This window comes from Stylophora pistillata, chromosome 2 (assembly GCF_964205215.1).
Source record: "Stylophora pistillata chromosome 2, jaStyPist1.2, whole genome shotgun sequence".
NCBI lineage: Eukaryota > Metazoa > Cnidaria > Anthozoa > Scleractinia > Pocilloporidae > Stylophora > Stylophora pistillata.
This window is the reverse complement of record NC_142520.1, coordinates 13,014,414-13,155,065: the sequence shown is the minus strand read 5'-3', so window position 1 is coordinate 13,155,065 and position 140,652 is coordinate 13,014,414. Positions and strand designations below refer to the sequence as shown.

Genomic DNA, 140,652 nt, shown 5'->3' with positions numbered 1-140,652 from the left:
AAGGGGCAGATTCCAACTGGATCGTGTTCGCAATGGTCGAGACAGCTGTTGTGCAATGGTTTCAATCCAATGGCGCAATCCATGAGGTTCAGGTCAAAGTAGTGACAGCCTCAGCTAATAACACTGTTCCAAAGGCTCTGATCTGCAACGCAACGAGTGGGGACTCAGATGGAGTGTTCATGGTTATTTACACCGACGGAAGACAGCTTCAGGAGGCTGAGTATGCACCTTTCTTGAGGAGGTGAGTTTTGCTCTCTTCACATGTTTTCTTAAACACTAATTAACGCAAGGGAGAACCATCAGAAATCAACTGCCATGGAGAGGGGGATCAGAATACTACAGGAACCTAAGAGGCTAAACCAATATCCTTCTCCCCCTGGCGTTACATTATGAATATGCCCTACGATCATTGCACTGTCAACAACTTGAGTGTTTTATATTTCTTTTAGTCGCCCTCGTCGAGACATTAGGGAGTTTAAGCAACCACGACGAAAGGGACGACGACGACGACAAGTAATCGCGGAGGGTCTGGAACGAGGACGTCGTTTTTAGCAGGAAAATGAAACTTAACTAATGAAGTTGCTGAAGGACGACGACGTCTGAAATCTTGTTTATTCTCGCTTCGTCAGTTTTAGAAATGACATCGTTCATAGACTTCCAAAACCTTCTTCTTCTCACTCATGGATCAAATTTCCACATATATATCGAAAGTTCGAGAGTAGGTTATTCAATTTTTGAACATCAACAGTCCAAGGAATTATTAAGCTTTAGCTTTATTTACAATAATTTACGCATCGCAAAAGTTTAAAATATTAAATTTTACGCAAGTTATTTGAGATTTAAATTCAGTTCTAAGTGTTGCTGATATAAACAAACCTATTTTGCACAAGGTTTGTCTGATTTTCAACATGCCTTAGCCTGATATGTTCTACCTTTGATGCTCCTTCCTTTGGCGAGCAAACGACGTCAGTCTGTCAATTTAATCAATGCTAGCTAGCGATCGGCACAGATAGCAGTCGTCGCGCTTCACCCAAGAATACTATTTTTTTCCCGCGTGATTTAAGTCGGAATAATTTTTATGGCTGTAAATCTATATCAAACATTTTGAAAATAGATTCGGAAAACCTGACAGGTATTCAAGCTTATGTTAACACACCGATCTGAAGAATTCTTTGTTGTTTAAAGCGTCTCGATTGAAGAACAGCAACACGCAAAATTTTTAATTAGCAATAATCCGGCATTTCCATACACAGCTTTTGACCGAACGCAGAGGTGTATTACACTGCCATTTAAAATTTTTCATTCGATAAAAATGATAAACAGCACTCTTTCATAAAATATACTCTAATAAATTTAAACCTTACGTGGTCGCTTTCATCGCTTGACTTTACATCTGTTGTGCGGAGGAAGGACTATGAGTTGGTGGGTTTTCGAATTTTATTTGTTTAGAAAACTGAACAGGGTGGTTTAAATCAAACGAAGAAGCGAGTACAAACTCCAACCGGCCATAGACTGTCTAAAAACTGACAACAAACCTGCACCTTTTGATGAGAAAAACTGCTTTGAAGTTCGAAAGTTCACGACGACGTGAAACTAGTCCATCTCAAGTCGTCCACGAGAAGACGACGACGGAATTCTTGGTTCGCGGTTGCGCAGTGACGTTCTTGCTACTTCCGGTCGTCGTCCTCCGTTCGTCGTTGTGTTTGCTTAAGCTCCCTCTTGGGATGAACAAGACGTCTTCCCAGTCATCTGCCAATAACAATGATCTGTGCACCAGACGTGACTTGCACATAAACACCAAGCAGACTTTCGGGAGCTTCCTCATCGCTCCACTGTCATTTAATGCCTATAGCTGTATGGGAAAATGTGACTTGAATGCTGCTCCGGCCAGTTTCAGCAAGCATGCCATAGTTCGCTCCCTCGCCGCGGAGAGGATGGATGGGGTAGGCAAGGTAGCCCATCACTGCTGCGTTGCGACAAACTTCAGCACCGATATGCTGGGAATCATGTACTTTAAGAAAGATGGTCAAGTGATACTACGCCAATACCGAAACATGATCGCCACAGAATGTGGCTGCCGTTAACGTAGAACATACCCGTGCTTATCCCGTGGACAACTCGGGAGGATTTGGAACTGAAAAGTGGCCTTCGGAGAAGAACTAATTTATAGATGTAATAATCTCCCTGATGTTACTTTGAAAAGAGCAGCTATTTAGTGCTAGATAAAGCTCCTTTAGATTGAAAAGAAGGAAGAAAAAAATAATGTCAGTATGAATAAAAAAAGGAAATAGCAATAAAAATAAGCATGTTATGACGAGTCCAAAGGAAAAAAAACAACGCTTACGATAGACTTGAGACATAATTAAGAAGAGCGAAATAGAATTGATGACAACGGACCACAAATTGTCCGAATTTGTAGCTGAGGCCAGAATAGCTTTAGCTCTCTCGTTTTAAATCTTGTTATTAAATAAATAGCGTGTGTTTCACCATCAATGATTAAACTTGTTTTCTTTTATCAAGGGACATATTCGTATTTTCAAAAAAAGTCTCCAGAACGTAATGAGCCAATTGTTGGATGAATGCCTGTAAAAGTTAGCAGCAATAAGACTAAGTGCTATTTCGACGCTCTGACAATGAGCTCCATGCAAGATGAAACAATTACTATAGTTTGTACTCATTGAAAAGCTTCCTTCGAACACTGAAACACGGCACCCAACCAGAAATATGCGAGGTCAGGTCAAGACGTTTAAGAAAAAGTGTGGTACAACTCAACAATCACACCATCCTTCGTGTCCTTGTTATGCACCATCTATTTCTGAGAAAATGACTGAGTCGTTCGAACTGTAACCATACTCCCCGTTCACATAAAAAATAATTATTTTTTGCTTGAGGGGAGGGGGGTGTGGGGAAAGGAAGATTTGGAGGGATTACATGGTTTTGAATGCGAACGGAGCGGTGAAACAGTCGTTGTCAACAGATTATAAAGGAGGAATATGGAAGTTGACTGTCCATGAGGAACAAGCATTAGAATACTGCGGAGCCTTAGGAAGGAGGGGGGGGGGAAGGGAAATCATGTTAACTTTATTGTCTCACAACCTTAAATGATTCCCCCTTTCCTTCTCCCTTCCCCCTCCCCCCCTCCGAAAGAGCAATGACTGATGTAATAAGTGTTAAGTGCGGAAATAAAAGCTGCTCTCGAATGCACGCAACACTTACCTACACAAAACCCGCATCGGAAACGATGAAATTTTTGTAAACACCGAAGGATTTAATTAACCCTAATTCCCCCTTCCTGAGTTGCATGAATCATTCCTCCTACGATTTGCCACACAACTCTTATGATCTAAGTTTGAGAAAGTCGGTATTGTAGTAACTTATAACTTCCTAGCTAATATTTTCTTTGTTCTCGTCTCCTGTTTGCTTGATATTGCATGGATATTGTAAGGAGAAATTCTTTGTTCATCATGGCAGCTCAATGGCTAAATAAATAAGATGGGCACCTGTCGCGTGTGTTTGTAGCCCTGTTCTCCACAATAGTCAGGCTTTGAGTCGTTCAGTTTGTTTTAAAACACTCCCTGATAGAGTCCGTAAAATCAGCTTAAAACAGATCGGAACAACGAGTAAATTTAAGAAATCCAATTTTGGGTTATCGCGGTCTGTACCCTTATCGACAATAGTGTTCGTCATTACAGTGGTCAAAATGTTGTGCACTCACGAAGCGCAGCCGAGTGAGTCGGCAAAAAAATTTGACTACTGGGATGACAAATATCGTTGTCGATGAGGGTACAGACCACGCCAAACCACTGCTGATTTGTTTCTTTTTTACCACGATGTCAAATAAAACGATTCTATCAGTGCGTGACGCGCTGCGTGACCCCTTGACGCTAGCAGCGTTGTCTGTACTAGTTTATCGACAGCAGCCTGGGAATTAGCGAAAAGTAATGAGACCTTTATCCAGCAGGCAGTTTGGAAGAAAAAAAATTTCTAAGCTTCCATTAGTAATGTCCTGCTGAGTAAATGATTGTTACAGTTATTTTAACGTTAGACCTCAAGCCATTTTAAGAATTATGTATGCTGATAATTGTTAGCACATTCAGGAATTGTATAATTTATGTTTGTTTGATTTATGACGCACCATTAGCCTTTACATTCGATTTCGTTCCATTTGCAATCCTCTAATTAACATAATTTGAATTAGTATGTATAAAGAAAAATAATTCTATGACCAACACCTGATCTGCTTACGCAAAATTAAACTCTCCGTGGGAAACATTTGGTGCTATTTTTCAGGTAGCCTGGACCACATTTTGTTAAATTTCTAATAGCCGAGAATGTCTCAAAGTTTAAAAAACCAAAATGAATTTAAAATGTTGCAATATACACATTCTCAGCTTGTTCATCTCCATTCCCTTCTTACATATTGCTGCGATTAATTATTTATTACTCTTTCAGCTGTGTTAGCTTTTAGAGCCACTCATTTTCAATTCTCGTTAATGCGTAATTGTTGTAGTCTAGATAATTCGTCGTTGCGCGAAAATATATCAAATTTTAAAGGGATTCACCTCTACGAAAAGATCTTGGTCAAATTCCGTTCAGTGGAGCAAGGTTAGCGCTTTTAATTCTAAGATTTACTGCAGTGTCCGCATTGTTTTTAAATTTTCTTTATTTTCATTTCAAGTATAGCGCACCCTCTTTTTTCCTTTTGTTAGTCAAGTGTCGGAAAAATATTTTAACTTCGGAAAATGTTACGATTAAGCTATGGCTGCGCAGAAAAGTCTTCAGATTTTGCTGAGGCATTGCAAAAGTGTTTTTGATCATTGTTAGATTGAAAATATAACATGTAAACTAAGGTCCAATAATCGGTCTTAGTTACGTTTGTATGTGACACACAGATAAGGCGTGATGATAATATTTGAAACTTTATTTTTAAAGTAGACGACTAGCTATGTCGCCCTCTTCTTAAACAACCGTCTTGAACTGTCGGTAATGGTCGCTCAATTTGAAGCATAGATAATATATGAACGAATTGAGTTATCAAATTGGAATTTTGAGTTTTTAATTTGGAATCTTTGACTCGATAATTTGTGTATTTCTTTCGGTTGACCCAAACAACAATCATGTTCTCTGACACATTAATAGTACTCTACTAACCGTATAACATGACAGTTTACTGCGATGTTTTAATGAAAGAGGGAGAGGAAAGACAAAACAAAACAAAAGAAAATTAAAAAAAACAAAACAAAACAAAACAGAAAAAAGGAAATAATCTCAAGTGCGTCACTCTACGGTCGCGGGATTCACATCAATGTGAACCGCACGTCTTTATCCGTCGAGTCCCGAGAATGAATCGGATGACTCAAACCAAGGCCTGTATAATTTTCACTTTCATCCACAAACTGAATCCAAAAATTGTTTTAACACAATCGCAAACATAAAAACCAATGTTCGTAAAAAGAACGTCACTAGAACACAAATTCGTCTAAAAATAGCCACAACTAGAGCGTGCTTGTAGCCAGTTACAAGTAAGATATTTACATCCGTCAGAGCAACAATGCAGCATCTTCATTTTGATGACACTAAGTGCCTTATAAAAGTTAAAGTCATGCTCAAGTTACAGATGATTCTCTCTGATAAAAATGCATTTGAAAAGAGTAAAAAATTCAGGTTTCAAAAGGATTTGAGCCAAGTCTAACCTGCGGATGATAATTAACAACTAACCGCCGACGTGGAATTCGAAGTGGCTAATGGCGGATATTTGCTGAGCCACGAAAGGGGTGAGGTAAATAACCGCTAACCTCCGGCACTGAGATGAATAGTCGTTTCAATACACCAAAACAGTGAGATAATATAGCCCAAAACGATTATTTTTATCCATTTATCCTACAACGGTTCCAGTATTCTTGGGTGCAAATCCCGCGCGCTTTGCTCGGTGGTGAATAGTCGTTTCAGTATATACTAAAACAGTGAGATATATACACCACCAAAAATTAATTTGAGTGATTTCTTCGCTTGTCACGGATGCAAACCGGGACTCCATTTTTTCCCGTGTTGCTGGGAGGTAAATAGCAAAGAATATTCGGAGTTTGACTAGCCAATCAGAGCGTGCCTTCAACGCTAACCACTAATTTAGTATATACTAACAAAGGATATCAGCAGTTTGAGTAGCCAATCAGAGCCCACTTTCGACGCTATCCGCAGTTTTAGTATATACTGACAACTGATTGGTCTCCTTCGCAGCCGTGGGGGAGGGAGCGTTGCGTGACGAGCCGAAACAACAGTTGCGAAGGAGACTAACAACTGATGTATCTCAGTGGATTCCTCAGAGGGAACAAAGAAACCACAAAAGTTGTCATAATTTTAAGCTCCGTTTAAGTCCTTACTTGAAGTTAATTCTTGCTTCTTTAGCCGTGTTGTCAACAGGATGTGAAATGAGATACTGACAGACTGCTTTAAAGATATGCATTCCCTTACCATACCTTTTATTATCAACATTGTTATCATTATCATAATTGTTATCATTATCAGCATTGTTTGTTTTCCCTGGGAATATATGAAAATCATATATGAAAATCATATATGTGAACTGCGGGTTTAGAAATGAATATCTAAGCCATCTTCGCAGCAATCAACAATACTTGAAGAGTAGTCAAAATAGGGCACAAAAATATCAGGCCAAGACGGGATTTTGAACCCACTATCTCTGCGATACCGTTGCAGTGCTCTACCGAATGAGCTAACAAGCAAACTGGGAGTTGGTAATCATGATGTTTCGTAATAAACCCGTGAAGTGATGAATAAATGACTGTGAAAATATAAAAATCATATGCGTGAGAAGTGTTCATTACTGCGAAGATCGCTTTGATATTTCTTTGGTAACCCGCTGTTCACATATATATCATTTTGTTTGCTCCTATCCATATACACAGTCAGTTTCGACTAGAATTTAGCAGGTGATATGTCGGGGAAACATCTTCCTTTAAATTACTTATATCTGTTTTGTAATGGAAAAAAACTGTACCACTTGATTTTAGAGTGGTCTACAAACTTTGCAATAAATTTCCGAATAAGATCGAATTTCCAATAAATTTCCGAATAAGATCCTATTTCTTGAAGTCAAAACGTGGCAACATTTCCTCCTCGACCTTTCTTTCGTGGTGAGAAAATGTGAAGATTCAACATTGCAAGTAGACAATTTGAAAGATCCTAGAATATTTTTCGTTGTTTTCGGCGTTCACAGCATCGTCTTGGAATTCGTCCCCCGTGGTGCCATTTCTCAGGACAAGAAGATATTTCAGTTTTCTATGGGTTTATCAGCACAACAAACGATAGCCGTTTCAGCCAATCAAAGCACACATTCTTATTAATACTAATAAGTACCAGGGACTTAGATGCACTTTGGCTACGGTGGCAATAGAAAAGCGGCGAAACAAGAGACTATTGATGAGCAGAAAATAATAGCCCCGCATGCGACTTTCTTCGATCACGTTTCGATGTTAAGCATAACGTTGCCTGCATAAGATATACTATGCAAGAGCCGTTGGAGCTTGTAAACAAGGCATGGATAATGTAGGTTCCTCTTTCCAGTCGATAATTCTTTAGACGTCGCCGTCTTGACTACTTATATTTTGTAACTTATTGTCTAAGAGAAACCGACGTGTAATTATTGGCTAAAATGAAAGGAGCTTGCTCACGCAGAGCAGTCGAGATTTCAGTTTATTTCTGTTTACGTGAGAAGAAGTGGTTTCTTCGGCACCCCGATAATCCGATCTTATGCCGCTACCTAAGGTACTTAGCTTCAGTTTCACGTAATTCTAACGGTACCATTTTCAAAGTAAGGGTTTATTATATTCCTTCTCTACTTTCTATTCTTCTCTAAATATGGCCGGAAAACTTTGCACAGCTTTAATAGGTAAACCGTTAACGGTACGATTTTATTATTTCCTTCTCTTCTTTTTATTCTTCTCTGAATATGGAACACTTTGCACAGCTCCAAGTAGCAAACCACTAACATTATCATCTTTAAAGGAGAAAGACTTGCCCAGTTGGTCCAAGGATGACTCTTCTCGTCGTAACTTTGTTCGTTGTCCACCTGCTGCCTGCAACAACCGCTAATCAATGTGAACAAGAATATTCCATTTTCGGCATGATGTTAACAAGACACATTTATAAGACGATGAAGATTTCTAGCCCATTGGAGTGTCATCAAGCTTGTAAGGATGACAAGAGCTGTCAGAGCCTCAACTATGTTTTCGGTGAAGGTGGCTGTGAGTTAAATGACCGCACAAATAATGCTAGACCTGAGGATTTTGTGCCAGATTCATCCCGGTATTATCTTACACGATACAAGAATAGGGGTGAGGTTTGTTTGTTTGTTTTTTATACATACTATAAAAATGTAGCCAATGAAATACGAAGATATATAGATCCGTCGGCATATTTTATGGTATTATACGATGCCATTATGCCAGCAAGGCGCTAGATTAGGAGACCGGACCCATGTGAGCATCTTTGTACCGCAAAGCAGCTCAATAGAAAGGCCTGTTACATAATTTTCCAAACAATACATCATGTGTACTTTTTTCTCTCCCAGTTCTTTTTCTTCAGGCACTTTCTTTGGGAGGGCCTCAATGGGTTAATCGCTTTTACGGTTAACGGTTAAGATTTTTGCCTTTTTACGGCTAATGGTCAATTTCTTATCGTTGTGCTTAAAAGGAAAAAAATACGGTTGACTTTATGTACGACATACACGGCTAAAATTTGTTAGTTTTTTCGCCGCTTTGCGGCTTCTAGACCCTCCTACCAGTTTCCTTCATAATTCTTATCCCTTCTATGTTTTTGCAGTCCCTCTCGGATCCATACCTGAGCTTCCTGCGGAGACATGTAAAGAAATCAAATTGAGTGAAGGTCACGCAATCAGTGGCAAATATTGGTTTAATTCTATTGTATCTGGAAAATGCGTTCTTGCTCAGTGTGATATGGAGACAGAAGGCAAGTTGAGCAGGACACAACACCTAAAAAAAAAATTACAATTTTATCATGTCACTTGTCGTGTCTATTGTCTTACCCGCGCATAGATTTACTTTTGAAGAGCGCCACGTTGGTACATTTTCTATAAGAGAGATTAAGCAGTGACCACGTGACCTTGTTTTTCCCGCCAGGTTTTCACGTTTGCTGTGTACGTAAGGTTTTCCTCCTTATTCTCTCACAGAGTGGAAGTTAATTTCCGGAAAAAGGCTACAAAAACTATTCATTGTAAGTCCAGGGCGCCTTCAAATCCACCATAACGTGAAGTTACGCGAGGCTATAGCAGCAAGGTTCACGCTATTTTACGCGGAACGTGAAGGGGCATGCTAAATCGGTGCTAAATCTCTCTGTTCAGAAATTCGGCTGCGTGTGACTTTTAGAAATATATCGGGACCTCTGAAATATTAATGCTACGTATTAATTATTAATTTTTATGGGACAGTTTAGCTGAGCGCGAACTGAAGTTTGGGAAGAAGATAAGGTTTTTCAACGTACGTGTTTACGGCGAAGTTCGATAAGGCTCTCAGAGAACTTCTAAGTTCAATCAGTTGTGTTATTGTAATATACTTAGAGGTCTGAGAGGTAAATACTGAGGATATCTTTACATCGCTATATGCTATTATACAATGTTGTCGAGTTACACTGCTATCAACAGAAACCTCTCCTTTAAGGCATCTCTGTTGCATGAGCTATTGAAAAAAAAAATGCTGCCATTACTTTTGCATCTGTCTCGAAGTCTCAGAGGCGCTCCTTGTATATAAATATAAAAATGCTTCATAGTGAGAGAGTACTCTCTTAACTTCCCAATACAACATGGAAAGTCTGCATGCCTGTAATGTATTTGCAAATTGCCTCATCAGATGTTGACGAGTGCAGCGCTGACGTGCATATTTGTGGCTCTAATGCAAACTGCACAAACACCAACGGTTCATATCACTGTTCCTGTTATTCTGGCTTCACTAAAAGTGGAAAAAAATGTGTTGGTAAGGACAATATGTACAGATTACTTTCGAACTTAATTTCATTTTTGTGTGTGGCACACAGACGAGGCTTACCTGCTACAGAGCACCGCTGATTTTAGAGGCAGTGCCCCTCGTGCAAGTTGACTTAATATCCTTCTCTCGATCTTCATCTACCTTTCTGCTTTCTTTAACGTACCACCACTCTCTCTGTCGAGTTCCTCTCTAGGCCATAGTGTTCCATCCGAGGATGACTATTGACAGGGCTGATATGTTCCTCAAATGTGCCCATTTCCATCTCTTTTGCTATAATTTTCGAATCAGTTCTTCACGTATATGAGTTTCATTATCTGGTTTCTCTTTTGCATATCATTTTAAAGGGGCAACATGCAATCTTGAAATATGAGGTTGATAATCAAGTACTGTAACAAACCCATGCTATATCTCCTATAAGGGTAGTTTTGAACTCTATTCAAGAGGGTAATAACTTTTACCTCCCAGCAATTTTGGCTTATGCGTGATCCCCAGGGGCATATATATTTAAAGAAAGCTGGACACTAATTTGACTTATCTGTCATGGCAAAGAACAGTTTTGTTATCCATATAGATTGCTGGTATCATAGAAATGGCAAAAAATGATTGAATGTTTTTAAAATTTAAGCGAACATTCAAAGAGGAAGATTCGACCGATTAAATCTTCCATGTTCCTAGAGATTTTTCTCTTCAAGCAAATAAATATCTTACATCAATTCCCAAGGAAATTCGTTTTTATCCTTTACAGAGAAAAGTTTATCTGCCGATCAGACATTTTAAAACCAGTTTGACCTTTGTCCCTTTGTTTTGCACAAAGGAGATGATAAAAAGTCTTAACTTAGAGAAAAATGCTATGAAATGTACAGTATAAACACTCAAGTAACTTTTTTATATTTCACAGATATTGATGAATGCGCAGTTGGCGTTCACAGTTGTCTCGGGGGAACAGCTACGTGCACAAACACTATTGGATCTTACAACTGTTCTTGTAACCATGGTTATGTAGGGGACGGAAGGACAAGTTGCTACATACAGTCGGCTGGTCAGTTGCCTTTTTTTTCTTACAAGTAATGAGAAGAGATACCACTTAAATGGAAATACCGCGTCCTGGTTAGCTCAATTGGTAGAGCGCCGGACTGTTGTGCGGGAGACCGAGGGTTCAAGCCCCGGCCTGACCAATACTCAGGGTCTTAAAATAACTGAGGAGAGTCTCTACCTTTCTATGATATCAAGAAATGGATAGATATTCTTGTCTTCTCGGATAAAGACGAATAGACTGTAGGCCCCGTCTCCTGCAGGGTTAGGGGTAGGAGACGTTAATTTCCCACGCACGAGATAACTGTGTGGTGGATGTCCTCCCCTGGACTGGGATGGGTGGGTTTACTGGGCCTGTAGTAATTGGCACAAGCGGTTGCGGTGTCCTTGCCTATCGGCGAATCTAACAAATTAATAAATTAAGTTAAATAGCTAAAGAGTATTTAAAGAAAAGTCAATAAGAATACAAGACTGATAAAAAAGGAAAGGAAAGGGAAAAAATGAGCCCAAACGATAATTAGGTAGCGTTAGTGTAACTGTTTTGTCTGTTTTCTTTCTCAGAATGCCAAAATCCAGCAAGCCTTACCGATGCTAACAGGAAAGAAACGTACACTGGAGTTATTTTATGCGACAGTTCACTCGGTCCAAATTGGTTTCGTTTCCAGGGAGCAGCTGGAAATAAAATGGCTACCACATGTGTTCCAACCAGCCGCTGTGGAACTCATGCCACTGGCTGGTTAAACGGGGCCCATCCTACGGTGAGCGAGGGTATAGTCACAAGGCAGGTCTGTTTTCATTGGTCAGGAGGATGTTGTAATTGGTCCATCAACATCCAAGTAAGGAATTGCAGTGGATATTTTGTGTATTACATCAGCGGCACGCCTCCAGTGCATCCGTGTCACTTGCGATATTGTGGTACTGATTAGAGAAAGAAATACTGAGACCGTTTAGCTTGTAGAGCGAGTAAAATAGATTTGCCACAAATCCTCTTCTGATTTCATCCTGAAGCAATTTGCTTATCACTCTGAAGCGAAGGAAGTCCTGATTAGTAATAATCTTTTTTGAAGTCCCAGCCATTTTTTTTTTTTTATGGAGAGGTTAGAGTGTACAATTTGTTTGAGATCAATAAGCCAAAACAGTGGAGAAACTATTTATCAGCAGCTAATTTTTGAAATAAAATAATGAGAGGTACAAATCAAAATTACGACTAAGAGAGTCTCAATGAGATTAAAAGCTAAAAATTTAGCTGTTAGGCGTCAAAGTTCACAAATTCTAACTCCTAGTCGTACAAGATGGGTTAAATGTAAAACTACTTCTGGCAACCGCAAAGGAAAGAATTTAACCGTAAACCTTAAAATGGTGATCACTCCATAGAGACCAATGACTAAGGTGTAAATTTGAAAACGTTTTCCTACGTGTAAAAGTAAATAGACGTCCGAAATCATTCTTCTTTTCTTTTTAACTCGGTTGTTGAAAAGTATACTTTCGTCGATGATCGTTTAAAAGGAAGGCATCAATGCCAATCCATGTTTCATTTTTTAATCACAAATCAGTTTTACTATATAAATAGCCACAGCAGTTGTACCAGCCTCATCGTATGATTTGCATACTTAATGTACTGTTTCTTTTTAAGCGAAGAAAAGTCGAATAAAAAAGAGTCAGTAAAACTGTGAAAACTATATTCTTTTGTAAACCGAACATGGTCGCCCATTGAAGAACCTGAACCTTGTTTGGCAGTTAATATCTGTGTTGGGTTGAAAGGCCTAGGCAATGTTGTTATTGCTGAAGAATGGAACCCAATGTTCCCTCCACCGCCTATATTTTAAACATATCATTCAGTAATTTAATCTCCTGTGATTAAGGTATTATGTTCTCCCAGATAAAATGTGATCTGAATCTAAAATTTTTACAAGCTCAGGGCTAAGAAAAGAGTTCACTAAATCTAGATTAGAACTTACAATGAAATAAATTTTATTTGATCTGCGAATGAAAATGAAGCAAATTGATCCTCACCGGTGAAAGACAATTTTAGCGATGCATAAAAAAAGCCTACCAGGATCATTTCATCCACAGGAAAAATGAAATTTATTTCACGCCTTTCAGTGTAAATGGTTATAAAGATTTTACGGAAAGAAGAACTTAACACATTAAAATTTTCATCACTCTCAGCGTGAGGCTTGTTGCACCCATCTTAATCGAGAAAAAGAAATTGAACTTTTCGCTTTAACCATTTTTACTTGATATAAGTTGTTATCATGCGTGATTCTGTATATGAAAGAATAAATCACAGACATTCTAGCCCCTATACGGAAATAGAACTGAATGGAGTCCAATTCGACCCGTAATCATATGAGTGATTAACAAAATCGGATGAACGCGAAACGGTAGTCTAGTCTGCTAATCGTTCCTTTGATGACAGGACAGAATTGGACGACGCGAAGTCCTGTTACCAATTAATCTAAACTACGACGAACTCTGAGAAGGAAACTAGACATCGGTTATACGTTTTTATGAAATAACAACAGTCAACTCCGCAAAATGGGCGACAGCAGCGCGCGCACATGACGCGTATTGTCCACTTACACAGGCATGAAGTGCCAACTGTCCTATGACACTAACTGATTACAAGGAAGACGCGTACATTGTCTTATTAGTGCTCAAATCGGGCTGGTGATGACCTATTACGCTCGAGAATTTCGTTATAGTTTTGATTACTGTTAGAAAATTACTCGGACGATACTGGTTAAATTTTACCCCCATAGGCAATAAGTTATTTTATGCAGCTAGCTACGCCTCATAATGTTTACCAGTAAGGGTCAGTTTTACATACGGGATTCTTAGTCGGGCCTCTTTTTCTCAGCTTTAATGCTGAACCGTTTTTCCCACTCCCTTTCCTCTCAAGGGAGCTCATTCATTTTGGGTATGGTTTAGGTTTTCCCTCACCTTTGCTGGAAATAAATAACAATTATAGATAATGCAATTCAGTTAAGCTGTTAGCAAATGGAAGGCTCCGATTGTAGAAAAAATATGGCAAAATCTTGGTCTCATTTTGCAACTTATTCCAAGCAAAGAGAGTTAGGCCTTAGTGATGCGCTCTATGAGTTTAAGTAAAGGAGGGAGAAGCATAAGATTATTTCATTCTTCACAAAGTTCATTCACACTCGATCCCTTTACGCTGTAGTAAATTTTACTAAAATGTACACTGGATGTGAAGAAAACGCTTCTTTCAGTCTGAATGTAATATTCTGAAATTATAATCTTGTCTCTCTCTTTCCCCTTAGTGCATCCTTTCATGTCCATGCACAGAGTATCGTGATTTGATAATTTAATCAATCACGTTTACATTCGAGGCAGCTTTAGTTGTAAACTGTCCCAGTCCTATTGAGATATCACGATTTTTTCAAATAACTTCCCATTTAATACAAACAACTTCCCATTGCAAGCTGGACAATTGCAATTCATTGTTGGCTGAATTGCCACAATACTTATTAGATAAGGTTCAGCGGGTATAAAATGCTGCGGCGCGTTTCGGCTCCTGCACTCGAAAATATGACCGAATTACGCCAGTTCTTAAAGAGCTTCACTGGCTACCTGTAAAGCAACGTATAATCTGAGAATTATTACTACTTACTTAAAAAACCCCCTGAAAGCTTTAGCACCTCAATACATATATGATTTTTTAGTACACTATAAACCACCTAGAACTTTGCGTTCGTCCGATAAGAAACTATTACAAGTTCCTCGTTTCAAGCTTAAGATTTATGAAGGCAGATCCTTTGTTATATAGCTCCATATCTGTGGAATCAGCTTTCAGATGCCATACGGCAAGCACCGTCGTTTGTGACATTTAAATCCAACCTAAAGACGCCTTTATTTGATCAAGTATTTAATTATTCATTAGCTTTTTGCTTAATACTTTTAGTAAGTTGTTTTAATCATCTTTGTGTTATTTTTTATCCATATAGCTGTACAGCGCTCTGAACTCTAGCATGGGCGCTATAAAAGTCTTGCATTATTATTATCATTATAATTATTATTATTATTATTATTATCATTATTACAATCTTTTAATGAGGATATTGGTATTATTTTATCAAAAGCTCTTATTGGTAAAAAAAAACAGCAACTATCGCAAGATTTATAAGACACCAATTTTCTTTATGTGAAGCAACTAAAAGTCCTCCTATTTAGATTTTTACAAGCAAAAAGTTATTTTCAGCTTGAGGAGGGAATATACAAGGGTGGAAAATGACAGCTCATTTCACATTTTCCATTAATGTGACGAGTATTACAATAAAGTAATGGCTACTTGACAGGACCAGATGTTCTATAGCAACATTCTTTCTGCGGATCGTTTGTAGCATTGAAAGATCCACCCCCACCTCCACAGAAATCACCCTCATTATCTCCACTACTCCCACCAGAGTAGCTCTTCCACACGGATCGGTACAGTCCCCCCTCCGAAACCGCCATCGATGTTTTTATACAAGAATCGTCCACCAGCTCCTCCCTGAAGATATCCCTTGTCACCTTCTCCGCCATTTTCCATGATTCCACCAAAGTGCTGTGAACTTCTGCCACTGAAGTAGAAACCACCTACTTCAACTCCTAAAACAATAATGAAAAAAATAATAGGAGGGATATATCCAATGACTTTCTCTTTTTTTCAACATAGATTGACTGAAAAGGTGTACAGGATTTAGCTCAATTTTCATGGTTTAAGGTGTGCTTGAAAGCTTTTACCTAATTACAGCAATCTAAAACGAAGTATTTGAGAAATAAGCTAACACGATAACGATTAGGAATAAAACTGGGACTGAAATACAACCGTATGTTGTCATAATAAGTCTACTCAGCTGAATTACTCCAGGGGATCTGTGACGTCATTGCGGGGGCCTGGGGAAAGAAATTTTAATGCCGTATCCCATCAACCAACGCGCGCACCAATTCAATCTGTTTTCATGGCGGCCGTCGGCGTGATGCGAGGTCGATGTAGCTAACTACTTTCGCACTTAAAACAAGTGAGAAGACTTGTCATGGGTAGTTTGAACAATGCAGCTACTGCCATGAAAAGAAACTCCGTGTCTGCGTGGTTAAATACTTTGACAGCTATTCGCGATGAACATTGCAGACAATCCAAACGTAAGCTCGATGTACTCATGCATTGCATGAAGTTTGTTTTTTTATTTCTTGCTTGTGTACTGGATCGGGCATTCGCTTTATCAACAGTTAATGTTATTCGCATTAAAGCTGCCTTGTTTCTGGGAATGGTGTGTTTGTGTTGATTTCATATTTTATATGTGCTGATTTTAAAGAAGTTTTGATCGAGCCTTCGTTGCTCTCTCGAAGTCAGTTCCATTATCGCGGGCTTTTTGACGCGGCGATATTCAGCATTTAAAGTACTTTTAAATATGTATTGTTTTTTTGCCGGCTAATTGTTTTTATTGTGATTTTTATTGTTTGTTTGGATGTCTTATCGAGCAAAGGAAATTATGCTTCACGCCGAGTCAGTAATTCGACGTCATTGCCCATTTCAAAACTGTGGTAATTTTTAGAAAAACAAAAAGAACATCTTCGTCTTTAACCGGAGCACAAACTGGATGGCTTGTCAACCTCTCGGAAGTGGGTTTCATTAAGACAATGCGAAGAAAAATTTCTAGACGACGAGAGTAATCCTTACTCCAGGAAGCAAAGGGTCAGTAAACTGTCAGAACGATGAAGAACTTGTGGATTTAGTTTTACCAAAGATTGCGAAAATTGTGTCACCTGTGGACTTTTTACTGCAAGGAACTGATGGAAGTCATGATTTTCACAGCAAATTATGCAAGTGCAGAGACGAGTTTTTCCTGCGCTACCCAGAACTTTCCTTGCAACAATATAGGTAGGGGTCTGTAGGGTGTTCATGGATATTTCTACAGAATGTATAGCTCCGTAAAATATTGATATCTCACCCATGGAAGGGATTTTTTATAAGCACCCCCACCCACTGATGGAAGTCATGATTTTCACAGTAAATTATGCAAGTTCAGAGACGAATTTTTCCTGCGCTACCCAAAACTTTCCTTGCAACAATAGAGATAGGGGTCTGTAGGGTGTTTATGGATATTTCTACAAAATGTGTAGTTCCGTAAAATATTGATTTCTCACCCATGGAAGGGATTTTTTATAAGCACCCCTACCCTCTAGAGATTCTGAAAAATCTCCAAATATTTTTTTAATAGTTTTTGGTCTTTGAGAACGGGACCCCTAGGAATTTTCATTTGCCTTCTGTGGAGGGGGGGGGGGGGGTAGGATGATGGCTAATTACTGGAATTACACAAGAATAACAAAAACAAAATTTGTAAAGCAACATGTTCAAAAATTATCAAAGTCCTTTTAAAATTAGGAAATAACATGTATGACTATCACAAGTTTGCACCCTTTCACTAAAATTCCTGTAAAATTATAATCTACATTTTACATAAATTGGGTATAGTATATAACCCAACTGATACTGTATACCACGATGGTATCTGGAATTTTTACAGTTTAAAAAAGTAGTTGTGTGCCACACAACTCTGCAAGTCTGTTCATTTCATTTCTGTTCATCTTCATGACTGAAGATTCCTTGACTCAAGATGTCATGTCATTACCAAAGTTGAAGAGGAAGGGTCGAAGGCAGAGTTGAATCATTGAAGCAGAAGTCAACCAGAAATCGAATGGCAAATGGAGGGAGGAATGTATCCTGGCAAGTGAAAAACCACCATACCGGATTACAGTGGGACTGATGCGTCAAAATGAGCCTAATTTGAGCCAGCTGAAAGAGCTGCTACAAAAAATTCTATCCTTGAGGCGAGCAGCTGATGGAGGCCCTCAGGCAACTTACCAACCAAGCTCGAACGTCCATGGAAATCCCAAGGAAAGGTATCCAATCCGGTCTTGAAAGATCCGACTCTCGTCAGAGCCGGGTAGTTCGCTTGTGTACGTCTCTTAAGCACATTTTTATCGCACAATAAAACTGAGTACGTCGTCAAAATGTACTCCCTGATGGAAATGAAATTTTTAAAACAGTCCTCTACGGGAAAGAATCGAGCGCTGAGTCGAGAATACTGTCTCAGCATTGGATTCACAGAAGGCATCCAAGTAAGTAAAATTTTCACCTTTCAGAACAATAGCTGTCTTTCAGAACATTTCTTTGTCGCAAAAATTTCCGCATGGCGGTCGACCGGCCGCCATGCTTTGAAAACAGATTGAATTGGTGCGCGCGTTGGTTTATGGGATACTGCATTAAAGTTTCTTCCCCAGGCCCGCGCAATGACGTCACAGATCACCTGGCTAATATTAGCAATCTGTGTGCCTTGTCCGTCGCTTCCCCCTGACCATGACTTGTTGTGCTCGTACTAGCATCACATCCTTCATGTCAGGAAGTGACCGTTTCCATCCCTCCTCCGGCTCCTGCTATTATAAAAGGCACGTGATCAGTTTCTCTCACTACGAAGGTGCCTCCGCCTCCTCCTGCTGAATTACAGACGTTGTTGATTCCACCTTCATGGCCAACAAGAATGTGGATGATCTCACTTTCAGTTAAGGAGAAAGTGCCGATCCTTCTTACACCTCTCCCTCGGTATTCACCATTGTTACTGGGTAATACCTACCCTCTTGCTGCTTCTATTGCTTCTATTCTGTATTCATCAGTGTACGGCACAATCCAACGTTGGATTCCGCTGGACAGTGTGACTTGTCCGTCGTGATCCTGACCTGACTATCGAAGTGACAACTCAGCAGTGAGACGTCAATTTCTGATATGATGTGGCGAGGACACGTTTTTAAGACGATCGCTGGAGCGGCATACGGTGATGTGTGTTTACAAACTTTCTGCAGCAGCTTCCTGTTTTTTTAATCCATTTTTCGTTGTTTTAATCCCTGTTTTATTAAATTTGTTTGCGCATTAACCCAAAAAAGGAGACTAATCAGTGAACAGTTCTATGCCAAAAGGGCGTAAGAGGAACTTTATAAACAGGAAGATTGAGAAAACTCCCGGTTAATAACTAACCATGATGAGAAGAATTGAAATAATAATAATAAACAGAAAGATCGAGTAAAACTTTTGGTTAATAATTAATCACGATTAGACATAGTTGAATACTCGCCGTAAAATTTCGTTTTTCTTTAAACTCTGAAGAAGAAGTGTCGTCGCTTTCTGATGCTTTCTTTCCTATTTCTTTTTTTTCTATATGGAGGCTGGTTTTATGCCCTTACATTTGCAAACCATGGTGAGTTTACTTTAACACTCTATAGTGTGGGTTAGATGAAGGATTATGTTAGCTTTTCATGGCAGTTTTAATGTAACATGTGTTAAACTTTCTTGATTGTTTCTTTGGTTTTTTCTTGCGGGAGATGCGGTTGCACTTCGGTCGTTGCTATCGATTTCAGATGGAAAGCTCTGCCTTTCGCTATCCAAAAGTTAAAATAGGCGGTGACATATCGATCTGATTTCAGTTGGTTCTTGTGTTATGATTTTTCATTTATGCATCTACAGAAAAGTTGAAGACTTGCAGCTTTCAAATCAATTCTTAAGGAAAATTCGTTTCACGCAATATGGGAAGATGCCACAACTTAGTTAGGAAAGTTAACTGAACACTTTGAATATCCTATTTCAGCTCATCAATGATGCTCAGAACTAAACTCTAACGTGAACATTTAACGTGAGCTTAAGTAAGAAGAAATTGAATTTTTCTCCGGCAATTATTGCTCACCGAAATTTTAAATAAAGCGAACCACGATTGTGAGAGAAGTTAACTCCTTTTGAAACTTTCTACTCAAGTTCTAATAACAACGTTCTAACTGCCAACACGCGGCAGTTCAAATTTTGAGAAGAATTTTTCTGATCAAATCCATCATGAAACAATCAATAAAAAGACGCTAAAAATCAATTTTGGTGGTTATTATCGACAATCCCAAAGTTTGTCCGTGGTCAGATCGGGCTCGCTGGTAAATACCGATTAATAATTGATCAGAATGAGTAAGAGACACTCTGATATGTCTAACATATGAAAACAAAAAATAATAACAGAACTTAAAGTTCCTTAAAATCTCATTTGAAGCAACAGTTTTTTAAGGTTAGTCTAAGCATGGGTGTATATGTCATTTATTTTAACTACCTGAGTTTCACGAGTTTCGACTCAAACTCGGTGTTCAGGATCTGGGATCAAAATAAAAAAGTTTTCCCTGAATCATACTTTGAAAAAAATAAGGAAGGGAATTTTTTGAAAATGAGCCAAGGGTTTAATCCATATACAATTCCAACTAAAGATAAAGCAAAGATGCGTCTATTGTAAGAATTCGTTTTGCTAAATTTTCTGACCAAAAAAGGTTACAGAGAATGAAAGTGTCCTATAAATAGCTTTCCTTGCTGAATTTTATTAGAAAAGGCAACTTGCACGAACAAAGCAGAATTGACAATTTTAATGTCGAAGCAAAGGAAAAAAAAATAAGTCGTCGATAGAAGGGTTCTCATCAAGAGCAATAGAATTCAAGTAAACTGAATGCCACCCAAAACCGTCGGGAAGCATTAGATATCAACATTCATCTTGACAACAGGAATTCTACAAGTAGAAATAGTCAAGTAGAAAATTAATATCCTCTACTTGACTATTGTATTTCACGGAGGGAGACAAAAGCAAATGAAGTATTGCTATTCATTCTACAAAGAATACGAAGTAGAAAGTAGAAAATTAGAAAGTAGAAAATTAATATCCTCTACTTGACTATTGTATTTCACGGAGGGAGACAAAAGCAAATGAAGTATTGCTATTCATTCTACAAAGAATACGAAGTGAAAAACACATCGATTATTTATGCTTTTGATTAGTTTTAAGATGAGACGTATACATGTTTCATTCCTAAACAATGCGTGGAAGATGGATTTCAATGTTTCTGCTGTCTTTAACAGTATTTAATTTACAAAGACATCACGGGAGCCATCAAGAAAATTGAGGGTCAACGAAAAACAGTTTTGTTGTCCTTTTTAATGTTTGCAACTTTTGAAGCACAGTTACCTCATGCATTAGCAATCTAAATAATAACTTTATTGATAAAAGCAGCGAAAAAAGCAAAGCAGTTTTTTAAAAAAGAAAACTGGTTTAGGGAAACAAGGAATGCAAATCGAATATTTTATCACTATTTCTCTCGTAGACTTTGAGTAAAATAGAGGTTTAGAGAAATGGATCACTACTGCGAGTACCTAAAATGCTGTTTCGATCAACTAGCCTGAATGGGAGAGATTTTAAAGTGTTTCATAACAATATAAAAACTACTAGAAGTCAGTAACAAAAAAAAAAATTCAACAATCTAAAATCTATAATCTTCGTGAGACAAACGATTAGACGTTCATTTAGGTTTTCTTTTTTTATCTTTGCAACGTTGTCTAATAAGATGAGATGTCACAGCCTACCTCGGACGTTCGCAAACCCCAGAAGTTGCCAGCTTTTGAATAATCTCGTCCCATTCCTATTAATCCATTTCTGTTCGAGAAATGTATATAAGCTAAAAAACTAAATCGAAAAAACGCAGATATGCCGACCTACACCGAACCAAAGGCTGACAATTCAGTACAAGAGCGAATTTTTTGGCAGATAGCATAGGATCTGAATGGGAACTCTCGGCTGCTGCGGTTGATATCCACTGGATTTTTAAAATCCACGATTCCTTAACTTTACTCTGTTGTAGTCACATGTTTTCAGAATTTTTTTTCGCCAACTTACACGAGCCGATCCGTAAACCAATCAAACTCTCTCTACTCCTGTCTAATAAACAGATAGCTGTCGGAGACTCAAGTTTCTGGAAGTCAGAGATGGATATGCATTGCTGGGCCATGCCGTTAAAAACATTTCATTACCAGTCGGAATGCATATGCATGGTCACTGTAAAAATTGGTGCACTATGGAAGACAGGTGTAAATCGATCAATATGGGGCCCTCAGGAGAAAAAAAGAAAGTTTTATGTCAGTTGAGTGACTCGGATGACTTACAACACCCAAATGATCTGAAACCGATGGCAGGCTTTATATACAGGAGCACGGAAGTAGGAATTAAGTATTATGTGTGTTTTTGCGTGTTCGGAAACTCATATGAGGCAATATCATTTCAAAACTTTTCAAAATGAAGTAATATGGTTATAGCAACTAAGTTAAATTTGTAAATTGGCCACCGAAACGAATAAAAAAGCTTACGTTTCGGGCGTTAGCCCTTCGTCGGAGCAAATAGAGGAATTGTGCGTCCCTGTCATTCCTTTCAATGACAAGGACGCATCAAAACCAGTCGCTAGAGGCTTTAATTTACCCAATCGTTCCAAACAACATATGGCAATCTGCGGTCTTTCCTTACATTTAGGCAACACGGAGAGCCGCAAAACTCTTGAACAAAAGTTTATCTTTCAAATCGGCAGTCTTAATCCCTCAGGTATGAACGAATGCTTCTCATTCCACTAATTGATTCGTGTTTTTCTCGTCGCCGTGTTACCACCAATGGCGTAGCTTCGCTTTCTGCATGTAAATCCACATAAAACCTACCGACGCAGGACCACAGTTTTTTTTTAGAAACTTTCAGCCTTTTTTCAAAATTAGGTCTGAGAACACCTGAATCGGCCGACAAAAAAGGTGAATAAATAAATTAAAACATAAAGTATCCCTATTACTTGCGCTCTGACTGGCTGAGACAGTCTGCTTTATCAGGGTATCGAGAAGGGAGAATGTCTCGTTTTTCCTGCTTTACTTCTTTCGTCCTCTAGCCGCTTCCTGCGACTTTACAACATAACAGAGAATAGTCATGGATTCTTTATTTGATAAGCGAAAAAAGAAAAAACTCCAACTATGCCCCGTATGGATCAAAAATATAAATGGCTTGCATGAATAGCATCTCCGTTATTTTATGAAAAATAAGGCTCAACATCTTTCCCCATCAGAACAAGTGCTGCTTCAACATCTGCTACAACAATGCAACTTGCCTGGTTGGATTTACAAACAAGGGATACAAGTGTGTGTCCACCTGGCTACACAGGAGAACACTGTGAAAAAGGCAAGAGTCATTTTGCTACGATTATGCGTCTCTTTTGCATCCATTTTACTCTGATCTCTCTTACCTGAAAAAAGCTTTTATCATTTCTTTTTTTTCTAATTTCACTGTCAACGGAAAGAATTTTTTTCTACAGATGTAGACGAGTATACCATCAAAACCCACAAATGTGACGTCAATGGTGAGTGCAACAATACTGAAGGTTCTTTCAACTGCAGCTGCAAGGTTGGGTTTGATGGCGATGGCAAAAGCTGCAAAGCTAACTATGAAATTTGTTCATCTAAATTGTTCCATGCATCGAAATCAATAGATCCAAGCGTATCAACATCATCAACTATTTTCACAACAAAGCTGTGTATAGTAATTTAGAGGGATCAGTCGGCTGTTAGTGTGACGTTTATCGCGTTTGTCATCCGTCGAAGTGTGCATTTTATTACGCGTCCCGTGTCTCGAGTGCTACTTCGAGTACAGCATCAAATGATTTACGCGTCGTGGACGGCAAATTGTGTTCTCTTAGTTTTGGTTGCAATACTCCCTTTGTGTTTGGAGGTTAGTTAGGTTTACAATGTTTTGTTTTCTTTTTAGCACCATTATATTTTCACCCTGCAATCATTCTTAGTATTACGTTACGTCTCGAGCCCTATTTCTATCTAAGTAAACTTCTGTCTTTTGTTGATTTGTCCAAAAGAAGCCTTCCTTGCGCTGGCTGATTAATTTTTGTTGCTCTTAAAATGATTCAATTGCGCTCAACTTTTTATTAAATGTTTTTCTCTCTTGATAAGATGTAGACGAATGTGCGACCAATACCCACAAGTGTGGTGTGAATGTTCGGTGCATAAATACTGAAGGTTCCTTTCACTGCAGCTGCGAAGATGGATTTGATGGTGATGATGAAAATTGCACTGGTGACTAGAACAGGACGTTTACTCGTTACTTCTGAACATTTTTCATTGCTAGCTTATTTATTTTAAAACTGACTTCAATATTTGTGCAGATATAGATGAATGTCTCACCAATACCCACAAATGTGATGCCAATGCTGAGAGCAACAATACCGAAGGTTCTTTTAACTGCAGCTGCAAGGCTGGGTTTAGTGGCGATGGCAGGATTTGCACAGGTAACATTTGTCCATCTAAGGTTTCTAAGCATCGGAATTAACAGATTCAGAACCCTCGACCTGGTTTTTTCATATTTGCCAAAACATGACGAATGACGAATGCTTTGCCTCTGCTCTCAAAACATTCAGCGTGCATCCATATCGCGATACACGCACGCTAACCATGAACCAATGGTCAATTAAATTTTATTTAAAATTCACTGCAAAATATATTCATCTATGCATTGTCAATATAGCTTTCTGTTCAAGGTTGATGATACGTGATAGTCGAGACAATATTTGGTGAGAAAACATCAAGGCACATGAAAAATGTTTATGTGTGTGAGTCTAGATATAGACAAGAGTATCACCAGAACCCAGCTACTCTTGCGAAGGTAAACCGGAGTTCAATTACAGTAAGTGGGAAAAACGTTTCACCTTTTCATTGGTAAAGTTTGGAGCTGAGGTAAAGCCATGAGGCAATATGCAATTTGGACAATGTTCGACTATTTCCTGGACTTCTCTCAAATTTTTTTTCGTTCATTGTAAGTGAAATTTCGGAACAAGCGAGCTTGCAAGTAGCAACAGATGAACCAAACAAAGGTTTCTAAACATGCCAGGCGCCGTAATTGATTTTATTGACGAGAATGACCAAAGAGAAAACGAAATGGACTGTCAGAGCCCTGGAAGGTTTTTACGCTCAGTTAGATTGTAAGGTAACGTTCCCTAGTAAAACTGAAACACGGATTCTTTATTGTAAAATAGATAAAGTAGCCTTGACTGCGCTCTGCTCTGTTGTACAGCACTTAGGAAACGTTTAGAGCAGTCAAGAAGTAGGGAAGAACACTCGTCTGCCAAATTTCCACCCCTTACTCTTCTTTTATGCTCTAGCCGCTTCTTGCTTGCTTTACAAAAGAACAGAGCAAGGTCAAGGCTTCTGCAATTGCTTATTATACAAAAGAAGGATGAATGACATGATGTTTGTGAGATGCTAAACCGAGTTAAACACATTGTACACGGTACAAGATAAGGAAAAGTTAAGACATGATAAAGTCTTCAGTGCGAGGGCCTCGTCAATTTAAATCGTTACCCTGATATTTCTTGTATAGCCAAAAACACAATACTAATCAAATGCAAAAAAAGAAAAAAAAAAAACAACAACGGCAACGGACCAAACAAACAAACAAACACACGTAAAATTTACGATTGATTATTGAAAAGAAGCAAGAGCTATTGGAAAAAAATATCAATTGAAACCTCCCGTATTAGGAATCTCTACTCAGGAGGCACCTGTATCTAAAAGAAGCAAGAGTTACTGGAAAAAGAAACTGACGCCAAAAGCTTTGCATCTATCTGGAAGTCTCAGAGGTGCTCCCTAAATAAAAATGCAGGTGGTTTCAGTCATAGTGAGTGGAAAAGTGTGTTGAAGATAATCTTAGACTAAATGTTGTGAACTGGAGATGTTTAATCTGAACGCGATCTTCTCATTGGGTACAGCTACACATTACATAAAATAGAAAGCTAGACTCGAAAGTGAAACAAATATTGAATTACAAGAAAAAGAATAACACACAAAGCGACGACTTACATATTTTTCTCCATCAGCAAGCTAAACCGAACATCAACATCAAAAAACAAAAAAAAAAGCAAACCTTACTACGCACAAACAACGCACAACGATTTGAGAACATGGTCGCTAAGGTCATGTGATCTGCACAAGGGGGTATCGGAGGGGTAGAGTGTCTCTAAAAAAGTGGAAAAGAGGAAAATAATGTGTTTGTAAGGACTATATGTGCAGATTACTTTTGAACTTATTTAATTTTTGTGTGTGGTACACAGAAGGCTTCCCTGTTAGAGAGTGCCACTAGTTTTAATAAGCTGTTTCCTCTACAAGTTGACTTATCTCCTGTCTTTGTTCTTCATCTGCCTCTATGCTTTCTTAGACCACGACTCTTTCTATCGACTTCCGATCCAGGCCATCAGTAGCCCATCCGAGGATGGCTCTTGATAGAGCTTTTGATGTTCTATTGGTACATTATATACCCATTCCCATCTCTTTTACTATACCTTCCGAATCAGCTCTACCTGTGAATTTCATCATATAGTTCCTTGGCCTTTTTCATGTATAGCTTTTGTACAGGTATCATGCAATCTTAAAATATTAGGTTTTGTAATATAATAATTGCTACTACTCCATGCCATATATTTCCATATCAAGGGAGTCTCGAATTCAAGTTAACTCTATTAATTCTGATCGATATAGTTTGATCAACCGGGTTAGAATGTTTGAGTCGAGCTAAGCACCTATCACACTTATCTGTCATGGCAAAAGTCGGTTTTTGCATCCATTTGGATTACGTACTGGTACCGTAAAAATGGCACAGACGACAAACGTGTTTTACAATTAAGATGAGCCGATACAAGGAAGTTTATGACTGATAAAACTTTCTTACGTTCCTAAAGCTTTTAACTCCCAGCAAAAATATCTTAAATCAATTTTAAAGCAATTTATTTTGTTTCCTTTGTGGAAAAAATTGTTTTACTGTGTTTAGACTTTTCAAAACTAGTTTGATATCAGTCTATTTACTTTGCTTGGTGAGCCCTGGTGAAAAAAATGTTAAACCCACACGCAGAAATGACTTACAGGAAGTGTACAGTATGGAAAGGTGCCTTTTTATATTTCACAGATATTGCTGAATGTGCAGTTGGCGTTCACGGTTGCCTCAATGGAACAGCCACGTGCATAAACACTATTGGTTCTTACAACTGTTCTTATAACCATGGTTACGTTGGGGACGGAAGTACAAGTTACAGTGTGCAGTCACCCGGTCAGTTTGATTTTTTTTCTTACAAGAACTATGAAAGGATCCGACTTACAATAAAAATGCTATTTCAGAATTTTTCATCTGACCTGAGTTGCTGCTACGAGACTGTTGCTCTTCATTTTTTAGATGAGGGCGGGTTAATGATTTGTGAGAATGAGTCGTGAGTATTTATTCGTTGAGATATCTATAATTTATTTTTTAAAGAAATATGAATAATTTCTTATAGGAAATAAGATTCAAAGGTCTTTTCCACGCACGTGATCGGGGGAGAAAATATTACAGTAGTAGGATAATGAACTAATAAAATTTATGATAGAAGAAAATTTTCAACCATTCCGGATTGAATGTTGAACGATCAAAATACGTAAGGAGCATTCGAAAAGTCGGTGGTTAAATACAAACGGAACTGACAAAAATAACGGAAAAGAAAAAAATTAACACAAACAATAATGAGGCGTTGTTTATATCACTGTTTTGACTCTTGTCTTTCTCAGAATGTCAAAATCCTTCAAGTCTTACAGGTGCCGAAAGGAAAGAAACTTACTCCGGAAGTCTTTCAGTATGCGACAGTTCACTCGGTCCAAATTGGTTTCGTTTTCAGGGAGCAGCCGGAAATAAAATGGCTGCCACATGTGTCCCAACTCACCGGTGTGGAACCGAGGCCACTGGCTGGTTGAACGGGGCTCATCCTACCGTGAGCGAGGGTATAGTCACAAGGCAGGTCTGTTTTCATTGCTCACCAAGATGCTGTGAATGGTCTATCAACATCCAACTAAGGAATTGCAATGAATATTTTGTGTATAACATCAGCGGCACACCTCCTGAGCATCCGTGTCACTTGCGATATTGTGGCGCTGACTAAAGTTATCATGAAAACAATACGAAGTCCGTTTTGCTCGTAGGGCGGTTAAAATAGAATTACCACAAATATACTACTGATTTCACCCGCATGGATTTTGTTTCTTGTTTTGAAATGAAAGGGGTATTGGTAGTCATAGTTCTTAAACTCACACACAATTTTTTTCCGAACAAATCAGGATGTAAAACTTCTTTGACGTTATTTAACCCAGTTAAGGGTGAAAATGTTAATCAGTAACAAATTTTGAAGAAAATAATCACTTTTTAAATGGAAATAGCGAACACGGCGTAGGGGTTACAAACGCTTACCTACGTTTAAATTGTACACATGTCCAATATCAGTCTTTACTCCTTTTTACTTGGTCTTTCTTCGTGGTTAGTCGTGACAGCAGTAGTTGAGAGGCATCAATGACTCCGTCGTTAGTCTTATACCGCAAATTAGTGATACGTTGTAAATTCCCATTGCAGTTGTGATAGCCTTTATTTGTAACTTGATATACTTTAGTGAAACAATGAGTAATAAAAAAAAGTTACCAAATATTTGAAAAATATATTTTTGTCTGAATAATTCAACGTGGCTGCCATTTGTAGAACCTATCATTGGGTTGGCAGTCACTTACCGATCGAATAAGGCTTGCGCAAAGACAAAAATATTAAAGATTGAATTTCTCAACGCGGCCATTGTGTTCCTCTATTTTACGTCCGTATTTGTGCCCCGTTCTGCAGAGTATGACCGTGGCATATTTTGCGCGTTCCGTTGTCCTTTTAGGGTAAAATAGTGGGTAACTCAATGTTCTAAGAAATAACAAGCATTCTGCTCTCCCAGATACAATCACATCTAACCTTTTTAAATCTATGTAAGCCCAGAGCTAATCAATAGTTGGTTAGATAGTTAGTCCTCTTCGTGCTTCTATCCACATAATGACTCGGCGAGAGACTATTGTTGGTTACCAGTCAGCCAAGAGGTAATTAATTTTTTACTCGGCCTACGAGGTAATTTTCTGTCTACGGTTTGGCTCCAAGATTCTTTTAGTAAAATGTGAATAAAATGTTTTCTGGATGTTTAGAAAACGCTGCCTTTTCTTCTTTTATTTGACGCGGGTTTTCAATTCCTGACCTCTGTATTTGTAGATGACGTGATTCTTTTCCACCTTCTCTGGAACTTTCGAGTCAGCGGGTGTCGAAATTACGCGGTTCCATGTTTTGTCTTCTCGTGTAAATGTTTTCCTCCTTCGTTTGATGATGCAACACCTGTAAATAAAGATTTTACTTTTGGCAGTAGGAAAGGAGGATTAATTGGAATTATTGTGAACGGAAATAAGACGAAAACGAAAGTCAAAATGTCTATTCAAAACAAAAATGTAATGTATCGCGGAAATGCGAAGGCCATAATATAACAGGTGAAATATAATATAACAGGTTAAAAAAAAAAAAAAAAAGAAAACAGAGAGAGAAAAAAAAAATATACACAGCAAATATTCTGTCAGGCCCCCCAGAGGATTAAAGTAAGAAGCCTTGTTAAAGTCTCAATCAGCAGTTAATGTTTAGATAGCAGGTTTGCCAAACGTTTCTTTTACTCCCGAACTGAGGTTCCTGTTTGGCCAGGTTCTGAGAACATGGTACTTTTGCTTCATCTGTTTTTAATCTCTTTGGTTCTTCCCCTTGGGCAAGTTTTATGCTGCTATGATGGTAACATTTCTTTCTTGTTTTTAGAAATTCAGTTTCAACATTGTGTCTGTTCGTGTGGTAAACTTGTCCTCAACAGTTTATTGAAAAAAAAAAAACTTCGGTATGCAAAAGTGTAAAGACTGAACATAAATCTCTCAAGACTTAATTGATACAGTGACTTCAAATCTATAACAAAATTTTTTGATTCTATAGGGAAACATATTCTTCCACTTCGTTTAAAAAAAAATATCTGCCTTTGAAAGTACCCCACTGAGCACTACTCATTTTATCCCCAGTTTGTCCAACAGAGTTCTCGTAAGGTCTTTCACATTCCACTTATGTTTGTATTTCTCTAGTATATTCAAAAGAGACCCCATGGGACTGGAAGTATTGAAACGGTGATGAAAAGGCTTTGATACCTCTGAGCGAAAAGTAAACCTTTATATTCGAGAAATTTGGTAGCATTTTTCTTACTAACTCGCGTGTATCTTGCAAAACTATGACCGCTATCTTGATTATAAAGAGATAGTTGATACTGTTATTGAAAACAACCTTTCTTATCAGGTGAGGGAAATTCTTGTTTAAAAACAATGTGTGCACCAATGGAAAAATCATACTAGTTTTTCCATTTGAAATAATAAATTAATGTTAGCAGGAGTTATGAAATTTTTAACTCCCCTAAGGTGTGGGCTTTACTAATTGTTTATAATTCACTTCTGTTCGAAAGATACCTGATGAGTTTTCAATTTTGATTCTTGAATAGCTTGTCGATTGCCCGCTAGGTAAACACAGGACTTCCTAATAAAGTTTACAGTTTTATTGAGTAACGGTTGATAAGCTTTTGGAGGTCAAATAATCGAGCGAACTTACCAATTAGGAAAAACCACTGATGGCATAGGATGCAAATTCTGTCTCAAAATAAAGGTGGGTATTTCAATGTTAACATAGAGAATCCGGGGAAAAGTCGGAATTATCGATATACGTATTTTTATCTCCAGTTCAAACAGCTTGCTTAACGACATATGGAGATTCTCAAGGGGTAGAACCAATTCATTTTGATGTTTTATTAATTTCATTCTTAGATCAATGTCGTATCTTAGCATTTCCATCGACTCTGTTCTTCGTGGGAGAACGTCTTGTTAACCACACCATAGCAGACATCAGTGTGATTGACAGAGACACGTGTGAATATCGTTGTTACCTGGACCATAACTGTGTCAGTGTTAACTTTTATTTGGGGAAAAATAGAGCAGAAGCACACAACTGTGAACTGAATAACTCCACGGGTAAAGAACATGAGGACGATCTGGTGCAAACAACGAACTACGTGTACCATGGAACGAAGGTACGAGCGATTACTTATCACTTTCATTTACTTGGCTTTCAGCATTGAATGAGAGCTGAACGGATGCTCTTTATAGCCATATTTAGAAAGGACTTTGTATGGACCATGTATTACTTATAGATAGCGCCATCGAGTACCCTTCGTAGATTAGCAAGAACCAATAGACATTTGTTCTGTACCCTGGAGGACGCTTAGGGCTTTTAGAAAAGTGATCCATTTGTCTCGATTCTAAATAGAAAAAACTCTTATACATCTTTTTATTCAATGACGAAGAACCTCTATAAGTTATTTCATTTGCAATTGTTTCGTCGGCTTAAAATTTTATAGTTGCAAGTAGCTTTTTTTATTCACCGATTTTATGAAAGTATTTTTTGGATTTTATAATAGTTTACTAGTTTGCGCAAGAGTAAGTAAAGAGCATAAGATCATACATCATGGGAAATTCCTTTCAAGAGAAGCTAAAACGATTAAAATACTTTTTCCTTCAAACTTGTCCTTGAACGTAGTAACAGATCGAAGACATAGTGTCCTCCTGGCAAGGATGTTGACTGTAGATTAAGAGGTTTCGTTGAGCTGCTTACCGGCTCCTTATGTATTTATTTACTTGATCCTATCCTAGTTTATTTTGGTTGCTTGAAGCAGTGGTTGTTCTAAGTTATGCACATTTCTCTTAAGCAGATTATTCATGTTCAACCTTTTTTCTTGAAGAATTTTTTGTGCTCAATCCCCAGGCAAGAACTACGGAACCTGTCAGTCGGGTTTTACGAGGCGACGATATCGATGTTTATGTCCTTCTGGATTCACTGGCCACGAATGCGAGACAGGTAACTGTTTAAAGGATAGAGTATATGCGAATTATCCATTTGGTTCAACGCTGTGATTTATAACAAACTTTTAGAGGTGTTAAGATTTGATGGGGGAGGGGGCCTATGACAAATATGCACTTAGAAGTGTACAATATAATCAGGTAGCTTTTTATATTTCACAGATATTGATGAATGTGCAGTTGGTGTTCATACTTGCCTTAGTGGAACAGCTACGTGTATAAACACTATTGGTTCATACAACTGTCCTTGTAACCATGGTTACGAAGGAGATGGAAGGACAAGTTGCTTTGTACAGTCAGTCGGTCAGTTAATTTTTCTTTTACTTACCAGTGATGTAAAAGAATGTAACTCACGATACCTGAGGTTTGCATTTTTGCTTAACCAATACTATTTTACATTTTTCGTCTTGGCGAAGGCAGCATGGTCGAGTGGTCAGCATGTCGGTCTTGCAATCCGCCGCTCCCGTGTTCAAGTCCCGCCCTGGTCACTACTTGAATTTATTTCACAGTAGCCCAGAGTTTCGAATCCTCGGCCATGCTTGTAATATAGCCAACTGGTTTGCCTTTGGCCAGTTGGGATTCTTAATAAATGTTATTTTCAATTTGAATTATTTGTTTCAGTTGTGTGGTGGAAAACCTGAAAACTAGCTTCTAGCTAAGTGTTTCTCCACTTTAAACTGTTTATTATTATTATTAACAACATTTCTCTTTTTCATTGTGTAGGATGGGAGGGCGGGAAGTGATTTGTGAGCAGTTCAGTTGTTTTGACATATTTTGTTCTCAACCAAAGTATAGATAATCCGAGTGAAGACTTAAAGCTACTTCCTCTGGATCGCAGGACAGGGGCGTAGCCAGGATTTTCCAAAGGGGTGGTCACAGAGGCTACTCACCATTTACACCGCTACTCTCCTGCGTGTTTCAGCGGGCTCAGTCGTATTATCGCGGCATGAAGGCCCATATTAACTAAATACAAGAGCCGTTGACGAGAATACTTCACAAAATAACAAAAAATTAAAAAAGTGGGCTTTTCAACAATGGCTTTTTCGGCCAAGATATTGTCATGGCGTTTTCACCACCTAAATATTGTAGGTTGTTTGCTCTAAAGAAGGCCTACCAAGGGGGTATCACGGACAGCCCTGGACCCCCCTGGCTACGCCCTTGGAGGAGAAAAGATTTCAGTAACATCAATAACATTTTACTGAACTGTTAATATGTATGGAGACACGTATCTCACAAAACGTTTTGGTGTGTATGATCACAGAATTTTTTAAGAGTTGTGCCGTTGCACGCCATACTTTGACGAACTCGTAGGGAGAGTCAATATAAAAACACTGAGTAAAAATGCTCAGCGATACTGCACAACGAAACGTCTAATGATATATATCTATATATATTAAAAACTAAATCATTGGATAATGCAATTCTAGACTTTTGGCTTAGCCGTTATGGTATATCAGCCAATATACCATAATCTACAAATGTGGCAAGCGTACGTGTCAGCTTAAAATTAAAAAGGAGCTAAAACTTTAATAAAATTTAATATATTTTTTTAACGTTTTTAATAAAACAATTATTCCACTCGCGCTTGTTGGATATGAGATGATTATAACCAGCTCAGCGCTACGCGCCTCGTTGGCTATCTATCATCTCATATCCAAAGCGCGCTCGTGGAATAATTATTAATTATACCATACATTGTAACAGTTCAGTTTTGCTGATTTTGTTTTGACCCGCGGGACGGACTCAGGGTGGACTGATCCCAGTCTATCAGCAAAGTAGCGTAGCTACAACCCTCTACTTGTGCATTTATCTGTTTTCTTCCTCAGAATGTCAGAATACTACAAGTCTTACAGATGCCAAAAGGAAAGTGACCTACTCAAGAGGTTCTTTGTGCGACAATTCACTCGGTCCAAATTGGTTTCGTTTCCAGGGAGCTGCCGGAAATAAAATGGCTGCTACATGCGTCCCAGCTCAACGCTGTGGAACTCATGCCACTGGCTGGTTGAACGGGACTCATCCTACCGTGAGCGAGGGTATAGTCACAAGGCAGGTCTGTTTTAATTGGTCAGGAGGATGTTGTGATTGGTCCATCAACATCCAAGTAAGGAATTGCAACGGATATTTTGTGTATTACATCAGTGGTACGCCTCCATCGCATCCGTGTCACTTACGATATTGTGGTGCTGACTAAAGCTATCATGAAAACAATACTAAGGCCGGTTAGCTTTTAGACCGAGTAAAATAGAGTAGCCGCATATATACAACTGATTTCACCCGCAAGGATTTTATTTCTTGTTTTGAAATGAAAGTGATGTTGGTAGTCGTAGTTCTTGAACTCGCACACGAATAATTTCCCGAAGAAATTAACATGTAAATATTCTTTCACGTCATTCAACCAGGTAACGGGTGGAGATATTAGTACTCAGCAAAAATTTTTTGAAGAAAATGATCAAATCTTAAATAGAAATAACGAATGCCGTGTAGGGTTACAAACGCGTTACTACGTTTAAAGTATACTTATGTCCGATATCAACCTCCATTCTTCTGAACTTGGTCGTCAGAGAATTCTTTTTGTATTTTTTCGTGAGTAGTCGTGGTAGAAGTTGCACTGTCAAGTTTATAGGCTAGGAAAATATCTGTCGAGGACTGGAATCCAGCTTCTCTTCACTTCTTATATCCCAGATATATATTATATTCCAGATATATCTTTCCGCTTGTATTAAATGTAAACCATCGAATAAGGAATTGGCAATTCCCCCATCATTTCATTTTCTAGTATTTTAACTTTTAGCGTACGAAAGAGTTCCTGCGGACTTATCTGAGCATACCGTAGCGATCGTATAAGGCTTACTTGTGTCCTTTTCTGAAGTGTTTTACCGTGGCATACTTTTCGCGTTCCGTTGTCATAAAATGGTAAAATAGTGGGTAACGCAATATCTTAAGAAATAACAAGCTTTTTGCTCTCCCAGATACAACCACATATAACCGTTTTAAGTCTATGTGAGCCCAGAGCTAATCAGTAGTTAGTTAGCTAGTTGGTTCTCTTCGTACGTCTATGCACATAAGGACTCGGCGATAGAACTTGAATGAACTTGATTTTGGTTGCTTGCCGATCGGTCAATCGATAGAAAACAAATCACATGTGGTCTATTTCTTGATTTGTCAAAGGTCTTTGACAAAGTAAATCACAGGATTCTACCGTCTAAGCTCTCTTTATATGGCGTTCGAGGAGTCTCGCATAAATGGTTTGAGAGTTATTTTCAAAATCGTAACCAATATGTCAAAATTGATTCCACTAGATCTGCCAATGAAAATATAACATGTGGTATACCTCAAGGCTCAACTCTAGGTCCACTCTTATTTCTACTCTCTGTTAATGGTTTACCAAATTGCACTGATAAACTCTCAGTGCGGATCTTTGCTGATGATACTAACTTGTTTTTTACTAGTGACAACCCACATCATCTAGAATCTGTTATGAATCATGAACTTAATGAAATTTATAAACACTGTGCACTAAATAAGTTGTCTATTAATTTTGCCAAAAACTAATTACATGTTAATTTCATTTTCTAGATACCAACCCACGATAAATATTGAAAACATTGAATCAAAGAGTCATATAAAATAGCTAGGAGTCTATATCGATAAGCACCTAAATTGGAAACCGCAAATACAACATATAAATAATAAAATAGCAAGAAACATTGGAATTCTTACTATATTGAGATATTATGTCGAATTTAATATGTTAAAGCAATTATACTATGATTTAATATATCCCTATTTAAGCTATGGTACAACTACCTGGGGCTGTGCCACCTATACTAACTTAGAATCCTCTGTATTAAGCAGAGCAAATGTCTTCGTAGCATCTTCTTTGCAAATACTAGAGAGAATGCCAATCCCTATTATAAACTATTAGGAATTCTAAAGTTGGAAGCTATTTATAATTCAGAATATGCTGTCTTACGTATAAGATTAATATTAAAAGTGATAGCATTCCAGATATCCTCCTTGTCCTGACCCCAGCATGTGAAAAACATAATTATAATACAAGATTTGCTGCTAATAATAACTTTTTTAGACTAAGAGTAACCACCAACATGGGAAAATCATCCTTTATATTCTCTGCTTCAAAGATATGGGAAACTGTACCCACTTATTTTAAATATATGCCAGTACAATAATTTCAAAAGAGAATGGAAACATCAACTTTTACTCAACCAAACCTGATCATTTTACTTTGCTGCTGATTTACTCTTAAGGAAATATGTAAACTTCAAAAACTTCAACTTTTGTTCAAGAAAACCTAATCAGTTTATTTACTTTACTGCTGATACATTTTTATTAAAGGCTGCTATCTATTTATCTATTTGTATGACCATTACGGTGTCCAGCTGCAAAGTATTTGCTACTTTGGACACCGTGCACCTCTCAAAGTTATCTTTATAGCCAAATATTACTATTACTTTTCCCTCTTTCTCTTACTTTTCAATGTATATTAACTTCTTTTAATAGTGTGAAATAAATAAAGTTCAAGGTTCAAAGTTCAAAGTTCAAGTTCAAGGTCAAGAGGTACTTAATCCCTCATTTTCCTCTCTATGGTCCGGCTCCAAGATTCCTTTAAGCTATTTTATTCTTCCTAAGGCTCATTAACACTTGACCACTTTAAGTAGTGGCAAACTTTTATTTTTTTATGTCTTTGTGAATGCAATATTCTCAAATTACAATTACAATTTTGTCTCTCTCTCTCTCTCTCTCTCTCTCTCTCTCTCTCTCTCTCTCTCTCTCTCTTCCAATAGTGCAGCCTGTCATGCCCACACGCAGGGCACGGGATTTGATTATTTAGCCAATCACGTCTATTTTCGAGGTAACTTTTAATTTTAAGGCGCCCTGCTAGGATATTCTCTGAAATAACTCCCCATCACAAATATTTTTCCTTTACAATGTAGTGATGGCTGAATGAGGAAAAAAGGGATTATTTTATTAAAAGCTCGTACTGCTAAAAAAGACAGCAACTGCCGTAATATTTACAAGGTACAAATATTCTTCATGTGAAGGAAACTAAAAGTCCTCCTATTTAGATTTTTACATACAAAAACGTATTGTGAGTTTGAAGAGGGAATATACAAGGGCGAAAAAAATTGAAATGACAGCTCATTTCGCATTTTCCATTAATTCGACCAGTATTACAATAAACTAATAGCTTGACCATGATCAGAAGTTTCATAGCAACATTCATTCTGCTGATCGTTTTCAGCGTTGAAAGATCCACTCCCACCCCCACAGGAATCGTGTTCATGATCTCCACTGCTCCCCCTAGAGTAGCCACCTCCGCGTCCAGCTCCTCCGCGCTTTCCATATGGACCAGCACTCCCTCCAAAGCCGCCATCGATGCTGTTCCTCCCTGAAGAAATACTTTGTCACCTTTTCCACCCGTTTCCATACTTCCATCAACCTGCTGCGAACTTCTGCCACTGGAGAAGAGACCTTCTCCTCCACCTCCTAAAACAACAATAAAAGTAATAGGAAAGATATATCCAATTGTTCTCTTTTCTTTTTTTGAGATAGATTGACTGCCACTCTTTAAGGTGCACCTGAGAGCTTTTACCTAATCACAACAATTTAAAAGGAAGAATCTAAGAAAGAGAACTATTAGGAATAAAACTGGGATTGAAGTACAGCTGTGTGTTGTCACAATAAGTCTGCTCACCTGGATTACCACTATCACAATCTGCACCCTGTCGTCGTTAGATATATATGATGCACGATCCTCGCAGTAGATAATAGATAATATATAATATAATATATGAACTTCATATATTTCATTGTATCTGACTTATCACTCTCACGGGTTTATTACGAATCAACTTAACAGCCTGCTTCCAGTTGGCTTGTTAGCTCAATTGGTAGAGCGCTGCACTAGTATCGCAGAGGTCAGTGGTTCAATTCCCGTACAGGCCTCATTTTTTTTAGGTCTGATTTTCGCTATTGCTTAAATAGCGCTATCTACTGCGAGGATCGTGCATCATATGTAAAAAAATTATATATATTTACTTAGCAACAACTTTCCAAAGGAAATAGCTTCTAGAATGTCCCTCGTTTCGGTGACAATCGAAAGGCTACAATTTAACCAAGCGCGCATTGCACTTCGCTTTCATCACTCTAGCTCGGAATCCTAACCGCTACAACTTTTTCCATCTCCAGAAAATCCGGCTTTGCAAGAACAACTATGCAAGCCTAGAGTATTCTTGCAGTCGGCGTTGGCGTCACAGACAAAAACACAGAAACATTACATTCGTCAGCGTCTATGAATAAATGAATCACCACATGAAAACGACGTGGTATAACTCGTTTAATATGATACAAAAAAAAGTTGTTAAGAAAGAAGGTAAAAGTAGGTTAGGCTTTTTTGTTCTCGTATATCCAAAAAAAAAAAAAAAAAAAAACTAAAATAAAATGAAAACGATAATAAAAAGAGTAAATGGCTCAGGACTGTGGGATTTCGAAACTGGTAACTGAGTCACAATTCCTTGCTTAAGAAGAAGAGTAGTTCTCTTGCATTCTAATCCTTACCGTATAGTAAAAAGCTATTGTTGCTATCGCTCTTTTCAGGTTTCAATGAGCTTCAAAGCAATCTTCACTATCAATTGCCCTCGATCTTCATATCACAGGGAGCCAGCACAGGTACCCCAGGAATGACGAGATTCAGCCGCTGACTGCTTGTTCTCCTTCACTCGCCTTGAATTTTCTACACAAATCAGCTGGCAGCTTTTGAATTGAACCAAGTTGAACTGGAAAGTAAGAAAAGAGCGCAGCATTATTCCTATCCAAAACAGTTCAATGTGTAAATAATTTGGTATTATCAACTGAATAGTTAATGTAAACTTACCACCATAAAGAGTACTTAAAGCCAATTTACGATTACTACTCAGTTGACATGCGCAACACCGAATTATCTTGTAATACCTCCCCTTCCCCAATTACTCCCTTTAACCTGTATGTAAATAGTTTCGCTTTTAGAGGGACTCACCTCTGTTGATATCTCGTCTAAAGCAATATCTCTCAGCGTTGGGTGCAAAATCTTAAAGTCTGGCTTCTTTGGTGCGGTTACTCAGCTCACACTTGTCTTGAATAAAGACGTAGTTGAAGCTTTAGCATATCACGTCACGATAACATTCCCGTAAACGTACAGCGCCATGCGCCGCTCCAGTGATCGTCTTAAAAATGTGTCACTCGCAACGTCTTACCCAAAATTGATTTCTCTTATACTTTATCGCCACAATGCTGAGCTATCACTTCGATGAAAATATGACCTAGAGCGCTTAACGGAAGCCGAAGAAAAACCATCTTGCTCCATTCACCAGTTTGAGAACACCTGCCGGCTGTGAAAATCGAAGTTAAAACGATTGTTTGTAAAATTTTTCCGAAAGATAAGACTTACGGCAACGAGGCACTCTCTCTTCTTAAAGGATTTTTCCTATTTAGACACAATGTGAGAGATTAAAATATTTTTCTCCCATTATATTCTACTCTAACTTGAGTTGATAAATGCTATCAATTTTTTTTTTCAAATCGCTTACTTCCCTAAATTTGTTAACACGTCGGGTTACTCGTCGTTGAGAAATGATCCCATTCTGCCCATTTAGAAATTCCTTCGGCCTCGAACTATGCCTTTCTCCATGATGATTTTTTAATCTGTTTGGAAGGGAACATTTTGTTGTTCTTACCTCAAATCTCACAGATAAAAACGAAACAAATTTTTGAGTTGCTTCTAGAGACTTGTAGCTTGTAACTTTGTGGAGGAGTTTATTCGCCATCTTCGCTTCACCCAGTTCGGCTGAGCGTTGAATCAATTAAAGGGTAAAGTTTCACATTGTAACAAACTTTTTTTTAAACCAATCTTTGCTAATTGCCAACAATTACAAGGAACGTTATCCTCATACAAGATTTGATTTTGTTACTAGCTCCTGCAGAACTGACCCTACGGCTAACATGTTATTATTCCTTTGTCGATACAAAATTCTCGCATGCGCATAGAGTTCTTTGGTCTGTTACTTTCCTCTAGTTTCGGTTGCCATAATATTCCCACTTGGACGTATATGATTTATTTAAACCACTCTATCAGACCTCACCATGCAAAATATTTTGCAGTGTGCGTGAAAAACAGACTGAATGAATCATTTCGGGAGATAGAGAACTCAGGTGATGCAAAGGCAGCTATTTTTACATACTTTAAAAACTTAAATAATTCTATAATCACACTTTCTCTCTTTTATCATCCATTTTCATCTTGAATATAAAAAAAGTTTCCCTGACATTTGATTATGTTATTATTCATTCCCCGCGGTGCCTAGCTATTGCAATTATCAACCGTAATTTTACCGGCACTTAGTAATTTAAATCAGTTCTCGGTGTGTTTACATCTCGAAAAGAATATTCCGTTCTCTTTTGGAAATTTTTGTCCAAAAATTGCAGGGAAGCGCAATAAATGTAAAGGACCAAAAAGCAGTCGGTACGTGATGGTTTCGAAATGAAATATTCATTGCTTCAGTAAGCTTCTTTTGGCCTAGCCTGCAAGCAGGCCTGAAATGATATATCTCAAATTTCATTTGTTTCAATCAAATGAGGGAGATTTTAGACCCTCCACTGTTCTTTGAGATCATGTCACAGTGTCCGCCTAAATTGTCAAGTCACTTACTTCATCAGAAAGAGTAACTTGAATAATCATAAAGTTTGGTGCATTTTTTATTTTCTCTGTTTTGTCGTCCCCCCAGAGTATCTGATGTATTGCCCAGCGCCAAAACATAGATTTTGCACTTAATTTAGTGGAATTTCAATAAGTGAGGTTTAAGGAAAGAGGGACAAGTGTTGACCAGTTAATATTACTTGCGTAGAGGTGGGGATTTGTGAAGACTGACGAGGGTAACATATCATCATAATAGTAAAACAAAAATGGTGAATTTGATAGCTGGTCATTTCACTCCCAATGGAAATCAAAATCCAGCCGTAAAAACTCGTGCTCGACAAAGCACTCGCATGCGAAACTGATATGGCCCCCCTTACTTCACTTTGTCAATTTTGATAGCCTTAACTAGAACTAAACAAGAAAACCAACACTGCAAGTTGGCACTACTAAATCATACTCATTTTTACAAAACAGAAAGGAAAACAAATGAAGCATCATAAAGGGTAATATTATGAAATAATATCCAAAATACTGAACACTCATTTTATTTGCGAAACACGCTTCATCACCTCAGTTAAACAAGTTGTGTGTGTGGCTAATTGGCTGATAATAACTCGTTCTTGGAAAAAGTCACAAATTATAGTATAAGGCGGCCTTTACAATGCACAGCTCATATATTTGAACCAATATAATATCAAGCTGAAGGCGACTCTAAAACTCAAGCGCAAACTGCAATTCTCTGACGGTATAATACGAATCTATAGGTTACATGAAAATTTATAGACAGAGATAAAACAGAAGTTAGAAAAAGAAACGTTTTGGAAACTATACACCTTATTTTTAAAACTTAGAACCTTAACAATTAACAAATGGTAAACAACACAGCATACACTATAGAGTTATGGATGCACGCGGGAGGCTGCTATGCACGAAAGAAGCGTAAGAGTCGCTCGAGGCGATAGCCGAGAGCGACTTTAGCTTTTTGAGTGCTTAGCAAACCTCCCAAGTGCATCCATAACTCAATAGTGTACGCTGTGGTGTTTACCATTTGTTTTATAACATAACATTGATACATTGTAGCTAAAGAGTTCCCTTTTATTTAACAAATCTTACGTGACCAGAAAAAACAATCGCGCGCGGAAAAATAGTCTTTGCATTTGCTCACGGCAGCAGCGTACACTCATGGGCTGATGGGGGACGCCAAATTGACCAATCAGAGCGCGCGCTTTACTTTGGTTGTGTTATAAATCTGATTGAGGGACCAATCATTCTTTATCGCCGGGAAGGAGACTAAAGAATTATTTTCTGTTTTGTTTTTTGTAGGGGGAGAGGGGGGGGGGGGTGGGGGAGTGCACGATTTTCAGTGGGAACGGAGGGCGGATCTGTCGTCGATAACAGGAAATAAAGCACGACTATGAAAAAGTTGACAGTTTTTTTTTTTTTTTTACCCCAGCCAACCGATGTCCCTTTCGCAACCCCTCTCCACTCTCCTTTTCTCTCCCTTGAGAACCTGACTGTTCGCAAGCCTACGGTTTTCTTATATTGCATCGGCAAAGTGAAGAAAACATATATTTAGAGTTAAGATTTCATGCGAGCAAGGTTAGGAATCTGTTGTTTTGCTTATTGTCAAAATGTTATACTTCAAATTCTGTTGTATCTATCAAGAGCAAATAACTACATAGATCTTTTTAAGATTGGTATGAGAAATAACCATGCACAATGTGAGGTTCATCAAAATTATACTTGCCGATGCGAAAGGGGGGAGGGGAGTCCCTCGAAAACTATATATCCCTATGGAAGGTATAAGGTAGCTACTTTTCTGACATAAATATAATCCACCGACAAAGATTAGCAGAGATCGATGATAACTACTCAAACAGAACAAATCATTAAATGTGGGTCGATCTCAGACTAATGCCGTACCAACTGAATCAGTGTTCATGTAAAATTCATATGACAAGCTTCATTAATTGGCCTGCGCTTCAAAACGGAAAAATGCGGTATAAATTTGAAAGATGGCAAAAAAAAAAAAGACAAAATTAAGTGTAAAATACTTCAAGATGAAACACATCTTCAAGAGGAGTAAATTCCAAGAAGGCGATCTGCTTTAAGCTTTCTTCTAGAAGTACTAAATGTTTAAGTTTCACAGAGAATAAAAAAGGAAAAAAAAAAAAACAAGACAAAAAAAAAACCAAAAGAAAACAAAACAAAGCAAAGCACAAAAACATTTTCAAGCACTTAACAATGTTAAGTCCCTAACTTTCCTGTCGTGCAGTCAGCCATCAAATTCATTCATTTTGACCTCCATGACTTTTAATTTTCTTTACTTTTTCTGACAATAATGAATTGATATGGGGACACGAGACTTGGAATTTTTGTTTCGACAAGAAAAGATGACATATCGATATAAAGCACTAACCGGTGTAGCCACCATAAGTAGTCTGTGCACCGTGTCCATTGCTCCCCCTGGCCATGATCAGTATCTACGATTCCTTGATAAACCGGGATTCCCTGATGAACCAGCATTAGCATCACATCCTGAATGTCTTGAGTTTGCTTTCTGTATGCCTCCTCCTCCACCCCCAGCTATGATCAAAGGTTTGTTTGCTCCACTCACAACAAATGTGCCTCCACCACCGCCAGAAGACAGAGCGCGGGTGTTTATTTCTCCTTCTGGACCAACAAGTATCTGAATGACTTCACTCTTTTTTAAACTGAATGTTCCAATCATTCTTGCTCCTCTTCCTCGATACTGAGTACTGTTAGGCCCTGTATCGTATCCTCCTGCTGCTCCTATTGCTTCTATTCTGTAGTCACCAGTGTACGGCACAGTCCAGTCTTGAACACCGCTGGACAGTGTAACTTGTCCATCATGATCTTGACCTGCGTACTGACTGCCCAGCCTTGTTGGACCAAATCTACCACTGGCGTTAAGGTTTGTAAAAACGGCCTTGAACGCTGAAAGGAAATAGTTATGCTATCTTTATTGATATAAACATAATAGTATATTTTTCTTTTTTATTGGAAGTAACTGTGCATTTACAAAAAGAGATATGGTAAAGTTAAAAAAAGTAGTCAATTGATCCTTAAAACTAGTGATCCATTCATAAATAATTGTAGTGATCCATCTGTAGAAACAAATTATTGCCCTTAATAGTAAAATTGAAAAAAAAAAATAATAAATGATAAAAGCCTTTGCAGGTAAGAGAGACCAGAGTGAAGTAGATACAAAAAAAGATAAATAATTGTAGTAGCATAAATGATTATTAAACTGCACGTGCAAAATAACTCTTGCCTTTTTCACATTGTTTTCCCGTGTAACCAGGTGGACACACACTTGTATCATGCCCTTGTCCGTAAATCCAACCAGGCAAGTTGCATTGTTGTAGCACATGTTGAAACAACACTTGTTCTGATGGGGAAAGATATCGATCTTACACTTATAAACTGACGGAGATGTTACTCATGCAAGCCATTTATACTTTTGATCCATACGGGGCATACTTGAAGTTTTTAATTTTTTTGTGTAACAAAATAACCAAGTCTCGACTGTACTCTTTTCTGTTGTAGAGTACACAAGTAAGGGGGAAACTCAACAGCTCTCCGGCTTTATTTCTGGAGGTTTGAGATAAAGTTGCCTTATCTGAGTTGCCGAAGTATCATAGAAGAGCAAGTAAAATATTTTAAACGGCACACACGGCTTATGAACAGCACCAAATTAAAAAAAAAAAAACAAAGAAAACAAGAAACAAGACAAACAAAACAAAAACAAAAAAGTAGAAAAAAAAGGTAGGAAAAAAAAAAGAGAAAAAAACTAAGTTCTTACCTCCGTGCCCCTATATATATAGCCTGCCTTCGGTTTTAGATCATTTGGGTGTTGTAAGTGGTCCGAGTCACTCAATTGACACAAAATTTGATCTTTTTTTCCTGAGGGTCTGATGTTGATCGATTTACAGTTGTCTTCCATAGTGCACCAATTTCTGCAGTGACTGTGAATATGCATTCCGACTGGTAGTGAAATGTTTTTAAAGAGATTCAATGCATATCTATTTCTTAGCTCCAGAAACTTGAGTCTCCGACAGCTATCTGTATATTAGACAGGAGCAGAGAAAGTTTAATTGGTTTACGGATCGGCTCGTGTATAAGTTGGCAAATAACCAAATCAGCTGTCTCGAGTTCACCCATTACACCATTTTTATTCCACTGTGAGCTGCAATGGGAGGCTACTAGAAAGTGTCACCACAGCTGCGATACTGGGGATCTTCATGGACGAACGTCTAAAATGGGAATCTTTGATTAGCGTAAATTGAGGTTTATCGCCCCCTGCCCGGTTTTCTCGTGGACACGCTCTTCAAGCCAATACAAAGATCCGCCATACGTATTTACGAATCATAATAAACACCACCTTAAAGTTTTATTCTTCTATTTTAATTCCTCAAAGTTTCTCTCTTGGCCGGCTATAAGCGGTGCTTCCATGTTGATTATCATCACAACAAATACAATGCGATCTGTTGAACGGTTGTCACGTAAGAGGCTATGTATCTAGTACAGATGTACATCCCTGGCCAAGCTGAAAGATTGCTCTTAACCCCCAGCGTGACAGCCGCTCAAGGGATCGCATTATTATTATGAGTATCATTATAATTATTATTATTATAATTATTATTATTATATTTATTTTAGTCTGCATTCTCTTGAAACTGGACGCACCGCTTATGGCAGGCGAAGAAAGAAACTTGGACGATCGAGTTAAACTAAAAGAAAAAAGCTAAAAGATGATGTAGATTTTGATTCGTAAATATATTATAGCAGACCTTATTAACGGTCTTTAAGTAGACCGTGACAATTTTTCAGGGGTTTGCACTATATTTTTGCCATAATAGCCCAAACTCTTTTCAAGCTAGACGCGCCGCCTGTAGCGGGCCAAGACAGAGAATTAGAGAATTCAAAAGAGAAGGATACAGCTTTAAGATGATGTAGATCATGATCAGTAAGTGCATGTAGCATACTTTTTTATAGGCCATTAAATTTTACCTTTATTATACCTGTGCGAAAAAGACGCGAAGTACTGCATTTCATTGAGAATCTTTTTTGTTAAGAACATTAGATGTAAACTTCGTCAAATTGTGCAATATCTGATTTTTGGGCTTCGTTCGCGTAATGCCCCTATGAAAAGTAGAGGTAAGCCTGCAGATATTTTTCACATATTTAAAAAGTAGACTATTTTAACCAACTAGGTGGGTAGTTTCAGTTCCAGAACCGGTGTACTTCTAGAGAAATTCAGAGAAGCGTTTTCCCTGTTTTACCCTACAAAAAAAAATTACCGAAATTGTACCGAGATAACAAATCTATTGGTGTGTTCAAATTCACTTCCAGGGAGAATTGAATGCATCAAACTGAAGACAAATAATGTCACTATTTATGGTAGAGGTACCAGTTTGTAATGTTGTATTTTGTTGGAGATAGAGAAATAAAGACTTTACACCTTTTATGCGATGTTTTTGTACGAAAATGAGGCCTCAGGCCTTGAACAAGAAGCAGTTGTTATCATGGCAACAAGAGTGCTGCAACCTTTAAACAGGGCATTTTTGTAAATTTCCCTTTAGTGCCTAACTGCACGCAAAATGTAAAGGGGGGTTAAAGATTATTATTTCCCAAGATTAAAATCCTTACAGAGACTTGTTCTTAAGAGCTACACTTTCTTCTATATTACATATCTTTTATCGAACTGTTTTTATCACTATTCTCTTTATTGTACTTTGATGTTTTTCTTTTTTATGTTTTGCGACTTTCCTTTTAGCTTCCTGCTCTTTTTCTTAAATTATCGTTTACACAATTTTTTAATTCAAAATTGGCTCGATTTTTTTTGCAATAATACTATAGTTAGGATATCAGTAGTCGAAGAGCCAAGCACTATTAATAAACTATTACTATTATTATTATTACTATTCAGCGTCTGTCAGGGTAAGCGCTCCACTTGTAAGAAAAATAGAGGCGCAATCCCATGAGACCCCAAAGAGGCCGAGGTACAACGACTGGTATACGTCACCCGGAAAGAAAAGGATGATTGACTAAAAGAAAAGCTCGAGGAGGTGAAGGCCTTATTACCAGACAAGACACAGAGAGCCGTAGACCTGGCCTGTGGAAAGGGCGCATCCAACTGGCTTACAGTTATTCCTCTCAAAGACATGGATTTTGATCGCAACAAGCGGGAATTTCGGGACGCTGTGAGGCTTCGATATGATTGGCCAATACTCGATAATCCATCAGTATGCGTTTGTGGGAGCTTGTTTACAGTGGATCACGCGAGGATCTGCCAGCGTGGAGGCCTAGTCATTCAGCGTCACAATGAAATACGCGGTCTACAGGCCGAGCTGCTCGACATGGTTTGTTACGATGTGCAGGTGGAACCGGCTTTACAACCTATTACAGGCGAAGAATTTCCCAGAGGGACTAATCAAGCCCCTGACGCACGCTTCGACGTCCACTGTAGAGGTTTCTGGGAGTGACAGAGGGTTGATTTTTTCGATATAAGCGTGTGTCATCCCAACGCAGACTCATACAGAGATCTTAGCCTCAAGCAGATTTAGAGGATTCATGAAAATGAAAAGAAGCGAAAATACAACTCCCGTGTAACAGAAGTAGACCAAGGCACTCTCACCCCACTGATATTTACATCGACGGGTGGGATGGCTGACGAATGCCTGAGGTACTACTCAAGATTAGCCGAGCTATTATCTACAAAAAAGCAAGAGAGCTACGCCACAACAATTTCATGGGTCAGAGCGAAAGTGTCCTTTGCAATTTTGCGGAGCGCGCTCCTATGTCTAAGGGGATCTAAAACCCCGAGAAGGAGGAACTTAGACATTAAAGACAGGGATCTGGAAGTAGAGAAGGGTGGAGCAAGACTTCCTTAAACTCATCAGTTATAGACTATTTTATTATTTTTATAGTAAAATTTTTTTATTCTTTTGCGTTGAACTTTGGAAGACTTTGCATTTCCTTTGTGGAGTTCTTTAGCGTCGCAGATATTCCAAACCATGCTCCCGTACATGAGGACGGGTTTAATCAAGGCGTTATAGTATGAGTCTTTCTTTTATTGGAAGGTATCTCTTTATCTTTTTCAATAAACTAATACGCTGAGAAAGTTTGGCCTTTAGGCTAGAAATGTGGTCACTAAATGTAAGATCTTGATCGAGTGTGACACCAAGCAATTTATAAGAAGTTACTTGTTCTATTTCGGCCCCATCAAGAGTCACTGACAGGTGATTGCCATCAGCTAATGATGAATGTAGCCTCTTTCCGGTGGTAAGTAATGCTTTGGTTTTAACGGCGTTTAGGACCATCCCATTTTCGCTAGACCATTTACTTAATTTATCCATGTATTCTTGAAGACGTCGTTCCAATTCTAAAGGTGCGTTATCGATATTAGCGCTGGCTTTAAATGTAGTGTCATTCGCGTAAGCATGAATAGTTGAGTCCGATCCAACAGCTTCAGGAAGATCGTTGACGAAAATTAAAAACAGTAGAGGTCCTAATATGCTACCTTGAGGAACTCCATTGGTTAGCATAAGTTGTGACGAAGTCGAGTTATTTACAGCAACACACTGTTTGCGACTGAGTAGATAGCTCTGCAATAGCTTTACAACATTATCTGGAAATCCATATGATCTTAACTTTACCAGGAGGATGTCATGATTGATCAAGTCGAATGCCTTGCTATAGTCCACAAAAACTAAGCCGCTGACGTTGTTCTTATCAAGGTCAAGAACGACTTGGTCCAGAAGAAACAACAAAGCAGTATCCGTGGAGTGGTTTTTACGGAACCCTGATTGGAAGCGGTATAAAAGTAAATTTTCTGTTAAGTAGGTGTTCACAGCATTGAAGATGTGTCTTTCAAAGACTTTAGAAATAATAGGCAAAATACTAATAGGAAGATAGTTTTGAATATCTTGTTTGTTTCCTTGATTCTTTAATAGAGGTTTAACCTTTGCTATTTTCCATTGTGAGGGAAATGTACAAGTTTCAATACAGTGATTTATAATTTTAGCTATGGAGTATGATATTTCAGGAGCTGCAATCCTTAGAACTCTGGCACCAAGCCCATCGATTCCCGTGGCTTTGTGTGTAGGTATACTTAGAAGATAATCGTTAACCTCACTAGGAGTTATTTGCGGAATAAAATTCTCAATTTGACTGTTAGATTTGTCCGGTGGACCAGGAAGAGCATCATAATGAAGTACAGGTGTCGCCTTTATGAGACGTTTATATATATCAACGAAGAAGCGGTTAAAGCGTTCAGCGATTGAATGGTCATCCTTTATCAAGTTCTTGTTTTCGTCAGCAATAGGGACGGAGTCGTCGTTATTCTTTGTATCTTTGGATAGGTCTTTAATTAAAGACGAAAGTTTCTTTGGACATTTTTGATTTTTACTGAACTGAGTTTTAAAGTACTGTTCCTTCGCATTTCTTAGTTTCCTGGTCACTTTGTTTTTAACCAGTTTAAAAGCAGACCAATCTTGCTCATTTTGTGTTCTCTTGGCCCTCTTTAGAAGATTATCGCGTTTATTTATTTTTCGTTGTCTAGATCATTAGTGAACCATTTCGGCTGATTGATTTTCTTCACACTCTTGGACTTTAAAGGTGCGCGATTATCAAGAATGTCATTAAAGATTTTGTACCAAGATTCAACAATGTCATCGGTATCTCGAAAAACAAAGGAGATATTCCTAGGGGCTTCTCTTAGGTCTCGCAGAAAGCACTCTTTGTTGATTTTGTCGATATTTCTGTATTTGATTTTGGAATGTTGTTTACGTTGTGCATCCATGGTTTTGTAGCACCTCAAGATGGTGACCGGAAGGTGATCGGAAAGTCCAGATTTACCTATGGATACTTCTCTAATTCTAGCAAGATGACTAGAATAAATATGGTCTAAGCACGTATCAGAGGCAGGTCTTGCTACCCCATTTACCATCTGCGTTAATCCAAGGCTGTTCAGTGCCTTTGCGAGACAATGTTTTGAATAACAGTTGAAATCAATATAATCCAAATTGAAGTCTCCCAGAATAATCAATTCATTGTTTTCGAGATGGGCATTTTCAATATTTTTACCCAAGCTCTCATTATAATCTTTGTTGGCTGAAGGTGGACGGTAAACACCAGATATCAAAATCGGTCTCTTTGATTTATGAGGACAAATTTGAAGCCAGAGAGTTTCAAGATCATCCAGTTCCAAATCTCTTTGACGTAAAGCCATAACATTCTCATTTACATACGCAATTATGACGCCACCTTTCTTCCCGATTCGATCTTTTCTGTGCAATGTGTAGCCGGGTATCATGTAATAGCTGTCTGGAATTTTACTAGATCCGAACGTCTCAGTGAGAATTAAGACGTCGAGTTTAGCAGCACTGTTGTTGTTCGAGGTGAGCATTAGCGATAGTTGTTCCAATTTGGTGTCAGTCAGTCGTTGGATGTTCCAGTGGCAGACTGATAAACCTCTGAAGCCTACAGGAGGTTGAAGATTATTAGGTCCTGGATTGACGGCAATATCGCCAGATAGAAGTATACACAGACAAAATTGGCCAAGCTTGACGAACCGCATCAACGCGTGGAGCTTCAAATTCAATTCGCAAGGTGTGCATTTCGAAGGCTTTGACTTACAGTTGAACGTAGGTGGAGCAGATATTTCCTTCCCAATGAAGAGTCTGACTGTAGAGCGATCGGATTCAGGTGTAATTGAAGTAAATTGGCTTAGTAAAACGCTGAAAATAGTCAATAGAAGCACGACTGCAAAAACATGTCTGCACGCCATGACTAATTCATGCTTCTATTATTATTACTGAAAACATATGGATAGAAGAGAATATAACAGAAAGAAATGAAAGAATCGTGGATTATAAAAATTCCACGGATATCAACGGAATCAGCTGATAATTCCGATTCGCATTCTGGATCGTCACCCTTTGGCGTTTTTTCGACATAGTTTTTCAGTTGATGGCATTCAAATCAAAGTGTAAATCCTCAACGCCCCAATTGAGTTTAGAACTCTTCAGCAAGTTTTCTTTCCCTGAAGTATGAGTTCAGAGAAAGAAACGAAGGAACAAGAAGTTATTTGTTTTGAGTGGAAAAATCCAAAAAGCACATGTATTGCTAGATTTATACATTTTTGAACAAAGGTACATAAATGTAATTAAGACCAGCCTATTGAAAAACAACCTCCGGTTCTTAAGAATCACTCGCGACCCCGTGGAGTTGTTCTTGTTGGTGTTTTTTTTTTTGCCCTCATTAAATCGCTTAAAAGATCCTACCACACAGACATACTGCTAAGACAAACAATACTACTGCTGACACTTTTTTATCCATTTTTTTTAAGTTTTGTCCATGAACTATTTTTTTTTTTTGAAATTGAAAATGTCAATGCTGGTTTATTCGATCAAGCTGCCTCTCCTAACGAAGGTTTTGGACGAAGTTATTTGTAGAGCACTTCAATTCTCTATGTAGCCTTTTTTAGTCAAAAATAGAGCAAAACGAATTATCACAATAGGCGCGTCTTTGCTTCATTTTTGGTCAGAATATTAAATTAGATTTACTTTTTATTTTTATAATCCCATTTTGGTTCTCATTTTCTCTTTAATAATCTCATTTTCAAAAAATTCCCTGGTTTGTTCCTTAAAATATGATAAAATGAAAATTCTTTTATTTCGATACCTGATAATGAAAACCGGGTTTAATGAAAACTTGTGAAACTCAAGTAGTTAAAATATACGACATATGCAGTCATTACGTAGACTAACGCCATGATTTATGCCAAGGAAATTCGTAAGCAATAAAAGACATTTTCTTTCAAATAAGATTTTACGCTACTTTAAGTTCTCTTACTATACTTTATTCCTACGTTTGACAGATCAGAGTGTCTCTTATTCCTTTTCATCAATTATTAATCGGTGTTCCTCTGCAAGCATGATCTGTAAAACGAGGAATTTAACTTTTGGATCGTTGATGATGAGCAGCAAAAGTAATTTTTTAGCATCTATTTATTGATTGTTTCAATTCTTTATTTTGCCCCTTAAAACCAATAAAACTATCTCACATTTTTACACAACTTGATTCTAAAGCTAAGCCTAAATACTATATGAGATCAATCTATAAATTAAATGAACAATGCTCAAAATCCAGCTAGAATAGTTCTTTAAATGAGATTGATTGTTTAATGATGGAATTGATCTGGACCAATTCTTAAAATTTGAACTGGCGCAAAATAAAAGAATTATGTCGGCAGCCCTGCCCGTTTTTATTAGAACTTGTTTAGAAAGTTTAAAAACGCATTTTACTTCTCTTAAAATCATGGATCGATCTATATCATAGATAAATCTCACTGAGCTATACTTGCCGGAAAAAAATATATTTCGTCCCATTTAAGCTATCGAAATATGTTCGCGTTAGATTTTTGTTCCGAGCCCCATTGATGAACTGAAATAGGATATTTAAAATGCTGAACAACCTTTCCTAATTGGCTTGTGGCATCTTCACATACTGCATGGTTGACTAATAAGTAGGCTATTAAGTTGTTTTTTCAAAACTGATCATTGACTTTGAAATGTTTGGTTCTTAGGAATAGATTTGAAAACTAAAAGTCTATAGCAGCAGGGCTCACGCTATTTTACGTGGAACGTGAAAGGGCATGCTAAATCGGTGCTAAATCTTTCTGTTCAGAAATTCGGCTGCGCGTGACTCTTAGAAATATATCGGGACTTCTGAAATATTAATGCTACGTATCAATTATTCACTTTTATGGGACAGTTTAGCTGAGCGCGAACTGAAGTTCGGGAAGAAGATAAGGTTTTTCAACGTACGTGTTTACGGCGAAGTTCGATAAGGCTCTCAGAGAACTTCTAAGTTCAATCAGTTGTGTTATTGTAATATACTTGGAGGTCTGAGAGGTAAATACTGAGGTTGTCTTTACATTACTATATGCTATTATACAATGTTGTCGAGTTACACTGCTATCAACAGAAACCTCTCCATTAAGGCATCTCTGTAGCATGAGCTATTGAAAAAAATAATGCTGCCATTACTTTTGCATCTGTCTCGAAGTCTCAGAGGCGCTCCTTGTACATAACTATAAAAATGGTTTATAGTGAGAGAGTACTCTCTTAACTGCGAAATACAACATGGAAAGTCTGCATGCCTGTAATTTTTTTTGCAAATTGCCTCATCAGATGTTGACGAGTGCAACGCTGACGTGCATATTATTGGCTCTAATGCAAACTGCACAAACACCAAAGGTTCATATCACTGTTCCTGTTATTCTGACTTCACTAAATGTGGCAAAAAATGTGTTGGTAAGGACAATATGTACAGATTACTTTTGAACTTAATTTCATTTTTATGGTACACAGACGAGGCTTACCTGCTACAGAGCACCGCTGATTTTATAGGCAGTGCCCCTTGTGCAAGTTGACTTAATGTCCTTCTTTCGATCCTCATCTACCTTTCTGCTTTCTTTAACGTACCACCACTCTCTGTCGAGTTCCCCTCCAGGCCATAGTGTTCCATCCGAGGATGACTATTGACAGGTCTGATATGTTCCTCAAATGTGCCCATTTCCATCTCTTTTGCTATAATTTTCGAATCAGTTCTTCACGTATATGAGTTTCATTATCTAGTTTTCCTTTTGCATATCATTTTATAGGGGCATCATGCAGTCTTGAAATATGAATTTGATAATCAAATACTGTAACAAACCCATGCTAAATCTCCTATAAGGGTAGTTTTGAACTCTATTCAAGAGGGTAATAATCTTTACCTCCCAGCAATTTTGGCTTATGCGTGATCCCCAGGGGCATATATATTTAAAGAAAGCTGGACACTAATTTCACTTATCTGTCATGGCAAAGAACAGTTTTGTTATCCATATAGATTGCTGGTACCATAAAAATGGCAAAAAATGATTGAATGTTTTTAAAATTTAGGCGAACATACATAGAGGAAGATTCGACCGATTAAATCTTCCATGTTCCTACAGATTTTTCTCTTCAAGCAAATAAATATCTTACATCAATTCCCAAGGAAATTCGTTTTTATCCTTTACAGAGAAAAGTTTATCTGCCGATCAGACAATTTAAAACCAGTTTGATCTTTGTCCCTTTGTTTTGCACAAAGGAGATGATAAAAAGTCTTAACTTAGAAAAAAAATGATCATGAAATGTACAGTATAAACACTAAAGTAACTTTTTTATATTTCACAGATATTGATGAATGTGCAGTTGGCGTTCACAGTTGTCTCGGTGGAACAGCTACGTGCACAAATACTATTGGATCTTACAACTGTTCTTGTAACCATGGTTACGTAGGGGACGGAAGGACAAGTTGCTACGTACAGTCGGCTGGTCAGTTAGTTTTTTTTTTTCTTACAAGTAATGAGAAAAGATACGACTTAAATGGAAATACCGCGTCCTGGTTGGCTCAATTGGTAGAGCGCCGGACTGTTGTGCGGGAGGCCGAGGGTTCAAGTCCCGGCCGGACCAACACTCAGGGTCTTAAAATAAGTGAGGAAAATTTTCTACCTTTCTATGATATCAAGAAATGGATAGGTATTCTAGTCTTCTCGGATAAGGACGAATAAACCGTAGGCTCCGTCTCCTGCAGGGTTAGGGGTAGGAGACGTTAATTTCCCACGCACGAGATTACTGTGTGGTGGATGTCCTCCCCTGGGGTGGGATGGGTGGGTTTACTGGGCCCGCAGTAATTGGCACAAACGGTTGCGGTGTCCCTGCCTATCGGCGAGTCTAGCAAATTAATAAATTAAATACCTAAAGAGTATTTAAAAAACAGTCAATAAGAATACAAGACTGATAAAAAAGGAAAGGAAAGCAAAAAAAATGAGCCCAAACGATAATGAGGTAGCGTTAGTGTAACTGTTTTGTCTGTTTTCTTTCTCAGAATTAAATGAGAGAATCGTGATATCTCAATAGGACTGGGATACTTTACAACCAAAGCTGCCTCCAATGTAAACGTGATTGACTAAATTATCAAATCACGATACTCTGCGCATGGACATCAAAGGATGCACTAAGGGGAAAGAACATAAAGGGGTCGATTGTGAATAGACCTTGTGAAGAATAAAATAACCTTACGCTTCTTGCTCCTTTATTTAAACTCATAGAGCACATCGCTAAGGCGTAACTCTGTTTGATGGGAATAAGTTGCGAAAATGAGAACAAGATTTTCCCTTATTTTTTCTACAATCGCGGCCGTTCATTTGCTAACAACTCAACTGAATTGCATTATCTAGAGTTGTTATTTATTTCCAGCAAAGGTGAGGGAAAACCTACACCATACCCAAAATGAATGAGCTGCCTTGAGAGGAAAGAGAGTGGGAAAAACGTTTTAGCACTAAAGCTGAGAAAAAGAGGCCTGAAACTTGGTCTGTATGGACTTGAGTACTCATCACTAAGAATCCCGTATGTAAACTGACCCTTATTTGATCTGCGGATGAAAATGAAGCAAACTGATCCTCACTGGTGAAAGACAATTTTAGCGATGCACAAAAAAAGCCTACCAGGATCATTTCATCCACAGGAAAAATGAAATTTATTTCACGTCTTTCAGTGTAAATTGTTATAAAGTTTTGTACGGAAAGAAGAACTTAACACATTAAAATTTTCGTCGCTCTCAGCGTGAGGCTAGTTGCACCCATCTTAATCGAGAGACAAAAACTAAACTTTTCGCTTTAACCATTTTTACTTGATATAAGTTGTTATCATGCGTGATTCTGTATATGAAAGAATAAATCAAAGACATTCTCTGTAGCCCCTATATGGTAACAGAACTGAGTGGAGTCCAATTCGGCCCGTAATCATCGGACGAATGCGAAGCGGGAGTCTAGTCTGCTGATCGTTCTTTTAGTGACAGGACAGAATTGGACGACACGAAGTCCTGTTGCCAATTAATCTAAACTATGACAAAATTTGAGAGAGAAACTAGACATCGGTTATACGTTTTCATGAAATAACAACAGTTAACTCCGCAAAATGGGCGACAGTAGCGCGCGCGCATGACGCGTATTGTCCACTTACACAGGCATGAAGTGTCACAGTCCTATGACACTAACCGATGACAAGGAGGACGCGTATATTGTCTTATTAGTGCTCAAATCGGGCTGGTGATGACCTATTACGCTCGAGAATTTCGTTATAGTTTTGATTACTGTTAGAACATTACTCGGACGATACTGGTTAAATTTTACCCCCATAGGGAATAAATTATTTCATGCAGCTAGCTACGCCTCATTATGTTTACTATTAAGGGTCAGTTTACATACGGGATTCTTAGTGATGAGTACTCAAGTCCATACAGACCAAGTTTCAGGCCTCTTTTTCTCAGCTTTAGTGCTAAAACGTTTTTCCCACTCTCTTTCCTCTCAAGGCAGCTCATTCATTTTGGGTATGGTGTAGGTTTTCCCTCACCTTTGCTGGAAATAAATAACAACTCTAGATAATGCAATTCAGTTGAGTTGTTAGCAAATGAACGGCCGCGATTGTAGAAAAAATAAGGGAAAATCTTGTTCTCATTTTCGCAACTTATTCCCATCAAACAGAGTTACGCCTTAGCGATGTGCTCTATGAGTTTAAATAAAGGAGCAAGAAGCGTAAGGTTATTTTATTCTTCACAAGGTCTATTCACAATCGACCCCTTTATGTTCTTTCCCCTTAGTGCATCCTTTGATGTCCATGCGCAGAGTATCGTGATTTGATAATTTAGTCAATCACGTTTACATTGGAGGCAGCTTTGGTTGTAAAGTATCCCAGTCCTATTGAGATATCACGATTCTCTCATTTAATGGTTACTTGACATGACCAGATGTTCTATAGCAACGTTCTGCGGATCGTTTCTAGCATTGAATTTACCCCCACCTCCACAGAAATCACCCTCATCATCTCCACAACTCCCACCAGAGTAGCTCCTCCACACGGATCGGTACAGTACCCCCTCCGAAACCGCCACTGATGTTGTTATACAAGGATCGTAAACCAGCTCCTCCCTGAAGAAATCCTTTGCCACCTTCTCCGCCATTTTCCATGATTGCACCAAAGTGCTGTGAACTTCTGCTGCCGGAGTAGAAACCACCTACTTCACCTCCTAAAACAATAATGAAAAAATAATAGGAAGGATATATGCAATGACTCTCTCTTCTTTTCAACATAGATTGACTGAAAAGGTGTACAGGATTTAGCTGAATTTCCACGGTTTAAGGTGTGCTTGAAAGCTTTTACCTAATTAAAGCAATCTAAAACGAAGTATTTGAGAAGTAAGCGAACACGATAGCGATGAGGAATAAAACTGGGACTGAAATACAACTGTATGTTGTCATGATAAGTCTGCTCAGCTGAATTACTAATATTAGCAATCTGTGTGCCTTGTCCGTCGTTTCCCCGCTGACCATGAATTGTTGTGCTCGTACTCGCATCACATCCTTCAGGTCTGAAAGTGACCGTTTCTATCCCTCCTCCGGCTCCTGCTATTATAAAAGGCGCATTGTCAGTTTCTCTCACTACGAAGGTGCCTCCGCCTCCTCCTGCTGAATTACAGACGTTGTTGATTCCACCTTCATGGCCAACAAGAATGTGGATGATCTCACTTTTAGTTAAGGAGAAATTACCGATCCTTCTTACACCTCTCCCTCGGTATTCACCATTGTTACTGGATAATCCGTACTCTCCTGCTGCTCCTATTGCTTCTAGTCTCTTGTTATAAGTGTACGGCACAATCCAACGTTGGATTCCGCTGGACAGTGTGACTTGTCCGTCGTGATCCTGACCTGACTATCGAAGTGACAACTCAGCAGTGAGACGTCAATTTCTGATATGATGCTGCGAGGACACGCTTTTAAGACGATCACTAGAGCGGCATATGTTGATGTGTGTTTAAGAGAATGTCATTGTGACATGACATGCCAAAGCTTCAACTACGTCCTTACTCAAGACAAGAGTGAGCTGAGTAACCGCACCAAAGAAGCCATACCTAAAGATTTTGTGCCAAACTCTGAGAGATATTGCTTCAGACGAGATATCAACAGAGGTGAGTCCTTTGAAAGCAAAACTATTTACATGCAGGTTAAAGGGGATAGCTGGAGGAGGAGCTATTACAAGATAATTCGGTTTTGTCAACTGAGTTATTAACGTAAATTGGCTTTAGATACTCTTTATGGTGGTAAACTTGCCTTATTAACCACCCAGTTAATAATATCAAATTATTTACATGGTGACCTGTCTTGGATGGGAATAATGCTGCGCTCTTTTCTTACCTTCCAGTTCAACTCGGTTTAATTCAAAAGCTGCCAGCTGATTTGTATAAAGAGATCAACGCGAGTGAATGAGGACAAGTGGTCAGCAGCAAATACTGGCTGAGTGTTGTCATACCTGAGGTATGACAACACTCAGGAAGATAGCTGATAATGAAGTTTGTTTTTGAAGCTCATTTAAACCTGAAAAGAGCAGTGGCAACGATAGCTTTTATCGTATGATAAGAGTTAAAATGCAAGAGAACTACTCTTTATCGGGAGGAAGGAGTTGTGTCTCAGTTACTAGATCCGAAATCTCCCAGTTCCCACTCCATTCACGCTTTTTATTATTTTTTCATTTTTTTTATAACTCGAGAACAAAAACTACTTTTTACTTTTTTAACGAGTTGTTATTTAGGCCGTGAATGATCAACTCTTCACTTGCCATTTTGAAAACATTTCATTTAACAAAACTACAGTTCCCAAGGTAAAAGGACACAGGAAAGTGCTCGTTACATTTATCTAATTAAGTTTACTTCCGGCAGATTAGGGCGAAAAAAAGAGGGATTCATAAACTCTGTAAAAATCGCTGCTTGGAGAACAGGAAAGAAGACAGCAATTTGTGGTTTATAGAGGTCTCACTTTATTCTTGTTCAACGAGTACTCGTTTAATTCTGGGTTAGTAATATAATTATTTAACAGAAGAAAACTTAGCGTCAAGTTTTGAGAGTCATCTTGTTCAGTTTAATGGGGCGTCCTAGGTCCAGTAACTGATATCGATCCGTTTAAACTGATGTATTCGAGTATTAAGCCTCATGGCTTGATCACAAATAGCGCCAACTGACAGTGATGCTCATTGGTTCAACCAGTTTAACTATAAGCATCCAGCAACCTCGGGCGAAGTAGGGGAAAGGGGGGGTGGGGCTAGGGTTAGTGTGAGGGAGAGGTGAGAGGGGCAAGGAGGCCAAGTGTGTTATTCATTTGTCCAATGCAGGCTAGATTATATGTTTTACTAGCAATCAAGCAAAATAGTGATTAATACTTCTAGAAGCGGCTATAGAACAGAGCAATCAGGACATCAATCTCGATGCCTCATTACCGCAGCTCGTGAAAATAAAGGATAAAGTTGTAGGCGGAACTTCTTTACACCAAAAATAAAAAAACTGCTGTGGAAATACTTTGCGTGATGTAACAAGGCGGAAGTATATCTGAGATCACATATGAATTGATGTACATAATCTTCAGCCAGAAAGGAAGTTTTCAAATGGAGATGGTAGAAGTCCTTTCCTCTCTTGCTTGTGAAACATTTTAGAGCGCTTCAGCTAGCTCGTACATAAACTAATACTTTCGACTTTTGAAAGCTTCAAAAAGAAAATATTTGGAACATGAGTTATCTCGAACTTTTAAGTTTTGACTGTTTAGTCATTTAACACACCAGATGTTAATGAAATGATAGTCTTGACTCCCGAATGCCAAATGTGGGCATGAAAAACAAAACATGTCACTCATTGAATACGTTTTTATCAAGTCAGTTTAAAAAAATATTGAATCGTTTTGACCAGAGTTAGTACAAGGGAAAGACTCAGCTTATGCTTATACAAGATGAACCCATGTCGAGAGTTGATAGTTGAACCTTGTTGGGAGAAGTTATATAACGATAATAATTATGATAAAAATATTTATGATGATGATGATAGTAACTTGAAATAGTGTAAAAACGAGAAACTTTCTGCAGCAGCTCCCTGTTTTTATCCATTTTTCGTTGTTTTAATCCCTGTTTTAGTAAATTTGTTTGCGCATTAATTTTTTAATTTTTTAATTATAGACTAGTGAGCAGCACTTCTGCGAACGGTAGTTGTAAAACTTCTTGTATTTTCCTACGCGATTCGTCTAACTGTTGTAGACTTCCTCGGGGATCCGGAGTTTTACAAGTATGACTAAACGCCTGTATTTATAAGCCAAAGTTATAGGGGCCGATTACCGTAAAGGCTTGGCCGGACTTACGAACAGGAACAGGCGAAGTTGTGAAAAATCTGTGAAAAATTAAACACGTGTAAGGCAAGGTGAGAAAAATATTTTGGGGGCCACGGTTTTAGCTTGAACCGTGGCCCCCAAAATATCCGTAAACCAATGAAACTCTCTCTACTTCTGTCTAATATACAGATAACTGTCGAAGACTCAAGTTTCTGAAACTAAGAGATGGATATGCATTGGTTGGCCATGCCTTAAAAAACATTTCATTGTCAGTCGGAATGCATATGTATAGTCACTGCAAAAACTGGTGTACCATGGAAGACAGGTGTGAATCAATCAACATGGGGCCCTCAGGAGAAAAAAATCAAGTTTTATGTCAATCGAGTGACTCGGACGACTTACAACACCCAAATGATCTGAAACCGATGGCAGGCTTTATATATAGGAATAATTTGGATATATCAACAAAGTTGAAATGGTAAATTGGCCACCGTAATGATTACAAAAGCTGACGTTTCGAGCGTTAGCCCTTCGTCGGAGCGAATAGAGGAATTGTGGGTTGTGTGTGCTTTTAAAGGCAGAAAATGGAGCTACGTTATTGGTGGGTGCATGGCAACGAGAAAAACATGAATAAATTAGTGGAATGAAAAGCGTTCATTGATCCCTGTGGGATTGAGACTGCCGGTTTGAAAGATGAGCTTTTGTTCAAGATTTTTACGGCTTTCGGTGCCACCTAAGTGCAAGGAAAGACCGCAGATTGCCATATGTTGCTTAGAATGATTAGGTAAATTAAAATGTCTAGCGACTGGTTTAGATGTGTCCTTGTCATTCCTTTCCACGTCTCGAAGGTGTTCTCGGAATCGGTCACCTAGTCTTCTGCCCGTTTCGCCGATGTATATCTTTTTGCAATAAGTGCAAGTTATGCAATAGATTACATTAGCAGAGGTGCACGTGAAGTGATCGGTGATCTTAATGGATCGTTTAGGTCCCGATATTTTATCAGTGTTGTGAATGAAAGGACACGTTTTGCATCGCGCACGAGCGCATTTAAAAGTGTCTGGTTGCTCATTAGTCTGAAAAGAACTTCTGACCAAAAAATTGCCTAAGTTTTTGTCGCGTTTGAATGAAATGAGCGGAGGCTGCGAAAAGATAGTGCTTGTCTCTGGATGTCGCATAAGGAAGATTCGTCGCATAAGGAAGATTCCGACCGCATTCCATTCACTCTCACGTTTCACCCTCACAACCACTCAGTTAAATCCATCATTCTTAAAAACTTCAAATTACTTCAAAACGATCCAGAGACAAGCACTATCTTTTCACAGCCTCCGCTCATTTCATTCAAACGCGACAAAAACTTAGGCAATTTTTTGGTCAGAAGTTCTTTTCAGACTAATGAGCAACCATGCACTTTTAAATGCGCTCGTGCGCGATGCAAAACGTGTCCTTTCATTCACAACACTGATAAAATATCGGGACCTAAACGATCCATTAAGATCACCGATCACTTCACGTGCACCTCTGCTAATGTAATCTATTGCATAACTTGCACTTATTGCAAAAAGATATACATCGGCGAAACGGGCAGAAGACTAGGTGACCGATTCCGAGAACACCTTCGAGACGTGGAAAGGAATGACAAGGACACATCTAAACCAGTCGCTAGACAGTTTAATTTACCTAATCATTCTAAGCAACATATGGCAATCTGCGGTCTTTCCTTGCACTTAGGTGGCACGGAAAGCCGTAAAAATCTTGAACAAAAGCTCATCTTTCAAACCGGCAGTCTCAATCCCACAGGGATCAATGAACGCTTTTCATTCCACTAATTTATTCATGTTTTTCTCGTTGCCATGCACCCACCAATAACGTAGCTCCATTTTCTGCCTTTAAAAGCACACACAACCCACAATTCCTCTATTCGCTCCGACGAAGGGCTAACGCTCGAAACGTCAGCTTTTGTAATCATTACGGTGGCCAATTTACCATTTCAACTTTGTTGATATATCCAAATTATTTCGTTACTCCCACCGACGCAGCCCCAAACAGTTTCTTTCGAAACTATCAGCCTTTATTCATTTATATATAGGAGCACGGAAGTAAGAATTAAGTTTTATGTGTGTGTGTGTTTGCATGTGTGTGTTTCGATGTTCACAACTAAATTAGGAGAATTTTCTTGAAAGCGTTGGTTTTTTAATCAGTTATGTTAAAAAAACAAGGTAATTACTTTAGAGATTTTGCTTAATTGATGTTCTTTTATGAGAATCCACCCATCTGTTTCAGCACTTATAGGTGAGATTTTCGGTTAATCGTTTGTTGATGGTATGAGGTGTGTAGAGGAATATTAATGGAAGTATTTTTTTATTATCAATAGCAATAAAATCCCAGTTCTTGGTAATAACATTGAGCCAAATTGGAATGATTTCATATGAATCCAAACATCTCATCAAACGCTAAAATATCGTGAGATTAGGTATGAATTGTTTCTAAAATGCTTATTTCATAGGTTTGGTCCAAGACCCATTTCGTTCTTGTCAACCTTCTGTGCACTGACTTTCTTTACCGCTCCACATGGAAGGAAGAATTCGAAATTTTGGAGGGTAACTAAAGTCGTTTTGAGATCGCAAGAAAACCGGGGTTCGTGTATATATTCAATCGTTTCTAAATCCTTATTTCCTCATGTCTAATCCCACTCAATGAACTCTACATTCACATGCTATTATCTTTTACCAACTTATACATTTAGGATAATTTGCCAGATTTTGTCTCGGTCTCGAAAGCTAAGTAGCAAGTCACTCGCTTCAAAGCGAGTCGAATACGTTCCAAAGAATACGCCCAAATTGCATCGAGCGAGTAAGACAAACAAAACAAAAAATGATTAAACTAGAAAGCACTAAGGAAAGATGAAAACAAAAATAACCAACTCAGTAAATCCCACAAATCACTCACCTGATTCATATACAATGCGTCTTCTATCAATTTTGCAGTTGATGCCGCTTGCAAACTTATGTGTTTCGACGTGAAGAGGATTGATCCTAAAGAACATGTTGAAAAGGCCGAAATCAGGATAAAGTTTTCTCACATCGCCGGAAAGACCCTTAGTGACGATGAAATAGCCACTTTCGGTCTCTACGACAAGAAATCAGGCAAGCTCATCACCAAATCTGCACTTCAAGGGGCAGATTCCAACTGGATCGTGTTCGCAATGGTCGAGACAGCCGTTGTGCAATGGTTTCAATCCACTGGCGCAATCCATGAGGTTCACGTCAAAGTCGTGACAGCCTCAGCTAATAACACTGTTCCAAAGGCTCTGATCTGCAACGCAACGAGTGGGGACTCAGCTGGAGTGTTCATGGTTATTTACACCGACGGAAGACAGCTTCAGGAAGCTGACTATGCACCTTTCTTGAGGAGGTGAGTTTTGCTCTCTTCACATGCTTTCTCAAACACTAATAAACGCAAGGGAGAACCATCAGAAATCAACTGCCATGGAGAGGGGGGTCAGAATACTGCAGGACCCTAAGAGCAATATCCTTCTCCCCCTGGCGTTACATTATGAATATGCCCTACGATCATTGCTCTGTCAACAACTTGAGTGTTTTGTATTTCTTTTAGTCGCCTTCGTCGAGATATTAGGAAGCTTAAGCAACCACGACGAAAGGGACGACGACGACGTCAAGTAATTGCGGAGGGTCTGGAGCGAGGACGTCGTTTTTAGCGGGAAAATGAAACTTAATTAGTGAAGTTGCTCAAGGACGACGACGTCTGAAATCTTGTTTATTCTCGCCTCGTCAGTTTTAGAAATGACATCGTTCATAGACGTCCAAGACCTTCTTCTTCTCACTCATGGATCAAATTTCCACACATATATCGAAAGTTCGAGAGTAGGTTATTCAATTCTTGAACATCAACAGTCCAAGGAATTATTAAGCTTTAGCTTTATTTACAATAATTTACGCATCGCAAAAGTTTAAAATATTAAATTTTACGCAAGTTATTTGAGATTTAAATTCAGTTCTAAGTGTTGCTGATATAAACAAACCTATTTTGCACAAGGTTTGTCTGATTTTCAACATGCTTTAGTCTGATATGTTCTACCTTTGATGCTCCTTCCTTTGGCGAGCAAACGACGTAAGTCTGTCAGTTTAATCAATGCTAGCTAGCGATCGGCACAGATAGCAGTCGTCGCGCTTTACCCAAGAATACTATTTTTTCCCGTGTGATTTTGTCGGAATAATTTTTATGGCTGTAAATCTATATGAAACATTTTGAAAATAGATTCGGAAAACCTGACAGGTATTCAAGCTCATGTTAACACACCGATCTGAAGAATTATTTGTTGTTTAAAGCGTCTCGATTGGAGAACAGCAACACGCAAAATTTTTAAGTAGCAATAATCCGGCAGTTCCATACACAGCTTTTGACCGAACGCAGAGGTGTATTACACTGCCATTTAAAACTTTTCATTCAATAAAAATGATAAACAGCACTCTTTCATAAAATATACTCAAATAAATTTAAACCTTACGTGGTCGCTTTCATCGCTTGACTTTACATCTGTTGTGCAGAGGAAGGAATATGAGTTGGTGGGTTTTCGAATTTTATTTGTTTAGAAAACTGAACAGGGTGGTTTAAATCAAACGAAGAAGCGAATACAAACTCCAACCCGCCGGCCATAGACTGTCTAAAAACTGACAATAAACCTGCACCTTTTGATGAGAAAAACTGCTTTGAAGTTCGAAAGTTCACGACGACGTGAAACTGGTCCATCTCAAGTCGTCCACGAGAAGACGACGACGGAACTCATGGTTCGCGCTTGCGCAGTGACGTTCTTGCTACTTCAGGTCGTCGTCCTCCGTTCGTCGTCGTGTTTCCTTAAGCTCCCTCTTGGGATGAACAAGACGTCTTCCCAGTCATCTGCCAACAACAATGATCTGTGCACCAGACGTTACTTGCTCATAAACACCAAGCAGACTTTCGGGAGCTTCCTCATCGCTCCACTGTCATTTAATGCCTATAACTGTATGGGGAAATGTGACTTGAATGCTGCTCCGGCCAGTTTCAGCAAGCATGCCATGGTTCGCTCCCTCGCCGCGGAGAGGATGGATGGGGTAGGCAAGGTAGCCCATCACTGCTGCGTTGCGACAAACTTCAGCACCGATATGCTGGGAATCATGTACTTTAAGAAAGATGGTCACGTGATACTACGCCAATACCGAAACATGATCGCCACAGGATGTGGCTGCCGTTAACGTAGAACATACCCGTGCTTATCCCGTGGACAACTCGGGAGGATTTGGAACTGGAAAGTGGCCTTCGGAGAAGAACTAATTTATAGATGTAATAGTCTCCCTGATGTTACTTTGAAAAGAGCAGCTATTTAGTGCTAGATAAAGCTCCTTTAGATTGAAAACAAGGAAGAAAAAAATAATGTCAGTATGAATAAAAAAAGGAAATAGCAATAAAAATAAGCAAGTTATGACGAGTGCAAAGGAAAAAAAACAACGCTTACGATAGACTTGAGACATAATTAAGAAGAGCGAAATAGAATTGATGACAACGGACCACAAATTGTCAGAATTTGTAACTGAGGCCAGAATAGCTTTAGCTCTCTCGTTTTAAATCTTGTTATTTAATAAATAGCGTGTGTTTCACCTTCAATTATTAAACTTGTTTTCTTTTATCAAGGGACATATTCGTATTTTCAAAAAAGTCTCAAGAACGTAATGGGCCAATTGTTGGATGAATGCCTGTAAAAGTTAGCAGCAATAAGACTAAGTGCTATTTCGACGCTCTGACAATGAGCTCCATGCAAGATGAAACAATTACTATCGTTTGTACTCATTGAAAAGCTTCCCTCGAACACTGAAACACGGCACCCAACCAGAAATATGCGAGGTCAGGTCGAGACGTTTAAGAAAAAGTGTGGTACAACTCAACAATCACACCATCCTTCGTGTCCTTGTTATGCACCATCTATTTCTGAGAAAATGACTGAGTCGTTCGAACTGTAACCATACTCCGCGTTCACATAAAAAAAAATAATTTTTTGCTTGAGGGGAGGGGGGTGTGGGGAAAGGAAGATTTGGAGGGATTACATGGTTTTGAATGCGAACGGAGCGGTGAAACAGTCGTTGTCAACAGATTATAAAGGAGGAATATGGAAGTTGACTGTCCATGAGGAACGAGGATTAGAATGCTACGGAGCCTTAGGAAGGAGGGGGGGGGAAGGGAAATCATGTTAATTAACTTTATTGTCTCACAACCTTAAATGATTCCCCCTTTCCTTCTCCCTTCCCCCTCCCCCCCCCCCCTCCGAAAGAGCAATGACTGATGTAATAAGTGTAAGTGTTGAAATAAAAGCTGCTCTCGAATGCACGCAACACTTACCTACACAAAACCCGCATCGGAAACGATGATTTTTTGTAAACACCGAAGGATTTAATTAACCCTAATTCTCCCTTCCTGAATTGCATCAATCATTCCTCCTAGGATTTGCCACACAACTCTTATGGTCTAAGTTTGAAAAATTCGGTATTGTAGTAACTTATAACCTCCTAGCTGATATTTGCTTTGTTCTCGTCACCTGTTTGCTTGATATTGCATGGATATTGTAAGGAGAAATTCTTTGTTCATCATGGCAACTAAATGGCTAAATAAATAAGATGGGCACCTGTCACGTGTGTTTGTAGCCCTGTTCTCCACAATAGTCAGGCTTTGAGTCATTCAGTTTGTTTTAAAACACTCCCTGATAGAGTCCGTAAAATCAGCTTAAAACAGATCGGAACAACGAGTAAATTTAAGAAATCCAATGTTGGGTTATCGCGGTCTGTACTCTTATCGACAATAGTGTTCGTCATTACAGTGGTCAAAATGTTGTGCACTCACGAAGCGCAGCCGAGTGAGTCGGCCAAAAAATTTGACTACTGGGATGACAAATACCGTTGTCGATGAGGGTACAGACCACGCCAAACCACTGCTGATTTGTTTCTTTTTTACCACGATGTCAAATAAAACGATTCTATCAGTGCGTGACGCGCTGCGTGACCCCTTGACGCTAGCAGCGTTGTCTGTACTAGTTTATCGACAGCAGCCTGGGAATTAGCGAAAAGTATTGAGACCTTTATCCAGCAGGCAGTTTGAAAGAAAAAAAAAATTCTAAGCTTCCATTAGTAATGTACTGCTGAGTAAATGATTGTTCCAGTTATTTTAACGTTAGACCTCAAGCCATTTTAAGAATTATGTTTGCTGATAATTGTTAGCACATTCAGAAATTGTATAATATATGTTTGTTTGATTTATGACGCACCATTAGCCTTTACATTCGATTTCGTTCCATTTGCAATCCTCTAATTAACATAATTTGAATTAGTATCTATAAAGAAAGATAATTCTATGACCAACACCTGATCTGCCTACGCAAAATTAAACTCTCCGTGGGAAACATTTGGTGCTATTTTTCAGGTAGCCTGGACCACATTTTGTTAAATTTCTAATCGCCGAGAATGTCTCAAAGTTTAGAAAACCAAAATGAATTTAAAATGTTGCAATATACACATTCTCAGCTTGTTCATCTCCATTCCCTTCTTACATATTGCTGTCATTAATTATTTATTACTCTTTCAGCTGTGTTAGCTTTTAGAGCCACTCATTTTCAATTCTCGTTAATGCGTAATTGTTGTAGTCTAGATAATTCGTCGTTGTGCGAAAATATATCAAATTTTAAAGGGATTCACCTCTACGAAAAGATCTTGGTCAAATTCCGTTCAGTGGAGCAAGGTTAGCGCTTTTAGTTCTAAGATTTACTGCAGTGTCCGCATTGTTTTTAAATTTTCTTTATTTTCATTTCAAGTATAGCGCACCCTCTTTTTTCCTTTTGTTAGTCAAAGTGTCGGAAAATATTTTAACTTCGGAAAATGTTACGATTAAGCTATGGCTGCGCAGAAAAGTCTTCAGATTTTGCTGAGGCATTGCAAAAGTGTTTTTGATCATTGTTAGATTGAAAATATAACATGTAAACTAAGGTCCAATAATCGGTCTTAGTTACGTTTGTCTGAGCCACACAGATAAGGCGTGATGATAATAATTTGAAACTTTATTTTTAAGGTAGACGACTAGCTATGTCGCCCTCTTCCTAAACAACCGTCTTGAACTGTCGGTAATGGTCGCTCAATTTGAAGCATAGATAATATATGAACGAATTGAGTTATCAAATTGGAATTTTGAGTTTTTAATTTGGAATCTTTGACTCGATAATTTGTGTATTTCTTTCGGTTGACCCAAACAACAATCATGTTCTCTGACACATTAATAGTACTCTACTAACCGTATTACATGACAGTTTACTGCGATGTTTTAATTAAAGAGGGAGAGAAAAGACAAAAGAAAACAAAACAAAATTAAAAAACAAAACAAAACAAAAAAAAAGGAAATTATCTCAAGTGCGTCACTCTACGGTCGCGGGATTCACATCAATGTGAACCGCGCGTCTTTATCCGTGGAGCCCCGAGAATGAATCGGATGACTCAAACCAAGGCCTGTATAATTTTCACTTTCATCCACAAACTGAATCCAAAAATTGTGTTAACACAATCGCAAACATAAAAACCAATGTTCGTAAAAAGAACGTCACTAGAACACAAATTCGTCTAACAATAGCCACAATTAGAGCGTGCTTGTAGCCAATTACAAGTAAGATATTTACATCCTTCAGAGCAACAATGCAGCATCTTCATTTTGATGACACCTAAGTGCCTTATAAAAGCTGAAGTCACCCTCAAGTTACAGATGATCCTCTGTGATAAAAATGCATTTGAAAAGAGTAAAAACTTCAGGTTTCAAAAGGATTTGAACCAAGTCTAACCTGCGGATGTTAATTAACAACTAACCGCCGACGTGGAATTCGAGGCGGCTAATGGCGGATCTTTGCTGAGCCACGAAAGGGGTGAGGTAAATAACCGCTAACCTCCGGCACTGAGGTGAATAGTCGTTTCAATACACCAAAACAGTGAGATAATATAGCACAAAACGATAATTTTTACCCATTTATCCTAGAACGGTTCCAATATTTTTGGGTGCAAATCCCGCGCGCTTTGCTCGGTGGTGAAAAGCTGTCTCAGTATATACTAAAACAGTGAGATATATACACCACCAAAAATTAATATGAGTGATTTCTTCGCTTGTCACGGATGCAAACCGGGACTCCATTTTTTCCCGAGTTGCTGGGAGGTAAATAGCAAAGGATATTCAGAGTTTCACTAGCCAATCAGAGCGTGCCTTCAACGCTATCCACTGTTTTAGTATATACTAACAAAGGATATCAGCAGTTTGAGTAGCCGATCAGAGCCCACTTTCGACGCTATCCGCAGTTTTAGTATATACTGACAACTGATTAGTCTCCTTCGCAGCCTTAGGGGAGGGAGCGTTGCGTGACGAGCCGAAACAACGGTTGCGAAGGAGACTAACAAGTGATGTACCTCAGTTGATTCCTCAGAGGGAACAAAGAAACCACAAAAGTTGTCATAATTTTAAGCTGCGATTAAGTCCTTACTTGAAGTTAATTCTTGCTTCTTTAGTTGTGTTGTCAACAGGATGTGAAATGAGATACTGACAGACTGCTTTAATTATATGCGTTTCCTTACCATACCTTTTATTTTCAACATTGTTATCATTATCATAATTGTTATCATTATCAACATTATTTGTTTTGCCTGGGAATATATGAAAATCATATATGAAAATCATACATGAAAATCATATATTTGAACTGCGGGTTTAGAAATGAATATATAAGCCATCTTCGCAGCAATAAACAATACTTGAAGAGTAGTCAAAATAGGGCACAAAAATATCAGGCCTATACGGGATTTTAAACCCACTACCTCTGCGATACCGGTGCAGTGCTCTACCGAATGAGCTAACAAGCAAACTGGGAGTTGGTAATCATGATGTTTCGTAATAAACCCGTGAAGTGATGAATAAATGACTGTGAAAATATAAAATTCATATGCGTAAGAAGTGTTCATTACTGCGAAGATTGCCTTGATATTTCTTTGGCAACCCGCCGTTCACATATATATTATTTTGATCGCTCCTATCCATATACACAGTCAGTTTCGACTAGAATTTAGCAGGTGATATGTCGGGGAAGCATCTTCCTTTAAATTACTTATATCTGTTTTGTAACGGAAAAAAAACTGTACCGCTTGATTTGAGAGTGGTCTACAAACTTTGCAATAAATTTCCGAATAAGATCCAATTTCCAATAAATTTCCGAATAAGATCCTATTTCTTGAAGTCAAAACGTGGCAACATTTCCTCCTCGACTTTCTTTCGTGGTGAGAAAATGTGAAGATTCAACATTTCAAGTAGACAATTTGAAAGATCCTAGAATATTTTTCGTTGTTTTCGGCGTTCACAGCATCGTCTTGGAATTCGTCCCCTGTGGTGCCATTTCTCAGGACAAGAAGATATTTCAGTTTTCTATGGGTTTATCAGCACAACAAACGATAGCCGTTTCAGCCAATCAAAGGTCACATTCTTATTAATACTAATAAGTAACAGGGACTTAGAGACACTTTGGCTACAGTGGCAATAGAAAAGCGGCGAAACAAGAGACTATTGATGAGCAGAAAATAATAGCCCCGCATGCGACTTTCTTCGATCGCGTTTCGATGTTAATCATAACGTTGCCTGCATAAGATATACTATGCAAGAGCCGTTGGAGCTTGTAAACAAGGCATGGATAATGTAGGTTCCTCTTTGTAGTCGATAATTTTGTAGACGTCGCCGTCTTGACTACTTATATTTTTTAACTTGACGCAGTGTAGTCGAGATCTCAGTTTATTTCTGTTCACGTGATAAGAAGTGGTTTCTTCGGCACCCCGATAATCCGATGCTATGCCGCTACCTAAGGTACTTAGCTTCAGTTTCACGTAATTCTAACGGTACCATTTTCAAAGTAAGGGTTTATTATATTCCTTCTCTACTTTCTATTCTTCTCTAAATATGGCCGGAAAACTTTGCACAGCTTTAATAGGTAAACCGTTAGGGGTACGATTTTATTATTTCCTTCTCTTCTTTTTATTCTTCTCTGAATATGGAACACTTTGCACAGCTCCAACTGGCAAACCTCTAACGTTACCATCTTTAGAGTAGAAAGACTTGCCCAATTGGTCCAAGGATCACTCTTCTCGTCGTAACTTTGTTCGTTGTCCACCTGCTGCCTGCAACAGCCGCTAATCAATGTGAACAAGAGTATTCCATTTTCGGCATGATGTTAACAAGACACATTTATAAGACGATGAAGATTTCTAGCCCATTGGAGTGTCATCAAGCTTGTAAGGATGATGAGAGCTGTCAGAGCCTTAACTATGTTTTCGGTGAAGGTGGCTGTGAGTTAAATGACCGCACAAATAAAGCTAGACCTAAGGATTTTGTGCCAGATTCATCCCGGTATTATCTTACACGATACAAGAATAGGGGTGAGGTTTGTTTGTTTGTTTTTTATACATACTATAAGAATGTAGCCAATCAAAATACGAAGATATATAGATCCGTCGGCATATTTTATGGTATTACACGATGCCATTATGCCAGCAAGGCGCTAGATTAGGAGACCGGACCCATGTGAGCATCTTTGTACCGCAAAACAGCTCATTAGAAAGGCCTGTTACATAATTTTCCAAACAATACATCATGTGTACTTTTTTCTCTCCCAGTTCTTTTTCTTCAGGCAATTTCTTTGGGAGGGCCTCAATGGGTTAATCGCTTTTACGGTTAACGGTTAAGATTTTTGCCTTTTTACGACTAATGGTCAATTTCTTATTGTTGTGCTTAAAAAGGAAAAAAAAACTACGGTTGACTTTATGTACGACATACGCGGCTAAAATTTGTTAGTTTATTCGCTGCTTTGCGGCTTCTAGACCCTCCTGCCAGTTTCCTTCATAATTCTTATCCCTTTTATATTTTTGCAGTCCCTCTCGGATCCATACCTGAGCTTCCTGCGGAGACATGTAAAGAAATCAAATTGAGTGAGGGTCACGCAATCAGTGGCAAATATTGGTTTAATTCTATTGTATCTGGAAAATCCGTTCTTGCTCAATGTGATATGGAGACAGAAGGCAAGTTAAATAGGACACAACACCTAAAAAAAGTACAATTTTATCATGTCACTTGTCGTGTCTATTGTCTTACCCGCGCATAGATTTACTTTTGAAGAGCGCCACGTTGGTACATTTTCTATAAAAGAGATTAAGCAGTGACCAAGTGACCTTGTTTTTCCCGCCAGGTTTTCACGTTTGCTGTGTACGTAAGGTTTTCCTCCTTATTCTCTCACAGAGTGGAAGTTAATTTCCGGAAAAAGGCTACAAAAACTATTCATTGTAAGTCCAGGGCGCCTTCAAATCCACCATAACGTGAAGTTACGCGAGGCTATAGCAGCAAGGTTCACGCTATTTTACGCGGAACGTGAAGGGGCATGCTAAATCGGTGCTAAATCTCTCTGTTCAGAAATTCGGCTGCGCGTGACTTTTAGAAATATATCGGGACCTCTGAAATATTAATGCTACGTATTAATTATTAACTTTTATGGGACAGTTTAGCTGAGCGCGAACTGAAGTTTGGGAAGAAGATAAGGTTTTTCAACGTACGTGTTTCCGGCGAAGTTCGATAAGGCTCTCAGAGAACTTCTAAGTTCAATCAGTTGTGTTATTGTAATATACTTAGAGGTCTGAGAGGTAAATACTGAGGATGTCTTTACATCGCTATATGCTATTATACAATGTTGTCGAGTTACACTGCTATCAACAGAAACCTCTCCTTTAAGGCATCTCTGTTGCATGAGCTATTGAAAAAAAAAAAATGCTGCCATTACTTTTGCATCTGTCTCGAAGTCTCAGAGGCGCTCCTTGTATATAAATATAAAAATGCTTCATAGTGAGAGAGTACTCTCTTAACTGCCCAGTACAACATGGAAAGTCTGCATGCCTGTAATGTATTTGCAAATTGCCTCATCAGATGTTGACGAGTGCAGCGCTGACGTGCATATTTGTGGCTCTAATGCAAACTGCACAAACACCAACGGTTCATATCACTGTACCTGTTATTCTGGCTTCACTAAAAGTGGAAAAAAATGTGTTGGTAAGGACAATATGTACAGATTACTTTCGAACTTAATTTCATTTTTGTGTGTGGCACACAGACGAGGCTTACCTGCTACAGAGCACCGCTGATTTTAGAGGCAGTGCCCCTCGTGCAAGTTGACTTAATATCCTTCTCTCGATCTTCATCTACCTTTCTGCTTTCTTTAACGTACCACCACTCTCTCTGTCGAGTTCCCCTCCAGGCCATAGTGTTCCATCCGAGGATGACTATTGACAGGGCTGATATGTTCCTCAAATGTGCCCATTTCCATCTCTTTTGCTATAATTTTCGAATCAGTTCTTCACGTATATGAGTTTCATTATCTGGTTTCTCTTTTGCATATCATTTTATAGGGGCATCATGCAATCTTGAAATATGAGGTTGATAATCAAGTACTGTAACAAAGCCATGCTATATCTCCTATAAGGGTAGTTTTGAACTCTATTCAAGAGGGTAATAATTTTTACCTCCCAGCAATTTTGGCTTATGCGTGATCCCCAGGGGCATATATATTTAAAGAAAGCTGGACACTAATTTGACTTATCTGTCATGGCAAAGAACAGTTTTGTTATCCATATAGATTGCTGGTATCATAGAAATGGCAAAAAATGATTGAATGTTTTTAAAATTTAAGCGAACATACAAAGAGGAAGATTCGACCGATTAAATCTTCCATGTTCCTACAGATTTTTCTCTTCAAGCAAATAAATATCTTACATCAATTCCCAAGGAAATTCGTTTTTATCCTTTACAGAGAAAAGTTTATCTGCCGATCAGACATTTTAAAACCAGTTTGATCTTTGTCCCTTTGTTTTGCACAAAGGAGATGATAAAAAGTCTTAACTTAGAGAAAAATGCTATGAAATGTACAGTATAAACACTCAAGTAACTTTTTTATATTTCACAGATATTGATGAATGCGCAGTTGGCGTTCACAGTTGTCTCGGGGGAACAGCTACGTGCACAAACACTATTGGATCTTACAACTGTTCTTGTAACCATGGTTATGTAGGGGACGGAAGGACAAGTTGCTACATACAGTCGGCTGGTCAGTTGCTTTTTTTTTCTTACAAGTAATGAGAAGAGATACCACTTAAATGGAAATACCGCGTCCTGGTTAGCTCAATTGGTAGAGCGCCGGACTGTTGTGCGGGAGACCGAGGGTTCAAGCCCCGGCCTGACCAATACTCAGGGTCTTAAAATAACTGAGGAGAGTTTCTACCTTTCTATGATATCAAGAAATGGATAGATATTCTTGTCTTCTCGGATAAAGACGAATAGACTGTAGGCCCCGTCTCCTGCAGGGTTAGGGGTAGGAGACGTTAATTTCCCACGCACGAGATAACTGTGTGGTGGATGTCCTCCCCTGGGGTGGGATGGGTGGGTTTACTGGGCCTGTAGTAATTGGCACAAGCGGTTGTGGTGTCCTTGCCTATCGGCGAATCTAACAAATTAATAAATTAAGTTAAATAGCTAAAGAGTATTTAAAGAAAAGTCAATAAGAATACAAGACTGATAAAAAAGGAAAGGAAAGGGAAAAAATGAGCCCAAACGATACTTAGGTAGCGTTAGTGTAACTGCTTTGTCTGTTTTCTTTCTCAGAATGCCAAAATCCAGCAAGCCTTACCGATGCTAACAGGAAAGAAACGTACACTGGAGTTATTTTATGCGACAGTTCACTCGGTCCAAATTGGTTTCGTTTCCAGGGAGCAGCTGGAAATAAAATGGCTACCACATGTGTTCCAACCAGCCGCTGTGGAACTCATGCCACTGGCTGGTTAAACGGGGCCCATCCTACGGTGAGCGAGGGTATAGTCACAAGGCAGGTCTGTTTTCATTGGTCAGGAGGATGTTGTAATTGGTCCATCAACATCCAAGTAAGGAATTGCAGTGGATATTTTGTGTATTACATCAGCGGCACGCCTCCAGTGCATCCGTGTCACTTGCGATATTGTGGCGCTGATTAGAGAAAGAAATACTGAGACCGTTTAGCTTGTAGAGCGAGTAAAATAGATTTGCCACAAATCCTCTTCCGATTTCATCCTCAAGCAATTTGCTTATTACTCTGAAGCGAAGGAAGTCCTGATTAGTAATAATCTTTTTTGAAGTCCCTGCCATTTTTTTTTTTTTTATGGAGAGGTTAGAGTGTACAATTTGTTTGAGATCAATAAGCCAAAACAGTGGAGAAACTATTTATCAGCAGCTAATTTTTGAAATAAAATAATGAGAGGTACAAATCAAAATTACGACTAAGAGAGTCTCAATGAGATTAAAAGCTAAAAATTTAGCTGTTAGGCGTCAAAGTTCACAAATTCTAACTCCTAGTCGTACAAGATGGGTTAACTGTAAAAATACTTCTGGCAACCGCAAAGGAAAGAATTTAACCGTAAACCTTAAAATGGTGATCACTCCATAGAGACCAATGACTAAGGTGTAAATTTGAAAACGTTTTCCTACGTGTAAAAGTAAATAGACGTCCGAAATCATTCTTCTTTTCTTTTTAACTCGGTTGTTGAAAAGTATACTTTCGTCGATGACCGTTTAAAAGGAAGGCATCAATGCCAATCCATGTTTCATTTTTTAATCACAAATCAGTTTTACTATATAAATAGCCACAGCAGTTGTAGCAGCCTCATCGTATGATTTGCATACTTAATGTACTGTTTCTTTTTAAGCGAAGAAAAGTCGAATAAAAAAGAGTCAGTAAAACTGTGAAAACTATATTCTTTTGTAAACCGAACATGGTCGCCCATTGAAGAACCTGAACCTGGTTTGGCAGTTAATATCTGTGTTGGGTTGAAAGGCCTAGGCAATGTTGTTATTGCTGAAGAATGGAACCCAATGTTCCCTCCACCGCCTATATTTTAAACATATCATTCAGTAATTTAATCTCCTGTGATTAAGGTATTATGTTCTCCCAGATAAAATGTGATCTGAATCTAAAATTTTTACAAGCTCAGGGCTAAGAAAAGAGTTCACTAAATCTAGATTAGAACTTACAATGAAATAAATTTTATTTGATCTGCGAATGAAAATGAAGCAAATTGATCCTCACCGGTGAAAGACAATTTTAGCGATGCGTAAGAAAAGCCTACCAGGATCATTTCATCCACAGGAAAAATGAAATTTTTTTCACGCCTTTCAGTGTAAATGGTTATAAAGATTTTACGGAAAGAAGAACTTAACACATTAAAATTTTCATCGCTCTCAGCGTGAGGCTAGTTGCACCCATCTTAATCGAGAAAAAGAAATTGAACTTTTCGCTTTAACCATTTTTACTTGATATAAGTTGTTATCATGCGGGATTCTGTATATGAAAGAATAAATCACAGACATTCTAGCCCCTATACGGAAATCGAACTGAATGGAGTCCAATTCGACCCGTAATCATATGAGTGATTAACAAAATCGGATGAACGCGAAACGGTAGTCTAGTCTGCTAATCGTTCCTTTGATGACAGGACAGAATTGGACGACGCGAAGTCCTGTTACCAATTAATCTAAACTACGACGAACTCTGCGAAGGAAACTAGACATCGGTTATACGTTTTTATGAAATAACAACAGTCAACTCCGCAAAATGGGCGACAGCAGCGCGCGCACATGACACGTATTGTCCACTTACACAGGCATGAAGTGCCAACTGTCCTATGACACTAACTGATTACAAGGAGGACGCGTACATTGTCTTATTAGTGCTCAAATCGGGCTGGTGATGACCTATTACGCTCGAGAATTTCGTTATAGTTTTGATTACTGTTAGAAAATTACTCGGACGATACTGGTTAAATTTTACCCCCATAGGCAATAAGTTATTTTATGCAGCTAGCTACGCCTCATAATGTTTACCAGTAAGGGTCAGTTTTACATACGGGCCTCTTTTTCTCAGCTTTAATGCTGAACCGTTTTACCCACTCCCTTTTCTCTCAAGGGAGCTCATTCATTTTGGGTATGGTTTAGGTTTTCCCTCACCTTTGCTGGAAATAAATAACAATTATAGATAATGCAATTCAGTTGAGCTGTTAGCAAATGAAAGGCTCCGATTGTAGAAAAAATATGGCAAAATCTTGGTCTCATTTTGCAACTTATTCCAAGCAAACAGAGATAGGCCTTAGCGATGCGCTCTATGAGTTTAAGTAAAGGAGCGAGAAGCATAAGGTTATTTCATTCTTCACAAAGTTCATTCACACTCGATCCCTTTACGCTGTAGTAAATTTTACTAAAATGTACACTGAATGCGAAGAAAACGCTTCTTTCAGTCTGAATGTAATATTCTGAAATTATAATCTCGTCTCTCTCTTTCCCCTTAGTGCATCTTTTCATGTCCATGCACAGAGTATCGTGATTTGATAATTTAATCAATCACGTTTACATTCGAGGCAGCTTTAGTTGTAAACTGTCCCAGTCCTATTGAGATATCACGATTTTTCAAATAACTTCCCATTTAATACAAACCACTTGCCATTGCAAGCTGGACAATTGCAATTCATTGTTGGCTGAATTGCCACAATACTTATTAGATAAGGTTCAGCGGGTACAAAATGCTGCGGCGCGTTTCGTCCCCTGCACTCGAAATTATGACCGAATTACGCCAGTTCTTAAAGAGCTTCACTGGCTACCTGTAAAGCAACGTATAATCTGAGAATTATTACTACTTACTTAAAAAACCCCCTGAAAGCTTTAGCACCTCAATACATATATGATTTTTTAGTACACTATAAACCACCTAGAACTTTGCGTTCGTCCGATAAGAAACTATTACAAGTTCCTCGTTTCAAGCTTAAGATTTATGAAGGCAGATCCTTTGTTATATAGCTCCATATCTATGGAATCAGCTTTCAGATGCCATACGGCAAGCACCGTCGTTTGTGACATTTAAATCCAACCTAAAGACGCCTTTATTTGATCAAGTATTTAATTATTCATTAGCTTTTTGCTTAATACTTTTAGTAAGTTGTTTTAATCATCTTTGTGTTATTTTTTATCCATATAGCTGTACAGCGCTCTGAACTCTAGCATGGGCGCTATAAAAGTCTTGCATTATTATTATCATTATAATTATTATTATTATTATTATCAGTATTACAATCTTTTAATGAGGATATTGGTATTATTTTATCAAAAGCTCTTATTGGTAAAAAAAACAGCAACTATCGCAAGATTTACAAGACACCAATTTTCTTTATGTGAAGCAACTAAAAGTCCTCCTATTTAGATTTTTACAAGCAAAAAGTTATTTTCAGCTTGAGGAGGGAATATACAAGGGTGGAAAATGACAGCTCATTTCACATTTTCCATTAATGTGACGAGTATTACAATAAAGTAATGGCTACTTGACATGACCAGATGTTCTATAGCAACATTCTTTCTGCGGATCGTTTGTAGCATTGAAAGATCCACCCTCACCTCCACAGAAATCACCCTCATTATCTCCACTACTCCCACCAGAGTAGCTCTTCCACACGGATCGGTACAGTCCCCCCTCCGAAACCGCCATCGATGTTTCTATACAAGAATCGTCCACCAGCTCCTCCCTGAAGATATCCCTTGTCACCTTCTCCGCCATTTTCCATGATTCCACAAAGTGCTGTGAACTTCTGCCACTGAAGTAGAAACCACCTACTTCAACTCCTAAAACAATAATGAAAAAAATAATAGGAGGGATATATCCAATGACTTTCTCTTTTTTTCAACATAGATTGACTGAAAAGGTGTACAGGATTTAGCTCAATTTCCATGGTTTAAGGTGTGCTTGAAAGCTTTTACCTAATTACAGCAATCTAAAACGAAGTATTTGAGAAATAAGCTAACACGATAACGATTAGGAATAAAACTGGGACTGAAATACAACCGTATGTTGTCATAATAAGTCTACTCAGCTGAATTACTCCAGGAGATCTGTGACGTCATTGCGGGGGCCTGGGGAAAGAAATTTTAATGCCGTATCCCATCAACCAACGCGCGCACCAATTCAATCTGTTTTCATGGCGGCCGTCGGCGTGATGCGAGGTCGATGTAGCTAACTACTTTCGCACTTAAAACAAGTGAGAAGACTTGTCATGGGTAGTTTGAACAATGCAGCTACTGCCATGAAAAGAAACTCCGTGTCTGCGTGGTTAAATACTTTGACAGCTATTCGCGATGAACATTGCAGACAATCCAAACGTAAGCTCGATGTACTCATGCATTGCATGAAGTTTGTTTTATTATTTCTTGCTTGTGTACTGGATCGGGCATTCGCTTTATCAACATTTAATGTTATTCGCATTAAAGCTGCCTTGTTTCTGGGAATGGTGTGTTTGTGTTGATTTCATATTTTATATGTGCTGATTTTAAAGAAGTTTTGATCGAGCCTTCGTTGCTCTCTCGAAGTCAGTTCCATTATCGCGGGCTTTTTGACGCGGCGATATTCAGCATTTAAAGTACTTTTAAATATGTATTGTTTCTTTTGCCGGCTAATTGTTTTTATTGTGATTTTTATTGTTTGTTTGGATGTCTTATCGAGCAAAGGAAATTATGCTTCACGCCGAGTCAGTAATTCGACGTCATTGCCCATTTCAAAACTGTGGTAAATTTTAGAAAAACAAAAAGAACATCTTCGTCTTTATCCGGAGCACAAACTGGATGGCTTGTCAACCTCTCGGAAGTGGGTTTCATTAAGACAATGCGAAGAAAAACTTCTAGACGACGAGAGTAATCCTTACTCCAGGAAGCAAAGGGTCAGTAAACTGTCAGAACGATGAAGAACTTGTGGATTTAGTTTTACCAAAGATTGCGAAAATTGTGTCACCTGTGGACTTTTTACTGCAAGGAACTGATGGAAGTCATGATTTTCACAGCAAATTATGCAAGTGCAGAGACGAGTTTTTCCTGCGCTACCCAGAACTTTCCTTGCAACAATATAGGTAGGGGTCTGTAGGGTGTTCATGGATATTTCTACAGAATGTATAGCTCCGTAAAATATTGATATCTCACCCATGGAAGGGATTTTTTATAAGCACCCCCACCCAGTGATGGAAGTCATGATTTTCACAGTAAATTGTGCAAGTTCAGAGACGAATTTTTCCTGCGCTACCCAAAACTTTCATTGCAACAATAGAGATAGGGGTCTGTAGGGTGTTTATGGATATTTCTACAAAATGTGTAGCTCCGTAAAATATTGATTTCTCACCCATGGAAGGGATTTTTTATAAGCACCCCTACCCTCTAGAGATTCTGAAAAATCTCCAAATATTTTTTTAATAGTTTTTGGTCTTTGAGAACGGGACCCCTAGGAATTTTCATTTGCCTTCTGTGGAGGGGGGGGGGGAGGATAATGGCTAATTACTGGAATTACACAAGAATAACAAAAACAAAATTTGTAAAGCAACATGTTCAAAAATTATCAAAGTCCTTTTAAAATTAGGAAATAACATGTATGACTATCACAAGTTTGCACCCTTTCACTAAAATTCCTGTAAAATTATAATCTACATTTTACATAAATTGGGTATAGTATATAACCTAACTGATACTGTATACCACGATGGTATCTGGAATTTTTACAGTTTAAAAAAGTAGTTGTGTGCCACACAACTCTGCAAGTCTGTTCATTTCATTTCTGTTCATCTTCATGACTGAAGATTCCTTGACTCAAGATGTCATGTCATTACCAAAGTTGAAGAGGAAGGGTCGAAGGCAGAGTTGAATCATTGAAGCAGAAGTCAACCAGAAATCGAATGACAAATAGAGGGAGGAATGTATCCTGGCAAGTGAAAAACCACCATACCGGATTACAGTGGGACTGATGCGTCAAAATGAGCCTAATTTGAGCCAGTTGAAAGAGCTGCTACAAAAAATTCTATCCTTGAGGCGAGCAGCTGATGGAGGCCCTCAGGCAACTTACCAACCAAGCTCGAACGTCCATGGAAATCCCAAGGAAAGGTATCCAATCCGGTCTTGAAAGATCCGACTCTCGTCAGAGCCGGGTAGTTCGCTTGTGTACGTCTCTTAAGCACATTTTTATCGCACAATAAAACTGAGTACGTCGTCAAAATGTACTCCCTGATGGAAATGAAATTTTTAAAACAGTCCTCTACGGGAAAGAATCGAGCGCTGAGTCGAGAATACTGTCTCAGCATTGGATTCACAGAAGGCATCCAAGTAAGTAAAATTTTCACCTTTCAGAACAATAGCTGTCTTTCAGAACATTTCTTTGTCGCAAAAATTTCCGCATGGCGGTCGACCGGCCGCCATGCTTTGAAAACAGATTGAATTGGTGCGCGCGTTGGTTTATGGGATACCGCATTAAAGTTTCTTCCCCAGGCCCGCGCAATGACGTCACAGATCACCTGGCTAATATTAGCAATCTGTGTGCCTTGTCCGTCGCTTCCCCCTGACCATGACTTGTTGTGCTCGTACTAGCATCACATCCTTCATGTCAGGAAGTGACCGTTTCCATCCCTCCTCCGGCTCCTGCTATTATAAAAGGAACGTGATCAGTTTCTCTCACTACGAAGGTGCCTCCGTCTCCTCCTGCTGAGTTACAGACGTTGTTGATTCCACCTTCATGGCCAACAAGAATGTGGATGATCTCACTTTCAGTTAAGGAGAAAGTGCCGATCCTTCTTACACCACTCCCTCGGTATTCACCATTGTTACTGGGTAATACCTACCCTCTTGCTGCTTCTATTGCTTCTATTCTGTATTCATCAGTGTACGGCACAATCCAACGTTGGATTCCGCTGGACAGTGTGACTTGTCCGTCGTGATCCTGACCTGACTATCGAAGTGACAACTCAGCAGTGAGACGTCAATTTCTGATATGATGTGGCGAGGACACGTTTTTAAGACGATCGCTGGAGCGGCACACGGTGATGTGTGTTTACAAACTTTCTGCAGCAGCTTCCTGTTTTTTTAATCCATTTTTCGTTGTTTTAATCCCTGTTTTATTAAATTTGTTTGCGCATTAACCCAAAAAAGGAGACTAATCAGTGAACAGTTCTATGCCAAAAGGGCGTAAGAGGAACTTTATAAACGGGAAGATTGAGAAAACTCCCGGTTATTAACTAACCATGATGAGAAGAATTGAAATAGTAATAATAATAATAAACAGAAAGATCGAGTAAAACTTTTGGTTAATAATTAATCACGATTAGACATAGTTCAATACTCGCCGTAAAATTTCGTTTTTCTTTAGACTCTGAAGATGAAGTGTCGTCGCTTTCTGTTGCTTTCTTTCCTATTTCTTTTTTTTCTATATGGAGGCTGGTTTTATGCCCTTACATTTGCAAACCATGGTGAGTTTACTTTAACACTCTATAGTGTGGGTTGGATGAAGGATTATATTAATTTTTCATGGCAGTTTTAATGTAACATGTGTTAAACTTTCTTGATTGTTTCTTTGGTTTTTTCTGGCGGGAGATGCGGTTGCACTTCGGTCGTTGCTATCGATTTCAAATGGAAAGCTCTGCCTTTCGCTATCCAAAAGTTAAAATAGGCGGTGACATATAGATCTGATTTCAGTTGGTTCTTGTGTTATGATTTTTCATTTATGCATCTACAGAAAAGTTGAAGACTTGCAGCTTTCAAATCAATTCTTAAGGAAAATTCGTTTCACGCAATATGGGAAGATGCCACAACTTAGTTAGGAAAGTTAACTGAACACTTTGAATATCCTATTTCAGCTTATCAATGAGGCTCAGAACTAAACTCTAACGTGAACATTTAACGTGAGCTTAAGTAAGACGAAATTGAATTTTTCTCCGGGAATTATTGCTCACTGAAATTTTGAATAAAGCGAACCACGGTTGTGAGAGAGGTTAACTCCTTTTGAAACTTTCTACTCAATTTCTAATAACAACGGCCAGGGACGCCAACACGCGGCAGTTCAAATTTTGAGAAGAATTTTTCTGATCAAATCCATCATGAAACAAATTAAATCAATAAAGAGACGCTAAAAATCATTTTTGGTGGTTATTATCGACAATCCCAAAGTTTGTCCGTGGTCCGATCGGGCTCGCTGGTAAATACCGATTAATAATTGATCAGAATGAGTGAGAGACACTCTGATATGTCTAACATAGGAAAACAAAAAATAATAACAGAACTTAAAGTTCCGTAAAATCTCATTTGAAGCAACAGTTTTTTAATGTTAGTCTAAGCAATGGGTGTATATGTGATTTATTTTAACTACCTGAGTTTCACGAGTTTTGACTCAAACTCGGTGTTCAGGATCTGGGATCAAAATAAAAAAGTCTTCCCTGAATCATACTTTGAAAAATAAAGAAGGGAATTTTTTGAAAATGAGCCAAGGGTTTAACCCATATACAATTCCAACTAAAGATAAAGCAAATATGCGTCTATTGTAAGAATTCGTTTTGCTATATTTTCTGACCAAAAAAGATTACAGAGAATGAAAGTGTCCTATAAATAGCTTTCCTTGCTGAGTTTTATTAGAAAAGGCAACTTGCTCGAACAAAGCAGCATTGACAATTTTAATGTCGAAGCAAAGGAAAAAAAAATAAGTCATCGATAGAAGGGTTCTCATCAAGAGCAATAGAATTCAAGTAAACTGAATGCCACCCAAAACCGTCGGGAAGCATTAGATATCAACATTCATCTTGACAACAGGAATTCTACAAGTAGAAATAGTCAAGTAGAAAATTAATATCCTCCACTTGACTATTGTATTTCACGGAGGGAGACAAAAGCAAATGAAGTATTGCTATTCATTCTACAAAGAATACGAAGTGAAAAACACATCGATTATTTATGCTTTTGATTAGTTTTAAGATGAGACGTATACATGTTTCATTCCTAAACAATGCGTGGAAGATGGATTTCAATGTTTCTGCTGTCTTTAACAGTATTTAATTTACAAAGACATCACGGGAGCCATCAAGAACATTGAGGGTCAACGAAAAACAGTTTTGTTCTCCTTTTTAATGTTTGCAACTTTTGAAGCACAGTTACCTCATGCATTAGCAATCTAAATAATAACTTTATTGATAAAAGCAGCGAAAAAAGCAAAGCAGTTTTTTGAAAAAGAAAACTGGTTTAGGGAAACAAGGAATGCAAATCGAATATTTTATCACTATTTCTCTCGTAGACTTTGAGTAAAATAGAGGTTTAGAGAAATGGATCACTACTGCGAGTACCTAAAATGCTGTTTCGATCAACTAGCCTGAATGGGAGAGATTTTAAAGTGATTCATAACAATATAAAAACTACTAGAAGTCAGTAACAAAAAAAAAAATTCAACAATCTATAATCTATAATCTTCGTGAGACAAACGATTAGACGTTCATTTAGGTTTTCTTTTTTTATCTTTGCAACGTTGTCTAATAAGATGAGATGTCACAGCCTACCTCGGACGTTCGCAAACCCCAGAAGTTGCCAGCTTTTGAATAATCTCGTCCCATTCCTATTAATCCATGGCGAACAATTCGATACAGTCAGCGGTTGTCATTGCTGACGCGCAAGTTGTCAGCGATCATCACCACGGGCTCCCACGGCGTGGTTTTTATTAGCGGTTGACACGATGGGCACAGATGGGCTCATAAGTTTCGCCAGCACTAAAATGGCGGAGCCAAGTAGGAAAAGGCCCGTAAGTGGTTACTTCAAGCAGTTGTCACAGGTCACAAGTGATTTTTTAGAGCCAACACGAAGGAGAAGAAAACACAACAGTCGGGGAGCATATTTTAAAGTCGAACGAGTTATTTCGAGGCGGTCACTGGATCACGAAGTATGAAAAACTCCTCTTATATGTCTAGAGTTCGAGAAGCTTTTATTATAAGCTTACTTCAGAAGAGAAATTGTGATCTGATATTCAAAGAACATTTTAGTTTTGTAGTATAAGGAATCATTTTTTTTTCGCAGATCGAGTATCTTATAAAGTGGGATGGGTACAGCTATTACAGCTGCAGCTGGGAAAACGAAGATAACCTTACGATCGATCTTGTGCGGTAAATTCAGTTCGAATGATCAGACAGCATTGCGATTATTTACTAATATGATTTTTTTTCATAAAATAAAATCCAGGAGATTTTCTATTTCTACATCTGTTCATTGAATTCCTTCGGGTTTTTATTTTTTTTACAAAGAAGTTTGTACATCTGAGGGTATAATGCACTATATCGATAGAAGGACAATGGTTATGAAATTAATTTATGTTCGTCAACTGTAAGGGGGTTCAATGTACGTCCACCTTTTGTGGTATTTTTGATGAGATACTAAATAATTTGCATCAAGCCAAAACAAAAAAGCTTACACTGCCATGTTTTTATTCAGGACATTTGAAAGACCAGTGATCCCACAAGCTCGCCTGCAGGAAAATATAGATTTTCTACTCCTGGCAATTACATCTAAATTAAAAAGTAAATCGAGAGGACCATCAACCCTGTTTTTTCACCATGACTGTTACCGGTTCCTATTTCAGGGGAAAGGTCGAGCGAACAAAGATGGCAAATCTACTATGCTAGAGAAGCAGGACTTTGACCAATGCAATTTTGACAATTTATGGGATCAGTGCTTGGACAAAAATGGAGATGGTGTTAGGATTAAATTTCCTATAAAACTGCAACTGAATTTGTCATGGTCACCAAAAATTACTGCTGTTAAGAATGGTACTCTTGTAAACCCTCCAAGGATGCCCCTTGAGAAACTCACCATTGAATTTATACGCCAGCCATTTTCTATACTTATTGCTTGAGAGTATATTTGACAGGCAGTGGAGGTTTCACTCAAGATTTTTGCCTATTGAGTACATAGTAATATTGTAAATGATAACTAGGTCATTTCAGCTTGAAATATAGTTGCCCCTCTTATCTTGTCACTATAGACTTTTCTTAAATATTCAAAATGCTGGTTTGAAATTTAGAAACAGAATGGGACTTAAACAATATCTTCATATCCAGGCCAAATGTTATATGCTATGCAACTTTTATAATCTGCATTTAATGGCAATGTCATTTCTTATTAAATAGAGGCTGACTGGTTTTCTTTGTCAGTAATGCCCTTCAATAATTGTACAAGCTGGTGTTTTGTTTTCTTAGAAATGTTTTTGATTCCTCGTTTCTTTAGTTCGTCCTTAAGCTGAGGCTCTCTCATTTTTGTAAAGTCAACTGGGCTCAAATGCCCAGTAGATTGAGTTTGAGATGCAAGAGCACTTTGGCCAACATGCAGATCAGATTGAGATGGAGTAGTAACTTCTGGGGGTGAATTTTTTTTTCTTTTTTGGAATATGTCCTCTTCCCAGTACTCTGTCTTGTGTTTCTGATAGCATCTGGGCTCCCGTTCCCTTTTTCGTAGATGCCATTGACGTGACTCTTGACGGAGAACATCACCAACCGAGTCCCACTTGTTTGATTTCCTCAAAACAATGGACCTTGCAACATCATTGTTTTTTTCTACTCCTTGCCCTGTGAATAGTTTGACTGCTTTGTACATTTGAAAAAACCATGGGATGTGGGAAACCATTATATGCATGTATGGGGTAACTCTTTTTCGTTCATAACCTTCCCTCAATCCTGCAAGAGAGATAAAATCATTCACCCATTGTTTTGCTTTCAACCAAAACTCTGTGGGGCTGGTATTTGGTTGCCAGTTACTGAGACTTTTGTACAGGGCTGCGAAGGTCACCCATATTTTTATGATCTTTTCAGCGGTTTCAGGCCTCAAGAAATCAGTCATTTTCTCTGGAAGGTGATACAGCAGTGCTTTCTTATCGTTTCCCATGAGACTTGTCCAGTCGTGAACAGAACTTTCTTTGCCATCGGCATTCTTTTTTGTCCAAACATTGAAAGATACTCGACAAGACCTTATGCTGTTAATCAACTTATCTAGGTGTGCCTGTTTGTTGCTGGTGTTTAGAATACTCTCCTCGATATCCCAATCAATAACTTCTGTTATTGAATTGGAAGTTAACACATCAGTTATTCTTAAAAGGAGGTGAAGTTCATCAACAATAATATGGTCCAACTCAATGTGCAGAAAGGGTTCCTTACAGCAGCCATAATTATCCTTTGATTTTTTTGACATTTCTCTCATTTCCTGTAAAGACCTTGCTAGTGGCTTTGAATTGAAATAAGTGAAATGTTCATCTGTTTTCCATCTGTCATCTTTGTGGATCTTACACCATGCACATGCGTAGTTAGCTGTTGCTCCATTTAAACCTAACATGATAAGAATGAATTTGTAGTCACCACCAAGGAAAAATTCTGTTTTGATTTCAGTATGGCCAATAGTAACTTTAGCTTCTGTAATCATACTGTTAATTTCACTAAAAATGCTTCCAAAGGACTCTTTGAGAGAGGTATAGTCTTCTTTCCCATTAAGGATAGCAAGAGTTCTGTTTCCTTTGGCTGTCATAACTGGATCACCTGTCTGTAAAATTGAAAAGGACAACAATACAAAGCTGGAATTCCGGGTCATACGAGCCCCATCACCATTTATTTTGATTTGGATTTTTTCAGTTGCTGGGTTTTCTCTCAGGTACTCTTCTACATGCTCCTTGATAAGCTCCTTAACAGCACTAACTTTTGCCCCAGGTGCTTTTCCTGGTAGGCTGTCTATGTGGCATAGCTTATTTAAATTAGCTCTGCATTGCTGAATCAGATATGACTTTGGAAGCCCATCTGTGACCATAGTAAGTTCATGGAAAAAAGAATCACCCACACAAAACTTGTCCAAGAGGAAGAGTATTTCTTCTACTTGCTTTTTTTCTTCCTCAGAGAGGGAATTGTACTTCAGGGTGGTTTCTTGCTCATTTGGTCCTGCCAAATCACAAGGCAAAATTTTCTTACTGGATAAGGTGTGTTTTACACCTGAGTTACTCTCCTTTACCAAAATGCTTTCAATGTCTAATTCAAAATATTTGCTGAACCAAAGAGCAGTTTCAGCCCTAGTGAGAAAGTTTTTTAATGTTCTTGCTTTGTTTTGACTGGAAGAAACTGGCTTCCCTTTGTATTCAGCGTTAATAGATAATTTTTCCAGATAAACCAAATAGTCTTCCAATTGCTTATTTGTGCTTTGTAGGTGACTAATAACTCTATCCTTCTCCTCAATAGTCTGAGTCATTTCTTTGAATAACTCCTCTTTTTCCTGTTCAATGTTATTGTGTTTAGTTCTCCAGCCATTGATTTCGCTCTCCAATGTAATTATTTTCCTGTGGAGATCCTGAGAGGATTTTACCTGGCCCTCAAAAATGTGGAACTTCTTGACCCTGTCATTTAAGGTCTCTCTTGCTCTACCTTTTGTTGTCCTGTAGAGATTTGCCACTGAACCAGCTCTTTTGGCCAATGATTGGTTCATCTCATGTCTCTTGGTGGTGTCCTCAGTGAAGAACAATGCATGGTCCCTAACTGCCTCTTCTAACAGAGCAACATAATCTGACACAAGCTGTAGGCCGGGCGAACCTTGTGAGGTTTTCTCAGAGGTGTCCTCGGTGATTATTTTGTGCCATTCCCTTAGCAATGGATAGGGTATTTCCAGGGCGAATATTGGTTTCGTCTCCAACGCTTTAGCCGCATATCTAAGTTCCGGTTCAATGAACTTAACTTCTCTTGCATATTCATGATCACAACCTTTTTTTTCGTCCGACATTTCAAAGAAACCCGCGAAATTCTATTGTTTTGCAACTCAGAAAACAGGAGGAGAGGTTACGTAGCTAGAAGAGACTTTTCAAAATGGTGGACGAAATGAGGCTGAATTCAGCATGGTTGCACGAAGGGTGTCTGAGCGAGCGCGTGAAAGTGACAGCTGTGGATGAACTCACCTAGTTTGAGAGGAAGATTTTAACCCTTTTTTAGGGGCGTTAGGAACCGTCAATTCCAGTTTTTAGGGGACGTTTTCAGCATAGAACTCGACTTTTGCCTTCGAACAAGACATTCCGATCTGGGGACATCTTACACGAGCAACAGAGAACTTATCTCAAACGTTTTACGGTGCCACGTTCGGACAAATTTAACGGAAATTAGAAGAGAAGTATGGCAGATTTTCTCAGGAACAGTAGAAAATCTCAAAAGCGTTGGGAACCGTCCATTCATCAACTCTTTGCGAACAATATTGCTCAAAGGCAAGGGGACATGTTCTTCTTTTAAATTAGATTTGGGGACCTGAAAAAAGTTTTAGTTATAAATTATGAAAGCAAGGGTTTGACTACGGCAAGACCAGTTTTCACTGTTTCCTTTGTAATTTCATACGCGCTGAAACATAATGCAAGTCCACAGAGTAACACGATTCGCATGCGCGACGGCCATGATGTATCAAATTGTTCGCCATGCCATTTCTGTTCGAGAAATGTATATAAGCTAAAAAACTAAATCGAAAAAACGCAGATATGCCGACCTACACCGAACCAAAGGCTGACAATTCAGTACAAGAGCGAATTTTTTGGCAGATAGCATAGGATCTGAATGGGCACTCTCGGCTGCTGCGGTTGATATCCACTGGATTTTTAAAATCCACGATTCCTTAACTGTACTCTGTTGTAGTCACATGTTTTCAGAATTTTTTTTCGCAAACTTACACGAGCCGATCCGTAAACCAATCAAACTCTCTCTACTCCTGTCTAATATACAGATAGCTGTCGGAGACTCAAGTTTCTGGAAGTCAGAGATGGATATGCATTGCTGGGCCATGCCGTTAAAAACATTTCATTACCAGTCGGAATGCATATGCATAGTCACTGTAAAAATTGGTGCACTATGGAAGACAGGTGTAAATCGATCAATTTGGGGCCCTCAGGAGAAAAAAAGAGAGTTTTAAGTCAGTTGAGTGACTCGGATGACTTACAACACCCAAATGATCTGAAACCGATGGCAGGCTTTATATACAGGAGCACGGAAGTAGGAATTAAGTATTATGTGTGTTTTTGCGTGTTCGGAAACTCAGATGAGGCAATATCATTTCAAAACTTTTCAAAATGAAGTAGTATGGTTGTATCAACTAAGTTAAATTTGTAAATTGGCCACCGAAACGAATAAAAAAGCTTACGTTTCGAGCGTTAGCCCTTCGTCGGAGCAAATAGAGGAATTGTGCGTCCCTGTCATTCCTTTCAATGACAAGGACGCATCAAAACCAGTCGCTAGAAGCTTTAATTTACCCAATCGTTCCAAACAACATATGGCAATCTGCGGTCTTTCCTTACATTTAGGCAACACGGAGAGCCGCAAAACTCTTGAACAAAAGTTTATCTTTCAAATCGGCAGTCTTAATCCCTCAGGTATGAACGAATGCTTCTCATTCCACTAATTTATTCGTGTTTTTTCTCGTCGCCGTGTTACCACCAATGGCGTAGCTTCGCTTTCTGCATGTAAATCCACATAAAACCTACCGACGCAGGACCACAGTTTTTTTTTAGAAACTTTCAGCCTTTTTTCAAAATTAGGTCTGAGAACACCTGAATCGGCCGACAAAAAAGGTGAATAAATAAATTAAAACATAAAGTATCCCTATTACTTGCGCTCTGACTGGCTGAGACAGTCTGCTTTATCAGGGTATCGAGAAGGGAGAATGTCTCGTTTTTCCTGCTTTACTTCTTTCCTTCTTCTAGCCGCTTCCTGCGACTTTACAACATAACAGAGAATAGTCATGGATTCTTTATTTGATAAGCGAAAAAAGAAAAAACTCCAACTATGCCCCGTATGGATCAAAAATATAAATGGCTTGCATGAATAGCATCTTCGTTATTTTATGAAAAATAAGGCTCAACATCTTTCCCCATCAGAACAAGTGCTGCTTCAACATCTGCTACAACAATGCAACTTGCCTGGTTGGATTTACAAACAAGGGATACAAGTGTGTGTGTCCACCTGGCTACACAGGAGAACACTGTGAAAAAGGCAAGAGTCATTTTGCTACGATTATGCGTCTCTTTTGCATCCATTTTACTCTGATCTCTCTTACCTGAAAAAAGCTTTTATCATTTATTTTTTTTCTAATTTCACTGTCAACGGAAAGAATTTGTTTCTACAGATGTAGACGAGTGTACCACCAAAACCCACAAGTGTGACGTCAGTGGTGAGTGCAACAATACTGAAGGTTCTTTCAACTGCAGCTGCAAGGTTGGGTTTGATGGCGATGGCAAAAGCTGCAAAGCTAACTATGAAATTTGTTCATCTAAATTGTTCCATGCATCGAAATCAATAGATCCAAGCGTATCAACATCATCAACGATTTTCACAACAAAGCTGTGTATAGTAATTTAGAGGGATCAGTCGGCTGTTAGTGTGACGTTTATCGCGTTTGTCATCCGTCGAAGTGTGCATTTTATTACGCGTCCCGTGTCTCGAGTGCTACTTCGAGTACTGCATCAAATGATTTACGCGTCGTGGACGGCAAATTGTGTTCTCATAGTTTTGGTTGCAATACTCCCTTTGTGTTTGGAGGTTAGTTAGGTTTACAATGTTTTGTTTTCTTTTTAGCACCATTATATTTTCACCCTGCAATCATTCTTAGTATTACGTTACGTCTCGCGCCCTATTTCTATCTAAGTAAACTTCTGTCTTTTGTTGATTTGTCCAAAAGAAGCCTTCCTTACGCTGGCTGATTAATTTTTGTTGCTCTTAAAATGATTCAATTGCGCTCAACTTTTTATTAAATGTTTTTCTCTCTTGTTAAGATGTAGACGAATGTGCGACCAATACCCACAAGTGTGGTGTGAATGTTCGGTGCATAAATACTGAAGGTTCCTTTCACTGCAGCTGCGAAGATGGATTTGATGGTGATGATGAAAATTGCACTGGTGACTAGAACAGGACGTTTACTCGTTACTTCTGAACATTTTTCATTGCTAGCTTATTTATTTTAAAACTGACTTCAATATTTGTGCAGATATAGATGAATGTCTCACCAATACCCACAAATGTGATGCCAATGCTGAGAGCAACAATACCGAAGGTTCTTTTAACTGCAGCTGCAAGGCTGGGTTTAGTGGCGATGGCAGGATTTGCACAGGTAACATTTGTCCATCTAAGGTTTCTAAGCATCGGAATTAACAGATTCAGAACCCTCGACCTGGTTTTTTCATATTTGCCAAAACATGACGAATGAGGAATGCTTTGCCTCTGCTCTCAAAACATTCAGCGTGCATCCAAATCGCGATACACGCACGCTAACCATGAACCAATGGTCAATTAAATTTTATTTAAAATTCACTGCAAAATGTATTCATCTATGCATTGTCAATATAGCTTTCTGTTCAAGGTTGATGATACGTGATAGTCGAGACAATATTTGGTGAGAAAACATCAAGGCACATGAAAAATGTTTATGTGTGTGAGTCTAGATATAGACAAGAGTATCACCAGAACCCAGCTACTCTTGCGAAGGTAAACCGGAGTTCAATTACAGTAAGTGGGAAAAACGTTGCACCTTTTCATTGGTAAAGTTTGGAGCTGAGGTGAAGCCATCAGGCAATATGCAATTTGGACAATGTTCGACTTTTTCCTGGACTTCTCTCAAAGTTTTTTTCGTTCATTGTAAGTGAAATTTCGGAACAAGCGAGCTTGCAAGTAGCAACAGATGAACCAAACAAAGGTTTCTAAACATGCGAAGCGCCGTAATTGATGTTATTGACGAGAATGACCAAAGAGAAAACGAAATGGACTGTCAGAGCCTTGGAAGGTTTTTACGCTCAGTTAGATTGTAAGATAACGTTCCCTAGTAAAACTGAAACACGGATTCTTTATTGTAAAATAGATAAAGTAGCCTTGACTGCGCTCTGCTCTGTTGTACAGCACTTAGGAAACGTTTAGAGCAGTCAAGAAGTAGGGAAGAACACTCGTCTGCCAAATTTCCACCCCTTACTCTTCTTTTATGCTCTAGCCGCTTCTTGCTTGCTTTACAAAAGAACAGAGCAAGGTCAAGGCTTCTTCAATTGCTTATTATACAAAAGGAGGATGAATGATATGATGTTTGTGAGATGCTAAACCGAGTTAAACACATTGTACACGGTACAAGATAAGGAAAAGTTAAGACATGATAAAATCTTTAGTGCGAGGGCCTCGTCAATTTAAATCGTAACCCTGATATTTCTTTTATAGCCAAGAACACAATACTAATTAAATGCAAAAAAAAAAACAACAACAACAACAACGGCAACGGACCAAACAAACAAACAAACACACGTAAAATTTACGATTGATTATTGAAAAGAAGCAAGAGCTATTGGAAAAAAATATCAATTGAAACCTCCCGTATTAGGAATCTCTACTCAGGAGGCACCTGTATCTAAAAGAAGCAAGAGTTACTGGAAAAAGAAACTGACGCCAAAAGCTTTGCATCTATCTCGAAGTCTCAGAGGTGCTCCCTAAATAAAAATGCAGGTGGTTTCAGTCATAGTGAGTGGAAAAGTGTGTTGAAGATAATCTTAGACTAAATGTTGTGAACTGGAGATGTTTAATCTGAACGCGATCTTCTCATTCGGTACAGCTACACATTACATAAAATAGAAAGCTAGACTCGAAAGTGAAACAAATATTGAATTACAAGAAAAAGAATAACACACAAAGCGACGACTTACATATTTTTGTCCATCTGCAAGCTAAACCGAACATCAACATCAAAAGACAAAAAAAAAGCAAACCTTACTACGCACAAACAACGCACAACGATTTGAGAACATGGTCGCTAAGGTCATGTGATCTGCACAAGGGGGTATCGGAGGGGCAGAGTGTCTCTAAAAAAGTGGAAAAGAGGAAAATAATGTGTTTGTAAGGACTATATGTGCAGATTACTTTTGAACTTATTTAATTTTTGTGTGTGGTACACAGAAGGCTTCCCTGTTAGAGAGTACCACTAGTTTCAATAAGCTGTTTCCTCTACAAGTTGACTTATCTCCTGTCTTTGTTCCTCATCTGCCTCTATGCTTTCTTAGACCACGACTCTTTCTATCGACTTCCGATCCAGGCCATCAGTAGCCCATCCGAGGATGGCTCTTGATAGAGCTTTTGATGTTCTATTGGTACATTATATACCCATTCCCATCTCTTTTACTATACCTTCCGAATCAGCTCTACCTGTGAATTTCATCATTTAGTTCCTTGGCCTTTTTCATGTATAGCTTTTGTACAGGTATCATGCAATCTTAAAATATTAGGTTTTGTAATATAATAATTGCTACTACTCCATGCCATATATTTCCATATCAAGGGAGTCTCGAATTCAAGTTAACTCTATTAATTCTGATCGATATACTTTGATCAACCGGGTTAGAATGTTTGAGTCGAGCTAAGCACCTATCACACTTATCTGTCATGGCAAAAGTCGGTTTTTGCATCCATTTGGATTACGTACTGGTACCGTAAAAATGGCACAGACGACAAACGTGTTTTACAATTAAGATGAGCCGATACAAGGAAGTTTATGACTGATAAAACTTTCTTACGTTCCTAAAGCTTTTAACACCCAGCAAAAATATCTTAAATCAATTTTAAAGCAATTTTTTTTGTTTCCTTTGTGGAAAAAATTGTTTTACTGTGTTTAGACTTTTCAAAACTAGTTTGATATCAGTCTATTTGCTTTGCTTGGTGAGCCCTGGTGAAAAAAATGTTAAACCCACACGCAGAAATGACTTACAGGAAGTGTACAGTATGGAAAGGTGCCTTTTTATATTTCACAGATATTGCTGAATGTGCAGTTGGCGTTCACGGTTGCCTCAATGGAACAGCCACGTGCATAAACACTATTGGTTCTTACAACTGTTCTTATAACCATGGTTACGTTGGGGACGGAAGTACAAGTTACAGTGTGCAGTCACCCGGTCAGTTTGATTTTTTTTCTTACAAGAACTATGAAAGGATCCGACTTACAATAACAATGCTATTTCAGAATTTTTCGTCTGACCTGAGTTGCTGCTACGAGACTGTTGCTCTTCATTTTTTAGATGAGGGCGGGTTAATGATTTGTGAGAATGAGTCGTGATTATTTATTCGTTGAGATATCTATAATTTATTTTTTAAAGAAATATGATGAATAATTTTTTATACGAAATAAGATTCAAAGCTCTTTTCCATGCACATGATCGGGGGAGAAAATATTACAGTAGTAGGATAATGAACTAGTAAAATTTATGATAGAAGAAAATTCTCAACCATTCCGGATTGAATGTTGAAACGATCAAAATACGTAAGGAGCATTTGAAAAAGTCGGTCGTTAAATACAAGCGGAACTGACAAAAATAACGGAAAAGAAAAAAATTAACACAAACAATAATGAGGCATTGTTTATATCACTGTTATGACTCTTTTCTTTCTCAGAATGTCAAAATCCTTCGAGTCTTAAAGATGCCAAAAGGAAAGAAAGTTACTCCGGAAGTCGTTCAGTATGCGATAGTTCACTCGGTCCAAATTGGTTTCGTTTTCAGGGAGCAGCCGGAAATAAAATGGCTGCCACATGTGTCCCAACTCACCGGTGTGCAACCGATGCCACTGGCTGGTTGAACGGGTCTCATCCTACCGTGAGCGAGGGTATAGTCATAAGGCAGGTCTGTTTTCATTGGTCATCAAGATGCTGTGAGTGGTCTATCAACAACCAAGTAAGGAATTGCAATGGATATTTTGCGTATAACATCAGCGGCACACCTCCAGAGCATCCGTGTAACTTGCGATATTGTGGTGCTGACTAAAGTTATCATGAAAACAATACGAAGTCCGTTTTGCTCGTAGGCAGAGTAAAATAGAATTACCACAAATATACTACTGACTTCACCCGCATGGATTTTGTTTCTTGTTTTGAAATGAAAGGGGTATTGGTAGTCATAGTTCTTAAACTCGCACACAATTTTTTACCGAACAAATCAGGATGTAAAATTTCTTTGACGTTATTTAACCCAGTTAAGGGTGAAAATGTTAATCAGTAACAAATTTTGAAGAAAATAATCACTTTTTAAATGGAAATAGCGAACACGGCGTAGGGGTTACAAACGCTTACCTACGTTTAAAGTGTACACATGTCCGATATCAGTCTTTACTCTTTTTTACTTGGTCTTTCTTCGTGGTTAGTCGTGACAGCAGTAGTTGAGAGGCATCAATGAATCCGTCGTTAGTCTTATACCGCAAATTAGTGATACGTTGTAAATTCCCATTGCAGTTGTGATAGCCTTTATTTGTAACTTGATATACTTTAGTGAAATAATGAGTAATAAAAAAAAAGTTACCAAATATTTGAAAAAAAAAAATTTTGTCTGAATAATTCAACGTGGCTGCCATTTGTAGAATCTGTCATTGGGTTGGCAGTCACTTACCGATCGAATAAGGCGTGCGCAAAGACAAAAATATCAAAGATTGAATTTCTCAACGCGGCCATTGTGTTCCTCTACTTTACGTCCGTATTTGTGCCCCGTTCTGCAAAGTATGACCGTGGCATATTTTGCGCGTTCCGTTGTCCTTTTAGGGTAAAATAGTGGGTAACTCAATGTTCTAAGAAATAACAAGCATTCTGCTCTCCCAGATACAAATCACATCTAACCTTTTTAAATCTATGTAAGCCTAGAGCTAATCAATAGTTAGTTAGCTAGTTAGTCCTCTTCGTGCTTCTATCCACATAATGACTCGGCGAGAGATTATTGTTGGTTACCAGGCAGCCAAGAGGTAACCAGTCCCTCATTTTTCTGTCTACGGTTTGGTTCCAAGATTCTTTTAAGAAAATGTGAATAAAATATTTTCTGGATGTTGAGAAAACGCTGCCTTTTCTTCTTTTATTTGACGCGGGTTTTCAATTCCTGACTTCTGTATTTGTAGATGACTTGATTCTTTTTCACCTTCTCTGGAACTTTCGAGTTAGCGGGTGTCGAAATTACGCGGTTCCATGTTTTGTATTCTCGTGTAAATGTTTTCCTCCTTCGTTTGATGATGCAACACCTGTAAATAAAGATTTTACTTTTGGCAGTAGGAAAGGAGGATTAATTGGAATTATGGTGAACGGATATAAGACGAAAACGAAAGTCAAAATGTCTATTCAAAACAAAAATGTAATGTATCGCGGAAATGCGAAGGCCATAATATATCAGGTGAAATATAATATAACAGGTGAAAAAAAAAAAAAAAAAAAAAAAAAAGAGAGGGAGAGAAAAAATTACACACAGAAAATATTCTGTCAGGCCCCCTAGAGGATTAACGTAAAAAGCCTTGTAAAGGTCTCAATCAGCAGTTAATCTTTAAATAGCAGGTTTGCCAAACGTTTCTCTTACTCCCGAACTGAGGTTCCTGTTTGGCCAGGTTCTGAGAACATGGTACTTTTGCTTCATCTGTTTTTAATCTCTTTGGTTCTTCCCCTTGGGCAAGTTTTATCCTGCTATGATGGTAACATTTCTTTCTTGTTTTTAGAAATTCAGTTTCAACATTGTGTCTGTTCGTGTGGTAGACTTCTCCTCAACAGTTTATTGAAAAAAAAAAACTTCGGAATACAAAAGTGTAAAGACTGAATATCAAGTCTCTCAAGACTTAATTGATACAGTGACTACAAATCTATAACAAAATTTTTTTATTCTATAGGGAAACATATTCTTCTAATCCGTTTAAAATAAATATCTGCCTTTGAAAGTACCCCACTGAGCACTACTCATTTTATCCCCAGTTTTTCCAACAGAGTTCTCGTAAGGTCTTTCAAATTCCACTTATGTTTATATTTCTCTAGTATATTCAAAAGAGACCCCATGGGACTGGAAGTATTGAAACGGTGATGAAAAGGCTTTGATGCCTCTGAGCGAGAAGTAAACCTTTATATTCGAGACATTTTGTAGCATTTCTCTTACTAAATCTAGTGTATCTTGTAAAACTATGACCTCTATCTTGATTATAAAGAAATAGTTGATACTGTTATTGAAAACAACCTTTCTTATCAGGTGATGGAAATTCTTGTTTAAAAACAATGTGTGCACCAATGGAAAAATCATAATAGTTTTTCCATTTGAAATAATAAATTAATGTTAGCAGTAGTTATGAAATTTTTAACTCCCCTAAGGTATGGGCTTTACTAATTGTTTATAATTCACTTCTGTTCGTAAGATACCTGATGAGTTTTCAATTTTGATTCTTGAATAGCTTGTCGATTGCCCGCTAGGTAAACAGAAGACTTTCTAATAAAGTTTACATTTTTATTGAGTAACGGTTGCTAAGCTTTTGGAGGTCAAATAATCGAGCGAACTTACCAATTAGGAAAAACCACTGATGGCATAGGATGCAAATTCTGTCTCAAAATAAAGGTGGGTATTTCAATGTTAACATAGAGAATCCGGGGAAAAGTCGGAATTATCGATATACGTATTGTTATCTCCAATTCAAACAGCTTGCTTAACGACATATGGAGACTCTCAAGGGGTAGAACCAATTCATTTTGATGTTTTATTAATTTTATTCTTAGATCAATGTCGTATCTTAGCATTTCCATCGACTCTGTTCTTCGTGGGAGAACGTCTTGTTAACCACACCATAGCAGACATCAGTGTGATTGACAGAGACACGTGTGAATATCGTTGTTACCTGGACCATAACTGTGTCAGTGTTAACTTTTATTTTGGGCAAAATGGAGCAGAAGCACACAACTGTGAACTGAATAACTCCACGGGTAAAGAACATGAGGACGATCTGGTGAAAACAACGAACTATGTGTACCATGGAACGAAGGTACGAGCGATTTCTTACCACTTTCATTTACTTGGCTTTCAGCATTGAATGAGAGCTGAACGGATGCTCTTTATAGCCATATTTAGAAAGGACTTTGTATGGACCATGTATTACTTATAGATAGTGCCATCGAGTACCCTTTCGTAGATTAGTAAGAACCAATAGACATTTGTTCTGTACCCCGGAGGACGCTTAGGGCCTTTAGAAAAGCGATCCATTTGTCTCGATTCTAAATAGAAAAAATTCTTATACATCTTTTTATTCAATGAAGAACAACCTCTATAAGTTATTTCTTTTGCAATTTTTTCGTCGGCTTAAAATTTTATAGTTGCAAGTAGCTTTTTTAATTCACCGATTTTTTGAAAGTATTTTTTTGATCTCATAATAGTTTACTAGTTTGCGCAAGAGTAAGTAAAAAGCATAAGGTCATACATCATAGGAAATTCCTTTCAAGAGAAGCTAAAACGATTAAAATACTTTTTCCTTCAAACTTGACCTTGAACGTAGTAACAGATCAAAGACACAGTGTCCTCCTGGCAAGGGTGTTGACAGTAGATTAAGAGGTTTCGTTGAGCTGCTTACCGGCTCCTTATGTATTTATTTATTTGATCCTATCCTAGTCTATTTTGGTTGCTTGAAGCAGTGGTTGTTCTAAGTTATGCACATTTCTCTTAAGCAGATTATTCATGTTCAACCTTTTTTCTTGAAGAATTTTTGTGCTCAATCCCCATGCAAGAACTACGGAACCTGTCAGTCGGGTTTTACGAGGCGACGATATCGATGTTTATGTCCTTCTGGATTCACTGGCCACGAATGTGAGACAGGTAACTGTTTAAAGGATAGAGTACATGCGAATTATCCATCTGGTTCAACGCTGTGAATAATAACAAACTTTTAGAGGTGTTAAGATTTAATGGGGGAGGGGGCCTATGACAAATACGCACTTAGAAGTGTACAATATAATCAGGTAGCTTTTTATATTTCACAGATATTGATGAATGTGCAGTTGGTGTTCATACTCGCCTTAGTGGTATAAACACCATTGGTTCATACAACTGTTCTTGTAACCATGGTTACGAAGGAGATGGAAGGACAAGTTGCTTTGTACGGTCAGTCGGTCAGTTAATTTTTCTTTTACTTACCAGTGATGTAAAAGAATGTAACTCACGATACCTGAGGTTTGCATTTTTGCTTAACCAATACTATTTTACATTTTTCGTCTTGGCGAAGGCAGCATGGTCGAGTGGTCAGCATGTCGGTCTTGCAATCCGCCGCTCCCGGGCTCAAGTCCCGTCCTGGTCACTACCTGAATTTATTTCACAGTAGCCCAGAGTTTCGAATCCTCGGCCATGCTTGTAATATAGCCAACTGGTTTGCCTTTGGCCAGTTGGGATTCTTAATAGATGTTATTTTCAATTTGAATTATTTGTTTCAGTTGTTTGGTGAAGAACCTGTAAACTAGCTTCTAGCTAAGTGTTTCTCCACGTTAAACTGTTTATTATTATTATTAACAAAGTTTCTCTTTTTCATTGTGTAGGATTGGAGGGCGGGAAGTGATTTGTGAGCAGTTCAGTTGTTTTGACATATTTTGTTGTCAACCAAAGTATAGATAATCCGAGTGAAGACTTAAAGCTACTTCCTCTTGATCGCAGGACATGGGCGTAGCCAGGATTTTCCAAAGGGGTGGTCACAGAGGCTACTCACCAGTTACACCGCTACTCTCCCGCGTGTATCAGCGGGCTCAGTCGTATTATCGCGGCATGAAGGCCCATATTAACTAAATACAAGAGCCGTTGACGAAAATACTTCACAAAATAAAAAAAAAATTAAAAAAGTGGGCTTTTCAACAATGGCTTTTTCGGCCAAGATATTGTCATGGCGTTTTCGCCACCTGAATATTGTAGGTTGTTTGCTCTAAAGAAGGCCTACCAAGGGGGGGATCACGGACAACCTGGACCCCCTGGCTACGCCCTTGGAGGAGAAAAGATTTCAGTAACGTCAATAACATTTTACTGAACTGTTAATATGTATGGAGACATATCTCACAAAACGTTTTGGTGTGTATGATCACCGAATTTGTACGAGTTGTGCCGTTGCACGCCATACTTTGACGAACTCGTAGGGAGAGTCAATATAAAAACACTGAGTAAAAATGCTCAGCGATACTGCACAACGAAACGTCTAATGATATATATCTATATATTTATTAAAAACTAGATCATTGGATAATGCAATTCTAGAATTTTGGCTTAGCCGTTATGGTATATCAGCCAATATACCATAATCTACAAATATGGCAAGCGTACGTGTCAGCTTAAAATTAAAAAGGAGCTTAAACTTTAATAATATTTAATAATTTTTTTAAACGTTTTTAATAAAACAATTATTCCACTCGCGCTTGCTGGATATGGGATGATTATAACCAACTCAGCGCTACGCGCCTCGTTGGCTACCTATCATCTCATATCCAAAGCGCGCTCGTGGAATAATTGTTAATTATACCATACATTTTAACAGTTCAGTTTTGCTGATTTTGTTTTGACCCGCGGGACGGACTCAGGGTGGACTGATCCCAGTCTATCAGCAAAGTAGCGTAGCTACAACCCTCTACTTGTGCATTTATCTGTTTTCTTCCTCAGAATGTCAAAATACTACAAGTCTTACAGATGCCAACAGGAAAGTGAATTACTCAAGAGGTTCTTTGTGCGACAATTCACTCGGTCCAAATTGGTTTCGTTTCCAGGGAGCTGCCGGAAATAAAATGGCTGCTACATGCGTCCCAGCTAAACGCTGTAGAAGTGATGCCACTGGCTGGTTGAACGGGACTCATCCTACCGTGAGCGAGGGTATAGTCACAAGGCAGGTCTGTTTTAATTGGTCAGGAGGATGTTGTGATTGGTCCATCAACATCCAAGTAAGGAATTGCAACGGATATTTTGTATATTACATCAGTGGTACGCCTCCATCGCATCCGTGTTACTTGTGATATTGTGGTGCCGACTAAAGCTTTCATGAAAACAATACTAAGGCCGGTTAGCTTTTAGACCGAGTAAAATAGAGTAGCCACATATATACTATTGATTTCACCCGCAAGGATTTTATTTCTTGTTTTGAAATGAAAGTGATGTTGGTAGTCATAGTTCTTGAACTCGCACACGAATATTTTCCCGAAGAAATTAACATGTAAATATTCTTTCACGTCATTCAACCAGGTAACGGGTGGAGATCAGTATTCAGCAATAATTTTTTGAAGAAAATGATCAAATTTTAAATAGAAATAACGAATGCGGTGTAGGGTTACAAACGCTTTTCTACGTTTAAAGTATACTTATGTCCGATATCAACCTCCACTCTCCTGAACTCGCTCGTTAGAGAATTTTTTTGTATTTTTTCGTGAGTAGTCGTGGTAGAAGGACATGGGAGGCATCAACGAGGCCACATTTAGTCTTATACCACAAATCAGTGTTAGGCTGTGAATTCCTTTTGAAGTTGTGCCGATAGCCTTTCTAAATCATTTGTAACTTGATGTACGTCAGAGAAATAATGAGAAATAAAAATCCAAGTTATCATATGTTTGGGAAAATATATTTTTGTTTGTCTGTTTTGTATTTACACTGTCAAGTTTATAGGCTAGGAAAATATCTGTCGAGGACTGGAATCCAGCTTCTCTTCACTTCTTATATTCCACATATATCTTATATTCCAGATATATCTTTCCGCTTGTATTAAATGTAAACCATCTAATAAGGAAACGGCAATTACCCCATCACTTCATTTTCTAGTATTTTAACTTTTTTAGCGTACGAAATAGTTCCTGCGGACTTATCTGAGCATATCTTAGCGATCGTATAAGGCTTACTTGTGTCCTATTCTGAAGTGTTTTACCGTGGCATACTTTTCGCGTTCCGTTGTCATAAAGTGGTAAAATAGTGGGTAACGCAATATCTTAAGAAATAACAAGCTTTTTGCTCACCCAGATACAACCACATGTAACCGTTTTAAGTCTATGGGAGCCCACAGCTAATCAATAGTTAGTTAGCTAGTTGGTTCTTTTCGTACGTCTATGCACATAAGGACTCGGCGATAGAACTTGAATAAACTTGATTTTGGTTGGTTGCCGATCGGTCAATCCATAGAAAACAAATCAAATGTGGTCTATTTCTTGATTTGTCAAAGGCCTTTGACAAAGTAAATCACAGCATTCTACTGTCTAAGCTCTCGTTGTATGGCGTTCGAGGAGTCTCGCATAAATGGTTTGAGAGTTATTTTCAAAATCGTAACCAATATGTCAAAATTGATTCCACTAGATCTGCCAATGAAAATATAACATGTGGTATACCTCAAGGCTCCACTCTAGGTCCACTCTTATTTCTACACTCTGTTAATGGTTTACCAAATTGCACTGATAAACTCTCAGTGCGGATCTTTGCTGATGATACTAGCTTGTTTTTTACTAGTGACAACCCACATCATCTAGAATCTGTTATGAATCATGAAGTTAATGAAATTGATAAATACTGTGCACTAAATAAGTTGTCTATTAATTTTGCCAAAAACTAATTACATGTTAATTTCATTTTCTAGATACCACCCCACGATAAATATTGAAAACATTGAATCAAAGAGTCATATAAAATACCTAGTAGTCTGTATCGATAAGCACCTAAATTGGAAACCGCAAATACAACATATAAACAATAAAATAGCAAGAAACATTGGAATTCTTACTATATTGAGATATTATGTCGAATTTAATATGTTAAAGCAATTATACTATGCTTTCATATATCCCTATTTAAACTATGGTATAACTACCTTGGGCTGTGCCACCTATACTAACTTAGAATCCTCTGTATTAAGCAGAACAAATGTCTTCGTAGCATCTTCTTTGCAAATGCTAGAGAGAATGCCAATCCCTATGATAAACTATTAGGAATTTTAAAGTTGGAAGCTAGTTATAATTCAGAATATGCTGTCTTACGTATAAGGTTAATTTTAAAAGTGATAGCATTCCAGATATCCTCCTTGATATCCTGACCCCAGCATCTTATAATACAAGATTTGCTATTAATAATAACCTTTTTAGACCAAGAGTATCCACCAACATGGGAAAATCATCCTTTATATTCTCTGCTTCAAAGATATGGGAAACTGTACCTACTTATTTTAAATATATGCCAGTACAATAATTTCAAAAGAGAATGCGAACATCAACTTTTACTCGACCAAACCTGATCATTTTACTTTACTGCTGATTTACTCTTAAGGAAATATGTAAACTTCAAAAACTTCAACTTTTGTTCAACAAAACCTAATCAGTTTATTTACTTTACTGCTGATATATTTTTATTATAGGCTGCTATCTATTTATCTATTTATATGACCATTACGGTGTCCACCTACAAAGCATTTGCTACTTTGGACACCGTGCACCTCTCAGACTTATCTTTATAGCCAAATATCACTATTACTCTTCCCTCTTTCTCTTACTCTTCAATGTATAATAACTTCTTTTAATAGTGTGAAATAAATAAAGTTCAAGGTTCAAAGTTCAAAGTTCAAGTTCAAGGTCAAGAGGTACTTAATCCCTCATTTTCCTCTCTATGGTCCGGCTCCAAGATTCCTTTAAGTTATTTTATTCTTCCTAAAGCTCATTAACTCTTGACCACTTTAAGTAGTGGCAAACTTTTATTTTTTTATGTCTTCGTGAATGCAATATTCTCAAATTACAATTACAATTTTCTTTCTCTCTCTCTCTCTCTCTCTCTCTCTCTCTCTCTCTCTCTCTCTCTCTCTCTCTCTCTCTCTCTCTCTCTCTCTCTCTCTCTCTCTCTCCCAATAGTGCAGCCTGTCATGTCCATACGCAGGGCACGGGATTTGATAATTTAGCCAATCAAGTCTATTTTCGAGGTAACTTTTAATTTCAAGGCGCCCTGCTAGGATATTCTCTGAAATAACTCCCCGTCACAAATATTTTTCCTTTAAAATGTAGTGATGGCTGAATGAGGAAAAAAAAGGATTATTTTATTAAAAGCTCGTACTGCTAAAAAAAAGACAGCAACTGCCGTAATATTTACCAGGTACCAATATTCTTCATGTGAAGCAAACTAAAAGTCCTCCTATTTAGATTTTTACATGCAAAAACGTATTGTGAGTTTGAAGAGGGAATATACAATGGCGAAAAAAATTGAAATGACAGCTCATTTCGCATTTTCCATTAATTTGACCAGAATTACAATAAAGTAACAGCTTGACCATGATCAGAAGTTCCATACCATTATTCATTCTGCTGATCGTTTCCAGCGTTGAAAGATCCACCCCCACAGGAATCGTGTTCATTATCTCCACTGCTCCCCACAGAGTAGCCACCTCCGCGTCCAGCTCCTCCGCGCTTTCCATATGGACCAGCACTCCCTGCAAAGCCGCTATCGAAGCTGTTTCTCCCTGAAGAAATACTTTGCCACCTTTTCCACCTGTTTCCATGCTTCCACCAAACTGCTGCGAACTTCTGCCACTGGAGTAGAGACCTTCTCCTCCACCTCCTAAAACAACAATAAAAGTAATAGGAAAGATATATCCAATTGTTCTCTTTTCTTTTTTTGAGAAAGATTGACTGCCACTGTTTAAGGTGCGCCTGAGAGCTTTTACCTAATCACAACAATTTAAAAGGAAGAATTTAAGAAACAAGCTAACAAGATAACTATTAGGAATAAAACTGGGACTGAAGTACAGCTGTGTGTTGTCACAATAAGTCTGCGCACCTGGATTACCACTATCAGCAACCTGTGCACCCTGTCCGTGCCCCCCCCCCCGCCCTCCCCACGACCATGACTTGTACCCAGTAGTCCCTGTTATGCTCGTTCTACCATCACATCCTTCAGGTCTGGAAGTGACCATTTCCATCCCTACTCCGGCTCCAGCTATTATCAAAGGCACGTTGTCAATCCCTCTTACTACAGAGGTACCTCCACCTCCTCCTGCTGAATAATAGACGTTGTTGATTCCACCCTCATGACCAACAAGAATCTGGATGATCTCACTTTCGGTTAAGGAGAAAGTGCCAATCATTCTTGCACCTGTCCCTCGGTATTCACTGTTGTAATTATGTAATCCGTACCCTCCTGCAGCTCCTATTGTTTCTATTCTGTAGTCGCCAGTGTACGGCACAGTCCTATGTTGTATGCCGCCGGACAGTGTAACTTGTCCGTCGTGATCCTGACCTGTGTAGCGACTACCCAGCGTTGTTGGACCATTTCATCCACTTGCTCCAAGATTTGTTTAATTTAATCACGGACAGCAGCGAAAAACAAGATAACACGTCGACGCGGTGTTTTACGCGTCAGATATAACCGTCCTTGATGACCAATTCAAGAGTTCTTATCAGTCACAGCGGTTTGAATTCGAACTGGGCACATTTGATACCTGTTAAAGTAAGTATAAGTATAAATTTTTACGTACTCTTCCAAGCCAATATGTTCGTTGAAAACGTGTCTCTGCTTTTGCGTGCTGAGAAAGGCGTAGAATCTGATGGCGCGAGGAATTTTAAATGCGACAAACCTTCCTTCATGACCAGCCTAAATAGCAAATCGACGCCAATATGTTTTAATTAGTGCCTATTTTAAGCACACGCTTTTATAATTTTTTTTTTTTTTTTTTATATTTTACAATCACTGTTAAATGTCGTATTATTTCTCAAAGGTAACACCAATATTACCTGGGTTTGAGGTACATTTTGTTCCATTCCCAGTAAACCCAGCTTTACAGCTGCAATGATACGAACCGTAAGTGTTGTTACATTTGGCATTGATATCACACACCATGTTAGACTTGGTGCATTCGTCAACATCTGAGGGGAAAAAGCCAGTGTGGGAATAAATTACCAACAGATGAAACGACACGAGGAGATATCGTCTTAATTTGAGAAACTGACTGGTTAGTTATCAGCAAAATGATAAGAAACAATTTCGATCGATTGAATAGAATATTTTACTGCAAATTATCTCCAAAAGTTATAAAATTGACACCATCGACAGTCCCAGAAGCAAGTCTGACGATTCAATTCATTCTGAAAAATGCCAATTCCCTACACTAAATTCTGTAATAAAGTTGGCTTTACTATCAAGATGGAATCAATCCAAAACAATAAGGGGGACCCTCAAGCACATGGCCCCCAACATGCAACGGGACTCTAGAACAGAACCGGAACTGGACGTGCCTCATACTACAAATTCCTTGACACGTTTATGTCATACGTTTTCTTAAATGAAGCCTCTAACATAAAATATCATTCATACCTCGAGGGTCATTATGCATATTACACTGGAACTGAACGAAGCGTGTATGCATGGAGACCACCATTATTTTAGCTAAGATAATACTGAGCACTCACTTGTCAAAATTTCGCCTGCTCGTGGGCATTCATTATTTTTTTTGCCCAAAATATATGCATTCGTATTTTATATACTCAAATCTCGCTGCTTTTATCCATGGCGACAGCAAAAGCGTCTTGGGCGATTAAAAAATTATATACAATGAAATATATGAGGTTCATATATTTTGAACTGCGGTGTTAGATACATATGATGCACGATCCTCGCAGTAGATAGCGCTATTTAAGCAATAGCGAAAATCAGACCTGAAAAAAATCAGGCCTTTACGGGATTGGAACCACTGACCTCTGCGATACTAGTGCAGCGCTCTACCAATTGAGCTAGCAAGCCAACTGGGAGCAGGCCGTTAAGTTGATTCGTAATAAATCCGTGAAAGTGATAAATCAGATACAATGAAATATATGAAGTTCATATATTTTGAACTGCGGTATTAGATACATATAATGCACGATCCTCGCAGTAGATTGATGGATTTTGCAGTTGATGCCGCTTGCAAACTTATCTGTTTCGACGTGAAGGGGATTGATCCTAAAGAACATGTTGAAAAGGCCGAAATCAGGATAAAGTTTTCTCACATCGCCGGAAAGACCCTTAGTGACGATGAAATAGCCGCTTTCGGCCTTTACGACAAGAAATCAGGCAGGCTTATCACCAAATCTGCACTTCAAGGGGCAGATTCCAACTGGATCGTGTTCGCAATGGTCGAGACAGCCGTTGTGCAATGGTTTCAATCCACTGGCGCAATCCATGAGGTTCACGTCAAAGTAGTGACAGCCTCAGCTAATAACACTGTTCCAAAGGCTCTCATCTGCAACGCAACGAGTGGGGACTCAGATGGAGTGTTCATGGTTATTTACATCGACGGAAGACAGCTTCAGGAAGCTGACGATGCACCTTTCTTGAGGAGGTGAGTTTTGCTCTCTTCACATGCTTTCTCAAACACTAATTAATGCAAGGGAGAACCATCAGAAATCAACTGCCATGGAGAAGGGGGTCAGAATACTGCAGGACCCTAAGAGCTAAACCAATATCATTCTCCCCCTGGCGTTACATTATGAATATGCCCTACGATAATTGCTCTGTCAACAACTTGAGTGTTTTGTATTTCTTTTAGTCGCCTTCGTCGAGATATTAGGAAGCTTAAGCAACGACGACGAAAGAGACGACGACGACGTCAAGTAATCGTGGAGGGTCTGGAGCGAGGACGTCGTTTTTAGCGGGAAAATGAAACTTAATTAGTGAAGTTGCTCAAGGACGACGACGTCTGAAATCTTGTTTATGCTCGCTTCGTCAGTTTTAGAAATGACATCGTTCATAGACGTCCAAAACCTTCTTCTTCTCACTCATGGATCAAATTTCGACACATATATCGAAAGTTCGAGAGTAGGTTATTCAATTCTTGAACATCAACAGTCCAAGGAATTATTAAGCTTTAGCTTTAGTTACAATAATTTACGCATCGGAAAAGTTTAAAATATTAAATTTTACGCAAGTTATTTGAGATTTAAATTCAGTTTTAAGTGTTGCTGATATAAACAAACCTATTTTGCACAAGGTTTGTCTGATTTTCAACATGCTTTAGTCTGATATGTTCTACCTTTGATGCTCCTTCCTTTGGCGAGCAAACGACTTAAGTCTGTCAATTTAATCAATGCTAGCTAGCGATCGGCACAGATAGCAGTCGTTGCGCTTTACCCAAGAATACTATTTTTTCCCGTGTGATTTTGTCGGAATAATTTTTATGGCTGTAAATCTATATGAAACATTTTGAAAATAGATTCGGAAAACCTGACAGGTATTCAAGCTCATGTTAACACACCGATCTGAAGAATTATTTGTTGTTTAAAGCGTCTCGATTGAAGAACAGCAACACGCAAAATATTTAAGTAGCAATAATCCGGCAGTTCCATACACAGCTTTTGACCGAACGCAGAGATGTATTACACTGCCATTTAAAACTTTTCATTCAATAAAAATGATAAACAGCACTCTTTCATAAAATATACTCAAATAGATTTAAACCTTACGTGGTCGCTTTCATCGCTTGACTTTACATCTGTTGTGCGGAGGAAGGAATATGAGTTGGTGGGTTTTCGAATTTTATTTGTTTAGAAAACTGAACAGGGTGGTTTAAATCAAACGAAGAAGCGAATACAAACTCCAACCCGCCGGCCATAGACTGTCTAAAAACTGACAATAAACCTGCACCTTTTGATGAGAAAAACTACTTTGAAGTTCGAAAGTTCACGACGACGTGAAACTGGTCCATCTCAAGTCGTCCACGAGAAGACGACGACGGAACTCATGGTTCGCGCTTGCGCAGTGACGTTCTTGCTACTTCAGGTCGTCGTCCTCCGTTCGTCGTCGTGTTTGCTTAAGCTCCCTCTTGGGATGAACAAGACGTCTTCCCAGTCATCTGCCAATAACAATGATCTGTGCACCAGACGTTACTTGCTCATAAACACCAAGCAGACTTTCGGGAGCTTCCTCATCGCTCCACTGTCATTTAATGCCTATAACTGTATGGGAAAATGTGACTTGAATGCTGCTCCGGCCAGTTTCAGCAAGCATGCCATGGTTCGCTCCCTCGCCGCGGAGAGGATGGATGGGGTAGGCAAGGTAGCCCATCACTGCTGCGTTGCGACAAACTTCAGCACCGATATGCTGGGAATCATGTACTTTAAGAAAGATGGTCACGTGATACTACGCCAATACCGAAACATGATCGCCACAGAATGTGGCTGCCGTTAACGTAGAACATACCCGTGCTTATCCCGTGGACAACTCGGGAGGATTTGGAACTGGAAAGTGGCCTTCGGAGAAGAACTAATTTATAGATGTAATAATCTCCCTGATGTTACTTTGAAAAGAGCAGCTATTTAGTGCTAGATAAAGCTCCTTTAGATTGAAAACAAGGAAGAAAAAAATAATGTCAGTATGAATAAAAAAAGGAAATAGCAATAAAAATAAGTAAGTTATGACGAGTCCAAAAGAAAAAAAACAACGCTTACGATAGACTTGAGACATAATTAAGAAGAGCGAAATAGAATTGATGACAACGGACCACAAATTGTCAGAATTTGTAGCTGAGGCCAGAATAGCTTTAGCTCTCTCGTTTTAAATCTTGTTATTAAATAAATAGCGTGTGTTTCACCTTCAATGATTAAACTTGTTTTATTTCATCAAGGGACATATTCGTATTTTCAAAAAAGTCTCAAGAAAGTAATGGGCCAATTGTTGGATGAATGCCTGTAAAAGTTAGCAACAATAAGACTAAGTGCTATTTCGACGCTCTGACAATGAGCTCCATGCAAGATGAAACAATTACTATCGTTTGTACTCATTGAAAAGCTTCCTTCGAACACTGAAACACAGCACCCAACCAGAAATATGCGAGGTCAGGTCAAGACGCTTAAGAAAAAGTGTGGTACAACTCAACAATCACACCATCCTTCGTGTCCTTGTTATGCACCATCTATTTCTGAGAAAATGACTGAGTCGTTCGAACTGTAACCATACTCCGCGTTCACATAAAAAATAATTATTTTTTGCTTGAGGGGAGGGGGGTGTGGGGAAAGGAAGATTTGGAGGGATTACATGGTTTTGAATGCGAACGGAGCGGTGAAACAGTCGCTGTCAACAGATTATAAAGAAGGAATATGGAAGTTGACTGTCCATGAGGAACGAGCATTAGAATACTACGGAGCCTTAGGAAGGAGGGGGGGGGGGGGGGAGGGAAATCATGTTAACTTTATTGTCTCACAACCTTAAATGACTCCCCCTTTCCTTCCCCCTTCCCCCTCCCCCCCTCAGAAAGAGCAATGACTGATGTAATAAGTGTTAAGTGCGGAAATAAAAGCTGTTCTCGAATGCACGCAACACTTACCTACACAAAACCCGCATCGGAAACGATGAAATTTTTGGAAACACCGAAGGATTTAATTAACCCTAATTCCCCCTTCCTGAGTTGCATGAATCATTCCTCCTACGATTTGCCACACAACTCTTATGATCTAAGTTTGAGAAAGTCGGTATTGTAGTAACTTATAACTTTCTAGCTAATATTTTCTTTGTTCTCGTCTCCTGTTTGCTTGATATTGCATGGATATTGTAAGGAGAAATTCTTTGTTCATCATGGCAGCTCAATGGCTAAATAAATAAGATCGGCACCTGTCGCGTGTGTTTGTAGCCCTGTTCTCCACAATAGTCAGGCTTTGAGTCGTTCATTTTATATTAAAACACTCTCTGATAGAGTCCGTAAAATCAGCTTAAAACAGATCGGAACAACGAGTAAATTTAAGAAATCCAATGTTGGGTTATCGCGGTCTGTACCCTTATCGACAATAGTGTTCGTCATTACAGTGGTCAAAATGTTGTGCACTCACGAAGCGCAGCCGAGTGAGTCGGCAAAAAAATTTGACTACTGGGATGACAAATATCGTTGTCGATGAGGGTACAGACCACGCCAAACCACTGCTGATTTGATTCTTTTTTACCACGATGTCAAATAAAACGATTCTATCAGTGCGTGACGCGCTGCGTGACCCCTTGACGCTAGCAGCGTTGTCTGTAGTAGTTTATCGACAGCAGCCTGGGAATTAGCGAAAAGTAATGAGACCTTTATCCAGCAGGCAGTTTGGAAGAAAAAAAAAATTCTAAGCTTCCATTAGTAATGTCCTGCTGAGTAAATGATTGTTCCAGTTATTTTAACGTTAGACCTCAAGCCATTTTAAGAATTATGTATGCTGATAATTGTTAGCACATTCAGGAATTGTATAATTGATGTTTGTTTGATTTATGACGTACCATTAGCCTTCACATTCGATTTCGTTCCATTTGCAATCCTCTAATTAACATAATTTGAATTAGTATCTATAAAGAAAAATAATTCTATGACCAACACCTGATCTGCCTACGCAAAATTAAACTCTCCGTGGGAAACATTTGGTGCTATTTTTCAGGTAGCCTGGACCACATTTTGTTAAATTTCTAATCGCCGAGAATGTCTCAAAGTTTAGAAAACCAAAATGAATTTAATATGTTGCAATATACACATTCTCAGCTTGTTCATCTCCATTCCCTTCTTACATATTGCTGCGATTAATTATTTATTACTCTTTCACCTGTGTTAGCTTTTAGAGCCACTCATTTTCAATTCTCGTTAATGCGTAATTGTTGTAGTCTAGATAATTCGTCGTTGTGCGAAAATATATCAAATTTTAAAGGGATTCACCTCTACGAAAAGATCTTGGTCAAATTCCGTTCAGTGGAGCAAGGTTAGCGCTTTTGATTCTAAGATTTACTGCAGTGTCCGCATTGTTTTTAAATTTTCTTCATTTTCATTTCAAGTATAGCGCACCCTCTTTTTTCCTTTTGTTAGTCAAAGTGTCGGAAAAATATTTTAACTTCGGAAAATGTTACGATTAAGCTATGGCTGCGCAGAAAAGTCTTCAGATTTTGCTGAGGCATTGCAAAAGTGTTTTTGATCATTGTTAGATTGAAAATATAACATGTGAACTAAGGTCCAATAATCGGTCTTAGTTACGTTTGTATGTGCCACACAGATAAGGCGTGATGATAATATTTGAAACTTTATTTTTAAAGTAGACGACTAGCTATGTCGCCCTCTTCTTAAACAACCGTCTTGAACTGTCGGTAATGGTCGCTCAATTTGAAGCATAGATAATATATGAACGAATTGAGTTATCAAATTGGAATTTTGAGTTTTTAATTTGGAATCTTTGACTCGATAATTTGCGTATTTCTTTCGGTTGACCCAAACAACAATCATGTTCTCTGACACTATATAGTACTCTACTAACCGTATAACATGACAGTTTACTGCGATGTTTTAATTAAAGAGGGAGAGGAAAGACAAAACAAAACAAAACAAAATTAAAAAAAACAAAACAAAACAAAACAGAAAAAAGGAAATAATCTAAAGTGCGTCACTCTACGGTCGCGGGATTCACATCAATGTGAACCGCACGTCTTTATCCGTCGAGTCCCGAGAATGAATCGGATGACTCAAACCAAGGCCTCTATAATTTTCACTTTTATCCACAAACTGAATCCAAAAATTGTTTTAACACAATCGCAAACATAAAAACCAATGTTCGTAAAAAGAACGTCACTACAACACAAATTCGTCTAAAAATAGCCACAATTAGAGCGTGCTTGTAGCCAATTACAAGTAAGATATTTACATCCGTCAGAGCAACAATGCAGCATCTTCATTTTGATGACACCTAAGTGCCTTATAAAAGTTAAAGTCATCCTCAAGTTACAGATGATCCTCTCTGATAAAAATGCATTTGAAAAGAGTAAAAACTTCAGGTTTCAAAACGATTTGAGCCAAGTCTAACCTGCGGATGATAATTAACAACTAACCGCCGACGTGGAATTCGAAGTGGCTAATGGCGGATCTTTGCTGAGCCACGAAAGGGGTGAGGTAAATAACCGCTAACCTCCGGCACTGAGGTGAATAGTCGTTTCAATACACCAAAACAGTGAGATAATATAGCACAAAACGATTATTTTTATCCATTTATCCTACAACGGTTCCGATATTTTTGGGTGCAAATCCCGCGCGCTTTGCTCGGTGGTGAATAGCTGTCTCAGTATATACTAACAAAGTAAGATATATACACCACCAAAAATTAATTTGAGTGATTTCTTCGCTTGTCACGGATGCAAACCGGGACTCCATTTTTTCCCGAGTTGCTGGGAGGTAAATAGCAAAGGATATTCGGAGTTTGACTAGCCAATCAGAGCGTGCCTTCAACGCTATCCACTGTTTTAGTATATACTAACAAAGGATATCAGCAGTTTGAGTAGCCGATCAGAGCCCACTTTGGACGCTATCCGCAGTTTTAGTATATACTGACAACTGATTAGTCTCCTTCCCAGCCTTGGGGGAGGGAGCGTTGCGTGACGAGCCGAAACTGCGGTTGCGAAGGAGACTAACAACTGATGTATCTCAGTGGATTCCTCAGAGGGAACAAAGAAACCACAAAAGCTGTCATAATTTTAAGCTCCGATTAAGTCCTTACTTGAAGTTAATTCTTGCTTCTTTAGTTGTGTTGTCAACAGGATGTGAAAAGAGATACTGACAGACTGCTTTAATTATATGCATTCCCTTACCATACCTTTTATTTTCAACATTGTTATCATTATCATAATTGTTATCATTATCAACATTATTTGTTTTGCCTGGGAATATATGAAAATCATATATGAAAATCTTACATGAAAATCATATATTTGAACTGCGGGTTTAGAAATGAATATATAAGCCATCTTCGCAGCAATAAACAATACTTGAAGAGTAGTCAAAATAGGGCACAAAAATATCAGGCCTATACGGGATTTTAAACCCACTACCTCTGCGATACCGGTGCAGTGCTCTACCGAATGAGCTAACAAGCAAACTGGGAGTTGGTAATCATGATGTTTCGTTATAAACCCGTGAAGTGATGAATAAATGACTGTGAAAATATAAAATTCATATGCGTAAGAAGTGTTCGTTACTGCGAAGATTGCTTTGATATTTCTTTGGCAACCCGCCGTTCACATATATATTATTTTGTTCGCTCCTATCCATATATACAGTCAATTTCGACTAGAATTTAGCAGGTGATATGTCGGGGAAGCATCTTCTTTTAAATTACTTATATCTGTTTTGTAATGGAAAAAAACTGTACCACTTGATTTGAGAGTGGTCTACAAACTTTGCAATAAATTTCCGAATAATATCCAATTTCCAATAAATTTCCGAATAAGATCCTATTTCTTGAAGTCAAAACGTGGCAACATTTCCTCCTCGACTTTTCTTTCGTGGTGAGAAAATGTGAAGATTCAACATTTCAAGTAGACAATTTGAAAGATCCTAGAATATTTCTCGTTCTTTTCGGCGTTCACAGCATCGTCTTGGAATTCGTCCCCTGTGGTGCCATTTCTCAGGACAAGAAGATATTTCAGTTTTCTATGGGTTTATCAGCACAACAAACGATAGCCGTTTCAGCCAATCAAAGCACACATTCTTATTAATACTAATAAGTAACAGGGACTTAGAGACACTTTGGCTACAGTGGCAATAGAAAAGCGGCGAAACAAGAGACTATTGATGAGCAGAAAATAATAGCCCCGCATGCTACTTTCTTCGATCACGTCTCGATGTTAATCATAACGTTGCCTGCATAAGATATACTATGCAAGAGCCGTTGGAGCTGTAAAAAAGGCATGGATAATGTAGTTTCCTCTTTCTAGTCGATAATTTTTTAGACGTCGCCGTCTTGACTACTTATATTTTTTTAACTTGTTGTCTAAGAGAAACCGACGTGTAATTATTCGCTAAAAATGAAAGGTCACGCAGTGTAGTCGAGATCTCAGTTTATTTCTGTTCACGTGATAAGAAGTGGTTTCTTCGAAACCCCGATAATCCGATGCTATGCCGCTACCTAAGGTACTTAGCTTCAGTTTCACGTAATTCTAACGGTACCATTTTCAAAGTCTATTATATTCCTTCTCTACTTTCTATTCTTCTCTAAATATGGCCGGAAAACTTTGCACAGCTTTAATAGGTAAACCGTTAACGGTACGATTTTATTATTTCCTTCTCTTCTTTTTATTCTTATCTGAATATGGAACACTTTGCACAGCTCCAACTGGGAAACCTCTAACGTTACCATCTTTAGAGTAAAAAGACTTGCCCAATTGGCCCAAGGATGACTCTTCTCGTCGTAACTTTGTTCGTTGTCCACCTGCTGCCTGCAACAGCCGCTAATCAATGTGAACAAGAATATTCCATTTTCGGCATGATGTTAACAAGACACATTTATAAGACGATAAAGATTTCTAGCCCATTGGAGTGTCATCAAGCTTGTAAGGATGATAAGAGCTGTCAGAGCCTTAACTATGTCTTCGGTGAAGGTGGCTGTGAGTTAAATGACCGCACAAACAAGGCTAGACCTGAGGATTTTGTGCCAGATTCATCCCGGTATTATCTTACACGATACAAGAATAGGGGTGAGGTTTGTTTGTTTGTTTTCTTATACATACTATAAAAATGTAGCCAATCAAAATACGAAGATATATAGATCCGTCGGCATATTCTATGGTATTACACGATGCCATTATGCCAGCAAGGCGCTAGATTAGGAGACCGGACACATGTGAGCATCTTTGTACCGCAAAGCAGTTCATTAGAAAGGCCTGTTACATAATTTTACAAACAATACATCATGTGTACTTTTTTCTCTCCCAGTTCTTTTTCTTCAGGCACTTTCTTTGGGAGGGCCTCAATGGGTTAATCGCTTTTACGGTTAACGGTTAAGATTTTTGCCTTTTTACGGCTAATGGTCAATTTCTTATTGTTGTGCTAAAAAGGACAAAAAAATACGGTTGACTTTACGTACGACATACGCGGCTAAAATTTGTTAGTTTTTTCGCTGCTTTGCGGCTTCTAGACCCTCCTGCCAGTTTCCTTCATAATTCTTATCCGTTTTATATTTTTGCAGTCCCTCTCGGATCCATACCTAAGCTTCCTGCGGAGACATGTAAAGAAATCAAATTGAGTGAAGGTCACGCAGTCAGTGGCAAATATTGGCTTAATTCTATTGTATCTGGAAAATCCATTCTTGCTCAATGTGATATGGAGAGAGAAGGCAAGTTAAACAGGACACAACACCTGTCTATTGTCTTACCCGCGCATAGATTTACTTTTGAAGAGCGCCACGTTGGTGCATTTTCTACAAGAGAGATTTAGCAGTGACCACGTGACCTTGTTTTTCCGCGAGTTTTTCACGTTTGCTGTGTACTTAAGGTTTTTCTTCTTATTCTCTCACAGAGTGGAAGTTAATTATCGTAAAAAGGCTACAAAAAGTATTCATTGTAAGTCAAGGGCGCCTTCAAATCCACCATAACGTGAAGTTACGCGAGGCCATAGCTGCAAGGTTCACGCCTTTTTACGCGGAACGTGAAGGAGCATGCTAAATCGGTGCTAAATCTCTCTGTTCAGATATTCGGCTGCGCGTGACTTTTAGAAATATATCGGGACTTCTGAAATATTAATGCTACGTATTAATTATTAATTTTTATGGGACAGTTTAGCTGAGCGCGAACTGAAGTTTGGGAAGAAGATAAGGTTTTTCAACGTACGTGATTACGCGAGGTTCGATAAGACTCTCAGAGAACTTCTAAGTTCAATCAGTTGTGTTATTGTAGTATGCTTGGAGGGCTGAGAATTAAGTACTGAGGATGTCTTTACATCGCTATGCTATTATAGAATGTTTTCCAGTTACACTGCTATCAACAGAAACCTCTCCTTTAATGCATCTCTGTAGCATGAGCTATTGAAAAAAAAAATGTTGCCATTACTTTTGCATCTCTCTCGAAGTCTCAGAGGCGCTCCTTGTATATAAATATAAAAATGGTTTATAGTGAGAGAGTACTCTCTTAACTGCCCAATACAACATGGAAAGTCTGCATGCTTGTAATGTTTTTGCAAATTGCCTCATCAGATGTTGACGAGTGCAGCGCTGACGTCCATATTTGTGGCTCTAATGGAAACTGCACAAACTCCAAAGGTTCATATCACTGTTCCTGTTATTCTGGCTTCACTAAAAGTGGAAAAAAATGTGTTGGTAAGGACAATATGTACAGATTACTTTTGAACTTAATTTCATTTTTGTGTGTGGCACACAGACGAGGCTTACCTGCTACAGAGCACCGCTGATTTTATAGGCAGTGCCCCTCGTGCAAGTTGGCTTAATGTCCTTCTCTCGATCTTCATCTACCTTTCTGCTTTCTTTAACGTACCACCACTCTCTCTGTCGAGTTCCCCTCCAGGCCATCGTGTTCCATCCGAGGATGACTATTGACAGGGCTGATATGTTCTGGAAATGTGCCCATTTCCATCTCTTTTGTTATAATTTTGGAATCAGTTCTTCACGTATATGAGTTTCATTATCTAGTTTCCCTTTTTCATATTACTTTATTGGTTGATAATCAAATACTGTATCAAACCCATGCCATATTTCCTATAAGGGTAGTTTTGAACTCTATTCAAGAGGGAAATATTTTTCAACTCCCACCAATTTTGGCTTTTGCGTGATCCCCAGGAGCATATATATTTAAAGAAAGCTGGACACTAATTTGACTTATCTGTTATGGCAAAGAACAGTTTTGTTATCCATATAGATTGGTGGTACCATAGAAATGGCAAAAAATGATTGAATGTTTTTAAAATTTAGGCGAACATACATAGAGGAGGATTAGACCGATTAAATCTTCCATGTTCCTACAGATTTTTCTCTTGAAAGAAATAAATATCTTACATCAATTCCCAAGGAAGTTCGTTTTTATCTTTTACAGAGAAAAGTTTATCTGCCGATCAGACAATTTAAAACCAGTTTGATCTTTGTCCCTTTGTTTTGCACAAAGGAGATGATAAAAAGTCTTAACTTAGAGAATTCTGGGCATGAAATGTACAGTATAAACACTCAAGTAACTTTTTTATATTTCACAGATATTGATGAATGTGCAGATGGCGTTCACAGTTGTCTCGGTGGAACAGCTACGTGCACAAATACTATTGGATCTTACAACTGTTCTTGTAACCAAGGTTACGTAGGGGACGGAAGGACAAGTTGCTACGTACAGTCGGCTGGTCAGTTAGTTTTTTTTTTTCTTACAAGTAATGAGAAAAGATACGACTTAAATGGAAATACCGCGTCCTGGTTAGCTCAATTGGCAGCGCGCCGGACTGTTGTGAGGGAGGCCGAGGGTCCAAGTCCCGGCCGGACCAACACTCAGGGTCTTAAAATAACTGAGGAGAATTTTCTACCTTTCTATGATGTTAAGAAATGGATAGATATTCTAGTCTTCTCGGATAAGGACGAATAAACCGTAGGCCCCGTCTCCTGCAGAGTTAGGGGTAGGAAACGTTAATTTCCCACGCACGAGATTACTGTTTGGTGGATGTCCTCCCCTTGGGGTGGGATGGGTGGATTTAATGGGCCCGCAGTAATTGGCACAAGCGGTTGCGGTGTCCCTTCCTATCGGTGAATCTAACAAATTAATAAATTAAATTAAATACCTAAAGAGTATTTAAAGAAAAGTCAATAAGAATACAAGACTGATAAAAAAGGAAAGGAAAAGGATAAAATGAGCCCAAACGATAAATAGGTAGCGTTAGTGTAACTGTTTTGTCTGTTTTCTTTAACAGAATGCCAAAATCCAGCAAGCCTTACAGATGCTAACAGGAAAGAAACGTACACTGGAGTTCTTTTATGCGACAGTTCACTCGGTCCAAATTGGTTTCGTTTCCAGGGAGCAGCTGGAAATAAAATGGCTACCACATGTGTTCCAACCAGCCGCTGTGGAACTCATGCCACTGGCTGGTTAAACGGGGCCCATCCTACGGTGAGCGAGGGTATAGTCACAAGGCAGGTCTGTTTTCATTGGTCAGGAGGATGTTGTAATTGGTCCATCAACATCCAAGTAAGGAATTGCAGTGGATATTTTGTGTATTACATCAGCGGCACGCCTCCAGTGCATCCGTGTCATTTGCGATATTGTGGTGCTGATTAGAGAAAGAAATACTGGGACCGTTTAGCTTGTAGAACTAGTAAAATAGATTTGCCACAAATCCTCTTCTGGTTTTATCCTAAAGCAATCTGCTTATCACTCTGAAGCGAAAAAAGCCCTGATTAGTAATAATTTTTTTTTAAGTCCCAGCCATTTTTTTTTTTTTATGGAGAGATTAGAGTGTATAATTTTTTTGAGATCAATAAGCCAAAACTGTGGAGAAACTATTTATCAGCAGCTAATTTTTGAAATAAAATAAGGAGAGGTAAAAATCAAAATTACGACTAAGAGAGTCTCAATGAGATTAAGAGCTAAAAATTTAGCTGTTAGGCGTCAAAATTCACAGATTCTAACTTCTAGTCGTACACGATGGGTTAACTGTAAAAATACTTCTGGCAACCGCAAAGGAAATAATTTAACCGTAAACCGTAAAATGGCCATCACTCCATCATGAGACTAACGACTAAGGTGTAAATTTGAAAACGTTTTCCTACGTGTAAAAGTAAATAGACGTCCGAAATCATTCTTCTTTTCTCTTTAACTCCGTTGTTAAAAAGTATTCTTTTGTCGATGGCCGTTTAAAAGGAAGACATCAATGCCAATCTATGTTTGATTTTTTAATCACAAATCAGTTTTACTATAAAAATAGCCACAACAGTTGTAACAGTCTCATCGTATCATTTGCATGCTTGATGTACTGTTTTTTTTTCAAGGAAAGAAAAGTCGAATAAAAAAGAGTCAGTAAAACTGTGAAAACTATATTCTTTTGTAAACCGAACATTGTCGCCCGTTGAAAAACCTGAAACTGGTTTGGTACTTAATTTCTCTACTGGGCTGAAAGGCCCAGGCAATGTTGTTATTGCTGAAGAATGGAACCCAATGTTCCCTTCACCGCCTATATTTCAAACATATAGTTCGGTAATTTAATCTCCTGTGATTAAGGTATTTTGCTCTCCCAGATAAAATGTAATATGCATCTAAATTTTTTACAAGCTCAGCGCTAAAAATAGGGATTTTACTAAATCTAAATTAGAACTTACAATGAAATAAATTTTATTTGATCTGCAGATGAAAATGAAGCAAACTGATTCTCACCGGTGAAAGACAGTTTTAGCGATGCATAATCGCCATCTACAGGAAAAATGAAATTTATTTCTCGTCTTTCAGTGTAAATTGTTATAAAGTTTTGTACGGAGAGAAGAACTTAATACATTAAAATTTTCGTCGCTCTCAGCGTGAGGCTAGTTGCACCCATCTTAATCGAAAGACAAAAACTAAACTTTTCGCTTTAACCATTTTTACTTGATATAAGTTGTTATCATGCGTGATTCTGTATATGAAAGAATAAATCAAAGACATTCTCTGTAGCCCCTATATGGTAACAGAACTGAGCGGGGTCCAGTTCGGCCCGTAATCATCGGACGAATGCGAAGCGGGAGTCTAGTCTTCTGATCGTTCTTTTAGTGACAGGACAGAATTGGACGACGCGAAGTCCTGTTGCCAATTAATCTAAACTATGACAAAATTTGAGAGATAAACTAGACATCGGTTATACGTTTTCATGAAATAAAAACGGTTAACTCCACAAAATGGGCGACAGTAGCGCGCGCGCAGGACGCGTATTGTCCAGTTACACAGGCATGAAGTGTCAACAGTCCTCTGACACTAACCGCTGACAAGGAGGACGCGTACATTGTCTTATTAGTGCTCAAATCGGGCTGGTGATGACCTATTACGCTCGAGAATTTCGTTATAGTTTTGATTACTGTTAGAACATTACTCGGACGATACTGGTTAAATTTTACCCCCATAGGGAATAAATTATTTTATGCAGCTAGCTACGCCTCATTATGTTTACTATTAAGGGTCAGTTTACATACGGGATTCTTAGTGATGAGTACTCAAGTCCATACAGACCAAGTTTCAGGCCTCTTTTTCTCAGCTTTAGTGCTAAAACGTTTTTCCCACTCTCTTTCCTCTCAAGGCAGCTCATTCATTTTGGGTATGGTGTAGGTTTTCTCTCACCTTTGCTGGAAATAAATAACAACTCTAGATAATGCAATTCAGTTGAGTTGTTAGCAAATGAACGGCCGCGATTGTAGAAAAAATAAGGGAAAATCTTGTTCTCATTTTCGCAACATATTCCCATCAAACAGAGTTACGCCTTAGCGATGTGCTCTACGAGTTTAAATAAAGGAGCGAGAAGCGTAAGGTTATTTTATTCTTCACAAGGTCTATTCACAATCGACCCCTTTATGTTCTTTCCCCTTAGTGCATCCTTTGATGTCCATGCGCAGAGTATCGTGATTTGATAATTTAGTCAATCACGCTTACATTGGAGGCAGCTTTGGTTGTAAAGTATCCCAGTCCTATTGAGATATCACGATTCTCTCATTTTATGGTTACTTGACATGACCAGATGTTCTATAGCAACGTTCTGCGGATCGTTTCTAGCATTGAATTTACCCCCACCTCCACAGAAATCACCCTCATTATCTCCACAACTCCCACTAGAGTAGCTCTTCCACACGGATAGGCACAGTACCCCCTCCGAAACCGCCACTGATGTTGTTATACAAGGGTCGTAAACCAGCTCCTCCCTGAAGAAATCCTTTGCCACCTTCTCCGCCATTTTCCATGATTGCACCAAAGTGCTGTGAACTTCTGCTGCCGGAGTAGAAACCACCTACTTCACCTCCTAAAACAATAATGAAAAAATAATAGGAGGGATATATGCAATGACTCTCTCTTCTTTTCAACATAGATTGACTGAAAAGGTGTACAGGATTTAGCTGAATTTCCACGGTTTAAGGTGTGCTTGAAAGCTTTTACCTAATTAAAGCAATCTAAAACGAAATATTTCAGAAGTAAGCTAACACTATAAAGATTAGGAACAAAACTGGGACTGAAATACAACTGTATGTTGTCATAATAAGTCTACTCAGCTGAATTACTAATATTAGCAATCTGTGTGCCTTGTCCGTCGTTTCCCCGCTGACCATGAACTGTTGTGCTCGTACTCGCATCACATCCTTCAGGTCTGAAAGTGACCGTTTCTATCCCTCCTCCGGCTCCTGCTATTATAAAAGGCGCATTGTCAGTCTCTCTCACTAGGAAGGTGCCTCCGCCTCCTCCTGCTGAATTACAGACGTTGTTGATTCCACCTTCATGGCCAACAAGAATGTGGATGATCTCACTTTCAGTTAAAGAGAAATTGCCGATCCTTCTTATACCTCTCCCTCGGTATACATTATTGTTACTGGATAATCCGTACTCTCCTGCTGCTCCTATTGCTTCTAGTCTCTTGTTAAAAGTGTACGGCACGATCCGAGTTGGATTCTGCTGGACAGTGTAACTTGTCCGTCGTGATCCTGACCTGACTATCGAAGTGACAACTCAGCAGTGAGACGTCAATTTCTGATATGATGCTGCGAGGACGCGCTTTTAAGACGATCACTGGAGCGGCATATGTTGATGCGTGTTTAAGAGAATGTCATCGTGACATGACATGCCAAAGCTTCAACTACGTCCTTACTCAAGACAAGTTTGAGCTGAGTAACCGCACCAAAGAAGCCATACCTGAAGATTTTGTACCCAACTCTGAGAGATATTACTTCAGACGACGTATCAACAGAGGTGAGTCCTCTGAAAGCGAAACTATTTACATGCAGGTTAAAGGGGATAGCTGGAGGAGGGAGTATTACAAGATAACTCGGTATTTTCAACTGAGTTATTAACGTAAATTGGCTTTAGATGCTCTTTATGGTGGTAAACTTGCCTTATTAACCCCTCACTTAATAATATCAAATTATTTACATGGTGAACTGTCTTGGATGGGAATGATGCTGCGCTATTTTCTTACCTTCCAGTTCAACTTGGTTCAATTAAAAAGCTGCCAGCTGATTCGCGCAAAGAGATCAACGCGAGTGAATGAGGACAAGAGGTCAGCAGCAAATACTAGCTGAGTCTGCAGCCGCGCGCCTTATATTTGAAGAAAGCAAATACTGCCATGTAACGCCACTTCTGAAATCATTGCACTGGTTTCCCGTCAGATACAGAATAATCTTTAGAGTGCTTTTAATTACTTTTAAAGCTAACCACGGTCTGGCGCCCGTCTATATTAACGAGTTAATCTCAATTAGAGGTGTATCATCAATGAGATACTCGGGCGTCCTGGGTCCAGCAACTGATATCGATTCGTTTAAACTGATGCATTCGAGTAATAAGCCTCATCATGGCTTGATCACAAGTAACGCCAACTGACAGTCATGCTCATTGGTCCAGCAAGTTTAATTATGAGCATCCGGCAATCTCAGGCGAAGCGGACTTGAGGGAGGGGGTGGGGCTAGGCTTAGCACGAGGGAGAGGTGGGATGGGGAAGGAGGCCAAGTGTGTCATTCATTTGTCCGATGCAAGCTAGATTATATGTTTTAGTCGTGATCAAGTAAAATAGTGATTGATAGCTATAGAAGCGGCTGTAGAATAGAAAAACCAAGACATCAGTTTCGATGCCTCATTACCACCACTCGTGAAAATAAAGGATACAGTTGTAGGAAGAATTTCCGTGCACCAAAAATGAGAAAAATGCTGTTGAAATACTTTGCGTGATGTAACAAAGCGGAAGTATATCTGAGATCACGTATGAATGGATGTACACAAGCTTCTGCCAGAAAGGAAGTTTTTAAATGGAGATGGTAGAAGTCCTTTCCACTCTTGCTTGAGAAACATTTTAAAGCGCTACAGCTAACTTGTACATAAACTAATACTTTCGACTTTGGAAAGCTTCAAAAAGAATATACCTGGTATCTGGTACATGAACTCTCTCGAACTTTTAAGTTTTGACTCTTTAGACATTCAACACACCAGATGTTCATGAAATGATAGTCTTAACTCCCGAATACCAAATTAAATGTGAGCATGAAAAACAAAACATGTCGTCCAGTCAGTTTATAAAAAACACTGAGAAAATATCGGGACCTAAACGATCCGTTAAGATCACCGATCACTTCACGTGCCCCTCCGCCAATGTAATCTATTGCATAACTTGCACTTATTGCAAAAAGATTTACATCAGCGAAACAGGCAGAAGACTAAGTGACCGATTCCGAGAACACCTTCGCGACGTGGAGAGGAATGACAAGCACACATCGAAACCAGTCGCTAGGCATTTGAATTTACCTAATCATTCTAAGGAACATATGGCAGTCTGCGGTCTTTCCTTGCACTTAGGTAGCACGGAAAGCCGTAAAACTCTCGAACAAAAGCTCATCTTTCAAACCGGCAGTCTAAAAATCCCACAGGCATTAACGAACGCTTTACATTCCACTAATTTATTCGTGTTTTTCTCGTTGCCATGTTCCCACCAATAACGTAGCTCCATTTTCTGCCTTTAAAAGCACACACAACCCACAATTCCTCTATTCGCTCCGAAGAAGAGCTAACACTCGAAACGACAGCTTTTATAATCGTAACGGTGGCCAATTTACCATTTCAACTTTGTTGATATATTCAAATTATTTCGTTACCCCCACCGACGCAGCCCCAAACAGTTTCTTTAGAAACTATCAGCCTTTATAAACATATGGTATCGTTTTGACTTCAACCTAGAATACAAAAGACGCAGCTTCTACAAGATGAACCCATTGCGGGAGTTGATAGTTGAACCTTGCTGGGACAGGTTACATAACGATAATAATTATGGTTAAAGCAATTATAATGATGATGATAGGAACTTGAAATAGTGTAAAAACGACAAAATTTCTGCAGCAGCTCTCTGTTTTTTATTAATTTTTCGTTGTTTTAATCCCTGTTTTAGTAAATTTGTTTGCGCATTAATCCAAAAGGAGAGACCAATCAGTGAACAGTTCCATGCCAAAAGGGCGTGAGAGGAACTTTATAAACAGGAAGATTGAGAAAACTCCCGGTTAATAATGAATCATGTTGAGAAGTATTTAAATCATAATAATAATAATAATAATAATAATAATAATAATAATAACAATAGTAATAAACAGAAAGATTGAGTACAACTTTTGGTTAATAATTAATCAGGATTAAACATATTTGAATACTCGCCGTAAAACTTCGTTTTTCTTTAGACTCTGAAGATGAAGTGTCGTCGCTTCCCGATGTTTTCTTTCCTATTCCTTTTTTTTCTATTTGGAGGCTGGTTTTATGCCCTTACATTTGCAAACCATGGTGAGTTTACTTTAACACTCTATAGTGTGGGTTAGATGAAGGATTATATTAATTTTTCATGGCAGCTTTAATGTAACATGTTTTAAACTTTCTCGGTTGTTTCTTTGGTTTCTTTTGACGGGAGATGCGGTTGCACTTCGGCCATTGCTTTCGATTTGAGATCGAAAGCTCTACCTTTCGCTATCCAAAAGTTAAAATAAGCGATGAAAAATCGATCTAACTTCAGTTGGTTCTTGTGTTATGATTTTTTATTCATGGATCTACGGAAAAGTTGAAGACTTGCAGCTTTCAAATCAATTCTTAAGGACAATTCGTTTCACGCAATGTGGGAAGATGCCACAACTTAGCAAGGAAAGCTAACTGAACACTTTGAATATCCTATTCCAGCTCATCAATGAGGCTCAGAACTAAACTCTAACGTGAACATTTAACGTGAGCTTAAGTAAGACGAAATTGAATTTTTCTTCGGCAATTATTGCTCACCGAAATTTGAAATAAAGCGAAACACGATTTTGAGAGAGGTTAACTCCTTTTGAAACTTTCTACACAAGTTGTAATAACAACGGGCAGGGACGCCAACACGCGGCAGTTCAAATTTTGAGGAGAATTTTTCTGATCAAATCCATCATGAAACAATCAATAAAAAGATGCTAAAAAATCTATTTTGGTGGTTATTATCGACAATCCCAAAGTTTGTCTGTGGTCCGATCGGGCTCGCAGGTAAATACCGATTAATAATTGACCAGAATGTGTAAGAGACACTCTCATATGTCTAACATATGAAACAAAAAATAATAACAGAACTTAAAGTTCTGTAAAATCTCATTTGAAGCAACAGTTTTTTAATGTTAGTCTAAGCAATGGGTGTATATGTCATTTATTTTAACTACATGAGTTTCACGAGTTTTGACTCAAATTCGGTGTTCAGGATCTGGTATCAAAATAAAATAGTTTTCCCTGAATCATATTTTGAAAAATAAAGAAGGGAATTGTTTGAAAATGAGCCAAGGGTTTAATCCATATACAATTCCAACTAAAGATAAAGCAAAGATGCGTCTATTGTAAGAATTCGTTTTGTTATATTTTCTGACCAAAAAAGATTACAGAGAATTCAAATGTCCTATAAATAGCTTTCCTTGCTGAATTTTATTAGAAAAGGCAACTTGCTCGAACAAAGCAGCATTAACAATTTTAATGTCGAAGCAAAGGAAAAAACTAAGTCGTCGATAGAAGGGTTCTCATCAAGAGCAATAGAATTCAAATAAACTGAATGCCACCCAAAACTGTTGGGAAGCATTAGATATCAACATTCATCTTGACAACTGGAATTTTACAAGTAGAAATAATCAAGTAGAAAATTAAATTTTTCTACTTGACTATTGTATTTCAAGGAGGGATACAAAAGCAAATGAGGTATTGCTATTAATTCTACAAAGAATACCAAGTGAAAAACACATCAATTATTTATGTTTTTGATTAGTTTTAAGATGAGACGTACACATGTTTCATTCCTAAACAATGCTTGGAAGATGGATTTCAATGTTTCTGCTGTCTTTAACAGTAATATAATTTACAAAGACATCACGGGAGCCATCAAGAAAATTGAGGGTCAACGAAAAACAGTTTTGTTCTTTTTAACGTTTGCAACTTTTGAAGCACAGTTACCTCATGCATTAGCAATCTAAGTAATAATTTCATTGATAAAAGCAGCGAAAAAAGCAAAGCAGTTTTTTTAAAAAAGAAACCTGGTTTAGGGAAACAAGGAATGCAAATCGAATATTTTATCATTATTCTCTCGTAGACTTTGAGTAAAATAGAGGTTTGGAGAAATGGACCATTACTGCGAGTACCTAAAATGCTGTTTCGATCAACTAGCCTGAATGGGAGATATTTTAAAATGATTCATAACAAGATAAAAACTGCTAGAAGTCAGTAAAAAAAAAAAAAAAAAATTAAACAATCTACAATCTATAATCTTCGTGAGACAAACGATTAGACGTTCATTTACGCTTTTTTTTTTATCTTTGCAACGTTGTCTAGTAAGATGAGATGTCATAACCTGCCTCGGACGTTCGCAAACCCCAGAGGTTGCCAGCTTTTGAATGATCTCGTCCCATTCCTATTAATCCATTTCTGTTCGAAAATGTATAAAAGCTAAAATACTAAATCGAAAAAACGCAGATATGCCGACCTACGCCGAACCAAAGGCTGAAAATTCAGTACAAGAGCGAATTTTTTGGCGGATAGCATAGAATCTGAATGGGAACTCTCAGCTGATGCGGTTGATATCCATTGAATTTTTAAAATCCACGATTCCTTAACTTTACTTTGTTGTAGTCACATGTTTTCAGAATTTCTTTTTTTGCCAACTCACACAAGCCGATCCGTAAACCAATCAAAATCTCTCTACTCCTGTCTAATATACAGATAGCTGTCGGAGACTCAAGTTTCTGGAAGTCAGAGATGGATATGCATTGGTGGGCCATGCCGTTAAAAACATTTCATTACAAGTCGGAATGCATATGCATAGTCACTGTAAAAATTGGTGCAGTATGGAAGACAGGTGTAAATCGATCAACATGGGGCCCTCAGGAGAAAAAAAGAAAGTTTTATGTCAGTTGAGTGACTCGGACGACTTACAACACCCAAATGATCTGAAACCGATGGCAGGCTTTATATACAGGAGCACGGAAGTAATAATTAAGTTTTCTTTTTTTTTTTTTTTTTTTTTTTTTTTTTTTGTGTGTGTGTGTGTGTGTGTGTGTGATTGCGTGTTCGGAAACTCAGATGAAGCAATATCATTTCAAAACTTTTCAAAACGAAGTAATATGGCTATATCAACTAAGTTAAAATTGCAAATTGGCCACCGTAACGAATAAAAAAGCTGACGTTTCGAGCGTTAGCCCTTCGTCGGAGCGAATAGAGGAATTGTGCGTCCTTGTCATTCCTTTCAATGACAAGGACGCATCAAAACCAGTCGCTAGACACTTTAATTTACCCAATCATTCTAAAAAACATATGGCAATCTGCGGTCTTTCCTTACATTTAGGCAACAAGGAGAGCCGCAAAACTCTTGAACAAACGTTTCTCTTTCAAATTGGCAGTCTTAATCCCTCAGGTATCAACGAACGTTTCTCATTCCACTAATTTATTCGTGTTTTTCTCGCCGCCACGTTCCCACCAATGGCGTAGCTTCGCTTTCTGCATATAAATCCACATACAACCAACAATTCCTCCATTCCCTCCGACAAAGGGCTATTGCTCGAAACGTCAGCTTTTTTATTTGTTACGGTGGCCAATTTACAATTTTAACTTAGTTGATATAACCAAATTACCTTGTTACCCCCACCGACGTAGGACCACAGTTTTTTTAGAAACGTTTAGCCTTTTTTCAAAATGAGGTCTGAAAACACCTGAATCGGCCGACAAAAAAGGTGAATAAATAAATTAAAACATAAAGTTTCCCTATTACTTTCGCTCTGACTGGCTGAGACAGTCTGCTTTATCAGGGTATCGAGAAGGGATACTTTTTCTGCTTTACTTCTTTCGTCCTCTAGCCGCTTCATGCGACTTTACAACACAACAGAGAACAGTCGCGGATTCTTTATTTGATAAGCGAAAAAAGAAAAAACTCCAAGTATGCCCCGTATGGATCAAAAGTATAAATGGCTTGCATGAATAGCATCTCCGTTATTTTATGAAAAATAAGGCTCAACATCTTTCCCCATCAGAACAAGTGCTGCTTCAACATCTGCTACAACAATGCAACTTGCCTGGTTGGATTCACAAACAAGGGATACAAGTGTGTGTGTCCACCTGGCTACACGGGAGAACACTGTGAAAAAGGCAAGAGTTATTTTGCTACGATTATGCGTCTCTTTTGCATCCATTTTACTCTGATCTCTCTTACCTGCAAAAAGCTTTTATCATTTTTTTTTTTTCTAATTTCACTATCAACGGAAAGAATTTGTTTCTCCAGATGTAGACGAGTGTACCACCAAAACCCACAAATTTGACGTCAATGCTGAGTGCAACAATACTGAAGGTTCCTTCAACTGCAGCTGTAAGGTTGGGTTTGATGGCGATGGCAAAAGCTGCAAAGGTAACTATGAAATTTATTCATCTAAATTGTTCCATGCATCGAAATCAGTAGATCCATAATCCTAGGTTTTTTTCTTTATATATATTTGCTCAAAACTTGACCAGCGTATCAACAACATCAACGATTTTCACAACAAAGCTGTGAATAGTAATTTTGAGGGATCAGTCGGCTGTTAGTGTGACGTTTGTCGCGTTTGGCATCCGTCGAAGTGTGCATTTTATTACGCGTTCCGTGTCTCGAGTGCTACTTCGAGTCCGGCATCAAATGATTTTCGAGTCGTGGACGGCAAATTGTGTTCTCTTAGTTTTGGTTGCAATCCTCCCTTCGTGTTTGGAGGTTAGTTAAGTTTACAATGTTTTGTTTTCTTTTTAGCACCATTATATTTTCATCCTTGGAATCATTCTTAGCATTACGTTACGTCTCGCGCCCTCTTTCTATCTAAGTAAACTCCTGTCTTTTCTAGATGATTTGTCTAAAAGAAGCCTTCCTTGTGCTGGCTAAATAATTTTTGTTGCTCTTAACATGATAGATTCAATTTGTTGAGAAATAAACAATTGCACTAAACTTTTTATTAAATGTTTTTCTCTCTTGTTAAGATGTAGACTAATGTGCGACCAATACCCACAAGTGTGGTGTGAATTTTCGGTGCATAAATACTGAAGGTTCCTTTCACTGCAGCTGCGAAGATGGATTTGATGGTGATGATGAAAATTGCACTGGTGACTAGAACAGCGCATTTACTCGTTACTTTTGAACATTCTTCATTGCTAGCTTATTTATTTTAAAACTGACTTCAATATTTGTGCAGATATAGATGAATGTCTCACAAATATCCACAAATGTGATGTCAACGCTGAGTGCAACAATACCGAAGGTTCTTTTAACTGCAGCTGCAAGGTTGGATTTAATGGCGATGGCAGGATTTGCACAGGTAACATTTGTCCATCTAAGGTTTCTAAGCATCGGAATTAACAGATTCAGAACCCTCGACCTGGTTTTTTATATTTGTCAAAACATGACGAATAACGAATGCTTTGCCTCTGCTCTCAAAACATTCCACGTGCATCCATATCGCGATACACGCACGCTAACCATGAACCAACGGTGAATTGCTTTTATTTAAAATTCACTGCAAAATGCATTCATCTATGTATTGTCAATATAGATTTCTGTTCAAGGTTGATGATACGTGATAGTCGAGACAATATTTGGTGAGAAAACATTAAGGCACATGAAAGTTGTTAAAATGTGTGTGAGTCTAGATATAGAGAAGAGTGTCACCAGAACCCAGCTACTCTTACGAAGGTAAACCGGAGTTCAATTACAGTCAGTGGGAAAAACGTTTCACCTTTTCATTGGTAAAGTTTGGAGCTGAGGTGAAGCCATCAGGAAATATGCAATTTGGACAATGTTCGACTTTTTCCTGGACTTTTCTCTAAGTTTTCTTCGTTTATTGTAAGTGAAATTTGGGAACAAGCGAGCTTGCAAGTAGCAACAGATGAACCAAACAAAGGTTTCTAAACATGCCAAGCGCCGTAATTGATCTTATTGACGAGAATGACCAAGGAGAAAACGAAATGCACTGTCAGAGCCCTGGAAGGTTTTTACGCTCAGTTAGATTGTAAGGTAACGTTCCCTAGTAAAACTGAAACACGGATTCTTTATTGTAAAACAGATAAAGTAGCCTTGACTGCGCTCAGCTCTGTTGTACAGCACTTAGGAAACGTTTAGAGCAGTCAAAAAGTAGGGAAGAACACTCGTCTGCCAAATTTCCACCCCTTACACTTCTTTTATGCTCTAGCCGCTTCTTGCTTGCTTTACAAGAGAACGGAGTAAGGTCAAGGCTTCTTCATTTGCTTATTATACGAAAGGAGGATGAATGACATGATGTTTTGAGATGCTAAACCGAGTTAAACACATTGTACACGGTACAAGATAAGGACAAGTTAAGACATGATAAAATTTTTAGCGCAAGGGCCTCGTCAATTTAAATCGTAACCCTGATATTTCTTTTATAGCCTAAAACACAATACTAATCAAACGTAAAACAAAAACAACAGCAACCGACCAAACAAACAAGCAAACAAACAAAAAAACAAACACACGTAAAATTTACAATTGACTATTAAAAAGAAGTAAGAGCTATTGGAAAAAAATATCAATTGAAACCTTCCGTACTAGGAATCTCTACTCAGGAGGCACCTCTATCTAAAAGAAGCAAGAGTTACTGGAAAAAGAAACTGATGCCATAACCTTTGCATCTATCTCGAAGTCTCAGAGGTGCTCCCTAAATAAAAATGCAGATGGTTTCAGTCATAGTGAGTGGAAAAGTGTGTTGAAGATAATCTCAGACTAAATGTTTTGAAGTGGAGGCGTTTAATCTGGACGCGATCTTCTCATTCGGTACAGCAACAAATTACATAAAACAGAAAGCTAGACTCGAAACTGAAACAAATATTGAATTTCAAGAAAAAGAATAACACACAAAGCGACGACTTACATATTTTTGTCCATCTGCAAGCTAAACCGAACATGAACATCAAAAGACAATAAAAAAGCAAACCTTCCTACGCACAAACAACGCACAACGATTTGAGCACATGGTCGCTAACATTATGTGATCTGCACAAGGGGGGACCGGAGGGGCAGACTGTCTCTAAAAAAGTGGAAAAGGGGAAAATAATGTGTTTGTAAGGACTATATGTGCAGATTATGCACCACTAGTTTTTATTAGCTGTTTCCTCTACAAGTTGACTTATCGCCTGTCTTTGTTCTTCATCTGCCTCTATGCTTTCTTAGACCACGACTCTTTCTATCGACTTCCGATCCAGGCCATCAGTGGCTCATCCGAGGATGGCTCTTGATAGAGTTGTTGATGTTCTATTGGTACATTTTATACCCATTCCCATCTCTTTTGCTATACTTTCCGAATCAGCTCTACGTGTGGATTTCATTATTTAGTTCCTTGGCCTTTTTCACGTATAGTTTTTGTACAAGTATCATGCAATCTTAAAATATTAGGTTTTGTAATACAATAACTGCTACTACATACATTTCCATATTAAGGGAGTCTCGAATTCAAGTTAACTCTATATAGTTTGATCAACTGGGATAGAATGTTTGGGTCGAGCTAAGCACCTATCACACTTTTCTTTCATGGTAAAAGTAAGTTTTTGAATCCATTTGGATTACGTACTGGTACCGTAAAAATGGCACAGACGACAAAGATGTTTTAGAATTAAGATAAGCCGATACAAGGAAGTTTATGACTGATAAAACTTTCTACGTTCCTAAAGCTTTTTTTTTCTCCCAGCAAAAATATCTTAAATCAATTTTAAAGGAATTTATTTTGTTTCCTTTATGGAAAAGATGTTTTACTGTGTTTAGACTTTTCAAAACCAGTTTGATATCAGTCTATTTCTTTTGCTTGGTGAGCCCTGGTGAAAAAAATGTTAAACCCACACGTAGAAATGACTTACAGGAAGTGTACAGTATGGACAGGTGCCTTTTTATATTTCACAGATATTGATAAATGTTCAGTTGGCGTTCACGGTTGCCTCAATGGAACAGCCACGTGCATAAACACTATTGGTTCTTACACCTGTTGTTATAACCATGGTTACGTTGGGGACGGAAGTAAAAGTTACAGTGTGCAGTCACCCGGTCAGTTTGATGTTTTTTCTTACAAGAACTATGAAAGGATCCGACTTACAATAACAATGCTATTTCAGAATTTTTCGTCTGACCTGAGTTGCTGCTACGAGACTGTTGCTCTTCATTTTTTAGATGAGGGTGGGTTAATGATTTGTGAGAATGAGTCGTGAGTATTTATTCGTTGAGATATCTATAATTTATTTTTTAAAGAAATATGAATAATTTTTTATACGAAATAAGATTCAAAGCTCTTTTCCACGCACATGATCGGGGGAGAAAATATTACATGTAGTAGGATAATGAACTAGTAAAATTTATGATAGAAGAAAATTTTCAACCATTCCGGATTGAATGTTGAAACGATCAAAATACGTAAGGAGCATTCGGAAAAGTCGGTGGTTAAATACAAACGGAACTGACAAAAATAACGGAAAAGAAAAAAATTAACACAAACAATAATGAGGCATTGTTTATATCACTGTTTTGACTCTTTTCTTTCTCAGAATGTCAAAATCCTTCAAGTCCTAAAGATGCCGAAAGGAAAGAAACTTACTCCGGAAGTCTTTCAGTATGCGACAGTTCACTCGGTCCAAATTGGTTTCGTTTTCAGGGAGCAGCCGGAAATAAAATGGCTGCCACATGGGTCCCAACTCACCGGTGTGGAACCCATGCCACTGGCTGGTTGAACGGGTCTCATCCTACCGTGAGCGAGGGTATAGTTACAAGGCAGGTCTGTTTTCATTGGTCATCAAGATGCTGTGAGTGGTCTATCAACATCCAAGTAAGGAATTGCAATGGATATTTTGTGTATAACATCAGCGGCACACCTCCTGAGCATCCGTGTCACTTGCGATATTGTGGTGCTGACTAAAGCTCTCATGAAAACAATACGAAGTCCGTTTTGCTCGTAGGCCGAGTAAAATAGAATTACCACAAATATACTACTAATTTCACCCGCATGGATTTTGTTTCTTGTTTTGAAATGAAAGGGGTATTGGTAGTCATAGTTCTTGAACTCGCACACAATTTTTTTCCGAACAAATCAGGATGTAAAGTTTCGTTGACGTTTGTTAACCCAGTTAAGGGTGAAAATGTTAATCAGTAACAAATTTTGAAGAAAATAATCACTTTTTAAATGTAAATAGCGAACACGGCGTAGGCGTTACCAACGCTTACCTACGTTTAAATTGTACACATGTCCGATATCAGTCTTTACTCTTTTTTACTCGTTCTTTCTTCGTGGTTACTCGTGACAGCAGTAGTTGAGAGGCATCAATGAATCCGTCGCTAGTCTTATACCGCAAGTTAGTGATACCCTGTAAATTCCCATTGCAGTTGTGATAGCCTTTATTTGTAACTTGATGTACTTTAGTGAAATAATGAGTGATAAAAAAAAAAGTTACCAAATATTTGAAAAATATATTTTTGTCTGAATAATTCAACGTGGCTGCCATTTGTAGAACCTGTCATCGGGTTAGCAGTCACTTACCGATCGAATGAGGCGTGCGCAACAGAAAAAAAAAATTAAAGATTGAATTTTTCAACGCGGCCATTGTGTTCCTCTACTTTACGTCTGTATTTGTGCCCCGTTCTGCAGGGTATGACCGTGGCATATTTTGCGCGTTCCGTTGTCCTTTTAGGGTAAATTAGAACATAGCTAGCAGAGTCGCGCAATCAAATTCATTATACGTAAGCGTGCTCAAAATCCCGATAGTGCACGCTGATAGCGTCAGCAAATTCGACTTCGCCAGAAATTTTTTTTTCGCGCGAGTGGCCATTGCTAGTGCGGGGAAAAATAATACATTTCGCGACAATAATGGATACAAACAGAAACTCGGCCTGCTAGTCCGAAAACGAAGACAATGTTTCGACCTTTTCCCATGGGCTAGAGTTCTTAAATCAGGCAGAAAAAGAGAAAAACAAAGGAAAAGGAGACTCGGCATCAGCGTCGTCACGATTCGCTTCAACTGATATTGTTGTCCGTTTTTCGCGTCGCATTTGATGCACAATTCCACCGGCTATGTTCTAAAACAATTGGTTCATGCTTTCAGCTGTGCACTATCGAGTTATGGAGCACGTGGGAAGTTTGGAGAGCACTCAAGAAGTTAGAGTTTCCCTCGGCTATCGCCTCGGGCAACTCTTACGCTTCTTTCGTGCTCTCCAAACTTCCCGCGTGCTCCATAACTCGATAGTGCACGCTAAAGCATGAACCAATTGTTAAATAGTGGGTAACTCAATGTTCTAAGAAATAACAAGCATTCTGCTCTCCCAGATACAATCACATCTAACCTTTTTAAATCTATGTAAGCCCAGAGCTAGTCAATGGTTAGTTAGCTAGTTCGTCCTGTTCGTGCTTCTATCCACATAATGACTCGGCGAGAGATTATTGTTGGTTACCAGTCAGCCAAGAGGTAACCAGTCCCTCATTTTTCTGTCTACGGTTTGGCTCCAAGATTCTTTTAGTAAAATGTGAATAAAATGTTTTCTGGATGTTTAGAAAACGCTGCCTTTTCTTCTATTATTTGACGCGGGTTTTCAACTCCTGACTTCTGTATTTGTAGATGAGGTGATTCTTTTTCACCATCTCTGGAACTTTCGAGTTAGCGGGTGTCGAAATTACGCGGTTCCATGTTTTGTCTTCTCGTGTGAATGTTTTCCTCCTTCGTTTCATGATACAACACCTGTAAATAAAGATTTTACTTTTGGCAGTAGGAAAGAAGGATTAATTGGAATTATTGTGAACGGAAATAAGACGAAAACGAAAGTCAAAATGTCTGTTCAAAACAAAAATGTAATGTATCGCGGAAATGCGAAGGCCCTAATATAACAGGTGAAATATAATATAACAGGTTTAAAAAAAAAGGAGAAAAGAGAGGGAGAAAAAAAATTATACACAGCAAATATTCTGTCAGGCCCCCAGAGGATTAAAGTAAGAAGCCTTGTAAAAGTCTCAATCAGCAGTTAATCTTTAAATAGCAGGTTTGCCAAACGTTTCTTTCACTCCCGAACTGAGGTTCCTGTTTGGCCAGGTTCTGAGAACATGGTACTTTTGCTTCATCTGTTTTTAATCTCTTTGTTTCTTCCCCTTGGGAAAGTTTTATGCTGCTACGATGGTAACATTTCTTTCTTGTTTTTAGAAATTCAGTTTCAACATTGTGTCTGTTCGTGTGGTAAACTTTTCCTCAACAGTTTATTGAAAAAAAAAAACTTCGGAATGCAAAAGTGTAAAGACTGAACATCAAGTCTCTCAAGACTTAATTGATACAGTGACTACAAATCTATAACAAATTTTTTTGATTCTATAGGGAAACATATTCTTCTACTCCGTTTAAAAAAATATCTGCCTTTGAAAGTACCCCACTGAGCGCTACTCATTTTATCCCCAGTTTGTCCAACAGAGTTCTCGTAAGGTCTTTCACATTCCACTTATGTTTATATTTTTCTAGTATATTCAAGAGAGACCCCATGGGACTGGAAGTATTGAAACGGTGATGAAAAGGCTTTGATATCTCTGAGCGAAAAGTAAACCTTTATATTCGAGAAATTTCTGGCATTTTTCTTACTAAATCGAGTGTATCTTGTAAAACTATGACCTCTATCTTGATTATAAAGAGATAGTTGATACTGTTATTGAAAAAAACCTTTCTTATCAGGTGAGGGAAATTCTTGTTTAAAAACAATGTGTGCACCAATGGAAAAATCATACTAGTTTTTCCATTTGAAATAGTAAATTAATGTTAGCAGCAGTTATGAAATTTTTAACTCCCCTAAGGTGTGGGCTTTACTAATTGTTTATAATTCACTTCTGCTCGTAAGATACCTGATGAGTTTTCAAGTTTGATTCTTGAATAGCTTGTCGATTGCCCGCTAGGTAAACAGAGGACTTCTTAATAAAGTTTACATTTTTTATTGAGTAACGGTTGATAAGCTTTTGGAGGTCAAATAATCGAGCGAACTTACCAATTAGGAAAAACCCCTGATGGCATAGGATGGAAAATTCTGTCTCAAAATAAAGGTGGGTATTTCAGTGTTAACATAGACAATCCGGGGAAAAGTCGGAGTTATCGATATACGTATTGTTATCTCCAGTTCAAACAGCCTGCCTAACGACATATGGAGACTCTCAAGGGGTAGAACCAATTCATTTTGATGTTTTATTAATTTCATTCTTAGATCATTGTCGTATCTTAACATTTCCATCGACTCTGTTCTTCGTGGGAGAACGTCTTGTTAACCACACCATAGCAGACATCAGTGTGATTGACAGAGACACGTGTAAATATCGTTGTTACCTCGACCATAACTGTGTCAGTGTTAACTTTTATTTTGGGCAAAATGGAGCAGAAGCACACAGCTGTGAACTGAATAACTCCACAGGTAAAGAACATGATGAGGATCTGGTGAAAACAACGAACTACGTGTACCATGGAACGAAGGCACGAGCGATTACTTATCACTTTCATTTACTTGGCTTTCAGCATTGAATGAGAGCTGAACGGATGCTCTTTATAGCCATATTTAGAAAGGACTTTGTATGGACCATGTATTACTTATAGATAGCGCCATCGAGTACCCTTCGTAGATTAGTAAGAACCAATAGACATTTGTTCTGTACCCTGGACGACGCTTAGGGCCTTTAAAAAAGTGATCCATTTGTCTCGATTCTTAATAGAAAAAACTCTTATACATCTTTTTATTCAGTGAAGAACAACCTCTATAAGTTATTTCATTTGCAATTGTTTCGTCGGCTTAAAATTTTATAGTTGGAAGTAGCATTTTTTATTCACCGATTTTATGAAAGTATTTTTTGGATTTTATAATAGTTTACTAGTTTGCGCAAGAGTAAGTAAAAAGCATAAGATCATACATCATAGGAAATTCCTTTCAAGAGAAGCTAAAACGATTAACATACTTTTTCCTTCAAACTGACCTTGAACGTAGTAACAGATCGAAGACATAGTGTCCTCCTGGCAAGGGTGTTGACTGTAGATTAAGAGGTTTCGTTGAGCTGCTTACCGGCTCCTTATGTATTTATTTACTTAATCCTATCCTAGTCTATTTTGGTTGCTTGAAGCAGTGGCTGTTCTAAGTTATGCACATTTCTCTTCAGTAGATTATTCATGTTCAACCTTTTTTCTTGAATAATTTTTGTGCTCAATCCCCATGGAAGAACCAGGGAATCTGTCAGTCGGGTTTTACGAGGCGACGATATCGATGTTTATGTCCCTCTGGATTCACTGGCCACGAATGTGAGACAGGTAACTGTTTAAAGGATAGAGTACATGCGACTTAGACATTTAGTTCAACGCTGTGATTTATAAGAAACTTTTAGAGGTGTTAAGATCTAATGGGGTAGGGGGCCTATGACAAATACGCACTTAGAAGTGTACAATATAATCAGGTAGCTTTTTATATTTCACAGATATTGATGAATGTGCAGTTGGTGTTCATACTTGCCTTAGTGGAACAGCTACATGTACAAACACTATTGGTTCATACAACTGTTCTTGTAACCATGGTTACGAAGGAGATGGAAGGACAAGTTGCTTTGTACAGTCAGTCGGTCAGTTAATTTCTCTTTTACTTACCAGTGATGTAAACGAATGTAACTCACGATACCTGAGGTTTGCATTTTTGCTTAACCAATACTATTTTACATTTTTCGTCTTGGCGAAGGCAGCATGGTCGAGTTGTCAGCATGTCGGTCTTGCAATCCGCCGCTCCCGGGCTCAAGTCCCGCCCTGGTCACTACCTGAATTTATTTCACAGTAGCCCAGAGTTTCGAATCCTCGGCCATGCTTGTAATATAGCCAACTGGTTTGCCTTTGGCCAGTTGGGATTCTTAATAAATGTTATTTTCAATTTGAATTATTTATTTCAGTTGTTTGGTGGAAAACCTGTAAACTAGCTTCTAGCTAAGTGTTTCTCCACGTTAAACTGTTTATTATTATTATTAACAAAATTTATCTTTTTCATTGTGTAGGATTGGAGGGCGGGAAGTGATTTGTGAGCAGTTCAGTTGTTTTGACATATTTTGTTGTCAACCAAAGTATAGATAATCCGAGTGAAGACTTAAAGCTACTTCCTCTTGATCGCAGGACATGGGCGTAGCCAGGATTTTCCAAAGGGGTGGTCACAGAGGCTACTCACCAGTTACACCGCTACTCTCCCGCGTGTATCAGCGGGCTCAGTCGTATTATCGCGGCATGAAGGCCCATATTAACTAAATACAAGAGCCGTTGACGAAAATACTTCACAAAATAAAAAAAAAATTAAAAAAGTGGGCTTTTCAACAATGGCTTTTTCGGCCAAGATATTGTCATGGCGTTTTCGCCACCTGAATATTGTAGGTTGTTTGCTCTAAAGAAGGCCTACCAAGGGGGGGATCACGGACAACCCTGGACCCCCTGGCTACGCCCTTGGAGGAGAAAAGATTTCAGTAACGTCAATAACATTTTACTGAACTGTTAATATGTATGGAGACATATCTCACAAAACGTTTTGGTGTGTATGATCACCGAATTTGTACGAGTTGTGCCGTTGCACGCCATACTTTGACGAACTCGTAGGGAGAGTCAGTATAAAAACACTGAGTAAAAATGCTCAGCGATACTGCACAACGAAACGTCTAATGATATATATCTATATATTTATTAAAAACTAGATCATTGGATAATGCCATTCTAGACTTTTGGCTTAGCCGTTATGGTATATCAGCCAATATACCATAATCTATAAATATGGCAAGCGTACGTGTCAGCTTAAAATTAAAAAGGAGCTAAAACTTTAATAAAATTTAATATATTTTTTTTTTAACGTTTTCAATAAAACAATTATTCCACTCGCGCTTGTTGGATATGAGATGATTATAACCAACTCAGCGCTACGCGCCTCGTTGGCTATCTATCATTTCATATCCAAAGCGCGCTCGTGGAATAATTGTTAATTATACCATACATTTTAACAGTTCAGTTTTGCTGATTTTGTTTTGACCCGCGGGACGGACTCAGGGTGGACTGATCCCAGTCTATCAGCAAAGTAGCGTAGCTACAACCCTCTACTTGTGCATTTATCTGTTTTCTTCCTCAGAATGTCAAAATACTACAAGTCTTACAGATGCCAACAGGAAAGTGAATTACTCAAGAGGTTCTTTGTGCGACAATTCACTCGGTCCAAATTGGTTTCGTTTCCAGGGAGCTGCCGGAAATAAAATGGCTGCTACATGCGTCCCAGCTAAACGCTGTGGAAGTGATGCCACTGGCTGGTTGAACGGGACTCATCCTACCGTGAGCGAGGGTATAGTCACA

General features: G+C 38.4%; 14 protein-coding genes and 1 long non-coding RNA gene across 19 annotated transcripts in view; 14 read left to right on the top strand and 1 right to left on the bottom strand.

Annotated features, from left to right (window-relative positions):
* LOC148737213 (protein DVR-1 homolog) overlaps positions 1 to 2,101 on the top strand; it is a 6,040-nt gene extending 3,939 nt beyond the window's left edge. The window contains exons 2-4 of the mRNA XM_088749278.1: positions 1 to 241; positions 450 to 466; positions 1,720 to 2,101. The exon at positions 1 to 241 is cut by the window's left edge and continues 222 nt beyond it. Of these exons, the coding sequence (XP_088605404.1) occupies positions 1 to 241; positions 450 to 466; positions 1,720 to 2,084 (623 nt within the window). The 3' untranslated portion in view covers positions 2,085 to 2,101. The remainder of the gene's footprint in view (positions 242 to 449; positions 467 to 1,719) is intronic.
* A 2,406-nt stretch (positions 2,102 to 4,507) lies between these two features.
* LOC148737212 (uromodulin-like) lies at positions 4,508 to 12,727 on the top strand. Of its 2 annotated transcripts, XM_088749043.1 has the most exons (6): positions 4,508 to 4,605; positions 8,026 to 8,354; positions 8,842 to 8,988; positions 9,885 to 10,007; positions 10,918 to 11,058; positions 11,613 to 12,727. In XM_088749043.1, exons 2-6 carry the CDS (start codon positions 8,054 to 8,056, stop codon positions 11,975 to 11,977), a joined length of 1,077 nt encoding a protein of 358 aa, XP_088605169.1. In that variant the 5' UTR covers positions 4,508 to 4,605; positions 8,026 to 8,053; the 3' UTR covers positions 11,978 to 12,727. The 2 variants fall into 2 exon arrangements, with proteins under 2 accessions (XP_088605169.1, XP_088605170.1); XM_088749044.1 differs by lacking the exon at positions 4,508 to 4,605 and having other exon boundaries at positions 7,803 to 8,354.
* A 10,295-nt stretch (positions 12,728 to 23,022) lies between these two features.
* LOC148737211 (uromodulin-like) lies at positions 23,023 to 27,884 on the top strand. The gene is made up of 7 exons (XM_088749277.1): positions 23,023 to 23,104; positions 23,238 to 23,326; positions 23,491 to 23,650; positions 23,884 to 24,006; positions 24,096 to 24,218; positions 26,885 to 27,025; positions 27,517 to 27,884. The coding sequence occupies exons 1-7, from the start codon at positions 23,023 to 23,025 to the stop codon at positions 27,882 to 27,884; spliced, it is 1,086 nt and encodes a 361-aa protein (XP_088605403.1).
* Positions 27,885 to 29,436: 1,552 nt separating this feature from the next.
* On the top strand, positions 29,437 to 33,680 carry LOC148737210 (uncharacterized). Of its 2 annotated transcripts, XR_015996725.1 has the most exons (5): positions 29,437 to 29,569; positions 30,631 to 30,893; positions 31,625 to 31,717; positions 31,882 to 32,022; positions 33,546 to 33,680. XR_015996725.1 is itself a non-coding variant. In XM_088749096.1 (4 exons), the coding sequence occupies exons 1-4, from the start codon at positions 30,448 to 30,450 to the stop codon at positions 31,939 to 31,941; spliced, it is 441 nt and encodes a 146-aa protein (XP_088605222.1). In that variant the 5' UTR covers positions 29,589 to 30,447; the 3' UTR covers positions 31,942 to 33,564. The 2 variants fall into 2 exon arrangements, 1 of the variants encoding a protein (XP_088605222.1); XM_088749096.1 differs by lacking the exon at positions 29,437 to 29,569 and adding an exon at positions 29,589 to 30,472 and having other exon boundaries at positions 31,882 to 33,564.
* A 19,986-nt stretch (positions 33,681 to 53,666) lies between these two features.
* On the top strand, positions 53,667 to 101,984 carry LOC148737203 (uncharacterized). Its single transcript, XR_015996739.1, has 2 exons — positions 53,667 to 53,802; positions 101,053 to 101,984. It is a non-coding gene; the product is annotated as an uncharacterized LOC148737203 (long non-coding RNA).
* On the top strand, positions 62,638 to 64,193 carry LOC148737209 (uncharacterized). The gene is made up of 2 exons (XM_088749094.1): positions 62,638 to 63,080; positions 63,282 to 64,193. The coding sequence occupies exons 1-2, from the start codon at positions 62,674 to 62,676 to the stop codon at positions 63,382 to 63,384; spliced, it is 510 nt and encodes a 169-aa protein (XP_088605220.1). The 5' UTR covers positions 62,638 to 62,673; the 3' UTR covers positions 63,385 to 64,193.
* LOC148737208 (uromodulin-like) lies at positions 67,317 to 75,527 on the top strand. Of its 2 annotated transcripts, XM_088749050.1 has the most exons (7): positions 67,319 to 67,445; positions 68,380 to 68,644; positions 70,783 to 71,149; positions 71,642 to 71,788; positions 72,684 to 72,806; positions 73,717 to 73,857; positions 74,412 to 75,527. In XM_088749050.1, the coding sequence occupies exons 3-7, from the start codon at positions 70,939 to 70,941 to the stop codon at positions 74,774 to 74,776; spliced, it is 987 nt and encodes a 328-aa protein (XP_088605176.1). In that variant the 5' UTR covers positions 67,319 to 67,445; positions 68,380 to 68,644; positions 70,783 to 70,938; the 3' UTR covers positions 74,777 to 75,527. The 2 variants fall into 2 exon arrangements, with proteins under 2 accessions (XP_088605177.1, XP_088605176.1); XM_088749051.1 differs by lacking the exon at positions 68,380 to 68,644 and having other exon boundaries at positions 67,317 to 67,445.
* Positions 84,323 to 85,620, top strand: LOC148737207 (uncharacterized). Of its 2 annotated transcripts, none has more exons than XM_088749073.1 (3): positions 84,323 to 84,534; positions 84,669 to 84,754; positions 85,228 to 85,620. In XM_088749073.1, exons 1-3 carry the CDS (start codon positions 84,331 to 84,333, stop codon positions 85,268 to 85,270), a joined length of 333 nt encoding a protein of 110 aa, XP_088605199.1. In that variant the 5' UTR covers positions 84,323 to 84,330; the 3' UTR covers positions 85,271 to 85,620. The 2 variants fall into 2 exon arrangements, with proteins under 2 accessions (XP_088605199.1, XP_088605198.1); XM_088749072.1 differs by having other exon boundaries at positions 84,325 to 84,534; positions 85,080 to 85,620.
* On the bottom strand, positions 85,520 to 88,614 carry LOC148737206 (uncharacterized). Its single transcript, XM_088748991.1, has one exon. The coding sequence runs from the start codon at positions 88,389 to 88,391 to the stop codon at positions 85,767 to 85,769; it is 2,625 nt and encodes an 874-aa protein (XP_088605117.1). The 5' UTR covers positions 88,392 to 88,614; the 3' UTR covers positions 85,520 to 85,766.
* LOC148737205 (uromodulin-like) lies at positions 90,548 to 95,942 on the top strand. Its single transcript, XM_088747756.1, has 4 exons — positions 90,548 to 90,631; positions 91,586 to 91,745; positions 94,411 to 94,551; positions 95,048 to 95,942. The coding sequence occupies exons 1-4, from the start codon at positions 90,548 to 90,550 to the stop codon at positions 95,413 to 95,415; spliced, it is 753 nt and encodes a 250-aa protein (XP_088603882.1). The 3' UTR covers positions 95,416 to 95,942.
* LOC148737204 (uncharacterized) lies at positions 97,892 to 100,026 on the top strand. Its single transcript, XM_088747755.1, has 5 exons — positions 97,892 to 97,992; positions 98,151 to 98,413; positions 99,123 to 99,237; positions 99,402 to 99,522; positions 99,951 to 100,026. Exons 1-5 carry the CDS (start codon positions 97,968 to 97,970, stop codon positions 100,024 to 100,026), a joined length of 600 nt encoding a protein of 199 aa, XP_088603881.1. The 5' UTR covers positions 97,892 to 97,967.
* A 4,831-nt stretch (positions 101,985 to 106,815) lies between the features above and the next one.
* LOC148737202 (uncharacterized) lies at positions 106,816 to 108,130 on the top strand. The gene is made up of 2 exons (XM_088749086.1): positions 106,816 to 107,710; positions 107,918 to 108,130. Exons 1-2 carry the CDS (start codon positions 107,247 to 107,249, stop codon positions 108,018 to 108,020), a joined length of 567 nt encoding a protein of 188 aa, XP_088605212.1. The 5' UTR covers positions 106,816 to 107,246; the 3' UTR covers positions 108,021 to 108,130.
* Positions 108,131 to 111,960: 3,830 nt separating this feature from the next.
* LOC148737201 (uromodulin-like) lies at positions 111,961 to 120,515 on the top strand. Its single transcript, XM_088749049.1, has 6 exons — positions 111,961 to 112,079; positions 115,464 to 115,830; positions 116,322 to 116,468; positions 117,324 to 117,446; positions 118,331 to 118,471; positions 119,030 to 120,515. The coding sequence occupies exons 2-6, from the start codon at positions 115,530 to 115,532 to the stop codon at positions 119,392 to 119,394; spliced, it is 1,077 nt and encodes a 358-aa protein (XP_088605175.1). The 5' UTR covers positions 111,961 to 112,079; positions 115,464 to 115,529; the 3' UTR covers positions 119,395 to 120,515.
* A 4,945-nt stretch (positions 120,516 to 125,460) lies between these two features.
* LOC148737200 (uncharacterized) lies at positions 125,461 to 131,422 on the top strand. The gene is made up of 6 exons (XM_088747754.1): positions 125,461 to 125,589; positions 128,017 to 128,282; positions 129,321 to 129,435; positions 129,569 to 129,691; positions 130,500 to 130,622; positions 131,367 to 131,422. The coding sequence occupies exons 1-6, from the start codon at positions 125,499 to 125,501 to the stop codon at positions 131,420 to 131,422; spliced, it is 774 nt and encodes a 257-aa protein (XP_088603880.1). The 5' UTR covers positions 125,461 to 125,498.
* A 1,549-nt stretch (positions 131,423 to 132,971) lies between these two features.
* LOC148737199 (pancreatic secretory granule membrane major glycoprotein GP2-like) lies at positions 132,972 to 134,846 on the top strand. Its single transcript, XM_088749085.1, has 2 exons — positions 132,972 to 133,354; positions 133,849 to 134,846. Exons 1-2 carry the CDS (start codon positions 133,141 to 133,143, stop codon positions 134,214 to 134,216), a joined length of 582 nt encoding a protein of 193 aa, XP_088605211.1. The 5' UTR covers positions 132,972 to 133,140; the 3' UTR covers positions 134,217 to 134,846.
* The last annotated feature ends 5,806 nt before the right edge of the window (positions 134,847 to 140,652 follow it).

What these genes read in the sequence shown, in the direction of transcription:
- LOC148737209 (XM_088749094.1), top strand. Translation starts at nt 62,674, where the DNA reads ATGTGTTTCGACGTGAAGAGGATTGATCCTAAAGAACATGTTGAAAAG. An exon ending in TATGCACCTTTCTTGAGGAG is followed by an intron (nt 63,081 to 63,281) that starts GTGAGTTTTGCT and finishes TATTTCTTTTAG; the next exon opens with TCGCCTTCGTCGAGATATTA.
- LOC148737211 (XM_088749277.1), top strand. Translation starts at nt 23,023, where the DNA reads ATGCAACTTGCCTGGTTGGATTTACAAACAAGGGATACAAGTGTGTGT. An exon ending in TACTCCCTTTGTGTTTGGAG is followed by an intron (nt 23,651 to 23,883) that starts GTTAGTTAGGTT and finishes TCTCTTGATAAG; the next exon opens with ATGTAGACGAATGTGCGACC. An exon ending in CGATGGCAGGATTTGCACAG is followed by an intron (nt 24,219 to 26,884) that starts GTAACATTTGTC and finishes TATATTTCACAG; the next exon opens with ATATTGCTGAATGTGCAGTT.
- LOC148737208 (XM_088749051.1), top strand. Translation starts at nt 70,939, where the DNA reads ATGATGTTAACAAGACACATTTATAAGACGATGAAGATTTCTAGCCCA. An exon ending in TACACGATACAAGAATAGGG is followed by an intron (nt 71,150 to 71,641) that starts GTGAGGTTTGTT and finishes ATATTTTTGCAG; the next exon opens with TCCCTCTCGGATCCATACCT. An exon ending in TTGCTACATACAGTCGGCTG is followed by an intron (nt 73,858 to 74,411) that starts GTCAGTTGCTTT and finishes TTTCTTTCTCAG; the next exon opens with AATGCCAAAATCCAGCAAGC.
- LOC148737201 (XM_088749049.1), top strand. Translation starts at nt 115,530, where the DNA reads ATGACTCTTCTCGTCGTAACTTTGTTCGTTGTCCACCTGCTGCCTGCA. An exon ending in ATGTGATATGGAGAGAGAAG is followed by an intron (nt 116,469 to 117,323) that starts GCAAGTTAAACA and finishes TTGCCTCATCAG; the next exon opens with ATGTTGACGAGTGCAGCGCT. An exon ending in TTGCTACGTACAGTCGGCTG is followed by an intron (nt 118,472 to 119,029) that starts GTCAGTTAGTTT and finishes TTTCTTTAACAG; the next exon opens with AATGCCAAAATCCAGCAAGC.
- LOC148737200 (XM_088747754.1), top strand. Translation starts at nt 125,499, where the DNA reads ATGAAGTGTCGTCGCTTCCCGATGTTTTCTTTCCTATTCCTTTTTTTT. An exon ending in GGGAGAACACTGTGAAAAAG is followed by an intron (nt 129,436 to 129,568) that starts GCAAGAGTTATT and finishes TTGTTTCTCCAG; the next exon opens with ATGTAGACGAGTGTACCACC. An exon ending in CGATGGCAGGATTTGCACAG is followed by an intron (nt 130,623 to 131,366) that starts GTAACATTTGTC and finishes ATTGTAAAACAG; the next exon opens with ATAAAGTAGCCTTGACTGCG.
- LOC148737212 (XM_088749043.1), top strand. Translation starts at nt 8,054, where the DNA reads ATGACTCTTCTCGTCGTAACTTTGTTCGTTGTCCACCTGCTGCCTGCA. An exon ending in TACACGATACAAGAATAGGG is followed by an intron (nt 8,355 to 8,841) that starts GTGAGGTTTGTT and finishes ATGTTTTTGCAG; the next exon opens with TCCCTCTCGGATCCATACCT. An exon ending in GTGTGATATGGAGACAGAAG is followed by an intron (nt 8,989 to 9,884) that starts GCAAGTTGAGCA and finishes TTGCCTCATCAG; the next exon opens with ATGTTGACGAGTGCAGCGCT.
- LOC148737205 (XM_088747756.1), top strand. Translation starts at nt 90,548, where the DNA reads ATGCAACTTGCCTGGTTGGATTTACAAACAAGGGATACAAGTGTGTGT. An exon ending in CGATGGCAGGATTTGCACAG is followed by an intron (nt 91,746 to 94,410) that starts GTAACATTTGTC and finishes TATATTTCACAG; the next exon opens with ATATTGCTGAATGTGCAGTT. An exon ending in TTACAGTGTGCAGTCACCCG is followed by an intron (nt 94,552 to 95,047) that starts GTCAGTTTGATT and finishes TTTCTTTCTCAG; the next exon opens with AATGTCAAAATCCTTCGAGT.
- LOC148737207 (XM_088749072.1), top strand. Translation starts at nt 84,331, where the DNA reads ATGGGCACAGATGGGCTCATAAGTTTCGCCAGCACTAAAATGGCGGAG. An exon ending in GGCGGTCACTGGATCACGAA is followed by an intron (nt 84,535 to 84,668) that starts GTATGAAAAACT and finishes TTTTTTTCGCAG; the next exon opens with ATCGAGTATCTTATAAAGTG. An exon ending in CTTACGATCGATCTTGTGCG is followed by an intron (nt 84,755 to 85,079) that starts GTAAATTCAGTT and finishes GTTTTTATTCAG; the next exon opens with GACATTTGAAAGACCAGTGA.
- LOC148737204 (XM_088747755.1), top strand. Translation starts at nt 97,968, where the DNA reads ATGCAAATTCTGTCTCAAAATAAAG. An exon ending in AATTCTGTCTCAAAATAAAG is followed by an intron (nt 97,993 to 98,150) that starts GTGGGTATTTCA and finishes TTTTATTCTTAG; the next exon opens with ATCAATGTCGTATCTTAGCA. An exon ending in ATGTGTACCATGGAACGAAG is followed by an intron (nt 98,414 to 99,122) that starts GTACGAGCGATT and finishes TTTTTCTTGAAG; the next exon opens with AATTTTTGTGCTCAATCCCC.
- LOC148737202 (XM_088749086.1), top strand. Translation starts at nt 107,247, where the DNA reads ATGCACGATCCTCGCAGTAGATTGATGGATTTTGCAGTTGATGCCGCT. An exon ending in GATGCACCTTTCTTGAGGAG is followed by an intron (nt 107,711 to 107,917) that starts GTGAGTTTTGCT and finishes TATTTCTTTTAG; the next exon opens with TCGCCTTCGTCGAGATATTA.
- LOC148737206 (XM_088748991.1), bottom strand. Translation starts at nt 88,391, where the DNA reads ATGTCGGACGAAAAAAAAGGTTGTGATCATGAATATGCAAGAGAAGTT.
- LOC148737210 (XM_088749096.1), top strand. Translation starts at nt 30,448, where the DNA reads ATGCAAATTCTGTCTCAAAATAAAG. An exon ending in AATTCTGTCTCAAAATAAAG is followed by an intron (nt 30,473 to 30,630) that starts GTGGGTATTTCA and finishes TTTCATTCTTAG; the next exon opens with ATCAATGTCGTATCTTAGCA. An exon ending in ACGTGTACCATGGAACGAAG is followed by an intron (nt 30,894 to 31,624) that starts GTACGAGCGATT and finishes CTCAATCCCCAG; the next exon opens with GCAAGAACTACGGAACCTGT.
- LOC148737199 (XM_088749085.1), top strand. Translation starts at nt 133,141, where the DNA reads ATGTTAAACCCACACGTAGAAATGACTTACAGGAAGTGTACAGTATGG. An exon ending in TTACAGTGTGCAGTCACCCG is followed by an intron (nt 133,355 to 133,848) that starts GTCAGTTTGATG and finishes TTTCTTTCTCAG; the next exon opens with AATGTCAAAATCCTTCAAGT.